General features: G+C 38.0%; 1 protein-coding gene across 4 annotated transcripts; it reads right to left on the reverse strand.

Moving 5' to 3' along the window:
• Positions 1-46,577: 46,577 nt before the first annotated feature.
• Positions 46,578-120,387, reverse strand: CYTIP (cytohesin 1 interacting protein). 4 transcript variants are annotated; one of them, XM_032355635.1, is made up of 9 exons: positions 120,083-120,387; positions 109,442-109,585; positions 69,248-69,297; positions 68,999-69,053; positions 63,799-63,901; positions 63,495-63,588; positions 60,601-60,670; positions 50,737-50,803; positions 46,578-48,157 (listed from the first exon to the last, which is right to left on the reverse strand). In XM_032355635.1, the coding sequence occupies exons 2-9, from the start codon at positions 109,442-109,444 to the stop codon at positions 47,700-47,702; spliced, it is 900 nt and encodes a 299-aa protein (XP_032211526.1). In that variant the 5' UTR covers positions 109,445-109,585; positions 120,083-120,387; the 3' UTR covers positions 46,578-47,699. The 4 variants fall into 4 exon arrangements, with proteins under 4 accessions (XP_032211526.1, XP_032211525.1, XP_032211523.1 ...); XM_032355634.1 differs by lacking the exon at positions 109,442-109,585 and having other exon boundaries at positions 120,083-120,386; XM_032355632.1 differs by lacking the exons at positions 109,442-109,585; positions 120,083-120,387 and adding an exon at positions 76,464-76,818.
• Positions 120,388-141,734: the final 21,347 nt, after the last annotated feature.

Below are 141,734 nucleotides of genomic sequence, written 5' to 3' on the forward strand. Positions count from 1 at the left end.
GTGGCTCAGTGGGTTAGGCCTCTGCCTTCGGCTCAGGTCATGGTCTCAGGGTTCTGGAATTGAGTCCCGCATCGGGCTCTCTGCTCAGCAGGGAGCCTGCTTCCTCCTCTCTCTCTCTGCCTCTCTGCCTACTTGTAATCTCTGTCTGTCAAATAAATAAATAAAATCTTAAAAAAAAAAAAATTCAAAGATGGGTCAATAGTGACTTCCTGAACTAAAATGCAAAGAGAAAAATGAAAAAAAAAAAAAAAATAGAACACCTAAGAACTAGGGAATAATTTCAAAAGTCATAACACATGTGCAATAAAAAATCAAGAGAGGGGTCCCTGGGTGGCTCAGTAGACTAAGCCTCTGCCTTCAGCTCAGGTCATGATCCTAGGGTCCTAGAATCAAATCCCCGCATCCAGCTCTCTGTTCAGCAGGGAGCCTGCTACCCCCCCCACCCCGCCCACCTGCCTCTCTGCCTACTTGTGACCTCTGTCAGTCAAATAAATAAATAAAGTCTTAAAAAAAAAATCAGGAAAAAGAGAATGTAACAGAAGAAATATTAGAAGTAAAAATGGCCAAGAATTTTCCAAATTAATGACAAACACCAAACCATTGATCCAGGGAGATCAGAATTCCATGCAGGATAATAAGATAAAAACAAACAAACAAACAAAATCACCTCATCGTATCATATTTAAACTGCAGAAAACCAAACACAAAAAGGGAAAGTCATGGGGCACCTGGGTGGCTCAGTGGGTTAAGCTGCTGGCTTCGGCTCAGGTCATGATCTCAGGGTCCTGGAATCGAGCCCCGCATCGGACTCTCTGCTCAGCAGGGGGCCTGTTTCCCTTCCTCTCTCTCTGCCTGCCTCTCTGCCTACTTGTGATCTCTCTCTGTCAAATAAATACATAAAATCTTAAAAAAAAAAAAAAAAGGAAAAGTCATGAACAAAGCTGGAAAGCTGGTGGGGGCGCCCACCTTGTCTACAGAGGGACAAGAATAAGGATGACAGCAAACTTCTGCAAGCAAAAAAAGAGTAGAATGTAATAGATTACTGAAGGAAAAAAAAAGTCACCAACCTAGAACGCCATTTATGTGAAGTTATCCTTTAAAAGTGAATGAGAAATAAGGACAATTTTGTTTGTCACTCAGGCAAACAAAAGCTGAGTGAATTCATCACCAGCAAACCTGTCCTGCAAGAAACGTTAAACATGGAAGAATCCTGAGAAGTAACACTAAGAACCTCCTCTTTGGATGACAGCATTCTGTTAAGCACCCCTTGTTCAGGCATATGTGCACTGTCTTGCAATAGGGGATTATTTATCATTGCTTTAAATGCATACTTCTCCACCCTTTCCCCAGACACTTTATGAAAAAATTGCAGTGTGCCTGTAGAATATCAGATATACTCAGAAAGCAGGCAACGGTTTTTTGTTTGTTTTTCTTTACTAAAAATCAAAATGATGAATTATGTCATGAATGCATCCTAGTGAACTTTTGCTAATCGTCTTCTAGGATTTTATGAATCATCTCTTTAAAAAATTCATTCTGGAAGCTTGCCCAAAATTAATTTAAAGTTCACTAATCTGGAATGGCAGAATACACTCTTTTTTTGTTCCTCTTTTTAAAATTTGAATCTACATTTGCATTTTCCTATCTTTCATCTCCCCTTTGTCCTTAAAATTTCTTCATATATCACTGTCCTCATTTGCACCCCAGGATATTGTACTCTGGGGTTTGCTTTTCCCACTGCAGAAAATTCAAACTCATTTTTAGCAGCAGGTTTATCTTACACTACTTTATCCCATCTTTATCTTTATTCTTCCATACCAGTTCTCACTCTATAAAGTTTGGCAGAAACTCTATAAAGTTTAGTAGAAGTCAGTCTCTTTCACAGAAAAGACGAAGCAAAATAAGAATTAAAGAGTACTACTCTGCTATGTCAGCCGCCGGCTTTATCCCCGAATTGTGACATATTGTCCTATTCCTGAGCCCATTCTTTTGATGATCTTATTCTTGTCCTAAATGTAACTAAGATCTTTTGCTCATCTTTGGTTTTATCATAAGTTACAACCCATTTTGGACCTGAGCTTTTCTAAATCTGATCTTCAGATCTTTGCTTTCCACTGTGTTGTCACCTTATATTTATTTAACACTTACTCTCCCTTGTTTCCATTGCTCTAAATCAGAGGTCATCAGAAAGTCTAGTGCACTTCCTATACTGCCACCCACATTGAATATCTTTCTTCTCCATACATCTAATTCACTCTATACAGATGCAGATAAATAAAATTTACTTCCAATCTAGAGCCCTCTTGAAATGATTCACTAGTAGACACTGACTATCTCTCTAGTTAATAAAATAGCTATCGTCAAGATATTGAAATAAGGGAAATTAGTTTCTTGATGAAAAAAATATTTGCTGATTTCTATTCACTTATTTGAGATATTTCATAATAAAAGAGTTCAGTGAAATAGAGAAAGGCAAATATTGTATTATATCCCCTACACATGGAATCTTTAAAAAGCTGAGCTCATAGAAACAGAGAGCAAAATAAAGGTTGCTAGGGGCTGTCACTTGGAAGAAATGGGGGGATATTGTTGAAAAGTTCAAACTTCCAGTTATATGATGAATAAGTTCTGGAGAGCTAATGTACGGCATCATGATTATAGTTAATTAGACTGTATTATATACTTGAAAATTGCTCCAAGAGTAAATCTTATATATTCCCACCACACACACACAAAAGGTAATTATGTGACATGATGCAGGTGTTACGTAATGCTAATGGTGGTAATCATTTCTCAACATATAAGCATATCAAGTCAACAGACTGTACACAATTTGTAAGTCAGTTATATATCAATAAAGCTGGGGAGGGGAGGATAAAAAAAGAGCTGGAAATAATAGTTGTATGAAATATAACATAATGATATAATACAATGATCTTATAATGAAAAGAGCTTTGTTTTTCAAAAACTAGGTTTGTCTGTTGTCTAACACCGACTAAACCTAGAAGGGATCTTTTAACCTCTTTGTGCCATCGCTTCCACAACTCTAAAATTGGGTTAGTAAATAAATACACATGCTGTTAGTGCTGATCTCATAAGGTTCTCGTATGGGTACATAAAATAGTGTGCAAGAACTTGACCTTGAAACCTCAAGAATTCCAAAGTGTGAGATCTGATGCTTTAGATGGCTGTTGGACATGGATTAAATAACATTACTAAGTCACATTGTAAGAAAATTATTTCAATTCTCTTTAATCTTTCTAGTTATATAAAGAAGAAAATCTCTTTTTGGTGCTACTATGGTTTCACACCTGTCTAGCACTTGTTAATCTCCCTTTTAAAACAGAGAGAAACTAGGTCAGAGGCTACCCTTCAGCTGGCAATAGCATTTATCTCTGATTTAATTACATTATTTTGTTTTAGTTGTATTTATTGTTAACACTACCTTCTATTTATGGCAAGTAATTTTATTTTCAATTTCCCATTTATTTTTCAAATAAACTAATTTAACCTTTTTTTAATTGATTTTTTAAAAGATTTATTTACTTATTTGACAGAAAGAAAGAGAACACAAGCAGGCAGAATAGCAGGGAGTGGGAGAGGCGGAAGCAATCTCCCTGCTGAACAGGGAACCCAAAATGGGGCTCCATTCCAGGACTCTGGGATCATGACCTGAGCCAAAGGCAGGTACTTAATAACTGAGCCACCCAGGCACCTCTAATTGATTTATTTAAATAACAAATAAAACCTATTACAGATGTGTTCAGCTTTGGCAAAAGTCATGAACTTAGTATATAAAAGACTGAGGAAATATTCTATAATTCAAAGTATATGCTTCTTTTGTATTATACAGTATTATCAATGAAGCAATATTCTTAATATGAATTATTTCTTATTACTAAGAATAAAATAGTTCTTTAGTGCTTGGTACAGGTTCTCAGACTGATTCTCGGAACTTCTTACATATAATTTTAGAAGGATTCATCAATAAATAATAAAAATACAACCTGTATTTGATATCTGGTTTTATTTCCTTTAGGTTAGTGGTAATATCCTGCCTCCTTTGCACGTCCTACATTAACCATCAGAGTGTTGAGTGTTTACAACTGTTGCTAAGTAAATATTCAAATGTTTGAAATGACATTTAGGCATATAGGGGAAGTTTATGTTTAAGATATCAGTGCCTCTCAGCTCTCCTCAAAGTACCTCCAGCTATTAACTACTAGGACAATTTCCACACCTAACTTGTACTTTCAAATTTGAAGTTACAGGTCAGATAACTTAGAGACGAAAGAATCCAGTTGGGAATCACAGAATCTTCAGCTATATATTGATTCTCTAACATGTGCCGGTACCCTGCAAACAGTCTGTATGATGTCTAAGACTAGATCAAGGAACTGTACTTTTCTCCGTAGTTTATATATGCTAAGCCTTTTTACCACGCTATATTGTCTCCTCTAATTCCTTCTCAATCCAGTCCCTTCTCCCCATCACCATGACAACACATATCTTGTAAAGAGCGCCTGTATCAACAGTCATAAGGTGAGACCTTTGATGTTACTCTTCAGGGATCTCATCTACATCCGTACTCTCTGTGGGCTGCTGATATTTCAATGTCTAAAATACTTGAATCCTATATAACTAATAAGAAAGGGAAAATAACCCCTCTACATTCTAATCACAAAGTAAGTTGCTCAAAGTCCTAAGCCAAAAAGAAATGTAAAATGTTTCCAGAACCTCATCTTGGAAGATATTTAAATATTCATGAGAAGCATTATTTTTCATTAGAATATCTAAAAGGAAATCCAAAAGCTGCAGAGGAAGGCCAGTCAGAGGTAGATTTAAAATCCTCTGCCCATGAAGCCAGGTTAGTAGGTTCATACCACTTCCAATTGATTAGCTGCTTCTTTAAGCCTATATAATCCTCTCAACTAGTACTATGTTTTTCCTTTATTTCTGACTCTTGGTCTTAAGGCCCTTAATAAGAAAGTGACAGGGATGACTGCCAAAATAACATAATTGGCTGGAAGTCAAAATTCTGACATTTGTCTGGCATGCTAGATTGTTCGTGGAGCCTCAGTTTCTGAATTCTCTGAACACTGGGCTGGCTGACTGCTCGCTGATAGCAAGCTTTCTAGCAGTCTCCATCTGCCCTCAAGTAGGAATCTGGTTTAACTACTTTGTGAAAGACCAAGCACCATTTTGCTTTTAAACAATTTCTCCCATCATCCTCCCAACAACCTAGTGAGGTAGTGTTGCTGGCTGCTTTATATGGAGTAAGAAACCTGAGCTTAGAAAGTTAAGTAAGTTATTCAAGGTTATGGAACTTGTGAAGGGCAGAGCAAGGTTAAAATCCAGGTCTGTCTGAATGCAAAATCCATTCTCTTTCTATTACACCAGCTAGCGCCATAATAGTGTTATTCATAATGTCAATCTTAAGAATGTCTTAGAATATTAAAAGGAGTATTTCAATTGACTTGCATCCAATATTAGCTTATCATTTGCCTTAAAAAGCAACTATTCTTCTTCATCTGCCCAATCAGGAATTTAACTCTCAAAAGATATTTAGTATCCTCTCTGGCAACTTTTGATGGTGAAACAGCTCCTCTGTTAAAATGCTATTATTGTTAGTTCATATATATGTAGCTAAAATTAAAGATGGTTACTATGCTCTTGTCCCTCTGCAGAAAACAGAAAATAAATGGACTTCCAAGTCTTACTAATGCTTACAACTGGACCATCATTCAGATTCCCAAGCTTCTTCTGTTCAAGTTCTATTATTCTACTTACCTTCTGTGTGTGCGTGTGTTTGTGTTTACCATGAATAACTTTTGACCACTTCTTTTTTGTCAAGATCAAGAAAGTCATACCTCTGGAGCTCATTGTCAGCATTTCTAACACACCAATATCAGCACTTAGAATGAGCAGACTGCAAGTAATACTCCTCCTATGAATGTATATGAAGACTTGGGAAATATTCTATACTCCCTTCAGCTTTCTCAAAGAAGACAAGATTTCAGCTAGAGAAGAACAAACTTGGGACAATTGGCTGTCTTCTGAAAGCTTCCATATATAAGTCTGTGACTCACAAATTCTGACCAGGAATGCAAGTTAGCACCTGTTTATTGCATATAGAGACAGCATGGAATATAGGGATTTTATATTTATATATATTTCTTCATGTTCCTAAATAGTGTTTTCTTCCTTTACCATATCCTTGGATCAAAACTCTATTTACTCTCTAAAACATACCCTCCTTCTACATTTAGGGTACCCTTCTCTGAATTCTTCTAAAAATACGATTGTTAGGTGAAACCCCAACATAACCTCTACACCAAAAATGTTCTTATGAAGTTCTAGAAGTCCTTGGACCACAGTTTCCGGAAAGCCCACTATTACTATTTATTGGAACAGCTTATTATCACCACTCTTCAGTTCCCCATAAGAACAAACTGCCACATCTCTCTGAAGAGAAAACAATGCATCCTAAGTCATAGGGAGCCTGCTATGTTCCCCACAGTGGTTTCTATTGTCTTGGTAAAACCCTGACTGATGCAGTGATGTAATTTAATAAGAAATGAGATTGAGAACTTAGGTTATCTGACTCTGAGTTCCATGTTGTTTCTACCAAAAAATAAATGGTACCCTTGTGGAATTAAGAAAATTTCCATCTCCTTGGGTACAAACTAAAGTTCAGCTTACAACTGGATAGCACCTAAGAGTCATTCTTATAGATGAAAAAACGAAGGCCCAGAATTATTAAGAGACTTGCCAGAATCACCCAGATAGAAAGTGGCACAGTGATAACATGAACATAAGTCTTTCAAGTGACATAAAAGGAAACATATTAACTCGTTAACTTCCGTGTCACCACACAGGAAGAAAAAGTCCTGTGACTAGATACAAGAGGGGGACATATTGGGGTCTTGCTAAGAAAGGGAAGACAAATCAGGATGAGCCTTCACTTTACAGAGGAAATTAGGAATAGAAAGGTGTTAAAGATTAGCTGTCTTCTCCAAATGTTGCTCACATACTTCACACACACACACAAACACACACACACACACACAGACACAATCCACTTATGTGTATTTATGGAAATGAAAGTATGGTTCTAACACAGCTGCCTTCTGTAGGATTAAAGAAGAAAGTCTGCCCTGAAATAGTAAAGGAAACTGTGAGGTATGAAAAGGTAGGGATACTGATTTCCCATCTGTGCTTGAGAGGACCCAGATCCTCTGCATCCACTACCTGCCAGGTGAAGGGCTGAAGGGTAACGTGCATATATAAAATTCTCCAGAGCAGTGACACCCAGCCTGGGGACTACAGATTTCCAAAGAAAAGGAAAGGGTAGACTCAGAATAATTTCAAGAGTTCTGCCCAGGGTCGCCTCGGTAGCTCAGTCAGTTAAGCATCTGCCTTCAGCTCAAGTCATGATTCCAAGGTCCTGGGATGGAATCCCACATCAGCCTCCTTGCTCAGTGAAAAACCTGCTTCTCCCCCCTCCCTGCTGCTCCCCCTGCTTGTGCTCTCTCTCTTTCTCTGTTAAATAATAAAATCTTTTTTAAAAAGAGTTCTGTCCATACACATAGTTTCCTAACATAAAATTTTCTGTGGACAAATTATTTCCAGAGGGAGGCAATGAGAATGTAAAGTAGAATGGGTTCTAATATTCCAAATGACAATGAAGACAATGAGTTGTATTTTAAAGCAAATATGCTAACTCAGCCACATCTTCTCCCTGCTCTGGCTTCCTTCCCTTCACTACCTCACTCTTTTCTGGTCTGCACACCACAGCTGAACGAGCAGCTGGGGCTTTTTCTTTGTGACTGCCCCAGACACCTGGGTGGGGAAATACAAGGGAAGCACTGTTACTTCTATATAAAGAGAGGATCCACCAAAACAGAGAAGTTGCAAATATGGTCCTAATCCTTGTCCGACTTTCATGTATTTCTTTCAATTTCTACCACAGGATAAACAGAAAGAGAAAAAAATCAAAACAAAACAAAACCTGAAAAGCCTTTGCAAATATTGGCCAAGATCACATTGAGATTGGGTTCTTAATTAAAATAACTACTTTATTGCAACCAGTTATTCATCTCAATAAGCAAGAGCTGTGTGTCTGATTTAGAAGTTGGGTTGAGATAGTCAAAGAAAGTCTGCAAGTCCCTAGACCCAATGTGAACCCACTCTAGGAAGTGAGAAATAGATGGAGAGGCACAGGAGGACTCCACAAGGCACAGCAAAGAAGGCCAGGTCAATACGCTTGGCAAGCATTCTCAGGAAACAGCTGTTGAATTGAACTGAATCAAAACTGCTAACAAAGTGGAATTTCAACTCGATATTTGAACACAAGATGAAAATAACTCTAGGTAAAAATGAATACTGTGAAGAATAGAGAAAGGATCATAGAGGAGTCTGGCAATTCCATTGAAAAACTGAAAACAAATGTCAACGTTTTTGTGGAATTACGTGACTAAATATAACAACATATGAAAAAAAATCATAGAGAGTGAGCTAAAAATCTTAGCACAAGAATAAAATAAGAGAAAATCTTGAACTCTCTGTGGGTCAAATACATCACTTTCTTTATATTCATAATAAACCTAGAAGATGAATATTATTATTTCTACTTTATGTATTAGGAGGTCATGATTCTAGAAGGCTCATAACATGCCTGAGGTCACAGAGATACTCATGTTCCTGCAAAAGTTGGTAAGTATTCTACAAAATGAGTTCCATGGTAAATAATTTTTTTTAAAGATTTTATTTATTTATTTGACAGACAGAGATCACAAGTAGGCAGAGAGGCAGGCAGAGAGAGAGGAGGAAGCAGGCTCCCTGCTGAGCAGAGAGCCTGATTCGGGGCTCAATCCCAGGACCCTGGGATCATGATCTGAGCCGAAGGCAGAGGCTTTAACACACTGAGCCACCCAGGCGCCCATAAATAACTTTTTTTGAAAAACAGCGCCCACTGTTTCTCTCTTCTAGAGATTAGGCTCTAAGATGTCATGTAGAGCTCAATCTTTTTAACCTTTTTAATATCTCTTTAATGCAGAACTTCTCAAACTTATAACATGATGGGAAATGTGTTTGTGTGTCTGTGTCTGTATGTGTCTGTGTGCCTGTGTACTTAATCCCTTTGTGAGCACGTGATTGTTTCACTGGAAACATTTTGGAAAAGGCAGCCAAAGGCTATAATAGAACTAAACCAATAAGACTAAATTGAATGCAGATAAATTTAAACTAGATATTAGATATTTTAAAAGTCCAATGACAAAAAAACAAAACAAAACAACAACAACAACAAAATTCAGGCCAACAGTGCATTTTAAAATGTCCAGGAGAAATGCTACTGTAAGTCTAAAGATGATGACAAAGCTAAAAGTCAATGGAATCCATCAGAATCCTAGAGGAGAACATAGGCAGTAACCTCTTCGATATCAGCCACAGCAAATTCTTTCAAGATATGTCTCCAAAGGCAAAGGAAACAAAAACGAAAATGAACTTTTGGGACTTCATCAAGATCAAAAGCTTCTGCATAGCAAAGGAAACAGTCAACAAAACAAAGAGGCAACCCATGGACTGGGAGAAGATATTTGCAAATGATAGTACAGACAAAAGGTTGATATCCAGGATCTATAAAGAACTTCTCAAACTCAACACACACAAAACAGATAATCATGTCAAAAAATGGGCAGAAGACATGAACAGACACTTCTCCAAAGAAGACATACAAATGGCTATCAGACACATGAAAAAATGTTCTTCATCACTAGCTGTCAGGGAGATTCAAATTAAAACCACATTGAGATACCACCTTACACCAGTTAGAATGGCCACAATTAGCAAGACAGGAAACAACATGTGTTGGAGAGAATGTGGAGAAAGGGGAACCCTCTTCCACTGTTGGTGGGAATGCAAGTTGGTGCAGCCACTTTGGAGAACAGTGTGGAGAGATTCCTTAAGAAATTAAAAATAGAGCTTCCCTATGACCCTGCAATTGCACTACTGGGTATTTACCCCAAAGATACAGATGTAGTGAAAAGAAGGGCTATCTGTACCCCAATGTTTATAGCAGCAATGACCACAGTCGCCAAACTGTGGAGAGGACCAAGATGCCCTTCAACGGACAAATGGATAAGGAAGATGTGGTCCATATACACTATGGAGTATTATGCCTCCATCAGAAAGGATGAATACCCAACTTTTGTAGCAACATGGATGGGACTGGAAGAGATTATGCTGAGTGAAATAAGTCAAGCGGAGTCAATTATCATATGGTTTCACTTATTTGTGGAGCATAACAAATAACATGGAGGACATAGGGAGATGGAGAGGAGAAGGGAGTTGAGGGAAATTGGAAGGGGAGATGAACCATGAGAGACTATGGACTCTGAAAAACAACCTGAGTGTTTTGAAGGGGCAGGGGGTGGGAGGTTGGGGGAGCCAGGTGGTGGGTATTATGGAGGGCACGTATTGCATGGAGCACTGGGTGCGGTGCATAAACAATGAATTCTGTTACACTGAAAAGAAAAAAAAACCCAAGTCAATAAAATCTTAGACTACATTAATAAGAGTATGCTGTCTATGTCAAGGGAGATTAGGTGTGTATATCTAGCTCAAAATGAAATCTTACAATAGAATGTTGACAATTTAAAGGAAAATCAGACATTGAGAGTGAAGTTGAAAGTTCTGGGAACTATATCACATGACTTTATTGGGGACTCTGGGAATACTTTAATTGATGTAAATACTTGACTAGAGATATGAGGTTGCTAAGATGTGATAGTTAACATTCTTCCCATAGTTAAGACTGTGATAAGGATAGTAGTATAATAAGTATAAACTTATTTGGTGTTTTCTTAGAGTCCTGAACTAGGAGTAACAATTTATAGTTATAAGGGATTAAGTTGAGGTGTTATATAACAAAATGATTCAATAAGCTGTCTCAGAAGAAAACGAACTGTTGCAAGATTAGGCTTGTTAGATAATCTCTTGAAAGTCACCAAGGATCAGAGGTATTTTTCCAGTTACTTCACTTAATAGCAGTACATTCTGAAAATTCAGTAGTAGTGAAAAAGGAAATCTCAGAAATGCCATAGCTATGTTTAAAAAAGAAATAAAATTTGATTTACTGGTGGCCAGAATTGAATAACCCCCTTTGATTATCAAAGAACTGTTTTTGTTGGCCCAATGGTGACTTTAGTCATTCACCATGCTTGTGACAGTGCTTCTTCTCTTTGCTGCTCTAATTGCATTGACCTATCCCACAACCCACTGTCTTTCCCTCTTGTGGATTTCCATACTTCAAGGTAGGACTTGCCTCATGGCTTCTCCTCACTAGCTTCTCTGTTATTTGGTTTCTGACATGTGTTCTTTCTGAGGATTTTCTCTCCAGCTTAATCTTAAAACCTCCTAGAAGATCATTTTATTGGATTGGCCTGTTAACACTCAGTAGAGTGCAGCACTGTTAGATTTTTCTTACCATGATCTTACAGATGGCATGCTCTAGTCAGCTGCCTTTGAGACAGCCATCCAGCCATGGTCTACTCAGCATGACCAGGGTGATGTGATCACAGGATAGCAAACACTGTAACCTATATGACTGATGTTCTCAGGAGGGGATTTAAATGGCAGACATTCTAAATGATCCATTTAATACCACCATCTCATAGGAATGCTCTAGAAAGTACTTCTGTTTTGTATGAGGGATTAAGTAATATCTCTTGTATAGTCCCTTCTAATACCAATATTCTATTATATTAAGGCATAACTCTAACCCATTAATTTGTTCATATTGGTAAACTAAATCTTAGGTCTTAAAGAAATAATGGATTACTGGTACTATATTTAATACAAAACATAACTGAACATAATATTACTTCTTCCAATAAAAGACTCTAATCCAGACCATTTATTAATGAGGGAGACGAAAGAGAAATGAGAGTAAAATGTGAATATACATGGACACAAGAATCTATTTTCCATGTTCCACCCTGGCTCTTACTTGCTGAATTTAAGCAGATCTCAATATGTCCAAGATGTGGTTTCCTCATTTGAAAATAGAGAGACTCTGACTTGACTTCCAGGGTGTGAGAATCACATTTTATAACATAATTACGATGATTCCTTCATAATTTGGACAAATTTCTGTAATGCCTTAACCAATAATCCAGAAACAATTCACATCACGGGATCTTGTTTCCCTCGGTATCCAGTTAGCAAAATAAAGTCTTTTGGACAACTGCAGTTGTGCCTGTTTGGTGCTCAGAAGAAAACTAGACATCTGCAATTTTCAAAGGAACAAAAGAACTTGAGGCATCCTTCTAGGTGATGAATTTACTATGCCAGCAGCTCTACCTTGATACTTACCTTTCTCTTCATGGTCTACCCTTTGCTTTTCCTCAATGATTCATAAGTATAGAACCGCCAATTATTTTATATTTCATATTAATCTCTGCAAACCAAACTGCATTCCAATTTAGACAATAAATCCTAGAGGAAATACACAGGAGACTGTCATAACACATTTCTCTTTCAAAGAGAAGAAAATGGGTAACAGAATAAGGAGAAGCAACAGTGATGGGGATGAGGAAGAACATCTTCAGATGGGGTGATTATGGCGGGCCCTAAGAGGTGAGGAGCTGAGAAGCCTGCGGCCTGAACACCGGAGCACAAACTAGTCAAAGCACAGGGAACTACAGTGGCATGGCACATTTGGGGAAGAAAGGCCAGCACTGCTTATCGCAGAAATAAGAATGAGGTTGGAGACGTGGTCAGCATGACAGACAACAGCCAGATTCTGCATGGGCATGTGCATGGTGATGAGGAGTTTGTACTGAATCTGAATTCAATGGGAAGCAATTAGAGTCTAAGCAATGAAGCAATGAGATCTAATTTACATTTTTAAGAGTTTACTCTGGTTATTTGGGGGAGAATGGAATTGGGGAAATCACTTCAGCTTTTGAAACATTTAGTAGCACAGACCAAAAACAAGCTAATGGCTTAGACTACTATTATAGGCAGGTAGGGAGAAATGGTTATGGTGAGACATGGTCAGATTTAGGACACATCATGGAGACAAAGCCCATGTTTTGTTTTGTTTTGTTTTGTTTTTAATTTTTTTTAGTGTTCCAAAATTCATTGTTTATGCACCACATCCAGTGTTCCATGCAATATGAGCCCTCCCTAATACCCACCACCAAGGCCAATGGATTTTTTAATTGATGTGACATGTGAAGCCAAAATGAGGGATGAAGGCAGAAATTTCTGAACCTTGTCCCTCAGTTTATTTTATACTAGTCTGTGCATTGCATAGTCTTCTTCTGTGATCACTGTAGGAAGACCAGAGAGTCTGAATTTTCTTCTTCCTTCCTATGCAATAACAGATGAGTATACTTTATCTTTGCATTTTACACAAGACCGTACCTTTTGCATAATATTGCATTAAGCCCACAGCCTTATTACCTAACTTCAATGAAATTTTGTCAGCACAGACATGGATGATGAAAAGAGAACTCAAAATAAAAGTGAAAAAAATATGTAAAGGTGAAGAGGATGAAAGAAATATAGGGGAGAAGCCTGAAACATGTCTGGGGAATACAAAGAAAGTTCATTTCTGATCAGCTCCTGTGTATTTTGAACTTAGGAAGTTTTGAACGGAGCAAGTTCAAAAAGTGGCCAAGACAGATAAAGTGTCTTTATTAATGAAAAAGTTTAAAACCGAATCTATTCAAGAGAAGAGATCGAGCAGTTCTCTACTGAATTTCTCAGTGGCAAAAAATAAAATAAAATAAATAAATTTAAAAGTAAATAAAAATTAAAATCTGAACCTAATCTTTTAAGTTCAATATGTTAGTTTTCTTAGTGAAAGAGGAGTCTAATGAACCAACTTTCATGAAAAGCTGAAAGGGAAATGCTGCAGAAAATTAGGGCTGCAAACCATTGCATTTTAAGCCTTTCCCCTCTTTTTTTCTTTTTTATCCTCTTTGTTGGCTCATCTAGGAACCATGGGTCAGGGTGCCAGGTCATGCAAAGGTCTGAACTCTTTGTAATGGGAGTTGGCAATAATCACATTATGTCTGTCAAAGCTTTGTATTTCTGGAGGTAAACTAACGATCAAGAGAAAAAGTCGGCAATCTGTATTGGTATTACAGAGATAATGACCAGGACCTGTTGTGCTTAGTGGAAGAATAATGTGGGATCGCAAGCTAAGTCCTTGAGGTACAAATATGATTGCAAAGGCTTCCAAGAGAAAGCTTCTTCTTTGAGCTTCATGGTTCTTGGTACTTGGTAAACCTAGTTTCATAGCCTTATAAGTCATGCAGGAGGAATTTCAATATGAATGTTATGAAAGTAGACCTGGGTTGTAGAAAATTTTATAAAGCTTTACTTCTGTAAGTCTTGAGGTAATTGTAAATATCTTTTATCAGTTCATTACATTTGGGAAATAAGTCAGCTGCTTTTAGCCATGGAATAAAGAGCAGGAGAAATTTAAATAGTGAGAGCTCTAAACTCTTTTAACTCATTTTTTACACAGTTACAGAAAATATTTTGTCAACATGAATAAATAAAACCAAGTGTGACTTGAGTTAAAATTGGAAGTATTGCTTCACTAAATAAGTATATAGAATTATTAGCAGTAAAATGGCCAAGGTAAATTGGATAATGGTGCTGGAGGTAGGGACTATTATTTTTGGTGACATAATAGTAGAGAACAAGTTTTCCTTTTTTTTTTTTTTTTTTTTTTTTTTAGTTCCTGTGTGCTCCTCTAGAAGCAATATATTCCATCAATGGAGGAAAAAGAACTAGTATGTAGGAATAGTAAAAGAAAAATCTGTGAAAAAAATGTCAAAAAAAAAATGCTTAAGCAAGATTTTAGATTAAGATATATATGTGGGCTACTTTATAGGAAGGCCATATGGTATTGCCAAAAAAAAAAAAAAGCGCAGAGTATCTAGTAAGAAGGACATGTTTGCATCCATACCCCAACATTTACCAGCCAGGTGATCTAGGTCCAGTTACTTCACCTTTCTGAGCCTCAATGTCCTTAATTGTAAAATTAAAGTTCTAAAATTAATAGAGCTTTTGGAAGACATAAATGAGACATAACCGTAAAAAAGCCCCATCCTTGGTATATAATACCTAAAACATATTCACATCTAATTCAGTGTCTTCACTAGTATAGGTAGCAAAATTATATCAATTTGTATTTAAAGGAAATCTGCATTATTCAAGAAATAAGAAAACTAAAAGAATTCCATATTTTCATTTCTCTTTAAAATATTGCATCCTCCTCTGTAGTTATACTGAGGGATTTTATTAGTGGCAATGAATTAACTAACTCTTCACACAAGTGTACTTCTTTCTGCTACCTTCGAGTCTCAGTATAAAAGATAATGGGAAACTTGCCCTTTTTTACAGGCTAAGGGATCAAGGAAATAAGTTAAAGTAAGAGGCTAAAAAGATAGGCAATTTCTTCTCTTTCAATGGTATTTTTAGAAAGGGGTTCAGAGCTTCTAGAGAAGAGCATCAAATGTGGAATTATTTAAGGTGAGTTTTATTAGTTGGAAAGTAATGACGTACGCTATGGGAACTCAAGTAGGATTATCATGGCAAAACTTATCAATCTCACCTTTTTAAAAGAGTTGGGAAGATAGATACCAAAGTGTGGCAGTTTTTAAGCATAATTAACATTTACTGAATCTTTTTTGTGGACCAGGCACTGTATTGAGAGCGTCTATTAACAATCACATTAAATTACCCAACAGTGTTGTGAAGTATGTAATATTTTGACATACATTTTAAAATTAACAAAAGAAGCCAAGATCATACAAGTTTTAGACAGAGGATACCAGCCTCTGATTCCAAAGTCCTAGCTCTCAACTACCCCACTGCACCATTTGGCAGCCCTGGAAAATGTCATGAGCCTCTGTTCAAACATTTCCATTTACACAGTCTCCTGGTATTTAGCCATGCTTTTGGGGATTGAATTCTTCAAACAGAGCAGTACGATATGAGATACAGTCTGACAATTTGTTGTTGTCATTTTCTTTAAGAGCCTGTGAAATTCTCCATATTGGGCTTCCTATTTTTAGTGAATTTATAAACACAGTGAGCCATTTTCTTTTCCTCTTGTAAGTGGCACTCAGTCCGAATCTCAGTAAACTCCCATTGTCAGATTGATATGCAGGAATTCCCTCCTGTGGTGTAATCTCTTGTTTTCAATGGAGGTAAGAGTTATTTATTGTTTCTGTAGCTAGCATTCATTGAGAGCTTAGTATGTGCCAGACATTGGGCTAAGCTCTCTGTATAACTTATCTCATTTGATTTTCACAGTTTTCTCCAGTTAGATGCTGCTATTGTCTCCTTGGTATGGCTAAGGAAATAGGCCCAGAAAAAATAAGTCGTTGTCCTGCCCAACATTACAAAGCTAACAAAAAGTAGTGGCAAGATTTTATTCCAGAGCTATCTGATTACAAATCTGAACTCTTAATCATTGTAAAATTAATTTAAAGTCACATTTTACTAAGTGTACGTACCTTAGGCAAGACATATTGATGAGGGAACAGAAGGCTGGCTGAGGGCAAAGCAAAGGCTGGCTGAGGAAAAAGCAAAAGCTGACACCTTGCAACCTTCCCCCACTCCCACTCCTGGGTGGGACATACTGCGACATTCTTTAGGAATCTCCCAACTATCTTAATGTTAATACCTTGATAGAGGGAAAAACCTTGACAATGACAAGGCCTCAAGGCATATGGTATCTTATAGGTCCTCTTCAGCATTTGAAAGTTCTATTGAAGCCTCCCTTTTTCCTTACCTCCCCCAACCCCATCATACAAAACCTGCCACCCCTCACATCCCAGGGCAGCAGCTCTCTCTGCCCACAGTTCCTGTGCTTTAATAAACCACTATTTTGCACCAAAGATGTCTCAAGAATTCTTTCTTGGTCATGGGCTCCAGACTTGCCCCACTGAACCTCACCTATATTCTAAAACTTCATCATTATAACCTCAATGAGCCACAATCTCCTCCTGTGAAAAATAGGAATAATAATATAACTAGCTCATAGAGTAAGATGAGTAGATATGATATAACATACAGGTAAGAGTTTAGAGAGTGCTGGAGCATATAAGTACTAAATAATAACTAAAATTTTAATTCTACCCAACAGTGTTTTTTTGAATAGAATGCTAAACTCCATACAAATACCTTTGGGTATTTCTTGAGATCCTTGAAGCATCTGGTTGCAATAATAAGAGTGAGATTTCCTAGAAAGACCTCGACACAATCACATATTGTTAAAATGCTACAGTTGCTTATTGATGGTTACTTACTTGAACTTGTCTTTTGCGTCCAAGCCCACTCTTCGTGTGAATTAGTGTCCAATTCCTATGAAAACAGGAGGCCATAAGTGAAAGCCCCCATACTATTTCTGTCATCCAAAATATTATAAGACTCTGGTGTAGAAACAGAAATGCAAGGTGCCACTTCTTTATGATCAAAGTAACATGGAGCAAAAAGATTCTCTTAAAAATGTTTTTCCAGGAAGAAGTTAATAGTGTATGCATTCTTTTGCTTTGTTGTTCAGGTTGGCCACCTTAGATGGCATCTCATAATATACCACATGAAATGGATATCCCTCAGGCTTACATTGAGAAAGAAACAGGTCTTGTATCTAGCCCTATCTTTCTAAAATTGTTTGATTTGGAGTTTCAGGGAAATAATGCAGATTAAAGACATTTTTCTGTATTTTTCATTGGAATCAACTAAAAGTTCCAAAAACGTTTTAAAATGGGAAGAATACTATAAGTTCAGAAAAGAGCTATACAGGGCACCTGGGTGGCTCAGTCAGTTAAGGGTCTGCCTTTGGCTTGGGTCATGATCCCAGTATACTGGGATCAAGGCTCACGTTGGGTTCCCTGCTCATAGGGAGCCTGCTTCTTGTTCTCCTTCTGTCGCTCCCCCTGCTTGTGCTCACTTGCTCCCTCTCCTTCTCTCTCTGTCAAATAAATAAATAAAATCTTTAAAAAAGAGAGAGAGAGAGCTATAAAACAGACAAACATAGAAAAAAAATTAGTGGGAACATACACCTACCAATTTCTGTAAAATATGAGCCAAAATGAAGGAGAAAGCTATAAACTTAATACCTATTAAAGTAAGTAAAAGGATTGTTAAAGACTTTCCCAATGGCATTTTATATAAAAGAAGAAAAAAACAAGGGCATGGTAGTCCACAAAAGAGTTAGAAAATTGCCCTAAGAAAGTCAAAGTCAACACTATGCAAAGAGCATAGGAGAACCTGACACTAAGGCTGGGATATTTGACTTCAAAAAACCATCCGGAGGTAACATGAGGAGGAGAAGAATAAAAAGAGATCAAAGATCAGAATTGTAGTAAAGATGAATGCGAATGAGCAGAAATAAATCCAGAATGATCACTTTTAAAACCATAGTAAGCCAAGAGGCTGTGCTGAAACCCAAGATGATCTTGGACAAGTTCGCCTGCTCACCCTTAAAAGAAACATGCTGCAAGATCAGTAAACAATTTTGAGTTGATGAGGATTAGTGAGGCAACCCTCCTGATCTGAAGACGTCCATGGCCCCAGCTCAGGCCACTGGTGCTTTTCCACACTGCTCTGAATCTAAGTGCCAGTAACATTAATTTTGTCATTCAAGAAGAGTAAAAAAATATAAAGATTCCAGCACAAAACCCTCTACCAGAAGCTACAAAAAACCTTTTATTTAAAATGAAAAAAAAAGGACAAGCAAATAAAATTATACACTAAGAAGACAAGCTATCATATTCTATGCTCTTATAAAATCAAAGAGATTATGAATTTTGAAAAAGGAGTCAATGAAGAGCTACAGTGATCAAGAACACACTGTGAAGACAAGTAAACCTCAGCAAGAGTCACGAGAAGCAATAGATTGTATCATTATGGTCTTCAGATATTGAAGCTATCAGATACAGAATATAAAATAGCAGTGTGCTAGATATTTTTACAAATAAAAGAGTGACTTCTCTTTTAATGTACAAGGAATGAAAGAGTAATAAAATTTGAAAAAGAATCAGGTAGAACATTTAGAGAATAGAAGCATTGAACTTGAATATTTAGTGGATGCATTAAATAAGAGATAAGCACAGATGAAAGTACCATCTGAAAAAAAGATGTCAAGAATTAGGTGTCTTTGAAGAAAGCAAGATGAAACTTGGAAATGGAATATGCAAAAAAGACGTGAAAACGCAGAATGGATTCTGTAGCATACATCTAATTTAATACAAGGAGGGGAAGAATAGAGAGAATGAAGGAGAGGTGATATTCAAGAGATATGGCTAAAAAATCCCTGATCTGATGAGAGCTAAGATGCCTTAGATACAGAAAATGATACAAATGGCATTCAGGATAAACCAAAGAATTGAACAGGTAAGCCCATTTCAAAAAATGTGAAATTTTTTATATTCAAAAATGGGAGTTTTTCATTAGACTTTCACTAAAAAAAATCAGTATTGGGAAGAAGGAAAATGATGTCAGAAGGACTGCCTAAGATATAAGAAGAAAAGGTAAGGAATTAATAAAGATAAGAGTAATAAAAGTTTACAAAATAATCTTTGTTATTATTTAATTTGTATGGGTAGAAGATAGAACTGAAATCCTCAGAAACAATAGCATACAAGTCAAGAGAAGTGTGATCACAGTTAGTAGGTAATATCCTTGCTTTCTTCAAATGAGGAGGTTAACTATGTGTGTTAACCTCAGACTTTGCTAGGTTCTTAAGTACACATGGTACAAGTTCAAATGTGTCCATTGAAAGAACAAACTAGAAATGCATAACCTTAACTCCAACCTAATAGAGTAGAAAACAAAAACAAAACCCATTCATTTAAAAAGTATTTTTATTTATTTTACTTAATTTTATGAATTTATTTATTAAAAGATTTTATTAGAGAGAGTGAGAGCACGAGCAGGGGGAGGGGAAAAGGGAGAAGCCAGGAGCTCCACATGGGACTCTATTTCAGGACCCCTGGATCATGACCTGAATTGAAGGCAGATGCTTTACTAATTGAGCCAACCAGGCATCCCTGTATTTATTTTTTTTAAAGGATAATTTTTAAAAGCATAGAAAAAGAAAATCAATAGTACAATATAAGATAGTGGGACACATACTAATAAAATAATCAAAACAAATAAAACTAAATATTACAAACAAAAGATAGACTTTTTAAGTATGGACTTTTAAAAATCCAGCTATGTTCTATTTATAAGAGACACATGGGAAAAATAAAGATCTAACTATGTTGAAATTGTGACAAAGGATCTGACACATAAATAACAGCTATAAAAAAATAGCATAATAGCTATTCTATATTAGAAATATGGATTTTATTCCAAAAAACATTAGAGACAAAGATATCTCTACACAGTGATAGACGTTTCCAGTAGTCAGAAAAATGTAATAGTTCTAGATACTTATATATCTATAAAATAACTTCAAAATATGTAAAGCAAAATTTTTTTAAACATGAGAAATTGACAAATCTAACACAAAGTGAAAAACTTCTAAGTATTTGCCTCCATTTAACAACCAAGCATAAAAAATTGAATTACAGGTAATTCTGCATCCAGAAATTAGAAATTACACATCTGCTCAAATGCATATGGAGCAACAACAAAAAGGCAACCATGTAACAAGTTAAAAACAAATCACAGCTATTCCTAAATAGTAAGTATCATGAAAACTATATTATTTGCATTGTAATTTAAGGATGAAATAACACAAAAGTTAAATAAAGTATCCCATGCATTTGGAAATATAAAACACAACTCTGTATAGCTCATTCACAAAATAAGTAATCATAATGCAAATTTAAGATGTTTAGAACTGAACAATAATAAAAATAATACATATCAAATATTTGTCAAAATCCATGGTATGCATCCAAACTAAGAATTAGAAAGACATCTGTAGCCTTAAATGATTACTTTATTCTTTTTTAAGATTTTATTTATTTATTTGACAGACAGAGATCACAAGTAGGCAGAGAAGCAGGCAGAGAGAGTGGAGGAAGCAGGCTCCCTGCTGAGCAGAGAGCCCCATGTGGGGCTTGATCCCAGGGCCCTGGGATCATGACCTGAGCTGAAGGCAGGGGCTTTAACCCACTGGGCCACCCAGGCACCCCTAAATGATTACTTTAAAAAACACAAGTCCATCCTAACAAATTGGAAATATATAAGTAGACTAAATTAAAAGTAAGTCGCAAAAAGGAGAACATTTTTAAAAAGCAAAAATCCAGGGGAGCTTGGTGAAGCAGTCAGTTAAAAGTCTGTCTTATGCTCAGGTCATGATCGCAGAGGTCTGGGATTGAGTCCCATACTGGGCTCCTTGCTCAGCAGGGAACTTGCCTCCCCTCTCCCTATGCCCCTCCTCCTGCTTGTGCTTGTGTTCTCTCTCTGTGTCAATTAAATAAAAATAAAGCCTTAAAAAAAAAGCAAAAATCAATAAAATAAAAGACAAAATACAGTAAATACAACAAAGATAAAATGTGTACTTTGAAGACTACTGAAATAGGTAAGCTTCATCCAAAATTGAAGGGGAAAATGAGAAGAGACAAATAAATATTAGTATTTTTAAAGATAACCAAATATTTAACAGAGATTAAAAAGAAAATAAAGTCATACTGTGAAAACTATTATACTTAAAAGCTTTGGAAATTTATATGACATGAGCAGAGTCCCAGACGTATGTAAATTATTAAAAACGTCTCAAGAAAAAACAGATTTTTTAAAAATTAACATATAATGTATTATTAGCCCCAGGGGTACAGGTCTGTGAATTACCAGGTTTACACACTTCACAGCACTCATCATAGCACATACCCTCCCCAATGTCCATAACCCAACCACCCTCTCCCTCTCCTGCTCCCCCACCAACCCTCAGTTTGTTTTGTGAGATTAAGAGTCTCTAATGGTTAGTCTCCCTCCTGATTCCATCTTGTTTCATTTATTCTTTTTCTACCCCCCTAGCCCCTCATGTTACTTCTCGGCTTTTTCATATCAGGGAGATCATATGATAATTGTCTTGCTCCAATTAACTTATTTCACTAAGCATAATACCCTCCAGTTCCATCCATGTCGTCACAAATGGCAAGATTTAATTTCTTTTGATGGCTCCATAGTATTCCACTGTATATATATATATACCACCTCTTCTTTATCCATTCATCTGTTGATGGACATCTAGGTTTTTTCCATAGTTTGGCTATTGTGGACATTGCTGCTATAAACATTCGTGTGCACATGCCTCTCTGGATCACTACATTTGTATCTTAGGGTAAATACCCAGTAGTGCAATTGATGGGTCATAGGGTAGCTCTATTTTCAACTTTTTAAGGAACCTCCATGCTGTTTTCCAGAGTGGTTGCACCAGCTTGCATTCCCACCAACAGTGTAGAAGGGTTCTCCTTTCTCTGCATCCTCGCCAGCATCTGTCATTTCCTGACTTGTTAATTTTAGCCATTCTGACTGGTGTGAGGTGGTATCTCATTGTGGTTTTTATTTGTATTTCCCTGATGCCGAGTGATGTGGAGTACTTTTCCATATGTCTGTTGGCCATCTGGATGTCTTCTTTGCAGAAATGTCTGTTCATGTCCTCTGCCCATTTCTTGATTGGATTATTTTCTCTTTGGGTGTTGAATTTGATAAGTTCTTTATAGATTTTAGATACTAGCCCTTTATCTGATATGTCATTTGCAAATATTTTCTCCCATTCAGTCAGTTGTCTTTTGGTTTTGTTAACTATTTCCTTTGGTGTACAAAAGCTTTTGATCTTGAAGAAGTCCCAATAGTTCATTTTTGCCCTTGCTTCCCTTGCCTTTGGCAATGTTTCTAGGAAGAAGTTGCTGCAGCTGAGGTTGAAGAGATCCCTGCCTCTGTTCTTCTCAAGGATTTTGATGGATTCCTTTGTCACATTGAGGTCCTTCATCCATTTTGAGTCTATTTTCCTGGGTGGTGTAAGGAAATGGACCAGTTTAATTTTTCTGCATGTGGCTGCCCAATTTTCCCAACACCATTTATTTATTTTTCTTTAAATATGTGGGAAGAGCAAGATCATTTATTTTTTAAGGTTTTTATTTATTTATTTGACAGACAGATCACAAGTAGGCAGAGAGGCAGGCAGAGAAAGAGGAGTAAGCAGGGCCCCCATTGAGCAGAAAGCCTGATGCGGGGCTTGATGCCAGGACCCTGGGATCATGACTTGAGCCAAAGGCAGAGGCTTTAACCCACTGAGCCACCCAGGTGCCCCTCCCAACACCATTTATTAAAGAAACTGTTATATTTATTCTGTTGGACATTCTTTCCTGCTTTGTCAAAGATTAATTGACCATAAAGTTGAGGGTCTGTTTCTGGACTCTCTATTCTGTTCCACTGGTCTATGTGTCTGTTTTTGTGCCAGTACCATACCGTCTTGATGATGACAGCTTTGTAATAGAGCTTGAAGTCTGGAATTGTGATGCCACCAACTTTGGCTTTCTTTTTCAATATTCCTCTGGCTATTCAAGGTCTTTACTTGTTCCAAACAAATTTTAGGATTCTTTGTTCCATTTCTTTGAAAAAAAAAAAAATGGATGGGACTTTGATAGAGATTGCATTAAATGTGTAGATTGCTTTAGGTAGCATAGACATTTTCACAATATTTGTTCTTCCAAACATAAGCATGGAACATTTTTCCATTTCTTTGTGTCTTCCTCAATTTTTCATGAGTACCTCATAGTTTTCTGAGTATAGATTCTTTGCCTCTTTGGTTAGGTTTATTCCTGGGTATCTTATGGTTTTGGGTGTAATTGTAAATTGGATTGACTCCTTAATTTCTCTTTCTTCTGTCTTGTTGTTGGGGTATAGAAATGCAACTGATTTCTGTGCATTGATTTTATATCCTGACACTTTACTGGATTCCTGTGTGAGTTCTAGCAGATCAGGAGTGGAGTCTTTTGGGTTTTCCACATATAGTATCATATCATCTGCAAAAAGAGATAGCTTGACTTCTTCTTTGCCGATTTGGATTCCTTTAGTTTCTTTTTGTTGTCTGATTGCTGAGGCTAGGACTTCTAGTACTATGTTGAATAGCAGTGATGATAACGGACATCCCTGCTATGATTCCTGACTTTAGTGGAAAACCTCTCAGTTTTTCTCCATTGAGAATATTTGAAGTGGGTTTTCATAGATGGCTTTGATGATATGATGATATCTATCCCTACACTTTGCAGAGTTTTGATCAGGAAAGTATGTTGTACTTTGTCAAATGCTTTTTCAGCATCTATTGAGAATATCATATGGTTCTTGTTCTTTCTTTTATTAATGTATTGTATCACATTGATTGCTTTGTGGATGTTGAGCCAACCTTGAAGCCCTGGAATAAATCCCACTTGGTCGTGGTGAATAATCCTTTTAATGTACTGTTGGATCCTATTGGCTAGTATTTTCGTGAGAATTTTCACATCTGTGTTCATCAAGGATATTGGTCTCTAATTCTCTTTCTTGATGGGATCTTGTCTGGTTTTGCAATCAAGGTAATGCTGGCCTCATAAAATGAGTTTGGAAGTTTTCCTTCCATTTCTATTTTTTGGGACAGTTTCAGAAGAATAGGAATTAATTCTTTTTTAAATGTTTGGTAGAATTCCCCTGGGAAGCTGTGTGGCCCTGGGCTCTTGTTAGTCGGGAGATTTTGATGACTGCTTCAATCTCCTTACTGGTTATGGGTCTGTTTAGGTTTTCTATTTCTTCCTGGTTCGGTTGTGGTAATTTATATGACTCTAGGAATGCATCCATTTCTTGCAGATTGTCAAATTTGCTGGTGTAGAGTTGTTCATAATATGTTCTTATAATTGTTTGTATTTCTTTGGTGTTGATTGTGATCTCTCCTCTTTCATTCATGATTTTATTTATTTGCGTCCTTTCTCTTTTCTTTTTGACAAGTCTGGCCAGGGGTTTATCAATCTTACTAATTCTTTCAAAGAACCAGCTCCTAGTTTCGTTGATTTGCTCTATTGGTTGTTTTTTTTTTTTCTATTTCATTGATTTTTATTAATTCTCTTCTCCTGCTGGGTTTAGGGTTTCTTTCTTATTCTTTCTTCAGCTACTTTAGGTGTAGGATTAGGTTGTGTATTTGAGACCTTTCTTGTTTCTTGTGAAAGGCTTGTACCACTATATATTTTCCTCTCAGGACTGTCTTCGCTGTGTCCCACAGATTTTGAGCTGTTGTGTTTCATTATCATTTATTTCCATGAATGTTTTCAATTCTTCTTTAATTTCCTGGTTGACCCATTCATTCTTTAGAAGGATGTTGTTTAGTCTACATGTATTTGGGTTCTTTCCAAACTTCCTCTTGTGGTTGAGTTCTAGCTTCAGAGCATTGTGGTCTGAAAATATGCAGGGAATGATCCCAATCTTTTGATACCGGTTGAGACCTGATTTATGACCCAGGATGTGATCTATTTTGGAGACTGTTCCATGTGCGCTAGAGAAGAATGTGTATTCTGTTGCTTTGGGATGGAATGTTCTGTATATATCTGTGATGTCCATCTGGCCCAGTGTGTCATTTAAGGCCTTTATTTTCCTGTTGATCTTTTGCCTGGATGATCTGTCCATTTCAGTGAGGGGAGTGTTAAAGTCCCCTATTATTATTGTATTATTGTCTGTGTGTTTCTTTGATTTTGTTGTTAATTGGTTTATGTAGTTGGCTGCTCCCATATTAGGGGCATAGATATTTAAAATTGTTAGATCTTCTTGTCGGACAGACCCTTTGAGTATGATATAGTGTCTTTCCTCATCTCTTATTATAGTATTTAGCTTAAAATTGAATTGATCTGATATAAGGATTGCCACCCCAGCTTTCTTTTGATGTCCATTGGCATGGTAAATTGTTTTCCACTCCCTCACTTTAAATCTGGTGGTGTCTTTGGTCTAAAATGAGTTTCTTATAGACAGCATATTGATGGGTTTTGGTTTTTTTTATCCATTCTGATACCCTGTGTATTTTGATTGGGGCATTTAGCTCATTTACATTCAGGGTAACTATTGAGAGATATTAATTTAGTGACTTTTATTGCCTGTAAGGTAACTGTTACTGTATATTGTCTCTGTTCCACTCTGATCTACTACTTTTAAGCTCTCTCTTTGCTTAGAGGACCCCTTTCAATATTTCCTGTAGAGGTTTGGTGTTTAAAATTCTTTTAGCTTTTGTTTGTCCTGGAAGCTTTTTATCTCTCCTTCTATTTTCAATGATACCCTAGCTAGCTATCTTATTCTTGGCTGCATGTTTTTCTTGCTTAGTGCTCTGAATATACCGTGCCAGTTCTTTCTGGCCTGCCAGGTCTCTGTGGATAAGTCTGTTGCCAATCAAATATTTTTATCATTGTATGTTACAGACTTCTTGTCCCTGGCTGCTTTAAGGATTTTCTCTTTGTCGCTAAGACTTGAAAATTTTACTATTAGGTGATGGGGTATGGACCTATTCTTATTGATTTTGAGGGGGGTTCTCTGTGCCTCCTGGATTTTGATGCTTATTCCCTTTGCCTTATTAGGGAAATTCTCTACAATAATTCTCTCCAATATACCTTCTACTCCCCTCTCTCTTTCTTCTTCTTCTGGAATCCCAATTATTCTGATGTTGTTTCATCTTATGGTATCACTTATTTCTCAGCTTTTCCCCTCATGGTCCAATAGTTATTTGTCTCTCTTTTTCTCAGCTTCTTTATTCTCTATCATTTGGTCTTCTATATCACTCTCTTTCTTCTGCCTCATTTATCCTTGCAGTAAGAGCCTCCATTTTTTTATTGCACCTCATTAATAGCTTTTTTTATTTCAACTTGATTAGATTTTAGTTCTTTTATTTCTCCAGAAAGGGCTTTTATTTCTCCAGACAGGGTTTCTCTAGTGTCTTCCATGTCTTTTTCGAGCCTGGCTAGAACCTTGAGAATCGTCGTTCTGAACTCTAGATCTGACATATTACCAATGCCCGTATTGATTAGGTCCCTGGCCTTCGGTAATGCCTCTTGTTCTTTCTTTCTTTCTTTCTTTCTTTCTTTCTTTCTTTCTTTCTTTCTTTCTTTTTTTTTGTGATGAGTTTTTCTGCCTTGTCATTTTATCCAGATAAGAATATATGAAGGAGTGAATAAAATACTAAAAAGGTGGCAAAGACCCCAGTAAAATGTGCTTTAACCAAATCAGAAGAGATCCTAAATTGTGGAGGGAAGAAAGAAAAAGAAAAAAGAAAAGGAAAAACAAGTTCAGAAAAAAAGAAAAAAATTAAAAAGAGAAAAAAATAAAGAAAAACTATAAAAAAGAAAAAAAAATATATATATATATTAGACTGGTGACTAGAACAGGTTCAACCACTAAATTTTGGGAGTATTTTGGTCTCCTAGAGGAAACTATCTTCCAAAATTTTAAACAATGAAAAACATATATAAAGGTAAACATGATGAAGGGATTGAATATGACTATAAAGACGAAAAAAAAATTTTTTTTAATTCCTAAAAAAGGAGTTGATTAGATAAGTTGTTTGGAAGAATAAAGAAAAAGAAAGTGGGGAGAATTTGTTCAGGCTGGAGACTAGAACAAAGCCCTGTGCTAGATTTAGGGTATATTTTGATTTATTAGAAGAAGTTGTATCCCAAATTTTTTTAGAAGAGAAAAACCCTATGTGTATACAAAAATATAAATTTAGATACAATGAAGGATAAAAGTTGACTATAATAATGAAGGTTCAAAAACTTTTTTTTTAAGGTATTGTTAAGATAAACTAGATTAAAAAACGTTAAAAGAAGAATGGATAAAAGTTAAAAAAAAAAAGCAGAAGAAAAACATAAAATAAAAAAAAATAATTCACTTTACAAGACTAAAGAATAATGGGGAGAAAGGCATGAGTTCCATGCTTTGCTTTCTCCTCCTCTGGAATTCCACTGTTCTCCTTGATAAGTCAACTTGGTCATGGCTGGATTTCTTGCTGATCTTCTTGAGGAGAGGACTGTTGTAATGATTCTCAAGTGTCTTTGCCCAAGGCGGAATTGCACTGCCCTTACCAGGGGCCAGACTAAGTAATCCACTTGGGTTTGCTTTCGGGAGCTTTTGTTCCCCGAACGCTTTCCGTTTCCCATAGAGTTCCGGAGGACAGGAATGAAAATGGTGGCCTCCCAATCTCCGGCCTGGAGGAGCCAAGAGCTCATGGCCCTACTCCTCAGTGCGCCCTCAGCGAAAAGCATTAAGTCACTCCCGTCTCCCTGGCCTCAGGCTGCGCTCCAAGCTCACCCAACCTGTGACCAAGTGTCTTTGTCTCTCTCACACAGAGTCTTCAAACCCCACAGATCCCAGAGCCTGGAGTCTTCAAACCCCACAGATCCCAGAGCTCTTGCAGGGGAGTCTCCCCAGGTCTTGTGGGGCTCCCACTCACAGAGCATTGACCTGTGCCATGGATCACGATAAGGTAACCCTGAGTTGAGAGCTCACCCCTCAGCTCTGTCTCTGTAGCCAGCTTCCCTGCTCTAATACCTGTGAGCTCTGTGACACCCAGACATCCCCGATCCTTCTGTGACCCCACAGAACCTGAGACCACACTGTTCCCGTGTGGATTTCATCCCTGTTTAGCCTCTGGAGCAATGTCCCTCAGTGGAGCAGACTTTTAAAAGTTATGATTTTGTGCTCCATTGCTCTGCCGCTTGCAAGAAGCCGGCCCCTACCCCCGTGGTCTATCTTCCCATTGCTTTGGATTCACTTCTCCACAGGTCCTACTTTTCATAAAGTGGTCAATTTTCTGTTTCTAGAATTGCTACGCTTCTTCGCTTTGATCCCCTGTTGGATTTGTAGGTGTTCGGAATAGTTTGATAAGCTATCTAGCTGATCTCCTGCTACCTGATGTCTCAGCCTGCTACTTCTCTGCCATCTTGACTCCTCCCAAATTTTTTTTTTAAGATTTTATTTTTTCAAGTAATCTCTCCCCAGTTCTGGGCTCAAACCCACAACCCCAAGACCAAGAGCTACATGCTCTACTGACTGAGCCAACCAGGCAGCTCAAGAAGAAAGAGAATTCTTGAATAGTCCTGTAATTAGAGGAGAAAATAAAATAAAAATTTAAAGATTTTTCAGAAAAGTAAATAGACCCAGATGACTTTATAGTTGAGTACTACCAAGCTTTCAAGGAATAGATCATGCCAATCTTTCAGAAAATCCTCAGGGGAAGAGAAAAAGAGGGAACACTCCTTAATTCAGTCATTACACTAGCATTATCTTGATAGTCCCCAAGGCTATCTTTCCCCAACAAAAATGAAGATGACTCAGAGAATAATTCATGGCAGATTCCAGGAAATTTAGGATAATCTTAAACCTCAGATGGGATGGGAAGGATGTGTGTGATTGAATATCTGCAACATAGACAAGGAATAAGAAAATCAGGAATCATCAGCATGTGCAGGGATGATCACAGTGAACAAGGCCTTTTATTAAGATCCAATTAATATACTAATTAGAATAGAATCTTTAGAAAAGTAATTAGTAAGTAGTAAAAAGTAAAAGTAAATTGAATTTTAAAGGGTTCTAGATATTAAGAACTTGATTCTTAGTTTTACAAAAATAAGTCAATGTACCAAAAGGAAAAGTAGACTTTGATTTATGAAGAAACACCAACATAAATAAAGAAAAATGAAGAAAAACAATGTCAGTCCAGAGGGAAAAAAAAAGAAAAGACTTGGAGAACAGAATAATCAGATTTTTAAACTATAAAAAGTGGTAATTCAAGAAAAAGAGAAAATATAAACCAGAGCCAATAGACACAGAACAAAATAGGAGTAAACTATCAGTGAAGTGAAAAAGAAGATGAATTTTTTAGGTCAAAAGATCAATCTAAACAAGTTTAATACATACACACACACCACTCACACTCCTTAGTCTGATTCATAGGTAAAATATTTCCAGGAAAGTTTTCCAAGAATAAATATCCAAGAATTCCAAGAATAAGTATTACAAAATATACTTTGTAGGAGGAAAAAAAAAAAAGCTGGCTTTGGATTGTTTACATGCAAGATGAGAAGACAAAGGAACAACAATTTTCATTATCATCCTGAGAAAGGGCTGCCATCCTAAAGCACTATCCCACTAACAGAGCATGTGAGAAAGCAAAGCAGAGACATTTTGATGTATCAAAGGTTCAGAAAACATGCATCTGGTGAAATTCAAAAATAAAGTTACAGAACATTATAATTGGTAAAATTCAGTTTATGTGACTATATTTAAATGTTTTATGGTTTTTAGATATTAAAAACAATTTAACATATAAATTATAAATATTTCTAAGTGCCATTTAATTTGTAAATGCCCAAAGGTCTGTAGGAAAACTCACTAAAACATTAACAACAATACTTCTGAGGATGTGAGTTGAAGTTACCTGGAAACATTTTTAATTTGATTTAATAAAAGCGTAAAAATTATTTGGTCACTGCCAAGCAACTATATTCGTGGACATTCTCATTGGAGGATAGTTTGATAATCCATGCTTGACTCCCGGTAAGTAACACATGCTTGTTCTTTTCTTCTGACACTGAACAGGGGATTTTGCTCTTACAAACCTGATGTTTTGAATTCTTTTTTGTTTCTAAAATAAGCCCAAAGGGCACACATGTTTCTATTGCTTTCTAAATGACTGCCAAATTTTCATGTGTCCCATGTTTAGTGATGCATACACAACATTTAAAAAATTTTTTGCTTCTAAGGCAAAAATGCCAATAAATATCATTTGGATCATTTTGTGTATTAAAATTTTCCCTTAATGGGGGGAGGGGGTTTGGGAGAAGGGGATGGGATTATGGACATTGGGGAGGGTATGTGTTTTGGTGAGTGTTGTGAAGTGTGTAAACCTGGTGATTCATATACCTATACCCCTGGGGATAAAAATATATGTTTATAAAAAATAAAAAAAAATAAAAAAAATTTTCCCTTAAAATAGCAACAATCAAAGCCTTTGAATTACACAAAGGTAAAGCATATGGATTTTTTTTATAATCCCGCAAAGGGTCAAGTCATCCTAGATACTGCAAACATGATCGATCACACACTAAATCCAAAGATTTTGCTAAAAGCAATGAACTCAGCATTGGTCTGACAACATACCGTTTCTAATTTCAGTGTATCTTTTTACAAGAGGCTGGTTCATCTGTCATCACCAATGACAGAGGAAGGGGGAGACCCTCATTTGTTATAACTGGCCTGCAAATTCTGAGACAGATTCTAAGTCTCTTGAGTATTCAAATATAATCCATTCAAAACCTTCTGATTAACAATAGGTTTGAGCACCTATCTGAGGCCCAGATGAGACTTCCAGTCAGCATTATTTGATCCCAAGTAAGATAGAGGTTTGAGGCACAAGAAACCAATATTTTCTACATGCATAGACAATGCTAGGTACTGTGGTAAACATGAAAATGAATAAGTAAACAAATCTACCTTTAAAAAAGATGGGATTTTTAGGGGCATAAGAACATGTATGGCTATATATTATACATTGTCATATATAACAAAGAAAAAAAAAATTAGTGCTTTTAGGAAAATGAAGTGTAAAGACCAAGGAAAGCTAAAGGATGGAGAACTCACATCAGGGAGGAGAAATCAAAGGGAAAATTGTAGGTGTGTGTATGGATGTGTGTATATGTGTGTATTTGCACATCTGTAAGGTGGTGGGGAAGGTGGCATCTGAGGCCATTTGTAAACAATTTGCTGAATTTGAGAAAATTAGAAATGAAGAGAGGGGGACCAATAGACTATTGGAACAGCATCAATAAGACAACAATGTCAAGAAAGCTTGGGGTGAAAGGAGAGTATAAAATACCACATTTAACCCAAGATAATTTGACATCCATTTCATCAATCTACAAAGTTTGCTAAAGTAGGTAATCATAGAAATCTCAAGATTTCACCTAAAATACACAAGTGTAGATTCAGTCACCAACATTTTGACCTAAAACCAAGTCCTCTCCTTTGAGTATGGATTCACTAATTGAATGCCAACAGTATCATTCTCGTATAACGTATTATCCAGAATATCCAGCTCCAGTTTCTTTAAAGTGAGAGGAAAATTAAAAGACCCTCATGAAACAATCTAAGTGCAGAATTTTGGATTTTTACTCCTTTCTCCTTATGTTTTATATTGTTCTGTACAATTTCAGCAAAAATTTTTAAATGACAAGTACAATTGGGAGCACAACCAAACTTTGGAAAGTGTACACCCCCTCAACAAGAGAAAGCAGAAATCATATGAACACACCAAGTGTGAATTAACATGGACGTAGAGAGCTTGTATTGGTCTGATGAGACACTTATGCAGAGATCTGTTTAAAAAGCCTCTACTTCACTCCAGATGCATGAGATGCATGTAGGGAAACAGGGGGAAATAAAATTGTGATTATGTTGAAGGGGGCATTCTGATGTTTTGAGGTTTTGTGGTTAATCTGCTGGGCAGTGGAATATTCTACTTGGGAAACAACATGTTCTGCAGTTCACTTTAGCCTTGGAAAGATTAATCTAGCAATTGAGTAGGGTGAGCAGGAGTAGGCAGAGAATGGAGTAGGAGTGTGGATTGCATAAGGAGTTTCTTCAACAATCTAGATTTAGGTCAGAAATTGCAAACTGGTTTCCAGGAGGCTAAATACAGCTAACAAATATATTTTCTTTGGCTTGCACCATGTTTTCTAAAATTCAGAACTGAGTTGTCAATGTTTAGAAACCATGTACAGCTAAGTTAAAAACAGAAAACCTGGAAAACAATTCAATGGAGCTGAGTAGCAGCTGACCTTCTCGCCAGAAGCCCCGCTGTCCCCATCTCTCTGTTGTCCTGACACTGAGGCTGATTTGTCTTTTTCTTGCCCACACCACTCACTCATGTATTGTATTCACCCTAATCTTTGTAGTTACAGAAAAGTTTGTCCATTTGATATAATTGAAAAGATATCTAGGGGAGAGAAGGAGTCATGGGGTCAGATAGTTAGATTAGAAGCAAGGAATTTGGGGCACCTGGACAGCTCAGTCAGTTAAGTGTCTGCCTTTGGCTCAGGTCATGATCCCTGGGTCGTGGGATCAATCCCTGCATTTGGCTCTCTGCTCAGTGGAAAGCCTGCTTCTCCTTCTCCCTCTGCATCTCTTCCTGCTTGTACTCTCTCTTTCTCTCTCTCTCTCTTTTGCTCACTCTCTCTCAAATTAAAAAAAAAAAAATCTTAAAAAAAAAAAATAGGAGCAAGGAATTCTGGCCTAGGAAAATGACTGAGGAATACAAGTGATATTTCACACTATGACAGAAGATGAGAACCCCAGAGAAAAGAACAGAGAGAAGGAACAGCAGAGAGCAGAGGATACAACCCAAGGACTGACTCTATTTAGATCTCTGAAAGAGGAATTAGAAAAGGAATAATCAAGAAGGGAGGTGTACAGCATTTTGTAATGGAGAGAGTCTGATCGCAGACAGCAAATATTACTAAGAGATTGAGAAAGACCTAGATTAATTAAAAAAAAAATCTTAGCATTGTTCTTTAGAAGGCAATCAGTGACAAGAATGAGTGATGACATTGAGCTGGACAGAAATGAGATCACAAAGGATGAGCCAACAAGTAACAGGGTTAGAAGGGTGTGAAGACAGTTAAGATGGGTTATGTTAAAGAAGGAAGAAGATACAGTAACAGATTCAAGGGGAAATCAGCCAAGAGAGGATTTTCATATACAGATATATACATATACATGCCTTTATGTGTATTTGTATTTACATACATCTCGAGATATACACACATATTTAAAACATATAAAATTATGACAGAATTCCCTAAGCCTAGGAGTGGAGACAAGTTATCTTCAACTATGATTTTGTTATTAAGGGAAGCTACTACAGTGGCTCTTTAATTACCAAATGTAACCTAATGTCCTAGATGTAAAAAAATAATAGGACTTTTTATCAGCTAACAACAGCTGTTCCTGATATGCAAAGTTGGATAATGTTGTTGTTGAGTCAAGAAATCGGGAAAGAAACACTGATTCCTTTCTTTAGGCTCTAAAATTAGTGATTTTAGAACTCTGATACATTAAGATTATCCTTAATGAGATCCACTCACAGGAAAATTATCCAAAGGTGATTTCACACAAGGAAAGGAGTAGTCTCAACAGATGGTCTTTGCTCAACACCAGAACCCTGGTAGGCTTTCAAAGAGGGTTGCTCCAGTATGAAAATTCAAGACCATAACTCCTTCAAATTCAGCCATTTTATCATGAAATAGGTCTTGAGGACAAAAGACTAAGCATACAAATTAAAGCTTAAAAGAACTGCCACCTTGGAAGCTCACATTCTCCCAGCTGAATTAAACACCAGATAACCTAAACTGGCCTCTTTCCAAAAAATCCCAAGATATTGAAGCCTTGGGATCAGAAACAATATTAGTGCCTTGAATTCTGGAAGGGAAGATGTCAGTAACAACATTTTGTGACACCAGAAGAAGCAATAGTAACTGAACCTGGGCTGCCTACTAACTTTTTACACTCTCCATTTCTCTTTTCAAGAAGTTTGGAAGCACGACCGACTAAGGCCCAACATTCTCAGAGAATTTGGGGAAAAAGATGGAATAGGATCCATGAATGATAGTTTCCTTTTGCTAGGCTGAGAAAATTAGAGGCTCACAAAATGAATTACAATGTTAAGACATATGACCTTCTTTTTACTCTATGCTGGAAAAGCAGATTAAATTCAAACAAAGAAAAATGGCAAACATTTATAGGCCTATTGGAAGGAAACTGTGGGTAAGTAAAAAAATGTGAAATGTGGGGGAAACATGGATTCACATCAATCAGTACATTTTTTCAGAAACAGGGGCAGAGGGAAAGGGAGACAGAAATCATAGGAAATAAAAGAATTGAGGGCATTCCTTTCAGATGCCTTCCATTTCAGTGAAGAAGGAGTCAGAATCACTCCTTGTTGAAAATTAAGGGGAACATTGAGATTGGAAAGAGTAAAGGTTTCACACAACCATGTTGGGAAATCTAATAGGAAACTACTAGAGGGTAGTTGTGTTCTAAAGACATTTAATTTTTGACATTTTTCATAAATTTTTTATACTTTTTTCCTTTTTCACTCAGAGTCCAACACTTTATCAATAACAGAGCTGGCAGAGAATAATGAGCTTCTAGAGCAATGTTTCTCAAAGAATGGTTTCTTGGCTATCTGTGTTTAAAAAGAAGATTCCTAGACCCCACCCAGACCTATCTGATGGAATTTCTGGGCTCTAATGTCTCAGAATCTGCATTTTACAAATTTCCCAGGTGGTTCTTATGCAACAAGGCAGTACTTGTCTGAAGACTGTTGTTTTAGAACCACTCTTGGTTCATGTCTAGTCCAGCATGTCTTATGCATGACTACTCACCCACATCCTGTTTTGAATCAGTGGCTGTCTATAGTTTTAAAACTAAAATAAAAAGAGTCACACACTGTGGTGAGGAAATGACAACTGTGTCTTCAAGCTAGTTAGGATCAGACTCCTACCCATTATCATCTTCTGCGTTTTACCTATTTATTTAATAAAAACAGAGTAGAGAGCCTGGATATGGACTTAAAATTCTATGGTCAAATAATCTTTGACAAAGCAGGAAAATATATCCAGTGGAAGAGACAATCTCTTCAATAAATGGTGCTGGGAAAATTGGACATGTATAGAAGAATGAAACTCAACCATTCTCTTACACCATGCATAAAGATAAACTCAAAATGGATGAAAGACCTCGACTTGAGACAGGAATCCATCAAAATCCTAGAGGAGAACATAGGCAGTAACCTCTTCAACACTGATCATAGCAACTTCTTTCAAGACATGTCTCCAAAGGCAAAGAAAACAAAAGTGAAAATGAACTTTTGAGACTTCATCAAGATCAAAAGCTTCTGCACAGCAAAGGAAACAGTCAACAAAACAAAGAGACAACCCACGGAATGGGAGATGATATTTGCAAATGACACTACAGACAAAGGGCTGATTTCCAAGATCTATAAAGAACTTCTCAAACTCAACACCCAAAAAACAGATAATCAGGTCAAAAAATGGGCAGAAGACATGAACAGATGCTTCTACAATGAAGACATACAAATGGCTAATAGACACATGAAAAAATGTTCATCATCATTAGCCATCAGGGAAATTCAAATAAAAACACTTTTAAAAAATTGACTAGACATCATCTACTGATGGTCAAGAATGACAGTTATCATAATTAAGCATAATTATGTAATTTGATAGCATTAAACTGCATTGTCTAGTCAATTAGTTTATTGTTCTCCAATCTTTTTTTTTTTTTTTTAAGATTTTACTTATTTATTTGACAGATAGAGATTACAAGTAGGCAGAGAGGCAGGCAGAGAGAACAGGGGAAGCAGGCTCCCAGCTGAGCAGAGAGCCCGATGTGGAATTTGATCCCAGGACTCTGGGACCATGACCTGAGCCGAAGGCAGAGGCTTTAACCCACTGAGCCACCCAGGCACCCCTTGTTCTCCACTCTTTAGTTGAGATAGTGATGAGGTTGAAAGATACAATATCTCAATTCTGAACATTTGAGGAAAAAGCAATTAGATAATTTCACTCTCCAAACAGCATAAATACCGTTCATCTCATTTTCTTGCTGGCACTATAGGTTCATTTAGCATTTGGAGATTCGGGTTATAAACAATTGTAGCAAGAATGGAAGACACTGTCTTCAAACATCCACGGAAAAGGGCAGTGGGTAATAGGCAGTATATTGTACGTTCATCACTTTGAGCATGGACATCAGTAAAGAATTTGTAATCCAGCCAGAATGTTCCCAAGTTATAACCACCAAACTGACACTATTGTAAAGTAAAGGGAAAGCTTATTTTAAATCCAGGTTATTTACTTGGATGAACAATTTTTTTTAATTTTTATTTTTTTATTAATATATATTGTATTATTAGCCCCAGGGGTAGGTCTGTGAATCGCCAGGTTTACACACTTCATAGCACATACCTCCCCTCCCCACCCCCACAACCCTCAGTTTGTTTTGTGAGATTAAGTTTCTTATGGTTTGTCTCCCTCCTGATCACATCTTGTTTCATTTATTCTTTTCCTACTCCCCAAATTCCCCACATTACATCTCACTTCCTCATATCAGGGAGATCATATGATAATTGTCTTTTTCTGATTGACTTATTTCACTAAGCATAATACCCTCTAGTTCTATTGGATGAACAATTTTATAATTTCCCTTATCATATATCTGACTTGATGTCATAGTTTAAGTGAAGTTCTTTGCACTCCTTTCTTAACTGATTAATGTACAAAAATGATCACATTTATAACTTCAAACTGAGTTAGGTGGCCCTTGAAAAGACTCTTAAAATACATTATGTATCTTCTTTACTTTAGAATTTATCATACTCTGTGTCTTCTGACACAACTCTAAGTATTGAAGTGAGAGACTTTCATTTTGAGTTTCTAACACAGTTCCCACTAATTAAAATTGGTCCATTGTTCATTGACTTCTTGACTGATTGAAGAAACAAAAGAAAATTGAACATAAACACTCTTGCTAGTCAAAATTCTTGTCCCTTTAATAAATATTTCTTTAGCTAAGGGCTACTGAATTATAAGAAGGAAAATTGTACATGCCACCAAAGGTGAATTAAGTTGTGCACCTACAAAAGTCTAGCAGACAGCCTCATGAAAGATGTCACAAAGTGGCATTCTTTATCATGGAGGATTTAGTTAGTAGCTGGTATCCTCACTGCTGGAGATTTAGAAACTTGATTCTGCCAGGATCGTTATTGTTCCTTGTCATCTGCCTTTTCTCTTTGGTAGTTTTAAAGATTTTCTCATTGACTTAAGTGCTCCATGGTTCCACTATAATGTGTGAGTGTGGGTTTATTTTATTTACCCTGTTCGTCAAAATGCAGTCTTTCTCACTCTCATAATTCATGGTTTGTTTGTTTTTAATGGATTCTGTTAAATTCTCATCCATCAGCTTTTCAAATACAGCATCGTTCTCATTTCTCTGTTTCATTCAATGTATATTAGATGTTTACATTCTCTCTTTCTGGGGAGCCTGGGTGGCTCAGTGGGTTAAAGCCTCTGCCTTTGGCTCAGGTCATGATCCCAGGGTCCTGGGATCGAGCCCTGCATCAGGCTCTTTGCTCAGCAGGAAGCCTGCTTCCTCCTCTCTCTCTCTCTCTGCCTGCCTCTCTGCCTACTTGTGATCTTTGTCTGTCAAATAAATAAATAAAATCTTTAAAAAAAATAATTCTCTCTTTCTTATCTGTAACCTTTTTTTTTAAAGATAAAATCTTTAAAAAAAATAATTCTCTCTTTCTTATCTGTAACCTGTTTTTTTTTTAAAGATTTTATTTATTTATTTGACAGACAGAGATCACAAGTAGGCAGAGAGGCAGGCAGAGAGAGAGAGAGAGGAGGAAGCAGGCTTCCTGCTGAGCAAAGAGCCTGATGCAGGGCTCGATCCCAGGACCCTGGGATCATGACCTGAGCCAAAGGCAGAGGCTTTAACCCACTGAGCCACCCAGGTGCCCCTGTAACCTGTTTTTAATCCTTTTGCTCTTTTTATCTTTCTCTCTTTACATTAAGGTAATTACCTAGATCTTTTAGTTAACAGATTGTCCGTATTTATGTTGGATGTGCAGCTCCTCCCATCCAGTCCCATCCAGAGGACTTAATTTCAATGACAACGTTTTTAGAATAAAAATGTGTTTACATTTATTTAAATCTTACCAGTTAATCTTGATATTTTAAAAATTCCACTATGGTTTCTACTCCCTCCTTTTATTCTCTTTAATTAAATTCCATTTACTTTTTTCTTTTAAAGATTTACTTATTTATTTTAGAGAAAGAATGAGCAGGTGTGTGTAGGTGAGCAGCACGGGGAGGGGCAGAGATCTCCAGCAGACTCCCCACTCAGTGTCGAGCCTGAGGTTGGGCTCATTACCACAACCTTAAGATCAAAACCTGAGCTGCAACCAACAGTCAGAAGCTCAACCACCTAAACCATCCTGTGCCACCCCCCCACATACTTATTTTTAATAAAATTTATTATTTGAACAATTTTGGATTTACACAAAAATTCTGGAGATACTGCAGAGTTCCCATATACCCTGTATCCAGTTTCCCCTATTACTATCATCTTATGTTATTAAGGTACATTGGCTACAGTTAATGAATCAATATGGATACATTCTTACTAAATGAAGTCCATACTCTATTCAGAATTTCCTTTTACTTATTGTCCTTTTCTTGTTCCAGGGTGCCACACATGATAGCCCATTACATTTAGTCATCATGCACAGTTTGACTTGTCTTGGCTATGACAGCTTCTTAGACTTTAGTTGTTCTCTAAGACCTTGATCATGTTGAGAAGTATCAGTTCGCGTTTTGAAAAATGTCTTTTTTTTTTTAAGATTTTATTTATTCATTTAACAGAGATCACAAGTAGGCAGAGAGGCAGGCAGGATTGGGGGGAGCAGGCTCTTTGCCAAGGAGAGAGCCTGACACCAGACCCAATCCCAGGACCCCAAGACCATGACCAAAGCCGAAGGCAGAGGCCCAACCCACTGAGCCACCAAGGCGCCCCTGAAAAATGTCTTTTAACTAGGACTTGTCTGATGTTTTTCTTATTAGACTCAGGCTATGGATTTGAGGTAGAAGACCACAAATATGTAGCCCTTCTCACTACATCATATCTCAAGCATACATAAACTGTCACTTTTGATATTGATCTTGATCACCTGACTCTGTTTGTCCCATATCTCTGCTGTAGAGTTACTTTTTTTCTTCCCTTTCTATGCAGTACTCTTTGAAAGGAAGTGACCATGGTTAAGGAGTGAGCTGTTATGCTCTAGCTCCTTGAGAGTGGGATATCTTACGTAAGTTCCTTGAAATTCTTCTGCATGGAAGATTTGTCTCTCCACTCTATTTATTATTTATTTTATCATAAATACTATGTAATAAATAAATATAGTAAATATTCATCCATTTATATCAATATGGACCCATCCATGAATATTTATTTTTATATCCTTGGCTGTAGTAGAAGAGGCTGCTTTTTTAATTAGTTTGTTGCACAGACTTCCAAATTTGGCCATTGATTGGAGTCTTATTCAATTGATCTCTCTCCCTTTGATATATCTCTCTTATTGTGAGGTTTTGTTTTATATTTTAAATACTTTAAATATTAATATTTAAAATAAAAATACTTAAATACTTCTTTAAATTCTGGCACTGTAAAATAATCCGGGTTCTTGTATATTTCCTGCCCCAGTCCTAGAATCAATCATTTACCCAAGGAATCTTGGTTTCTTTTATTGGAAACAGTGTTAGAAATCAAGATGTACTATGTGCTAGTTAACTGAACACAATTAAAAAAAAAAAAAAAAGGAACCAAGATCTTGATAGTAAGTTTGCTCATTCCTTTTATGTCTTTTCTGCTGACAGCAAATTAGTATGTTTATTAACCCTTGTATATAACATATCTATAAATATTTTTCTATGTAACTATCTGTATCTATATTAAGCTAATATTGAGTCATATTGATGTCCCTATCTCTAATAACCCAATTCTGCATGGATCATCCTAGCCTCTTCCCTTACTTACCTGTAAACTACTGTTCCAACAGAAAATACCCTGGCTTCTATCATCAGTCAGTCATTTATCAGTTGTTCAATTCCAATATATATGCACAGTGGTATCGATGGTTAACAGCCACCTCCATGGGAAACAATATTCTTAACTGGATGAAAAAGTTTATGTATGGTTTCCTTTGCCTTTAAGTTAGAGACTCAAATCATTTCCAAAGTCCTTCTATTATCTTAAGTAGGTTTTTTCATACATTAGTTGTACATTCAGAGTGTCTTGTCCCATTCTGCTTTCAATCCAGGCTTAAACAGTGGTTTTCTAACAGTTCTGAAGGCTGCTTCCAGATCTAGTACAAGATTAAGGTTCCATGGTGTTTGGTTTCTGAGGAGATCTCTCTTCTGGCTTGCAGATGGCTGCTTTGTCCTCAAATGGCCATTCCTACCTGCCCCCTGCATGGTTCTCTCACAGTTCTCCAGAACTGTGAGAAAATAAATTTCTCTTATTTAATCTGCTCAGTGTGTAGTATTTTATCTCAGTAGACTAAGTAGACTTAAGCAACTCTATAAAACTCACCAGGGCTCCATCTATTCAACTTTCTCCATCCTACCCTATCTTACCCCCAGACCCCAGGAAACCACTGATTTATTTACTATTAAGTATGACCTCTTCCAGAATGTCATGTAAATGGAATCATATAATAATAAACCTTTCCAAATAGTTTCTTTAACTTACCAACATGCATTTAAGATTTATCATGTCTTTTCCTGTCTTGATAGATCATTTTTTTTAGACCTGATCATATTCCATTATATGGACATACCACAGTTTATCCATTAACCTATTGGAGGATATGTCAGTTGCTTCCAATTTTGGGTGATTATGAATAAAGCTGCTACAAACATCTGTGTGTGGGTTTTTGTGTGAACATAAGTTTTCAATCAGTTGGGTTAATACCTAGGAGCACAATTGCTGAACCATATGGTAAAGCTATCTTCAGATCTTCAGCTTTGTAAAAAAAAAAAAAAAAAGGAAGAAAGAAAGAAAAAATGCCAAACTCTCTTCCAAAGTAGCTATACTATTTTGCATTCCTACCAGCAATGCAAAAGCATTTCTTTTGCTCCACGTCCTTGCTAATGAATTGGCATTGTTAGTTTTTTGGATTTCAGTCATTCTAACAGCCATATAATGGTATCTCATTGTTGTTTTAATTTTTAAATCCCAAATGACAAATGATACTGTATTCTTTCAATGCATTTATTTGTCATCTATGTATTATCTTTGGAGATGTGTCTGTTCAGATGTTTGAACATGTTTTAATTACATTGCTTGTGTTCTTAGTTTTGAATTTTAAAAGTTCTTTTTATATTTTGCACACAAGTCCTTTTTCAAATATGTTTTTTGCAAACATTTTCTCTCAGTCTATGTCTTTTCTTTTGGTTTTCCTTACAGTATCTTTCCCAAAGCAGAAGTTTTTTTATTTTAATAAAGTACAATATATCAACATTTTCTTTCATAAATCATCCTTTTATTGTACCGAAAATTCATCACAAAACCCAATATTCAATAACCAAACTGATTTTGATTTTCCTTATGTTATCTTGTAGAAGTTTTTTACTTTTATGTTTTATTTATAGGTCTATAATTTATGAAATGTATGAAATGTGTAAGGTCTTGCATATGGATGTCCAATTATTCAAGAGCCATTTGTTGAAAACTATTCTTTCTCCATTTAACTGCCTTTACTCCTTTGTCTAAGGTCAGTGGTTATATATGTATGGGTCAATTTCTGGGCACTCTATTCTGTTCTGCTGATCTATATGTTGTTCTTTTGCCAATACCATGCTGTTTTAATTATTGCAGATTTATAGAAAGTCTAGAAGTTGAGTATTGTAATTCCTCCAACTTTCTCCTCCTCCTCTTTTTCTTACTCCTCCTCACTTTCCTTCTTCTTCCTCACTTTGGCTATTCTAAGTCTTTTGCCTTTCCATATAAACTTTAGAATCAGTTTGTCAAGTCCTATGAAACAGTTTACTAGAATCTTGATTGGGATTCATTAAATCTATAGATTAAGTTAAGAAGAAGTCACATCTTAACACTATTAAGTCTTCTAATCCATGAACACAGAATATCTCTCTATTTATATTTTCTTGGACAGAGTTTTTGAGTTTTTCACACATAAATACTCTATGTATTTTGTCAGGTTTATATTTAAGTATTTCATTTAGGAGTACTATTAGAAAGTTACTGTTTGTTTATTTTCAAACACCAGTTCTTTATTGCCTGTGTAGTAACTTGTATTCTGTGACCTTGCTATACTCACTTATTACTTCCAGGATTTTTTGTTTGTTCATTCTTCATCATTTTCCAGATAGACAATCGTGTCATCAGCAAACAAATGTTTAGTTTCTTCCTTCTCACTTTGTATGCCTTTTGTTTCCTTTCCTTGAGTTAGTACACTGGCTAAAACTTTCAGCACCATGGGAAATAAAAGCGGTAAGAGGATATCCTGGGTTTGTACTCAGTCTCAGGGGAAAAACAGCGAGTTTCTCACCATTATGATATTTACATATGTTCCTTATTGAATTGCATATGTTCTTTGCTTATGTTCTTTATTTGTCCTCTATTCCCAGGAAATATATGTCTATATTCTTTCAAACTTTATTTTCAAAGCTTTACTTTTTCTAGTTCTGATAATTCTGGTATTTGCATTACCTCCTGATTTTTGTTCATGGTTGATTATTTCCTTTTGTGCTTTGTAGTTTTGATTATGAGAATTTTGTTTTTCCATAGAATTCCTGTCCTGTGCTCATAAAGATGTACCCATATAGAGGCGATAAATTTCATCATGCCAATCACTGATTCACTTAAATACACTCAAATTCCCTGAGAAGAATTTTAAGACAAGTAACTAGCTCACACTTTAATATTCTTTTAAAATTTCCTATCATTTCATGCACTTGAGGGACAAAGTCAGGAGATCAGAAACAGACCTACCTGGGTTTAGTTTCCTACTCAGCATTTTGGCTAGTTATACAATCTTGGCCAGGTTCTTTAATTTCAGAGATCTTACTACTTTTCTATAAAAAATTATAACATTTTTATATTTGCTTTATATTTGCTCAAAGGAGTTTAGAAAAGACTAAATATATTATCAAGTTTGTAAGCTCCTTGAATCATGTTGTGAACAGATCCTAAGTTACCTCCTTGATCCCTACCTCTTCATGTTCACGTCTTGCATAATCCCTGCTCCTTGACTGTGGTCAGATCCTATGACTTGTGTTTAACGAACATAACATGTCATGGTTGGTAGGATGGTACTTATGTAAATATATTCTGCTATACGGCAAAGATGAGAAGATGTCACTCCTGTGGTTACATTGCATTATTTAAAGAGTATCTTGTCTGCAGTTTCTCTTTACACTGCTGGCTTTTACTAAACAAGCTGCCATGAATCCTATGGCACAAGGAAATGATTCTGACAACCTGAGAGAGCTCCCTAGTGTATCATTTCCCCAGGCAAGCCTCTAGGAGACCCTGAGCAGACTGAGCTAAAATTTGCTCAGACACATGATCCACAAAGAAACTTTGAGGTAATAAATGTGTTTTAAACCTCTAAGTATGTAGCAATTTGTTAAACATCAGAAAGTTAATACAAGTGCAAACCCTCAATTAAATAGGTCATGCCTTTTAAAAACCTCAAAGAGGTAAGTATGAAGACATTGTCCTAGATTTTTAAAAAATCTGCCTTGAAAACAATTATCTCATTTAAGGTAGGTGAGTAAAGAGATAGAGACTGAGAGAGAGATGGGGCAAGGGAGAGAAAGGGAGAGAAGAATGTTCTGACACTGAAAAATAGTAGTCTTTATTTCAGGAAGGTATTGACATTTTTCACTGCCCATACTTCTGTAAGGAAATGTATGAAAAGTACCAATAATTTTGTGATCTGAAGGGTTCAATACAGTTTTTATGTATTACTTGCTATGCTTAGATTATACACATCCATAAATACTTATACTATATGATCAGCACACACAAACTGTGCCCGTTTGATTTCTTCAGTTCAAACTTGATTTTTAACACTGTTTACATGCAACTAAGATATAAAAGTACTATAAGATGGAAAGTGATAAATTAAAGATCATTTTAAAAAATAGAGTACCAACCTGTTTGACATGGGGGTGATGTTCCTTTAGCCACAGGACAGAGTAATTCTCAATATGTTTGATTCGAATTTAGTTTATCAATGCCATCTACAAAAATGCATTTTCATGACCAATTGTCAATTAATGAAATCCACCAATACCACATATTTAACAATTTCAGGTAAGCAAAACCCAAACACTTCACTTTTCAATTCTTTTCCCAGTAAGTTACATCAAAGTGAGTCATTGTGCACCAGAAGATTAGAGAAATGAAATCTTCTAAAGTCCCACCGAGGTCAGATAGTCTGAAAAGCTATGCTGTGAGAAATTTACCCACATTTCCACTAAAAAATAGCTAGTTTTCTTATAACTTGTGAACACACAAAGCATGACATACCCTTCCTTCCTGTACTTTGGTTAAAAACTGCTTTTCTTTTTTTTCCAGAACATCTCAAACTCTTGACTCTAGTTCTTCTTAGTTCTAGTTCTAGTTCTTTGCTCTGTCCCTTCCCTGAACCTTTTTGGGTTTGATATTTACTGTAAGGAGGAAGAATTACACTATATTTAACACTTAAAACCATGAGGAAAGCAAATAACCCATAATCTGCTTTCCCAGATGACTTGTGCAAGTTCTCAAAACACTGATGTGTTGTGCAAGTATTTAAAGTCATCTTTCCCTAAATAAACAAGATTCTTTCTTTCCCCTGGATTTGGCAAAACGGGATTAACAAGATATATTGCATTCATGGAAACAGATCTTTAACATGATAATTCTAGTCTACAGTGGGAAACAAGCAGTATCAGTCCAACCACGACTTGGACTTGCAAGACTTTGTTGCAATACATAAATGTATTGTTAACCATGAAGTTATTAATGAGCCTTTATTTGAAAACTTTCTTGTGGAGGCCAAGAGAAAGAGTCATTCTAAAAGTCTATTTGTTCTCTTATTTACCAAAGACCATCTTTATCCATGCAGTATCTACAATTGTATGCTCTAAGTATTCCATGAGGGGCAGGGGCTGGGAGGAAGTCCTGTGGAGATGACCACACAGAACCAGTAAAAGAGTAAACAGTATCTAGATAGACTGAGACTAAACCAGAGCCCAGAAGAACTGGCTTTCAATTTCAGTCCTGCCACTGGCCATGGAACTTCTCTGAATTCCTCCTCCTTATCTGTATGGCTAACACCTGTCTAACAGAGTTGTTTCAGGGATCACATGGAAATCATCTTTAACTTACTAGGTATTCAGTAAATTGTGGACAGCATTGTTATTTTTCCTGCAAAACAATGCACCCTGCTTTTCATATGAATGATTCCCTAGCTGAGCCCACTGGATAACTCAGAGTTCAAATAATTAATAGAAAGTAGGGTCTTTTTTTTTTTTTAAGATTTTATTTATTTATTTATTTAACAGAGAGATCCATCACAAGTAGGCAGAGAGGCAGGCAGAGAGAGAGAGGGGGAAGCAGGCTTCCCACTGAGCAGAGAGCCCAATGCGGGGCTCGTTCCCAGGACCCTGAGTCAACGGCAGAGGCTTACCTCACTGAGCCACTCAGGCGCCCCTAGAAAGTAGGTTCCAATTAGAAATCTTTTTATATTTTATTTAATATTCATTTCTTACCCTACAAGCTTCCTTACTTTCCCATTTTTTTCTTAAAATGACTCATTCTTTACTCAATTTATTTAAGTATGGTTACATTCAAAGTCACTTATCAAATGTCTCTATTTCTCCCAAACACACACACACACACACACACACACACACACACACACACACAGCTTTAAATCAATAAGGACTATTTATTACATTGTTGGCATTATCTACTATAGAATATAGAGTAGTCATGAATATGGCCAGAATGTAGAGCAGTCACGAGCTGCTGTATCACCAGAACAGAGAAATCATGGACTTGAATGGGTCCTGAATAAAAATGTGATTGAAAGGCCTGAAGTATTATGATACCAACATAACCAATGGACAAAAGTGTGCCAAGCAATAACTGTTTGGAATATATAATATAAGGTGAGGAATAATGTGAAAAAATCTACAGGAGGGAAATCCATTTCCTGGCTCTAATTTTTCAAACTACAGACATTTATTCAAAAAAAAAAAAATACAAAGCTATATGCAGGATCTTGAGAATTCTAGACTCCCCATTAACGTTTAGGCAAAACAAAAATTAAATCGAGTAAGAATGACATTCTCACCCATTTTGTCTAGGCTGTCTCTCTAAAAGCCCTTATCATAATCTGCTCAGCACCCATCTTAGACAACATGTTCCCATGGATCCCAAACCCTCATATTGAATCTTACACTTCCTGCTCTTTTTGTATCTTATACCTCCTGCTTTATTGTTGCTGTGGATGTGAAAAAAAGCTAATGATCCTCTGGTTTATAATCCTTCACAGATGTAAACAGAAACATTCAAAATGACCTATTGTTAAGCCTCCCTGGAGGCTACTGATCTTAAACAAAGTTTTATGACCTACAATGAACATATGGAAGGTAATCCAAATAATTATATTCCTTCACTCTTTTATTTACACTTGACTCTGAAAAGTTCTCAATTTTCCACATAATCTAGAAAATAAATATTTACCCTTGCCTTCCCAGGCAACATTAGAATGAGCAGGAATGTCCATTAATTTGTTATATTTTCCAATTTATTACTCAATTCCCTTACTTTCTGTTTATAACCTGAGCTTTTCTGGTTAAAAAAAAAAAAAAGATTTAAGAAACAAAACTTATGGTACAAAAATTTAAATAAAGGTCACATCGTCCTAGTATGGTGTTTCAGTTTTGCAATCCATCTGCAATTTTCCACCAGGCTGAGTGGATTTAGTCTAAACAAGTCTAAAGATATTTACGAAATAAGCTACTATGAAAGGTCAAGACAAGCCATCAAAAGCGACTCTCTTCCTCTTCCACTGCACGGTGAAGGCCAGGGATGAATTTTAAGAGTTGTTTCCGGACACTTCCCCTTCTGTTTTTCCGGGGCAGGGTCCCAAACATGTTTGAGAAGTTGCCCTCCCACAAGGGTGACATGGACCCACTGCTGGCAGAACTAAAACTTCGGTCCCTCCTGGAAACAGGCCTCTTCAGGAAATCGTCCCCATCCTTGGGGACAAAGCACTCATCATCTGTGCTTGTCTGTCGACTGAAGCCTCCTTTGCTTGAATCCTCAGACACACACGTCTGGTAGCCGTCCTCGCTGTCCATTGTCATGGAGCTCAGACAGCTGCTCTCACTGGATAGTCGATTCCGGTCCAGGAGGGTTGAGCCTGACCCCGGCAGCATTCCAAACAAAACCGACTCATCTATATCCGTGTTTTCAAAACTTGGGCAGTTACCTGTGTCACCTAGAATGCAGAAAACAAAAGACTTCTGTGGAATGGATAGGAGCATCACTCCCTACCAGCAAATACACCAATATTTCTCTTGAAAGGGTGCAAGAAAGAGTAAAGGTGAAAAATATTTTTCACTGAGCTTCACCTGTATGAGTAAGTGACTCTTTATGAGGCCACTTGATAAACCTTAGAGTGAGGTTTCCCAAACCATTGTTCATGGACTAGCTTTCATGTAAAAGGGTTCCACAGTCACAGAATCAGTCATGCTGAATTAAATAAATGTAAATAGATTCTTCACATAAGAACAGTCAACTCCTCTGATAGTGTGCCAGTGTGACTTGTCAACCTCCAAAAGTATCATTTCTTAAATGGAAGTGACCCTGCAACCTTTCACTAAAGTCCTCACAGAAATGGCATTCTAAAGAATGTACTGGGAAAAATATAAAAAATATAATATACTTAAGGGAATGCCATCTTATAGACTTCCTCCATTAAGTTCTTCTGATTTTCAGTTACTGAAATTTTTAAATAATTATATAATTATCATAAATCACTTGAAGTATATGGGAAACACAGTTATAAAACCTGCACCTGTATGCTGATTTATAGAGAACTCAAAGGTGTTTACAATAGAGAGGATATCTTCCAGTCTCAATATTCCATGTTTCTTCCTAGAATACTTTAATACTGAAATGCTCTGGAATGGTACAGTACCCAGAAAACAGCACTGTCTTCAAATAAGTAACAATTTATCTATAGAAGTTGACTTTTATCTGCTTAGCTGAATTTTTTTTTTTGTCCAATCAACCTTTCATAACCTGTATCTGGGCTCTCCAAACTCAAATTTTAATCGCACCACCAACATCCTGTCCCTACCCACACTTGCTTGGGCACTATCTGAGCTGGCTGGTTTGTTACTTAAAGGAAGTGGATTATTTGTTATACCACCCATACATAGTTAGAAGGTGACTCTACTTCAGGAAGAGTAATAGAACATTGCAAACTCAGAAATGGTTATACTTTGTGCTGATTATTTCTCTACTGTTGCTCTCCTTTGTCCTTGATTAGCAATACAAAAAGAGACTGATTTTCCACTTAATCTGCAAGGTTGAATACAGCCAGCTCTGCACTGACTGGCCAGAATGCTTTTCTTTTTTACTAATAAAACCTACCTTACTTCAATGGGTAATGAGTTGATGAATTGCTTTTGATCAGAAAGCAACTGAGAATCTCAAGCCCTGTATATTTATTCTAGAAAAAGTAAACTACAGAACTCCTTCAATTTCTCAAAAAAAAAAAAAAATGTTTACAACAATGGCTTTAATGAGGAGTCATTCCCCTTAATCTTGAACTAAAGACCTTCTCTATACAAGCTATTCCTATAGAACCCCAGGACTGCCTATACATTTTAGGCCAAACCCCATCTCCACTCCAGAATGTTCCAGAAGTGGGGGCAAAGTTTTCCCAAACACCCTCAAGTCTACAAAAATCCAGGAGTGGCTGGATTTTATACCTCTATCCTGCAAGGAAGTTTCAGATCCCCCCAAAAATCTACTAAGAATTTTTTAGCATATTAATTTAAAAACATACCAAAGAGAAGTAACTTACATAGAAGTTTCATTTAAAAAACAAAATTTCTACACAAACCTCTAAGCCATACATTAGTGCCTAATTATGAATTAAATGTATCTTTTTTTCCTGTAAATAAATTATTACTTGAAACAAACATTCTAGGTTATAAATAGAGACTTTAGCTCAGTGGTATCTTGAGAAGGTAGAACCTACATTTCACACCCACATAGCTAGTGGTTTCAGTGAATTATTTGTACAAAAAAGTTCATTCCTCAGGTAACACCAGTCACATAGCAAATGTCAGATCAACAAAATTTTATTTTATTTTTTTAAGCAGGCTCCATTCCCAGTAGGGAGCCTGATGCAGGGCTCCAGCTCACGACCCTGAGATCAAGACCAGAGCCGAGATCAGGAGTCTAACACTCAACCGACTGACTGACCCAGGTGCTCCCAAATCAACAACATCTGAATTCAACCTTTCCCTTCAGAATTCACACAGTGGCAAGAGCCATGCCTTTACTGTTAGAATGATCACTGGTATTTCTGATGGGTTTACAGGCCAAGAAGAAGCATTTCTCTGCATTCACATAACTTGTATAATATGAACAAATAATAGGAGCTCTACCCAAGAAGCATGCTACCATTCCAGCCTCAATAATTTCTGAGAACTACACAAGCCACACACATTCTCAGAAATTTAATTCATCTACAGCAGTAGTAGGAAAACCAGGCTATCATTCCTACCGCTCTTTTAAAATCTCAGGTACCTCTTGCACGTATGTGCATATATACAAGTGTGTGCAAATGTGTTATATATATGGAGGAGGGGATGTGACTTGACCTACTCACCCTCCAAAAACAGGTCACTCCAAAGGTCAGGCCAAAAAACACAGTCTAGTATTCTTGACCCATGCTAGACAATTTTTTCCTATAATCATGATAATCTTGCAATAACTTAGAGGCAGAAATACCAAAAAGATGAATGTTAGTGTGGTTTCTGAACAGGAAATTACATTTACCATGAAGCAGACGCTGTTCCTGTAACTGCAGAGATCTGAACTCCACCCATTTTTTCTTCAAGGTTTGCTGATAAAAAAGAAAAAAAAAGTGTTAATAACTGGGAATTCCCATTGAAGATAACAATTTACTTCTAGATGATGAGATTTATCATAATTTTTTTTCCTTTCTTTCTAACACTAACAACTCCTCCCATTCATTGGAAGATTATTTTCTACATAAAAGGGAGATACTGGGAATACTACTTTCTCAGGAAATAATCTAGTAGCATCAAGTTAAAATACTAACATTGTTTCAATAGAAACAACAGACAAGAGAAACCATGACATTTATTTATTTGTATATTTTTAAAAATATTAGAGAACCAGATTGTTTGGATTTGTGTCCATTTACTAACTGTCGAGGCAAGGATCTACTCTCCAGGCTTCCCTCCCTCCTCCAGGTATAAGATGAAGGCAATAACAGAACCGAAACCCTGGGACTGTCCTGAGAATTTGGAGAGTTAGTAGATGTAAATGTTCAGAACAGTGACTAGAGCTTAGTAGATTGTTCAGCAAATATCATCATACTGTAAGCCTTTTGCATTAAAGCTCTGTTTATTGCTACACACCTATGTATTTTTCACAGCAAAAAGGGGAAGCCAGCCTGTCTGAAAGGCTTCCTTAGTAGGCTAAACTTAGAACACTGATAAGCATTGTGACTTCTTAACTGCTTCCTTCCTCCGCTGCCCAGCACATGCGAGCAGTGGCCCAGGATGGCAATGAAGGGGCTGCTGTCACGGTCCAGACTGCTCACAAGGCCTGGCCCAGCCCATCAAAGGGGCTGAGGTGATGAGAGACAAAGCAACCAGGCAGAGGCCATCTGTCAAGGACACCTAGAGGCTCATTCTCCCTCCCACCTTTTGGCTTTTGCCCGGCCCCTTCCTTGCCAACTCAGATCCCCACAGCAAGCCCAGCAGGCAGGCACAGCTCAGCTTTGCCTATGGACACTTCATCACATGGAAAGATAGCCCATTGGAAACAAGTACTCCTTTGTAAAAAGCAGTCTGGGAAAGGTAGATGCAGGCTAAAAAGGAAAAGGGGGAAAAAGTACATTTGGAAAGGGAAGACTGAAGGAAAAGCAAATCATACAATTTTAAGAATGTCATCAAATGCTTAAGGGAAGAATGGCTGGTTCCTCAGTTCCAGGGGCTGAACAATCACAGGGCAGGATTCTCCAAGCTTTGATCACAGTAACGTCTAGCATCAATCTTTACGGTTACCTATATAATCTGCAAGCACTAAATCAAAGCCATAGGATGCCTGGCTTAGTTAATTGCTTGTTCTTTCTTCACTATAGCATAGTCAGTATGGCTATGAGACTGCTGGGCTCTCTGAGTCACAGCTCCTTTTATCTGTGCCAACTGTGGTCCTGTGAAGGTTAGAGTTAAGGACCACAGAGAACAAACAGAACTAGCAAGGATCTAACCCCTTCCTTCTCTCTTAAAGGGGTCTTTCTCCTACAAGAGAATAGAGTCCAGGAGAGGAGCATAAAGATTGGTTGACAGTCAAAACTAAATATGGAGAGAGGAGAAAATTGTATTTTTGCACTAGCTATTCAGAAATACAAAGTCAGGCTTTGCCAGATAGCTATTTTTTTGTGAAAATAAAGGTTTTTAAATATCTAATCTGTTGACTTGGCCCAGTCATCTAAGTACGTCATCACTTAAACCAAGAAAACACCAGTGTAAAGAGCAGATGTGCCAAAGTGACTAAGAGTTTTTAGTCTCTATCTCAACTTCCCCATTTTCCTCACAATCTGTTTCTGCTTGTTATTAACATTACATTTGTTATTTGGACAAATGAGACCTTTCACCATTAGAAGAAAAATTAAAGCATGTGGGAGATCTAACCATACCAGGCCCTATCACCTCATTATACCTAGCTCAGAGCTCAGAGCCTGGTATATAGCAACTGCTCAGTAAATATTGGTCGAATGAATATATCAAAGAATGGCTTCCTGAAATAAAACTCAACTATCACAGATGGATATTTTGAGTTGGATATATTTCCAATGTTTTCAATATACATGAGACATATAGCTACACATTTCCATCTTTATTACTTTTACACTGCTTTCGTGGATAACATGCTGTTTAATTTTCCTATCAGTCCTACAAAGTTCCAGATTAGAAAATAAAGGTGCGATGTAGGGCTATAAACTCAGTGAAAAGCAGAGCTAAATTGAAAAACAGCTCCTCTAGCTAGCACAGTGGAAGTGCTGTTTTCATGTTAAACAACTGATTCATAGGTTATAAGAAAGGGAATCCTTGAAAACATAGCTCAGAATGGACCCCCATTTCTAAAGAAGAGCTTGTGACCTCTGGAGTCTTTAAAAGATGAATTCATAATTACACAGGACACACAAACTAAATGTCATCGTGTGAAGGGGAAGCCAACTTGACCCTGCTTGCACGTCAGATCCAGACATTTCTGGTTCATGAGGTAAACTGGAAATCACATAATTTCAAGAATAGAAAAGGAAAAGAAATGCAAGAAGATAGGCAAGGATGAACCCAAAGATCTGCCAGACCTGAAGAAACAAAAGCAGGTAGCTAAGAATTTGGATCCTGCAGCAATCTATAATTTAAATGCACTTATTTATCAGGGCACAGGACAGAGACAAGTTTCCTGTTTGAACCTTGGCTAAGCTCTACTACCATGAAGGTGGGGTGAGAAAAACTGCTGCTGGTGGCCATAGCTCATGTAGAGCTCGTGTCTGGAAAGGCAGGAGTACATAAATGCAGCCTATGACTTGAGCCAAACAGCACACGAATCCTCTAGAAAGGCAGGCTAGCTGCCAGATCTGGCTCTGGATTGGGAGCCTTGAAAATGCAGGGTAGAGGCAACCCAAGTACAATATGGAGTAGAAGGCAAAGACCACGATGCATGGGAAATAAGCAATATGAATTCCAAATTGTATGAAAGACAACAAAGTTGATAGTCAGTACATAGATTACCTCAAAAAAAGAAACAAAGAAAGAAAGAAAGAAAACAGAACAGTGTCCAAAGAAGACTTTAAAACAAAAATATTAATCCTTTGAGGAAGAAATGAGATTAATGTCAATCAGAACAAGAAACCTGAAAAAAAGAAATAAAGCAAGAACAGATAGACATGAAAAAGAATGATCTGAAGTTAAAAAATGATTTAACTCTTAAAATTCATGGGAACAACTCATTCTATACAGAATAAAGACATTACTGAAGAACTCAACAAGAACATAAGAAAAAAGATGGTCATACAAAATATGAAAAAATGGTTAGGAAACAAAGAAAATAAATCAAAAGACTCTAAAAATATGCCTAACAAGAATTACAGAAGATAATTCAAGGAATGGTGAGGAATATATATTCAAAGAGATCAAGCTGATAGCTTTCCAAAACTGAAGAAATTCATAAGTCCTTGGATTGAAAAGGTACTGTAATTTCTAAGCAGTATAAATTTAGAAGTGAATCTAGAGCTAATCACATTTCAGTGTATTTTTTAGATCAGTAAGACAAAAGAACATCTTAAAAGTAGCCAGAAACAGGCAAAAGAATGCCACAAATTGAAATACCAGTTCTTGAAAAGACTCAAAAATAGAAAATCCTCTAGTTGGACTTAACCAAGGGGGGAAAAGAAGAGAGAGATAGAAGGCATAAAAAGAAAAACACAAGAATAGAATTTTTTTTTATCAACACATAAAATAAATTTGAAAATTCCAAAAATTTAAAAAAAATATTAATTCAATAAAACTGGCCCAAATAAAACAAAACAAACAAAACAGAAAGCCTGAGATAGCTTATAATTAATAAAGAAACTGAAACAGTTTAGTATTCCCACCAAAAAAGAACCCTAACCCCAGATGATTCAGATAGTTACAAGAATTCTACCAGAGAAGAAAAAGGGGAAGATTCTCTCCAGCTCATGTTAAGAGTCCAGTAACCATGATACATCCAAAACTAAAGAAAGATAGTTTGAGAAAAGAAAATTGCAGGCCATTCTACCTATAAAATAAAGTTACCTTCAAAAATCCGAAGGAAAATATTAGCAAATCAAATCTATAATTATATAAAAACAAGTATAAATTATGATCAGTTTGAATTGTTCTAGAAATGCAAAGGTGGTTTTACATTAGAAAATCTTTAAATGTCATTCACCATATTGACGATATTTTTAAAATAAATAAGCAAGAATAACACATGCACAAAAAAGTGTCTGATAAAATTCAATACACAAACACTATAAAAACTACCAGGAAATTTAGTATGGAAGAGAACATCTCAAATCTGAAAAGTATATTCATAGAGAGAGCTCATTCCTGATGGGAAAAAGTGGAAATTCCCTTTAAAATAAAAACAAAACAAGGATGCCTATAATTATAGTTTCTATTCATCACTGTTTTGTAAGCTCTACCCAGTGGAGTGAAGAGAGAGAATTTTATGTCACCCTTAACAGTTATTATCTTCACAGAAAACCCCAAATAATCTACAGATAATTTGTTAGAAATTATATAGTTTAGAAATAGTTTGAATCCTATAATTTGAATAACAGCATAAAATTGGTTTTACAAATCTATACATCAACCTCAATCAAAACATTCATTGTTTTTATGCAGAAACTATAGTATGAACAAAAATCATGAGTAGAAAAGAATACATCTAGTGAGAAATGTATAGTATCTGTTTGCATAAAAGTATAACACTTTATTGAAAGACATAAAAAATTAAAAATGGTTAAAATTATGAAAACTTTTCCTCTAAGATCAGGAAGAAGACAAGGATGTCCACTTTCACCACTTTTATTCAGCATAGTACTAGAAGTTCTAGCCACAGCAATCAGCCAAGAAAAAGAAATAGAAGGAATCCAAATTGATTAAGGAGAAAGTAAAACTGTCAATTTTTGTAGATGATGTGATACTATATATAGAAAACCATAAAGAATACGACCAAAAACCTAATAGAACTAATAAATAAACTTAGTAAATTTGCAGGATACAAAATTAAAGTACAGAAATCTATTGCATTTCTATACACTAATAATGAAGTAGCAGAAAGAGAAATTAAGAAGACAATCACATTTATAAGTGCGCCAAAAAATATAAAATAGCTAGGAAAAACTTTAACCAAGGAGGTGAAAAGATCTGTACTCTGAGAAATATAAGACACTGATGAAAGAAACTGAAGACAATACAAACAAATGGAAAGATATACCATGCCCATGGTCTGGAAGGATTAATATTATTAAAATGTCCATACTACCCAAAGAAATTTACAGAGTCAATGTAATCCCTGTCAAAATCGAAGTAGTATTTTTCACAGAACTAGAGCAACAATCCTAAAATTTGTATGAAACCACAAAAGACCCCAAAAAGACAAAACAGTCTTGAGAAAGAACAATGAAACTGAAGGTGTCACAATCTCAGATTTCAAGACATACTGCAAAGCCAAAGTAATCAAAACAGTTTGGTACTGGCACAAAAATTGATACATAGATCAATGAATAGGGATGGAGGGCCCAGAAACAAACCCACACTTAATGGATAATCAATCTATGACAAAGGAGTTAATAATATATGATGAAGGGAAAACAGTCTTTTCATTAATTGGAAATATTGTGCAGCTACATGCAAAAGTATGAAACTGGACCGCTTTCTTACACCATACACAAAAATAAATTCAAAATAGATTAAAGACCTAAATGTGAGACATGAAACCATAAAACTCCTAAAAGAAAACATAGCAGCAATCTCTTGGACATTGGTCTTAAATCTATTTTGGGGTATATCTCCTCAGGCAAGGAAAACAGAAGTACAAATAAACTATGGTACTACAACAAAACTAAAAGTTTTGCACATCCCTGAAGCAAAAAGGAACCTATGGAATGGGAGAAGATATGTGCAAATAATATATCCAATAAAGGATTAATATCCAAACTATATACCACTCAACATCAAAAACCCCACATAATCTCATTTAAAATGGGCAAAGAACCTAAATAGGCATTTTTCCAAAGAAGGCATACAAATGGCTAATAGATACATGAAAAGACATTCAACATCACTAATCATCAGGGAAATGTAAATCACAACCACAATAAGATATCACCTTATACCTGTTAAAATGGCTAGCATGAAAAACAAGAAATATCAAGTGTTGGCAAGAATATGGAAAAAAAAATACTCATGCACTATTGGTGGGAATGCAAATTGATGCAGCCACTGTGGAAAACAGAACGGAGTCTCCTCAAAAAATTAAAAATAGAAATACCATATGATCTAATAATTTCACTACTGAGTTTTTATCCAAAGAAAACAGAAACACTAATTTAAAAGGATATATGCACTCCTAAGTTTATTGTATCACTTAAAAATATAACCAAGGTATATAAGCAACCTAAGTGTCCATCAGTACAGGAAGGGATAAAGATGTGGTATACATACACAATGGAATATTCCTCAACCATAAATAGGAATAAAATCTTGCCATTTGTGACAACAGGAATGGGCCTCCAGGGTATTATGCTAAGTGAAATAAGTCAGACAAAGACAAATGCCATATGATTTCACTTTCATGTGGAATGCAAAAACAAAAAAACTACCCCCAGTCAAACAAACAAAAAAAGCAGAAACAGATTCATGAATAGAGAGAACTGGTGGTTGCTGGAAGGGGAAGGTAGTGGGGGCATGGGCAAAAAAAAAAAAAAAAGATGGTGAGATCGTCCATCACTAAGAAAACACAATACTATAGAGATGTTAAGTCTTCAAATTGAGCTAGCTATACAAAATGTAGTATCAATCAAAATTCCAAAATTTATTTATAGAACTTGATAATCTGATTCTAAAATTTATATAGACGATCAAAAGAATTAAGAATAACCTGGAGGGTTTGTTCAACCAGATACCAATATTTATTGCAAAGGTATAATAACTGAGTTTAAGAGAAACAATGGATCAGAATATGGAGCCTATAACAAAATCCATGCATATATGAAACTTGCTTAAAAACAGAAACTTCTCTGCAAGTCATTTTGCAGGAAAAGAAGGACTAAAAGAAATGGTACTAGGAGAACTGAGTATTGATATGGAAATTAAAGAAAATTATAATCCTCTCATACCACACATACAAATCAATTTTGGACAAATCCAGGACTTAAGTGTAAAAAGGAAAAACCCTAAAACTTTTGGAAGAAAATATAAAAAATGCAGATTACCTACAAAGGATAAACAATAAAAGCTCTTCCATAAGCAAAAATATCAAAGGCACAATACATTTAAAAGGCTAAGGAGGCAAAACATCAACTGAGAATAATTCAATCACCTAATAAAACTCTCCTTCAACATGAGCAGTGAAAGATTTGTTTGGACAAAGAAAGCCCTGCTTACCCTTCCTTGCAAGAAGTACTACAGCAAAAAAGAAAGTAAACCCAGAGGGAAGGAACAGAGAACAGCAAGCACTTCAATTCAATTCATTACCATATGTGTTCACTACAAGCTACTCAGAACAAAATTACGTAGTTTTCCATTCTAAAAATTGATTCCAAAGCAAAGCAATAATAGGAAAGATGGGGCCTTAAGATGAACATTTAAATATGTTAATGTCCTTATGATATTCTGGGCAAGGATGAGTATATTGAAAAATGTATACTTCATTTGAAAAAATTGGTAGCTACGAATTTTAAAATTTCAAGAGAAAACACCGAAGGAGCAGAAATTGCCTAGAAATATGAAATGTGTTTTTTGTAGAATGCTTTATTCCATGAAATGTAGACCTATTGCTCAGTTATGTTTTAAATAACACCACCAGTTTATTTTGTACATTTCTTTCCTTTTTCCATGAGAAGGTGAAAAAGCCAGGTTTACTTAAAAAAAAAAGATCCTCACTAATACTGTCTTTTTTTGTAAAAACAAATTCAGTTTTGACAGTTTTAAAACTTGCCTATAATACGAAGCCCTGTTTATTCCATACAAAAATTTAATGATAAAATGTTAGAGGCATTCCCTTTAAAGTCAAGAATAAGATTATCACTGTTTGCAGGAATCCTGATCAATGTTGTAAGAGAAGAAAAATAAATTATATAGTTGACCCTTCAATAATACAGGGGTTTGTGGTGCTGACCTCTGCACCATCAAAAATCCATGTATAACTTTGCCTCCCTAAAAACTTCATTAATATAGCCTAAGGTTGACTGGAAGCCTTACTGATAACATAAACAGTTGATTAACACAGTTTTTTTTTTAGATTTTTTTATGTTATATTATGTACTGTATTCCTACAAGAAAGTAAGCTAATGAAAAGAAAATATTTTTAAACAAATCACAAGGAAGAGAAAATACATTTGCAATGTCAGCCCTCATTTATAAAAGAGCAAAAACTTCATATAAGTGGACCCAAGCATTCAAACCTGTGCCGTTCAAGGATCAACTGTAGTTGAATAACCAGAGGTAAAGGGGCAAAACTTTCAGTATCTGCAGATATTATGCCTCTATGAAAAAATCTAAGGGAATCTACAAACACTGGAATAGAGTTCAGCAAGACTATCGGATTTAAAAATTTACACAAAAATTAATAGCGACAAATTAAGAGATCTTTGAAAATTAAAAAATCATGTTTATTGTAGCAAGAAAAACTTAGAAGGCACCTAAGAATAAACAATAAAAGCTACATAAAAGTGTATAAAGAAAAGATAAAATGTTTTTGAAGTACATAAAAGACCTAAATTAAGAGGTCAGGATCCTGTGTTTGAAGTAGGAAAGGTGAAACCATGAAGGCGTCAATTGATATTTATTCTATAAATGTCAACTCCTATCAAACTCTGAACAGAGGAAACTTTCAAGGAATTTTACAAATTAATTCAAAATATCCGAAGGACAAGTAAAATGACAAGGGTATAAAATCAGTGTTGACGCAGAAGGAAACAGGGCTCATCGATGAACTAGGTATGAGGGGAAGAAGAATACAAGATAAAAGATGACGTAGTAACTCTACCCTCATGGGCTCAATAATTAAGAAGTGCATACTTCATAAAGAAAATTCATAAATGCCAACTATTGCAAAACACAGTCCAACTGTGCAGCCTGCCTGTAAGCGCTGGGGCCTGGCCACCTCAGTGCCACGCAGGGGAGATGTCTGGGAAAAAAAAGAGGTCATGGAGTCTACAGGATCATGATTCAAAGGCACACGAATGAGGGTCTGCACTTCACAGCCTGGCAGAGCCTCACCAGTCTAACAAACCAAGATTTTCAAGACCCTCAAAAAGCCTTCCCAGGGAATTTTCTCTGAACTCTCTGCATTGTGTACTATCTCCCGGAAACTTCATTTTTTCCACTTCAAAGCTGATTGCGTGTTTGCCAATGAAAGTTGATTCAGGGACAGCCACAGGAGCAGAGGGACATGATTTTTGTAGGAAGAATAATGCAGGGCAGAAGGACCCAGAAGAGGACAATGGAAAAGCAAAGCTTCCGGGCCCTCGGGCACACTTGCAGCACGGAAAAAGCGGAAAAAGCGAGGAAAAAACAGCAATTCCTCCTTTGTTCCCCGCCCCCCCAACTGTAACTCAAGAGAGATCACAGGTGCATTAGTGGAAAGTTCTTCAAGTGATGTGCCTTCCTGTTGCCTTCCTGAGCCTCCTAGAAACACAGAAGGAGGAAGGAAGAAAGTGATTTGCCCTGGTTTGTGGAATTGAATATTCCTGTAAAGGTAATTGCGTTGCTCTTGATAATTCAGCAGTTTAGACTCATCACGACATTTCATCTTCAAGGGCTATTTCAATCCCTCAAATACATTTTTATTCTACCACTCACACATTCAAGGGTGAAAAGTGTGTCTCACTGTGTTAAATTAAATTACCTTTAAAACTTGCAGCTTTGCTTCAAGCTCTGCTCTCTTGAGAATCATTGTTCCATTAAGAGTCTCTATCCTGTTTTAAGAAAAAAAAAGGGGGTGGGGGACAGGAGCGGCATGAGTGATCCTTTCAAACAAGTACCATCCTTATGAAGTACTACACTTGGAGAGCAGACTATACTTTAAAAAGCAACATAAATGTTATAATCCCCACGGCACTTCAAGTATCTGGACCTAGGCCGAATCTTCTGACAATATGCAGGGAAAGGAAATAACAAAACAAAACACAACAAAAAAGACAAAACAAAACAAAAATCCCCTAGAGAGGGTGGTTGAAAGGAAAGATGTTGGCTAACTTGTAAACTATAGCTTGTTTTATAGACGCCACTACATGGCAATGACTATTGTTCTCTACTGGAATTTATCCTTTTGGGCTCTGACTGAAATCACCTATTTTATTCAGTGAATACTTCCCGGGCATCTACCACGTGCCAGACTTTAGATCCCGTGCTAAGCATGAGGGATCCAGCAACGAAACAACATATATAATAGGGATCTGCAAACAGTATAATCATCATGCCATTTCTTGGAAAAGGGAAAAAGTTCCTTCTTTCCTAGGATTCTAAGAAACTGTACCTCTGTAAATTGTCTTAATTTGTCAACTAGAAGAAACAGAGCCAGAACCACTATAGATAATAACCTTCGTATCATTCTCACATCTCAGAACCTTTCAAGTTTATAAACTTCAATCCCAGAATTATCAGTTTAAAGGTGTTCATTACTCCCTACACCAAATGTCTTTCTAAAAATAAAAAGACTTGTTCTATCCTGATGGATTTGATTTATTTTGTGGGCTCATGCTGATGCCTTTATTTTGACTATTAAGTCAGCAATCTGAATAAGATAACAAATTTCATGTGTGAGTCACACACCTAGGCATTTTTAAAATAATGGTTCAAATTCCTTCTGATAAGTAAGCTGTAAATATTATATTAAGATGCAGAGATTTTCAAGTCATGGTAAAACAATAGCATGAAACACCAACACTTGTTTTTCTCTATTTCTAATAACATCATTCCCAAGATAATGAGATGATAATGCAAGCCAGGATTTTGTCTGCTTTCTCATGAGGGTGGTCTTGTCTCTGGGCACTGGTGAGGATCCTGTGAATCTGTTTCAATAGGACTCCAACTGCCCATCTGACCGCCCAAGCAACAGAAGTCTATGCGCAGAGCCACGGGCACACATCGGTTGTTCTCTTCAGTATTTAGACAGATGTCTCTCACTTTCCTGATCTCTGTATCTCCTTTCGTATCCCTCCATTATTCCTTAATTATATCCCTGCATTCTGCCCACTTGACCCATTTGAAACGTAGCTTTCTGACTCTAACTGCTACCTTTTCCCTTTGGATTCTACATGGCTCCAACCTCACAGATTCGTTTCTCTGGAGGAAAGAGCACACCCATCCTCTACCCTGAACTCATAAGATCCAGAGTTGGACTAAGTCCTCTACCATCACGAGTCATCTTTCAAAACTACTCCCACGCACACCCAGAGCATCTCTGAAGTTTTAGACTAGGATCACTGAAGAGCATCCCACAGATTTTCTATGGGCAGCTTGCAAGGAGCAACTGTGGGGCAGCTGAAGAGAATGGATCCTGGCATCCAGAGCAGTTGGCCACATCCTAGCCCAGTCACTGACTAGATCACTGATCTCCACTCTACCTAACTTAAGCTTCAGTCGCTTTCTCTAGAAAGAGAAATAAAACTAACCTCAGAAGGTGGCTGAGAAGAATGAAGAAGGTAATGCAAGACCCACCTTGGGCTGAATAAATCCCAAACTACTTGGCCCGACAAGACCCATGGAATCTGCCAACCACCCATCACACTGGTTGTCTCTCTCTCTTGGACATGCCAAGCCCATTTTGAGAGTTCAGAGACCTCCCTCTTGGCCTGAAACGCTTTCAGCAGGAGTTCACATGACTATTCTTTCTCTTTCTTTAGGTCTCAGTTCAGATTTCCTCTCCTCAGATAAGATCCCTTTCAACACCTAAACTACACAGCAGTCCTCTTAGTATTCTATCCCATTCCTTATTTTACTTTCTTAACAGCGATTATCATAATTGAAATATCAAGATTACTTCTTCTGGAGGCTTTCCTTGTCCATCTCCTCCCACAATCAATAAAGCAGTACAAGAGTTTTGCCCATGTCTCTCCTAAGCCTATCGCAAAGCTGGGAACATAGTTTTTGTTCAATAAATATCATTTAATGATTGAGCAAATTCCATCTTTCTACTAATTACTGAAGTCTTACTAGGTTCTAAGGATGGTATGGTGGAAAAGTCAGTAAAATCTCTAGTTGAGGAGGCCACTCTCCTATTAGTAAGTCTGGAATATTAGTAGGTGTGAATGTGTGTATTACAGGGCAGAAAGGATTGAGCAGACTTTTTCCTTCCTTCCAAATGGGACACTAGAAAAGAAAAACAATGGGCTTGTGGTATCAGAATAAAAACTTCAGCCCTTCTGACCTTTCATTTGTTCTAACCACAAGATTGTATCAAACATGGAAATTGGACCAGTTCCTCTCTGACCAAAGAGAATGTGTGCCAGTTTCATTGAATCTGACATAAAAAAATAAATTTTCTAAATGCTATCCCTCCCACACAGACGTTTGAGCTATTGATGTCCTCTGACTTCAGATGTTGACAGTATGTTCAAATTTGAGGAAACCTTGAGAAACAAAAGGAACTGATAAAGAATGTCTGTACCCAGTCCCAAAGCTATGGTACATGGCCTCTTTTCTTGTGATCCTGAACAAAAGCCTATTCATTCACTCAACAGGCATTATGAGAGACCATAACATTTTTGAAGCCCCTAGAGGAAGCAGATGTATAGTTACGTTAGCAGGTTTCCCGAAGATCTGATCAGGTCAACAACTTGTTTGTGGGTAAAGCCTTCTGTGTTCACGCCATTGATATTTGCAAGGACATCACCTGGGAGATGCCAAGAAAAGTGAGTTGTTAGAACAGTTGCTTAAATAACCCCTCCAGACATCCAAATAAAACAAAAGAAGCAAGCCCCAAACCCTAGCAACATGAAGGGGTGAAGAAAATTCGCAGCAGCAATCACATCACAACCTTTGACATCATAAAATTTTTCTTGCCATTTAAATAATTCCTAACACAAGCAAAATTACAAGTTACCAGTCTGCAGGCCCGCATAGTGTGCCGGGCTGTCCTCCTGGATTTTGCAAATCAGAGTGCACATCTCTGAGGAGCACCAGTTCTGGTTCTGGAGCCTGTAAGTCTGTAAAAATTAAAGTGATACATAATTACTATTCAAAACTCAAAATCTACGTGTCAAAAAATAAAATGGTATTGATTTCCTTAAGCAGTATAATAGGTAAGTACCAAGAACAATTTGGAAAGGCTTTCTTGAATATGAACTGAAACAAAAATACCAAACTTGAAATTCTATAGTGCAATCTGTAGCCAGCCCTATCCATTAAAAAGGGGCGGGGGGGATGGGCACCTGGGTGCCTCAGTCGGTTAAGCATCTGCCTTCAGCTTTGGTCCTGATCCTAGAATCCCAGGATCCAGCCCCATGGGGCTCCCTACTCCTCGGGGAGTGTGCTTCTGCCTCTTCTTCTGCCTGACACTCCTCCACGCCATTCATGGTCACTCTGATTCAAGATTATGTATGTTCAAGCCTAAAAGTCCACCTGATGCTCTCATTATTATATATCTATTAACAAAAATGAGGTTTTGGGGAGCCTGGGTGGCTCAGTCATTAAGCGTCTACCTTTGGCTCAAGGGCTCAGGTCATGATCCCAGAGTTCTAGGATCGACCCCTGCAAGGAGCCTGTTTCTCCCTCTGCCTGCATCTCCCCCCTGCTTGTGCTCACGCTCTCTGTCTGTCAAATAAATAAATAAAAATCTTAAAAAAAGAAAAATCAGATTTTTTATTTCCCAATGGGATAAAACAATAGTAGCCAAAAGCAAAGAGAAAAATCTCTGTGTATTTCTCCCAAGCTAAAGCACTCATTACAGCAGCATATGGAACACTACACATCCAGGAAGGGAGATATGCCAACAATAATTATTTTAAATCAGAGCTCTGCAAATAATGACAATCTGCCCTGCATTTTTTCAAAAGTACTATAATTGACGTGATTACCTTCTTGTCTAAGTGCTTTCTGCTATGCCTGCCCTGAATACTCACCCGTTCATTAGCCCCCCAAACAGATTATAAAAACTTATGCTTCATCTCTTGCCTCAGTTTGGCAAAAGCAGCTTGTTTTTGTTTTTGTTTTTGTTTTTGTGTCAAAGTGTACCAAGAATACTGCATAAATATTGTTAGATAGAGTGGCCCAATGACCTATAACAAACATATTTGCCTTTTTCACACATTTAAGTTATAAAACCTCGTTCCACTGAGAATCAAAATCAGCACCTGAGTGAAGTAATGTGATTCCTAAAATTAAACCACATTACAGCACCGCTTCCTTGTGGAGAAGTTAATGACTGATGTTCGTTCCTTCTTATTATACATACAGGCTCCAGAACCAGAAGTCAATCATATGCAAGCAACTCCTAGAAACTTGATTTTGTTAACATCGAAAGAATTTCTATTCTCTCTGCAAGGCATGTTGAATCCCCCATATCGTAAAGGTAGACAGATCCTTTTAAAGATCAGTTAATATACTTCCCATCTATGGCAGAGACCTCTTAAACAGCTTTTCTACCAGGAAGTGTTCTTGCTAGAGCCTGGACACTTCCAGGAATGGAAAGGCAATCCGGTTCATGGGGTACATGGGCCAAAGCTCTAACAGTCACTCCTTTGGGAAACCACTGTTATAGCAAATCTTGTTAGCAGTGAGCATCTACCCTCTAGGTCCAGAGTAGAGGGAGGGCAAATGTGTTGATTTACACAGTTGGCTCATATGTTTGCTATAAGGTTTTACAGGTGAGATAAACACGACACCAGGCGAGGTAGGCACAAGGCAAGAATTATTAAAGGTGCCCTCAGTCAAGGTTCCGCCAAAGAGGAGAGTCGGGGAAGTCGCACCGGGTGTCGAGTGGGTCTTTTATCTGGGTTAAGACAGGGAATAGGTTCTCACAGCCATATAAGGTACGGTATTCGGGGATTGGAGGATTGGGGGAGTCCTGATGTTCCAGTTTCTTGCGTAGGTATCTGGTTGTGGAGGCTTGTGGAGTGTAGAGACTCCACACTTGTGGAGACGTGACCTGGGCATACATCCTTATGGCAGGAGAGTCAAGGATTAGGAAAGTGGGGGAGGGGACCTGGAAGATGGCGGCCCTGCAGTCATTTCTATTGTTTCTCCTGCATTCCCGGAGCCGCCGACCCAACATTTGCAAGCAGTGTAAAATGTGTGGGTTGGGGATGGAGAAGAAAAGGCAGAGCACCCAATGTTATGGGTAGAAATAATTTCCCTCTCTCTCACCCGGTCTTCTGGGTCCCATTTTTAGAAGCCAGTGACATAACAATCGCCTCTAATTTCTTAGAGGTACAAAAGTCACACTGCACTCCCTCAGGCCCAGTGACCTTCATGCAACACCTGCCATTGGCTGATCTACTGGTACCAGGCATATTACTCAGTAATTTCTAAGATGTGTTATTTCATTGAAACTCCTAAAAACCCCACAAGGTAGCACTGAGAGAGTATGAACTTGATATGTGGGAATCTGATGTTTGTCTGCTACCATACCATGTGATTCTCATCAGCAGTATAAACCTAGCACCCATGGAAATTCAAAGAGGGGGTGGACTTGTTTCTTTTCCAACATGCCCTTCACTTGGGAGACCAGAACCCAAATACATGTTAACAGTGGGCACTCAATAGGAGTACTTATGGCTCTATCTGGTCTTCCAAAGGTTCCCAGGGCATTTCCCCCACTTGGCGGCAACTGCAAATCTGAGGACTGCTAAAGACTAGATTAGGGGGCAGAGCTGGCAATGGAAAGCACACTCTAAATGGGAATTGGCACAGGAGAGAGTTCCTGCTTCCCTGGCACATGCTGCAAATCTGAAGTGAAATCATCAGCTCAGCGTTGACCTACAAAGGTTCAAGGTGCTGCAGCCTGGTGTCCACTACGGATAGTTTTGACTCTTGCTTCATGTAGAGTCGGCATTCGTGGTTTGGGGGAGAAACACAGGGAAACAGTGACATATATCACAAAAGAATGAGAAAAAAGATCCTCATTTGTCACACTAAATAGAATACATGAGTGGTCATTGATCCTGTCTCCAGTAGCAACTGCTACACATCCTGTGGATAATTCTCATTTAAAAAGAAGCAGTCACAAAGAGTGCTACATCTCTCCAATGGAAAAAGAGTGTTCTGTGCAAATGGGGAATAAGTGAGAGTACTATGCTTCCAAACCCTGAGAGAAAAATTACAGATTACACCAAATTTAAAAGTAGAATAGTTCAGAAAGTAGAAAGTAGGGCGCCTGGGTGGCTCAGTGTGTTAAGCCTCTGCCTTCAGCTCAGGTCATGATCTCAGGGTCCTGGGATCGGGCCCTGCATCGGGCTCTCTGCTCAGCAGGGAGCCTGCTTTCCCCTCTCTCTCTGCCTGCCTCTCTGCCTACTTGCGATCTCTCTCTGTCTGTCAAATAAATAAATAAAATCTTAAAAAAAAAGAAAAGAAAAGAAAGTAGAAAGTATCTTTCTTCCTCTTGCAGCCTTCTCCCTACTCATTCTGTTTCTTTATTCAGAACACATATTTTATTTCGCTGTTTCCTGTTCCTCATCTTCAAATACACACCGACTTTCCAATTTGGAGGTTGATATTCAGTCACAAAAATTTTCTGAAAGCAGCATCAAAGCTAAGACCTAAAAGCTGATATGCACTGTAAAAGTATGATTATGCAAAAGACACCTAAAAGAAATGCAAAAGATGGAAGAAAAAAAATAATAATACTTAAGCTATTACTGTTGCACTTAATTGTATTAGGCTTCATTTGAACTGATTCACCATCTTTACACATATGGCCATGAAAGAGCAGAGAGCAAATGAGAAAATGAAAATGAAATTCTTAGGCTATTAGAAATAGAAACCTATAAAGACTCTTAGAAACATCCTAGAGCATGAGACAACATGCAAGTAAACCCAACTTTTCTAAATTGTTTCCAATAATAATTGTAAGGTCCCGTCATTAAGAAAAAAACTCCAGGGGCACATGGGTTGCTCAGTCGGTTAAGCCTCTGACTCTTGGTTTCAGCTTGGTCATGATCTCAGGGTTGTGAGACTGAGCCCCACATGGGGCTCCACACTCAGCATGGAGTCGGCTTGGGAGTCACACTCCCTCACCCTCTACCCTTCTTCCTGTTCACGCACACATACTCTCTGTCTTTCTCTTTCTCAAAATAAATAAATCTTTAAAAAAAAAAAAAAGTCCAAATTTTTTCTGTATATCTGAGATGAAAGTTTCAGTATTTCAAATGTAACAGGAGATAGATATGAATACATGCAGCCTCATACACACAAATTTACATGCTTTCAAGTATTTCTTGGATACGAAAGTATAGATTTAAAATCTCATATACAGTATAAAAATGATGATGCAAAACATATATGAAATGCAAATATATAAAAATGCACATCCGGGGGCACCTGGGTGGCTCAGTGGGTTAAGCCTCTGCCTTAAGCCTCGGTTCATGATCTCAGGGTCCTGGGGTCGAGCACCGTGTTGGGCTCTCTGCTCAACAGGAAGCCTGCTTCCCCCTCTCTCTCTGCCTGCCTCTCTGCCTGCCTCTCTGCCTGCCTGTGGTCTCTCTCTTTCTCTCTTTCTCTCTCTCTGTCAAATAAATAAATAAAATCCTTTTTAAAAAAATGCACATTTGTAAAGAGTCCTTCACTTTCTCATTTGAGACCTGGTAGATACCAAGCATTTCCGATCGGTAGACTTACAGGAAAACTAAAGCAACTGAGAACAAGAAGGTGAGCATATCTCAGGGGTTTTATTTCAACTGCTTCAAAGTTTTCCTTCCTTGATGATACCTAGCATCCTGAAAAACTACCCCAAACAAACCACAGCACATTGAATAAAAGTCACAGTGTTCATCACTCTCTAATCCTGACTTCACTATTTCTTTGCTAAGATAAAACTATCAGAGCTACTTTCTTCATGAAAATTCTGGAAAATTGAGTGGTGGCTGGGTGGCTCAGTTATTAAGAATCTGCCTTCAGCTCAGGTCATGATCCCAGGGTCCTGGGATCAAGTCCCACATCCAGCTCCCTGCTCAGCAGGGGGACTGCTTCTCCCTCTCCCACTCTCCCTGCTTGTGTTCCTTCTCTTGTTCTGTCTCTCTCTGGCAAATAAATAAATAAAATCTTAAAAATAAAATAAAATAAAATCTGGAAAACAGAAAACTGCCCACCTGAATTTCAAATCCAAATGTTCCATTATCTTGTTTTTCCACAGTAATGAGCTTTCTGTAATAATAAAGTAGAAATACACATGAAGATCAAAGTTTCACACTTGGCACGTTCTTATCATGAAGTAACTGTCACAGTTACAGATGGCTGACATTCAGGTAAACTGTAGTATTTAAGACTATGTGTGTGTGTGTGTGTGTGTGTGTGAGTGCATGCTGGTAAGAGAACAAAAAATACATGAATCTCTTTACCTTTGAGACCAGGAAAAGTCACCTAAAGAACTTGATCTCGTCAAAGCAAGCTGAAAAATATAACAAGCACACCATTATCAAAAGGTCCTAAGACACATCTATAAAATGTTCGAAATCACAAAGGAATTTGTTCTTTATCACCTTCCTTGGCCCAGATGTGGGAAATGGTTATGTAAGGGTAGTAATTTCCATTCTCTACTGGGAGAAAAGGAGAGCCGAGAAAGGGAACGTTCACGCATTAAAAGGCTAAAAGAGGCTCAGATAATAATATACCACGGCAAAAGAGTTCATGTAATGTGGCAAAACTCTAAAGCTTCCAAAAAAATGTCATATCTAATCTGTATTTAAAATAGCCCCTGAAAAATTAACCAGTGCATTTTATAATCACACAGAAATCCAAAGAAAACAACACCCATAGAATGGCATATAAAACCCAAATACTTGATACTTTTTTGATACTGATGAAATGACTGTATTTATTGTAAAAATTCAATATGTTCCTGTTTTTAGAAGGCTATAATAATCTGTAAAGAATCAATACATATACAGAAATACAATTCAGGTGAAAACAGGGACTCAAAATCTCAGTTCTGCTTTATGACTTATTTTTGCAATAGTTTTGGAAAAGTCAATGAGATTTCCAGCCAAGAAAGGAAGGGAGCCTCAGAATGCTATAAACAGTATGAATACTGGCCCCTTACCCCCAGTGCATGCTATGGAAAAAAATTATATACACATAAACTTCCAGGATATATTCTACCCTTGTAAATAGGAAAAATAAGCAAAAGGAAGCATCTTGTTTCTCAGGTGATTGCTGTGAGTCTGTGTGTGTTTTTATTTTATTCCTTTAGGAATTAACACAAGTTAATTAGCCATTTCTCAAGTCTTGGTCCAGGGGCCCAAAAATGCCACCTTATGTTACTAGCTAAGCCATAGTGTTTCACTGCCACTGTGATATGCTTGTTGTCTATCAGTGAATAACAAAATGCCAGAAGAGCAACACATTGTCCAAACAACTACAAATAAGACAAAAAGGAGATGAAAAAATCAGGAAAAAAAAAAAACACATAAAAGAAATTAATGCACAAACAAAATCCTTATTAAGGCATTTGTTCAGAGAGAAGCCTCTATCACTGATAAGGAGTTTGAATTACCTAGTACCAAATGTCAGCATTCTCACAAACTTTCTGAAATGGCTCGGTGTTCAGAATTTGCTTATTGATCAATAAAGCTACTGTAAAGAAGAGCTGATCTTCCCTTGTTGATTCGGTGTAAATTAATTACATTTTGTAATTCCTTGTCTTTTCAGTTCTAGGCCTCAAACCGTGTATATCATTCTGAAGACGGCACTAGGTTGGCCCAGATCCAAAAAATTTTCTAAATTTGGTAAAAAGTATTTGTTTTCCATTTGTAAGGACTCAGTGTACAAGGCCTCCAACAATGTATATGGTTTATTTCAGCCTGTTTGCCCTACCTAACACACACATGGGCAGGAACCGCTCAGCTATGCAATATGGTGCCTTCCTATGGAGGAGATGAACTTGACATTGGCCAGCATTCTCATCTCTCCCGAATACTGCACTCACATTGTCTTAATCTATTTTCATTATTTCTATCTGCTTGGCTTTTACCCTCATTTCTGATTTTAAGGTACTTAGGTAGGTCATACCTACTTACACTGTTATCATAACTAGGGTTTCTATTCTAAAAATACTACTTTTGCTATCAGTAGTCATCATATTATTCAGATATTCATATATAGAGAGACAAGTATGTATGTTTATGTAAGGGGTACGCTGGATCAAATACCTTTCTTCTATACATAGTTACCGATATCCTTTGGGCCTCTTGGGGAATGTACTTATTTTACTTTCTACCCCAGTGCCTAGAGCAGGGCCTGGAATAGAGTAGAAACTTAAAAATAGTTAAATAGACAAACAGAAGTAAAACTACTAGACACCAATATAAGTTAATAAGTAGTGGTGAAAGATCAAATTCTCAAATTCAGGAGGAATTTTTTAAATTTTTTTTATTATTTTTATTTTATTTTACTTTATTTTATTTTTTTTGGTGTGAATGAGAAGCAGAACATTTCATTTTAAGTAGTGGATGGAGCTACACAATCTAGTGCTTTTTTCCCAGGGCGACTGAGAGGGTTTATGAAACAGTTTTGCAAATGAGAATGAGCCTTTCTCATGTCAGGAGAGTATTGCCATTTGGAAGGTGGAAGGTAGTTCTGGGCGCCCCTTTAAAGGGAAATTTTTTTTAAAGATATCCACTGAGTTGAAATACTTTTCAGTTTTGTCCTTCAGCAGATTTTAAATATTCACAAGAAAATCTCAAGAGCAATCATTAAAAATATAAAATTAAATTTAAAAAATCCCAAACACGAGGCAACATTAAAAATGAAAATCAAACAAACAAAAAAAAGAACAAAAAAAGAAAAATCTCAATCCAAAAACAATAAGAACCATAGAGAAAGGACTAATAGAAAGCAAAGAAAGATAGCAATGCCTTAATACATAACTGCCAAACGAATAAATGATAACAAGAATTAATGAGTTATTAAAATTTCCACTCTTTTCTCAGCAATTTTAAATGCCCTTTTGCCAGGCAAATAATCATAGCATTGATGGGAACCTCAAGATTCCATCTGGTCCCCCTGCAAACTTGCCTTCTAAATAAAAAAAAAAAAAAAACCACTCTATTTAAATTCAAATCTAAAGTCTGTAAGTCCAGAAGACAAATCCAAGACCTCCACACAGAAGGAAACTGCCCCACCTTTCTCTTCCTAACCTTTCTATCTAATTGTCTGACTGAAAATATTTGCCTAGCACAATGTGAGATGCATGGCAGAGACTCGGTTCCTGTGGACTGACTGATTTGGGTTATCAGTGACACACAAAAAAATCAGACTAAGTCGAATTATAAATTAGTTTCTACTCTGGATAAGCGATGAACCTCTTTTAGGCACCTAATATTTAAATAAAAAAGAATTTAAATAAATTAGGAACCATCAAATTCTCTGACATGTGCCTCATCTTGACACAAAGCCTCCTTGTCTTTGATCTGGGCTGTCAGACTCAGGCGATGTGGAAAGGAATGTTCTCAGGGTTCAACCTTGTTCACACACCAGACTACCTGCTAAAGTGGGAAGAAGTGTGCCTGCGGCCTTATGGAAGGTCTCAGCTTTGGAAGATGTTTTCCTGCAGCCTTTCTCCTAGAGTGTGCGGTCCGGCTCTGGGATCTAACCAGTGGAGGCGGTGCTCCTGAATGCCCTCAAAGTCAGAGTCTTTTCTCAGGGTTGCCGTGATGACACCGAGACACACGAATGAGGAACCAGTGTGTGATGAACAGCATATGCTGGCAACAGCTGTCTTTTATTACACATTATCTAATATGAGAAATCTAGGTTGGGCAATCTGGCAGGCCTGCAAATTACACATTCAATTACCGCCTTTGATTAGACAAAGCTCCTTAACCCCTCACTGCCACTGATAGAAAGATGCCTGGGGGTGAGCTTATGATTCCTCTTTTGTTTTTAGTGAGATGACTTAAAAGTTCTGGCATTGATATTCAAAATGTAATTTTTGCTGCTGTGCAGTGATTCACAGTGCTCCTCTTCAGTAGGATGCCAAGACCAGATATTTCAGCTGTCAGTTTGCAAAAGATAGGGGTTAGGGCTAGCCAAAGAGCCGCAGGCAGGGAGGAGCTCCAAGTTCAATCCTGTAGCCACTTCTGCTGCTAAGTAACAGATTGTTACTTCCTGGTCCCCACTCAGTGTGCTCATTTCCTGAAAGTCCTGGGGTGGGGAGAGGTTCCTTATCAACAGAGACCGTGTTTCTTTTGTTTCCACTGTTTCAAAAACCTACAAGTTAGGTGCCCTGCTCACTTTCTAGTCCCTGCCTCCTTCTCACTGATGTCTTCCATGAATATAGCTTTTTCCCCTGTTCCCCTTTTAAGCCTTGAGAGAGCAGGGTGCTGCAGACTATGCTAAGATACTTGCTTAATGGAGTGGACTTCAGTTTCCTAACTCGTAAGTGCCCTTAAGGAACCCAAAGGTATGTCGCAGCTTCCCGCAGAAGTCTCATTGTGGACTCATGAGCGTCTTTTCTAAGAAAAACTGCGGGCTCTTGATTCCAGGTGTGTCACAATATTAGATTAGAGGACACTTTTCCAAATTCTATTGGAGTGAAATTCCTACAGTTTTCTACCTGAAGTGTTCATTGGATGCTTAAAATACTTTGCTGCAGTTAGGAACACTTAGGAGTTTTGGCTCCAGATGGGGCTGGAGCCAGAAATAAGGAGAAAGCTCCTGGAGGGCAGAGTCCACCCTAGAAATACACACTTAACAAAATTCTGTATCTGAGCTTTTACGTGAAATCACCCTTCAGAAGCTGCGTTGGAGCAATAATTAGATAACCCCAAGACTGGCAGGCAAAGGCAGCCTGTGGTACTACTGAGGCACATTCCAGCTTCTGGCCTGGTCCTCAGGTCCCTGGCTCTTGTGACAGCCTTTGGTGAACACTGCCTTCCTGATGCAACCTACTATCCTCAGACGAGTGTCCCATCAGGCACAATCACTACGCCTTTGGCATCACCACATTTACAAAGCCTCTCCTCATTTCCTCTGGTCTCCTTCCCACTGTGTCTTCCATTGCACGGATTTTTTTCCCCCCCTGAAATCATGTTCAGAAGTAGAAGCTGCACTGCGATGTCTATCACCTCCTACAAATACAGGTATGGAGATAATATGCACACACAGAAGTCTATTTTTAAGCAATTCTGAGTGTAAACACCCAAATGCTTCTGAAGAGTCATCTGAAACTAGAGGCTCACCAGATAAAGCTTTGCAGAAACCAAAGCCAACAATAACGAGAAGTATGAATTGTTGACGTCAGCCTGAAAGTGTCGAAAATAACAGTGGGCAGAGAAACACCTGCTCCTGGGATTGCCTCACAGGGATCTTGTTGCCTGCAATTCAATCGGTGCCAAATGGGTGATTATTGTCTCAAAACCACTTAAAAGAAATGAACATCCATTTGGAAAGTTCTGAAATGTTGGGATAAATTTGCATCGAGTCTCATTGATGATAATTGGACAGAATCAGAAGTATCATGTAGAAGAGGCTTGTTTTGCTTTCTTTTTTTCTTACAGTAATTCTCACAACAGGATGAAAAACCTGTTTGAGTAGGGTTTACTATGGGAAAGAATACAAGAAAAGGGAGAAGAGTAGACCTAAAAAGAGGAGAACATCAGATAAATTCATCGGTGTGGGAATGTGTGCATGTATATGTTCACTTGTATGTATTATAGACGTATGCACAGTGTGTTTCATCTGTCTCAATCCCCCTCATTATCTCCTTCGATAACCTCCTCCCGCTTGCCCTCTCTTAGTCCGCGCGTCTTCACCCATGCTTAAAACCAGATGTGACTCCTCCAACTTCACTGCCTTTCACACCCAAGTTTCTGGGTCTCCTCTCCATTTCATCCACTTCTTCTTTCACCAGTTACTGCAAAAGCTGCTCCCTCGCCACTCACCCCTACCCATTTACCGACACACCATGTTTCTCAAGTGAGGTTCCTAAAACCCTCTTCTGCTCAAACACACCCAGTGGCTCCCTGTGCTGGTCAAATGACGACTTCATCAGGGGAAGTGTTCAAGTGTTTCGTAAAGCAGCCCAGCTCTGAGGTCTCCCCTCCCCTCCCACAGACACTTACTGGGTCCTCTGGACACAGTAATGTGCTGTTACCTCAAGGTGCCCTGAAGGCCCCCAGATCTGTGCCTAGGCATTAATTATTGCCTTGTTCTGGAATACCTTTCAATCACTGGAATATGTATCCTTCAAGGTTATCTTAAAAGGCATGTCCTTGGCTTTGAGCATTTATGTTGTATAATGCCTATTGGTTCTGCCTACTGAATTTTTAACCCTACAAGACCAGGAAACGTGTTCTTCTCATCTCTGTACCTCCTACACTGCTCTATATCTGAAACCTGAATAAAGATCTTGGTACTTCCCACAGCTGCTTTATTTTCAAGCAAGTAGTAAATTAATAGAAATGTTCATCATTTGATTAGGCTTAATGTCATAAAAGCATTTGGGATTTAAAAAGATCAAAAATCCATGCCATGGCAAATTATGCCTTTATCTTCATTGTGAAAAATAATGAGGAATCAGCTATATACATCACTGAGAAAAGATCATGACTCTCCCTCTATGCCCTAACTCTCTAATCCTGAAATTAGGAGGCTTATGAGGAGCCCGTGATGCACAGTAGGATTTGAGGACAAAACTCCATGCTTTAAAGTAATTCTAATTCTAAAATCAGATATGTCCTTGCAGCATGATAACAAGTTACATAACCAAAAACTGAAGAGGTTAAAATATTGTTTGAAAAATTGGAAATTATAGAATGAAAGAAACAAACTCAACTGGACATGGTTTTTTCTAAATAAGTTTTCATCTCTAGGGAAATACCTTGCAATAAAAATGAAAAACAATAGCATAATTACTGAGCACATACTACACATCAGTCATGTGTTAAGCACTGCACACTTCCTCACTTAAGCCACAGAAGAACTCCTTGGGGTGGTTCTATTGTTATCAGCATTATAGAAAAAAGAAGACTAAATCTTAGAGGGGCAAATGACTTGCCCAAGGTCCCGCAGCTAGGAAGTGACTGAGCTGGTATTCAATCAGCCATTCACACATCCAATAAAAGCCTTAATTCCCAATAACATTAGGAAAGTGTCTGTGCCCCAGCACTGAAAATAATGTAGTCAACAAAATTTGTCCTGAAGAAAAAGTACTCTCCTTGGATTGGAAATAACTATCAAGGAGTGCACCTGGGAAGGAAGGAATCAATGAGACACATCCAAGGGGAAAAGATCAATAATTCTCAAACTGGCCATGTCTAAATGCACTAAGTAAGTTCGATGTACTTAACGATTTTCATTTTACCTCGATACCTCTTCACACGAGAAAAACAATCTCCTTTCAAATTTTTGCCTGGAAAAATTTTTTTTTATTATGGTCTTAAATCTTTTGGACTAGTCCTCGAGCTCTGGGGGCTCCCTGTCTCCTTCCTCACCCATACTCTTAGTGAGTAATTCCAAAGCCTCTAAAATACAATTTCGGTGTGAAGCCAGACAAATATATCAACTCTGCGCTCAAGAGAACGTGAACACTTAGAAAATACAAAACAGTAATCATACCTGCTTTCTTCCCCGAGGCAAAGTAGCCACAGTGTCAGCCAGCATTTGAATCCGTCTATTATCATCCATTCGCAAGCTGCCCTTGAGCTGGGGGTAAGAACTAAACACTGGACCAGCACAGTAGTCCGCCAAATTGCCATTGCTACCCTGTTGTGTGAGCCTTTGTAAAGACATTGTGAATAAAGATTACTCCAGCTCGCACATGGTTGAGTGGCCTTGCGGGACAGGGGAAGCTAAAAGTCTAATTCTCTGACAAGCAGTCAAAAGTAGCAAAGCAGAAAGAGCCCATGTGACTTCTGTGGTTTTAGGTACTTGTTACACAAACCCTATCTTGCAGTTCACTCCCATTTCTCAAAGTATTTTTTTTTCTTTAAGCTCCTGGAAGAAACTAGTTTTACCATTAAAAAACAGCAACTTATTTTTTTCTCTTTCAAACAGCCAGAACTCTCATGCTTTTATGTTCTACGGCAAGTTGTGTTCAAAACACCATCTGCCTTTTTTTTTTTTTAAAGGAAGAAAGAAAAATTTCCCCAAGTTCTGCCATGTGTTACCCACACTTTCTCCTACTCACTGTGGCAGTGCAGTGTCAAAGTCAGGGTATGCAGACACTGAGTTTTGTGGATAGAAGCAAGAAGCACAGGGTCCAGTCATAATGTCTCTCATGGAGTCCTTGTTATGTACTGTCCCTGAGGTACACCCTAGCTCATTAATGTTCATCAAAAACACATTATGTCTGCCACTTGGGCTGTAACCATTCAGAATTCTTCTGGTTGCCCTTCTACTACTTCGTCCTAACTAAAATGATCCATCATCTTTATAAGAAACAATAAGGGGGAACACCAGCACACTCAGAGCTCAAATTTGGCCCTATCTTAGACAGCGCTTTAATGCAGCATCAGCATGTGGTCCTGGGGGAAGAATGGAAAAAGGACGGGAAGATATCAGGCAAACCATGATGGCACAAGAATGTTGCCTCTTGGTCCCTGAGGGCTCAGATGGGCCAAGGGCACCATCATGAAGTACAGAAGATCACAGATACTTTTTCCAGTGGGGGATTGGAACACGGAGTTTCAAGAGGACTGGCTACAGAGGAAGAGCAAGGGATGTGAGTAGAGGAAAGAATCAAAACAAAAATCAAAAAGAGAAGTTTTACATACGACAAAAAGTCAACTGCGATCGTCAAAATAATTTTGAAGGTCAAAAGTAGAATGTAAAAGAGTTGAAAGCTGTGAACTAAAATGGAGGTCAGGGTGAATTCAGCTCAAGCAGAACCTGCCAACTATAAATGGTAAAGTCTTCTCAGTTAACAGTGCTTCACAAGAGATAGAGCTACTTCAGGAATTTTTAAAACCTGATCACAGCATAATTCACTATAATTGGAATTGGATTATGACATGAACAAAATGATGTCTCTGAAAACACAAAAATATCTAAATCAAGGATTATAAATGTGTGTGCCTTCAGGGACAAGGTGAGTAAAATGTTATAACATAAATGTATAAAACAAAAGAGAGTGATAGATACTTGGGCAACGAAATAATATGTCAATTATGAAAATATTTAGTGTGTGTGTGTATGAGAGAGAGATTTTCAAACATCTCTAGGCTCTGAGGTACAGGACTTAAATCAACACTGTTAATTGAGGACAGCAGTCCACCTGTCCCCTAGGGATTTATGAAGTTAGGTAAATATTTTAGCATTTCAAAATGTCAAATGGAGATTAAACACTTGCCTGATATAAGACCATATAGACCAACTGACAACCAAGTGTCATACATTAATGTTAAAATTGTATCAATTTAGTATGTTATAATGATCTTAAGCTAATATAAATTACAGAAGTATATTATTAAATTAAGAAATTGGAAAATGAATTTTTTTTACTTAATTTCTGAAATGTGGTTTGTTTGTTTTTTAAAGATTTTTTATTTATTTATTTGACAGACAGAGAGATCACAAGTAGGCAGAGAGGCAGGCAGAGAGCAAGGTCCCTGCTGAGCAGAGAGCCTGATGTGGGGCTCAATCCCAGGATGCTGAGATCATGACCTAGCCAAAGGCAGAGGCTTAACCCACTGAGCTACCGACGTGCCCCTGAAATGTGTTTAAGGAGTAAAATTTTTCAAATCATGAGATCCATGACTATACAACCAGAGACAAAAGCAGATCTGACATTCAACCAGTACATACCAGTATGGTCACATTTGTTAATTATAAATTTAGACCGAATCTATTTTGATTGGCCGGTTCCCTGTTCTGATTGTTAAAGTCCTGTGTCATACCAATTACTAAATATTTGAAACATCCTGTATCCTTTATGATAAAATGTGGGGAAACACTAAACTTTTTATACAAATATGACTTTAAGCCTCAAACACTGGACTCACAAATGTGTTCTACTATTTACAACTACTTTTTTCTATAGAATTTACCTCAGGACAATTACAGTGTTCTGAACTCTCTTCCTCTTCATCCTCCCCTTTATATTATAAAGGTGATTCTAAAAGTGATTCTGATAAAGCCATCTACCTACTCAAAAGATTTCAGAAATGCCTCAGTGTTCATAAAATAAAATAAAGCTTTTAAAAATTGCAGTTCTATCTAAATTCATTCTCTGAAATGTCATATTACTTTTTCTTAGATCTTTCTCTGAGACTTAGCATCTTACACTTAAATTATACTTTGAAAGCAAGGGCCATTTTGTATCTTTAAATTTATATTCATGTCCTATGTATAGAAAGTGTTCAAGAAATGTTTGGGGTTTTGGTTGTTGTTGTTGTTTTTAAAGATTTTATTTATTTATTTGAGAGAGAAAATGAGAGAGAGAGAGAGCAAGCCTGTGAATGGGGGCAGAGGAAGAAGGAGAAGCAGACTCCCCTGCTGAGCAAGGTGCTTGATATAGGTGCTAGAAATATTTGTTACTAAAAAGAAAAGGACAGGGAAGTAGATATTTAACAGAATGAATTAAATAATATTCTTCTAAGGCAACAAAGAAGAAAAACTAAACTAGCCGAAAATGTTTGTATTACGCACTCATATTCCAAAGTGCCACAATCTTCTGTAAGGAGTAATCTGAGAGATTTGAAAAGAATCTCTTCTAAAATATGTTTCTCATCTATTCAGAAAGCTAACATCCCATTATTGGCAGGACGGGTATTCTTATTTGAGGCATTTTGTTCATAAATATGCAAATATTCTTGGAATGAATCAATCTTTAGTACAAATTAGATGAATCCTGAGGAGCTGGAACATGGGGATGTTGTACTAGAGCAGGTGAGAAGGGTATGACAAAAGTACAGAACACAGAAAGGCAGAGTTCTAGAAGACAAACTTGGCCAACTCTGTAACCTCTATGAGACTCACAGACAGTTATAGGAAGGTTGACAACAGGGGTTTCAGTGCCTAACTGCTCAAATACAGGCTCTTCTATTCAACAATACTGTGACCTTGTGAAAGTCACTTAATCTTTCTGCTTTGGCCTGAATTGTGTCCCTCTACAGTCATGTATGGAAGCTCCAAACCCCAAGGTGACTGTATTTGGAGATAGGACCTATAATTAAGGAAGTAATTAAAATTAAATAAAATCATAGCATGGAGTCATGACCCCATAGGATTAATGTCTTTCTAAGAAGAGACATCAGAGAGCTAGTGCTTGCTAGCTTGCTCTCTGTCTCTTTGCCATGTGAGGAATAGAGAGGGGGTAGTTTTCTGCAAGCCAGAAAGAGGGCTCTCACAAGGAACTCAGATACTTTGACTTCCCAGCTATAATAAACCATAGTAACTATAATAAAATTTAGTTGTTTAAGCTGCCCAGTCTGTGGTATTGGTCCAAGCTGACTAATATGCTCTCTAAACCTCAGTTTTTACATATCTAAAATAAAAATATGTAGGGAGAAACAGATCAAATAGTCCAAGCATAGCACTTGATACAAAATAAAGTATTACTACTGAGTTTTAAGTAATAAGAATTCAAAGGAAAAACTTCAGAGGAAATTGCTTGAACTCTCGACAGAATTATCTACTACCAAATGCTCATATATGCAGCAAGAATGCCCTCATCTATCTGAGAGCAGTCTAGAGGCTAGAATATATGTGAAATCCTTCCTGTCATATACCAGGCAGATTATGCTTGCAAAGCATTGCAGAGCCAATGTCTGAAATTTCTAGATTACCTTTAGCCCAATTCACCTCTTCATTAGTGTAGATATGGGAGAGAAGTAAGTTGTTCAAAAAATAAGAATTTCTCTGTGTCCTTCAGATTCTAAGATAGTTGTTGAGTTTGGGCTTTATTTTGGCCCTTTGCCTTTATTTGCACAGAAGACCTTTATTGGGTTCCTGGAATACCATAGGGTTTTGTTTCGTTTAGGTTTTTCATTTTGCTTATTTGTTTTATTTTATAATTTTGTCTTTCTTTGTACAGGAAGCCCATATTTGGTTACATGGACTGACAAAAGAGACAGGATAAAGTCCTCCAGACAATATTTGGTTCTTTTATATTTGAATTTGCGTAAAGTAGATTTAGTTTGGTAAGGTTACTCTCCTATCTGAGAGCCAACCACCAGTGAACACTGTTTTGTCCTATTTCTCACCTTATTTGAATTACTGAACTGGGTAGATGGGGCTCTCTATCTTCCCCAAACACTCAGGGTGGGTCACTGGGATTCTGAGAGCATTCCTGAAAGAGGAGGGGAGCCTTTTTCAGAAAAGGGTAAATTACAATCCGGCCTAGTTCTGAAAAATAGCAAACTCGGGAAAGGGAAATAACAGAAAAAGAGGTCATGAAGTCCCTGTATGGGAAATCTTAATGTGGGTACAAACCAAATATTACCTTAGAGTTGTGACATAAAACCACACATACACATGCATACAACTTTAAATCTAATATAAATAATAGCTAACACTAGATCATATCCATTACGGCTTTTTTAAAGATTTTATTTATTTGACAGACAGAGATCACAAGTGGGCAGAAAGGCAGGCAGAGACAGAGAGAAGCAGGTTCCCTGCTGAGCAGAGAGCCTGATGCGGGTCTTGATCGCAGGACTTTGGGATCATGACCTCAGCTAAAGGCAGAGGCTTTAACCCACTGAGCTATCCAGGTGCCCCATATCTATTATGTTTTACTACAAGTGCAAGGAAACAATTTTCTGATCTTTTAAAGCTTAATCCAATCAAATCATGGAGCTATGGGTAGATTATAGTATCAGCCAAGAGATTTAGCTACTGAATTCATCTGGGACCTTAAACAGATTATCTAGATCAGTGTTTCATGAATCCACTCAGTAGGATAATTTTAAGCCTTCTTTTAAGTGTAAAAGTACATGATCTTGATACATTCATTTTTTGTATTTATCACATAGAAAAATCATTAACTGCATCTTTAATTTTTTTTTAATTTTATTAATTAATTTATTTATTTTGCCTTAACCTCTTCAGGTTTAGGGCGAGTCATCTGAGTGTAGTGAAACATGCCAAACAAAGATCGATCTCTGGGAGGTTCCATGTTAAAGCTATAAAGTTATACGTGGGCCACTTGGAGATGATAGGTATGTGTGTAGGGTTTTTATGGCATCTTTGCAGATGCGTCAATGTTATCTATACAAAATGCTCTGTAGGTAAAGAAGACAAGTATTTAGGAGACAGTCTCTACCATAATTTTACGAGTGTACTCCTCCAAATATAAGCAGATCCTTTTTGTAACCTGGAGAAAAGAAGAAAGTAGACGTGACAGCTTCTGCGATTTCCAGCCCTGACCTTAACCACAGTAGTTCTGCATTTATTTGCTTTAGACTGTGCTCCTGCTTGTACCACATGGTTTTCTTGGGTTAAAAGATTAAAATTGAATAAAAACAACAGGCTTAGAGAAGAGAGAAAAGAATCAACTCATACTGTGTGAACATCAGTAGCCTTTGAAGTCACTTTATAAGAATGTCTCAGTCCACAAATGAGTTTCCCAAAATCTAAACATGTCTCCCTTTTAGAGGGAAAAGCCCTAATAGTGAGACAGGGTCCATGGGAATGAGCCCCAAATGAAAAACATTGGGAACCTAGGTACTTTCTGTCTACCGCTGTTGTTAAACTGCTCCTGCTACAGAGCAGAACCAGGATGTGGCGGGGACACAGCCTCATATACAAACCAGACTCAAAAACAGAGGACCCGGCTCCAAAAAGCACCAATGAGCTTCCTGAGTCTCCTGACAATATTGACCAATCAGGACAAGGTTCTTCCAACCAATCAGGAAGAGGCCCTTACAACCAATCAGGACAAGGCTCTTCTAACTGGTTAGAAAGAAGGCACTTTATCCATATAAGCGGGTCCTGCCTTGGGTTTAGGGATTTCTGCTTATCTACTGCCTGTAGGTGTTCTTACTACTATAACAATAGTAAAAAAACTCTTTAAGCATAAATGCAAAGTAACCAGCATAATCGGTAGTTAAAAGATTCCTAATTCAGGATTTGTTGAAAACAGTTTTTAAACAATCCTTTCTTCGTGAATTTATTAAGACAGAGGTAGAGAAGGTTTAACCAAATTGAGGTACATTTGCATCCCAAAAAAGTCATCCTATGAAATGAAGATGCCTTTCTGAGAAGTATTAAATCTCTAAAAGAAATAGAGTGGCCACCTATTACGAGTACTTTCCTTATTTGAGAGGTATTATCTTACCCAAAACAACATACATATATATGTATATCTCTCTATATAGATATTATTGCTCTAATAACCATGAAATAAGCAGATAATATCAGCTAAACCTAATAAAAAATGGGTGGTTTCCATTTGTATATAGGAGTAATTCATTGAAATGAGTTTATTCAAATCCATTTCAAAGAGTAGGACCTTAAACATTTGGGCAAGAAGATAAAATATTTATAAATAGATTATATATACATATGTGTGTATCCATATATATGCATGCGTGTGTGTGTGTGTGTGTGTGTGTGAGAAGGAGAGGGAGAGAGAGAGATGAGATAGAAATCATAAATAGACCAAAAATCATAGAAGAAATTGAGAAAGTAGCCAGAGGTCTAACCTTTAAAAAATATTGAGGTCTGGGGGCACCTGGGTGGCTCAATGAGTTAAGCCTCTGCCTTTGACTCAGGTGATGATCCCAGGGTCCTGGGATCCAGCCCTGCCTTGGGCTCTCTGCTCAGCAGGGAGCCTGCTTCCCCCTCTTCCTCTGCCTGCCTCTTTGCCTACTTGTGATCTCTCTCTCTGTCAAATAAATAAAATCTTTTAAAAAAATATCGAGGTCCAGGTGATTGTCAGTGCTATGCCAGTTTTTCAAGATAGGGATAGTTTTATATTAATTGTCACAGAGCATAAAACAAGATGCATTCTATAAAGCTAACTAATCTGATCTTAAACTAGATACAGAGGGAGAAAAGTAAGGAAGGATGGAAGGAGGAAAGGACAGACAGGAGGGAGAAAGGAGAGGGAAGGGGGAAAAAAACAGAAGGGGAGAAAGAGAAGGAGAAAATTTAGTCAATCTCACTTATTAATTCTGACACAAATATCCTAATTAAAATATCTAATTGTGGGGAGCCTGATTGGCTCAGTGGGTTAAAGCCTCTGCCTTCGGCTCAAGTCATGATCTCAGGATCCTGGGATCAAGCCCCGCATCAGGCTCTGCTCAACAGGGAGCCTGCTTCCTCCTCTCTCTCTCTGCCTGCCTCTTCACCTACTTGTGATCTCTGTCTGTCAAGTAAATAAATAACATTTTTTAAAAAATCAAATTGAGTCCACTAGTGAATTAAAAATAATGCCTCTCAACCAAGTAGGAAGTATTCCAGGAAAACAAGGATTGTTCAACATTAGGACATAAAATATTAATAGAAATCACTAAGTTTCTGGATGATAGAAGGTTTCAATGCAATAGATGGTAAATCTATCAAGATTCATCTTTGCTTTGGAAAATCCCAAGTAGGGATTTGAAAACTCCAGGTAGGAATAGGAGGAAAACTTTTTTAACATAATGAAGAATATCTGCCAGAAACACCCATCAAATATCACCCTCAGTGTTGACATGTGTTTCCAGTGGAATGAGAAAGAAGACGGTGATGACAAAAGCCTTCATGCCTGTCACTGTCGTACCTTGCTTCACAGATAGGAGGTAGAAAATGTGTAAAAAGACAAAACTATAAGCTTTAGTGATGATATGGTTGCATAACTAGAATATTTACTACAAACCACAATCCACCGAAGAATAGACTTCGATGATTTTAAGTGTAGGATTCAAAGAACAACATATAAAAAGAAATGAATTTATCATACTGCAGCAATGGATGAAAAGAACTGTATTAATGGGGGGAAAGAAATATAATCAAAATAGCCAAAAGCTATAAAATAGAAATGAACCTTGGGTGTTTAAGATTTGATGAAGTTTATAAAGTCTAAACTAAGCAAAAGGAATACCATGTTCTTATACGAGAAGAGTCCTTCTTATAAAGCTATTATCCCCGCTTTCTAAGGTAGCCAATGTACTGCAAATCAAACTCCCCACAGGTTTGGCTGGTTTCTTTTTCACATTTGACATACATTCGTAGCCTCATCTGAACAAGAAAGTGCACAAGACTAGCCAGGAAGAATTTGAAAATAATAGTGGTGGGTGAGAATGGGCATTGAGAAAACTGCCTTACTTGTATCAAAAGATATTATAAGAGTTAAAACTGTCACGTAGAATAGCTCAATAAAAAGAATGTTAACAAATATAATGTTGACAAATGAATAGAGATTCCCAAAACATATCCATGTATATTCAGAAATGTATCGTATCATCAAGGTAATTTATTTCATTAGGAGAAGAGTAGACCTTTCAATAAATGGAGTTGGTACCCACCTGGAAAAAATTAAGTCATAGTCTTTTATTACAATACAATAATAAATTCAAGATGGCTTAAACAGTTAAATATAAAATTAATTTTACATAGGTGAAATAATAACAGAAAATACAGAATATTTTAGTAAGGTTAGGTTGGGAATGGTTTTTCTAACAGTACAAAAGTCCAGAGAGTGTTAGCAACATAAAGATTAAAAATCTGTGTTTACTGAAAGCTATAACTTACATAAGTTAAAGAGGGGCAGATAACAAGAAATTTTTTGTGATATACCATTAGATTAAGGCCATAATTTATAAAGAGTGCTTAAAGTTACACTTTACAAAAAAGTACTTGAATGAGCAAAAGCTGTGAGCAGATAATCTGCAAGAGAAATACAAAGCATCGGCACATTTATTAAAGGATATTCAAACATGTTAGCAATGAAGAAACTAAACTTGAAATAATAGATGCAAATTTTTGCTCACCAGATGAACAAAAAATAAAAATGGGTCATGTCTAGTATTGGTAAAGTTACAATTAAGTGGGCTTTTCACACTTTGTAGGAACGTAAATCAATAAAGCTTTATTAGTAATGTGACAGTTTTGAAATTAAAACATGCATACCAGGAATCCTACTTCTAAGAATTTACCCCACAGAAGTACTCTTACACATGCAGAAAACAGTGCAAAAAGGTTTCTTGTGGCATTGCTTGTAATTTTGAAAAACTGGAGTTTTAAATGTATATCAACTAAGAAGTGTCTAAATAAGTAATGGTAATTCCATGTAATATTCTACACCCATTAGAAAATATAAAAGAGTCATCCTTATGCATAAATAGCGTTAAGGCAAATAAAGCAAGAGAAAAGAACAATATGAGTAGTAGAATCCCATGCTTTTTCCTTAAAGAAAGATCACATACATATGTGTACTCTAACATATATAAACCTAAAAAAAAATAAAACACCTCTGCACAGATACGTGCCAACCTGTGAGTAGTGGTTCCCTCTGGAGAAGGGGAGTGAGGGCAGGGAGGGAACAGTGTGAAGCAAGACTGACAAAATTTATTCTACGTATGGTTTCAACCTTTTATAGTAAGTATGTGTTCATATATTAGTTGGTCAGGTTTAAAAATACCAATAATTCAGGGCTGCCTAGGTGGCTCAGTGGGTTAAGCCTCTGCCTTCAGCTCAGGTCATGATCTCAGGGTCCTGGGATTGAGTCCCGCATCAGGCTCTCTGCTAGGCAGGGAGCCTGCTTTCTCCTCTCTCTCTCTACTTGTGATCTCTCTCTGTCAAATAAATAAAATCTTCTAAAAAAAATACCAATAATTAGGGACGCCTGGGTGGCTCAGTTGGTTAAGCGGCTGCCTTCGGCTCAGGTCATGATCCCAGCGTCCTGGGATCGAGTCCCACAACAGGCTCCTTGCTCAGCAGGGAGCCTGCTTCTCCCTCTGCCTCTAGCCTGTCACTCTGCCTGTGCTTGTGCTCTGTCTCCCTCTCTCTCTAACAAATAAAATAAAATCTTAAAAAATAAAAAATACCAATAATTCACAGAGAATTTTTAAAAGTCAATCATATTTTGTTGATAATAATATCTTTGCATTTTCTCGGTCCTCGCAGTTGTTTGTCAATGAGAATTATTGGATGTTTGCTGTTTGTTGATGAGCTAACATTTTCGTTTGCTTAATGGGATTTTTTTCACCCATTTAGGAAATTCTTTCATATTTCCTTATCATTTTCTTTCCACCAAGTAGACTTCTTCTTCAGAAAGGACTACTGAAGTCCCCACAACAGTATAGCAAAGGAGACAAACACAATCATGGGCCACCAATTTTTATGCAGGTAAAGGGTATTTCTCAGCTGCCTAGTTCAGTTCTCGGTAGTCATTTAACACCCTTTCCCTTCCCCACAACACACGCAGAGTTCCATTTCAAAATCCAAATCTTTCATCAAAATTCAAGGTAAACAAGTAATAGTGTTCCTTCCTCTTTCCTTAGCTACACACCCTGTGTCACTCTTGGTGCTCGGTTTTTTCTTCACTTGCCCAGGGACTGTGGGCAGTGCCAGCCCTACAGAACAGGGAAAGTTTAGGGGTGGTTAGAAAGTAGTTTCTTAGAAAACCAGAAGCCTATTTGAGACTGGAATTTTGTGTACTACTTGGAAAAATAAAATACCTACCTAACAGGTAGGTAATTTCCTCCTGACCTTTGAATAAAATCCAAACTCCTTAGCCTGTCCTTTAAGATTGTGTATGTTTTAGTAGATCCTATGACCTCATATCACACCACATCCTGGTTACAGGGGCCTTTCCTCTGACCCTCCAACAGAAGGCAGTTTCTCCTCATGGCTTTTTGCATTCACTCTCCCCTCTGCCTGAAACAGTGCTCTCCTCATCAAATTTCAGGTGTCTTGTCCTTCTCTCTCTCTTTCCAAATGTCAGCACACGTATTATGTACTGGAGAGGCCCCAACTATTCCCAACTGCATGGATAAAGAAGTTAAATAAGTCACATCCAAATGGAACAACTCTGTAGAGAGTGTTTGCCTGGGAGTTCTCCAAGTGGACAACTCTCCACTGTACTGAACATCCAGAGCTGTTTGGATCAACCCTGCCACCTGTAAGGGACTTGCCTTTGACAATACTAAGAGAGTCAGCAGAGAGACTAGAAGGGAACAACTTAATGGAATGTTCCTCACCTTCTCCATTTTTGTCTTTAGAGTCTTGAGAGGTGGGGTGTACATGTGCGTATGTGAGCAGCAGAGGGAACTACAGAAGAGTAATAAGGTAGCTTCTTGAAATATCAGAATCCTCTATCTTACTTCTATTCCTGTATACTTACAATAAGAAAAAGAGACATGAACTCTTAATTTCTCAGAGATTCAAATGTAATACAGAGAGGAATCGTATATTTGTCCTTTCTTTCTATGTGCCCATAAATTAGCACAGAGCCTGACTAACAATGGGCACCAATATATTTTTCCCAACTTTATTTAATTAAAATAATAAAGTCAAGTAGATACAGCATAGGTGGTGAGCATAGGAGACAAACCAATAACAATGCATCCCTCTTTGGTAAATCCATAGTATTTGTTAGAATCTTCACTATAGAATCAACTAAATATAGAACTGAAAAAAAAAAATCCTTGAAGTCACAGGAAGACTGAGAGCCATCTCATCTAACTCCCTTAATTTTCAGGTTAAACAAACAGACAGACAAACAAAAAACTAAGGCCTAGGAAATATAAGTCTCACTGAAGAGATAGAGTAATTTCATGGCAGAACTATAACTAGACTACTTGCTGTCCTTCAATTCTGTAAGCATTTACTGAATATATAATCATAGTAATAGCTAAGTGATGTCCTGAAGTGTTTACTCTCAGAAACCCATGAGAATGGTATTATATTTATCATCCTCTTTCAGATGATACTGAAGCTAACAAAGTTGAATAATGTTATACCGAGGACAGCCAAAATTAAAATCCACATCATATACTTTGAATGACAACAGTGTAAACCACTGGTCAATATTGCTTCCACAAAATTGCTCTACCACTGTGGGGACATAAAGATGAACCAGGTATCACCTCTGCCCTCATGGAGATCAGAATCCAGGTAGATAATAGAAAAAAGTTTCAGTATGATAGCAAACAAAACAATAATTCTAAAAAATACCAGGGTTTATCAAAGAGGACTCAAGTATTTCCTCTACTGTAGCTCAGCTCATTCGCCCAAGAAATTTGCAATCAGATAGTGGTATGATTTGTATATATTAACCATAATAAAAGGAAGAGTGCCAATTGTTAGTTATTTGAATTGTGTCTCCCAAAAAGATATGTTGAAGTCTTAACGATTGGTACCTGCAGCTTTACTTAAAAATAGGGTCTTGCAGATATAATCATGATAAGATGAGAAGTTGGGTGGGCCCTAACCCAGTGCGATGACTGGTGTCCTTATAAGAAGACAACATCACGTTGAAGGGAGACACACAGGAATCAAACAAGGTGACAGAAGCAGATTTGAGATGGTAAGCTTTGTAGTTGCAATAAATACCAGGAATGAATGGCCACCAACAGAAGCCGGGAAGAGGCAAGAAAGGGCTTAACCCAGAGTCTCAAAGGGTGCCTGGCCCTGATGTCACCTTGATTTCAGCCTTCTAGTTTCTGGAAATATGAAAGAAAAAAATTCTAAGCTAAGCCACTAAGTTTGTGGTCATTTGTCATGGCAGCCCTAGGAAACTCCTACGCATCCATTCTTCCTGTATTTAGAAATCATATAACAAGGTCAAAGGTGAAACGTGCTGTCAGTCTCAAGAGCAGGTGATCACTCATCACCTCTTTGGTCTGCATATTGACTCAGAACACAATGAAAGGGCTTGGAAGTCATAAGTATTGACATTTTATACACAAATTCATGACAAAGAATCATGCTGAACTTGGAAACAATGACACTTTCTTTTTAGCCAAGATCTGAACATTCTTTTTTTTTTTGCTAATGACCTGGGTGGGGCTGGCAGGAAGGTTGTGTAAATGAATGATTTAATCTAAGATAGGTGGACAGCTGGACTGGTTCCCAAAACAAAAGCCTTGGGAAATTGCCATGAAGGCTGGACACTAAGTCACCAGAGGCAGCCAGCTAGGGCTTTTCCCTCCTCACCAGTGGAAAAATACAGAACCTACTGCTTCTCTGGACAAGCACCTGATTACATGGTCTTGCCAGTGGCAGCCAGAAAGAAAGCAGACCACTTGTCTTGCTGGGCAAGGATGCGATCTATGTCAAAGAGTGCTGACTTCCAGTGTTGAGCAAGCTCATCTATTACTATTTGTACGCCCATTTACAACTCTGATTGTAAAGAGGAATTGTCAAGATAAAAGGAAGTTAATTAATTAAGATAATTATATCAATTTAAATTATTTATTTATGTAAATAATAATTTGAATTAATTTGAGTAATTTAGATAAATTAAATTAAAAGATAAAAGTATCTTAATTGTTAAGATAAAAGTAAGCAAGGATTGAGTAAGTACAGTAGCAGCGATCTAGGCTCCAGAAGATCTTGTTTCCTTTCCCAATTCTACCACCTACCAGTTTTAGGGCTTTGGCAAAGTCAGTGCCAGTTGGGGGTATGTTTCTCCATTGACCCAAGGCAGGGAGGAATGCCACATCATTATGAGGATCAAAATAAATGACATAGGAAATGGAAAAGTTCTATGAGATTATAGTCTTACAGGAATTTGAGGGTCTTAAAGTTCCCTGGAAGGTACTGGCATTTGACACACAACCTATACTCTTCTGGTACAATATTTCTAAAAACCATTTTGGTCCAATACCATTACACACACCACACCAGTGGGGAAGTTGTATGAATGCCATCACATCAGCTACAGACTAAACTTCAGAGGACTTCAAATAGTTTTCAGCACCTTCCCTGGCCTGTGCCCAGCACCCTTTCACAGCTGTGTGTCCCTGTGTGTGACCTTACACGTACACTGCTATGAAAGGAGTAAGGCCACCCTGTTCAGCTTGAGCTCTTAGGCCCCTGGACAGATATGTGCTTTATTTTCCTCACCTATAAAACAGGACCAAGTATACCACATATCACCTAGTAAAACACAAGAGTACTCAGGCAATAGTATTGTTCAATAAATGCCTCCCACAATCATCATTATTGGTACTCCTATTTGCCTTACAGCTACCCTGTGTTGCTGTTTTTATTTCATACAAATGTTTTTTGTCCACCGTCTTACCTTTTTTTTCTTTTTAAAGATTTCATTTATTTATTTGGCAGAGATAGACATAGTGAGAAAAGGCACACAAGCAAGGGGAGTGGGAAAGGGAGAAGCAGGCTTCCCGCCAAGCAGGGGGCCTGACACGGGGTTGGATCCCAGGACCCTGGGGTCATGACCTTAGCTGAAGGCAGATGCTTAATGACTGAGTCACCCAGGCACTGTGTCCACCATCTCACCTTTGTTCACTACTCATTGTTCACCTGAATTTACCTACTCTAACTCTATCTGGAGGATAGAATCCTACCCATTTTCCCAGGTCTGATTTAAATGCCATATCCTTCATGAAGCCTTGACTGATATCCCCAAGCAAATATGAACATCACCTCCTTAGGGCATCCAAAACCCAACTTGGAGATCTCTCTTATGATGAATTACATTTTCTCTTCTCCCTTAATAAGTTGAGTTCACCTCCCCACCCCCACCCCAAGACAGAGTTCTTTCCTCATTCATCTTTGTAACCTTCTAGCACTTGGAAGAGTGACTTTCTCATAAGAGCTGCTCAGTAAGCATTTGATGAATACATTCATAACCTGCCCAAAGCTCTGGCAGTTGATTTATTCTCCTGGTGATTCTTTACTGTGGGCAATGTAGGTATTTGATGAATAATATTTACTGTGTTTTTAATACTCAAATGTAATTTAGGTTTTCTGGATTGTTTGGCTTAATTGTAATGAGTATGAAATAATTTGGCAGTTTGAAAGGGAAATGTAATACAGCACTAATATACATATTCTACTTTTTTTCTATGATGCACCATCAACTGCAAGATGTACCATGGACTTACTATATTTTTCAAGGAACACTTCTACCTTAAATGTTACCCATAGCTTGTAGGAAGCATCCTAATATCAGAATTGTAAACTGTAGAAAAGATATGCCTTAGAACAGAAGGAGTGCAGCCAGGGCGCTTTTTACACAACATAGGCCCTCAGTGCTCCACGCTACACACATTAAACTAGATTGCCCCAGCCTAGATGCTATGGACCACAGCTTCTCATTTCATTTCATTTGTCTCAGACTTCTCTGTTTCTATTTGATTGAACCTCAAATTTTTGTCACTTCTGCCTCTTGAATGTCTAACATCTGACCCCCCACCTGCTTCTTCCAAGCTCGGGCCCTGGGTTCAGCCTTCAACACAACAAAATGGCAGGCAACAGGTCTCCCTATGTACAGTCTTGTCAACGTAACTATTCCTATCCAATGTGTCAAAGCGCAGGCCTACTAAATTTAAGTTTAGACTTCTTAGAGTTACATTAAAAATTCACTCACTATCTAGTTCTCACCTAATCTTCCTGTCTTAACTTTTAATTTAAATAAATTTAGAGGCCCCAAGACATATAAGCCTTCCTCCTGAGAATACATCTAGCACTGCCATACCTCTGCATCTTTGTTTAAACTGTCCTTTCTTCCTAAAACCCAATCTCCATTTCTATTCATTGAAATTTCCCTCATTGTTAAGAGCTAAGCCCAAACACCACCTCCTCTGTGAAATATTCCTGATGATGGCCACAAGCATATCTCACTGGTACTACTGAACTGCTATAAAATTTAGTATCTGCCCCATTCTCACAGCCCTTGACACAACACCATATATTCTAGATGTTTATTAGCCATCTTCCTATTAGGATGAGAACCCCATTTTATATATATTTGTCACCTTCATAGGCTTAAACAACATGTTAGTTTAGTAAAAATTGAATGGATATATGTCAAATGAAAAAATAAGGTTTTTAGAACAGATAGTTCAGTTGATTAGATGTCACATGGAGGTTTCAGAGGTGACATGGAGGGAGATGGAGCAGATAAAAATTACTCAAAATAAGAATTTTATTTCAAGCTATCTCATAAGTTCATTTGGTGAGGCACTCAGAAGTGTGGTAGAGGAACAGTCGAATACTTAAGGATGCACTAGATGGTAAAATAGCCATTGTTCCTGACCGATTTCTTTTGTTCAGACCAAGAAGAAAATACACAAAGTAGAAGGGGTAAAATATTAAAAATTCTTGGGATCATGGAGGCGGAACACTAAAGTGTAGGTAATCACTAAAATATCTGCTTTAGGTTAGCAGTGTCCGAAAAAAAGTTTCCACCATTTTACAGAAAAGAGAAAAGGAAGGGAAAATATACCATTTTATGGAAAAAACAAAGGAAGCATTTTATGTTTTCCCTGCTGGTAGTTCAACTTCAGCCGACAAACCCTATAACAAGGAGAATTTCAGCACCACCCTCTTCTGTAATACTGGAGAAGAATAAAAATGAAGTCTGTATATGAGATGCATCTGCAGAGAGACAGTAATTACTGGCCAGGACTGATTAAAATTCTCACTAGGACCTCAGAGAAGCACTGATCATGGCTCGGCAAAGAAAGGAAAGCATCGCTACTGCCTTCCAGAGCACGTGTGGAGTGAGGAACAAAGACAGCAGAATATATCACTGGCTCCTAGCCACAAGCTAAGAAAGTGAATGAAGGAAAAGCCAGATTGTATCGATCTGTCACTCCTATCTATGATATGATATTCAACTCATAATCAGTGTGTAGGACAACACTTTCCCTCTCTGTAAGCAGATTGTTAATATTCCCTAGGTCTTTCTCATGCTACTGCATTTCATTTCCCTATATAACAGCAATCATAGGGGCAAAGTTGGTTTGTGTTACATATCTGTCTCACTCATACACCTGGCAAAAAAGTGTTGTACATATTACACAATTGATACATAGCCAAAAATGGAATGTTTCCTTCCCTCTTCACTCCAGAAAACAGACTCAGGGTTTTACTCCCTGAACCAGGGATCGCAAGGTGGTTTTTTTGCCAGGCTGTTCACTCCCACCTTCCCCTGGCCTAGAAAGCTGGTTTACTAGTTGGCTTCTCTAGTAAATTTTTTTTTAGAATAAATGCTCTTGAAATATTCTTTCCAAAATGCAGGAATCACATGAGCAATGGTATTTGCTCCAATTAACTTTGATTTGTTTTCCAGTAATTGCTAAATGATGACTTTATTAAACTTATGTCTCTGAATTTTTCTAAGGGTAAAAATTCCCTTCAAGAGTAAATGGTTCACGAGTGCACACCATTATAGATTTGTTATTCTCTACTGTATCACTTACTGTTTGCTCTCCTTTGCTTAATGGTTTAGCTTTTGGAACATGGTTCACTCTCCCAAGGAACAAATGGAAAATCAAACCACCTAAATCAGTGAACTCCCCAGGAAAAACAATGTACTTGAAAATGCTTGGAATGTTTAGGGACACACTGAGAGGTAATACGGCTCTAGTCATTTTCAAATGAACCACCTGGCTTAGTTTAAATTTCCCTTTTCCACATCACATTTGAAATGTGATTTCCTTGTGAGCGAGAATCAAGTCATGGAAACCATGAACTAAATGGGATTTTGAAGATCATCTAATCCTTGCTTACCAAACTCTAATTCCATGGGTGCCTGACAGATTTAGGTTTAGATAGGAATGTGTTACTTTCTTCTTAAATACAGGTAGTCTGTTAGTTTTATTTAATTTTCTAATTGTCTTTTCCTTTTGCCTCCACTTTTTTGCAAAAACTATAATAAGGTTTGCAAAGAAACATAAAATTGGCATGCAAACAAGATTTGAGAAGAAGTGGGGCAGGCTGAAAGGAAACCAGTGGACTCCCCAGAAGAAATTATACTTGGCATTAATATTTCTATTTACATACTTTTTTATCTTTTTTTTTTTTTTTTTACAGCTGGTATTTGAAAAAAGCAAAGAATAAGCAAGACACAATGGGCATTGCAAAGGAAAGGAAAAGAAGATAAGCATTGTCATTTCCTGCCACTCTGGAAAACAGCATGGAGGTTCCTCAAAATGTTGAAAATAGAACTGCCCTATGACCCAGCAATTGCACTATTGGGTATTTACCCTAAGGATACAAACGTAGTGATCCGAAGGGGCACATGCACCCGAATGTTTATAGCAGCAATGTCCACAATAGCCAAACTATGGAAAGAACCTAGATGTCCATCAACAGATGAATGGATCAAGAAGATGTGGTATATATACACAATGGAATACTATGCAGCCATCAAAAGAAATGAAATCTTGCCATTTGCGACAACATGGATGGAACTAGAGCGTATCATGCTTAGCGAAATAAGTCAAGCAGAGAAAGACAACTATCATATGATCTCCCTGATATGAGGAAGTGGTGATGCAACATGGGGGCTTAAGTGGGTAGGAGAAGAATAAATGAAACAAGATGGGATTGGGAGGGAGACAAACCATAAGTGACTTTTAATCTCACAAAACAAACTGAGGGTTGCTGGGGGGAGGGGGTTTGGGAGAAGGGGGTGGGATTATGGACATTGGGGAGGGTATGTGCTTTGGTGAGTGCTGTGAAGTGTGTAAACCTGGTGATTCACAGACCTGTACCCCTGGGGATAGAGTATTATGCCTCCATCAGAAAGGATGAATACCCAACTTTTGTAGCAACATGGACGGGACTGGAAGAGATTATGCTGAGTGAAATAAGTCAAGCAGAGAGAGTCAATTATCATATGGTTTCACTTATTTGTGGAGCATAACAAATAGCATGGAGGACATGGGGACTTAGAGTGGAGAAGGGAGTTGGGGGAAATTGGAAGGGGAGGTGAACCATGAGAGACTATGGACTCTGAAAAACAATCTGAGGGTTTTGAAGGGACGGGGGGTGGGAGGTTGGGGTACCAGGTGGTGGGTATTATAGAGGGCACGGATTGCATGGAGCACGGGGTGTTGTGCAAAAATAATGAATACTGTTATGCTGGAAATTAAAAAAAAAAAAAAAAAGAAGATAAGCATTGCACCCAAGTGCCAACATCATAGACTGAATAAAATTTTCACAAATTTTATGACTATTTCTTCCCTAGCTTTAAAAATGTTGTACATTTCTCTGCTACTAAAGCTTACTTCATATACTGTGCATTCTATCTGTATTCCTGGTAGATGAAAAGCCATTAGAAAGTTTGACCTGGGGGTATCTTAAAAGTAACTCAATACAATGCCTTCGTTTTACTGCTATGGACAATTTGAACAAAGAGGTGAAGCCACTTGCCTAGAGACACGTGGACCCCTGGGAGTTACTGCAGAGTAAGCCACAGGACTTCCACTTCCCAGATCAGTGTTCTTTCTGTCAAATTGCACCATAATCATTAAAACCTACTTTGCCTCTTTCTCTTCTTTCCGCATAAATCCAGCCTTCTAAACCCTCCACCATTTTTATGGTCTTTCAACTAACCTCTAAGACTCTGACATGGCATAAGATAGCAGGTAACTTTTCAATAAACTATAGAACAATCAGTTCATTTGCTTATAATGGTATCTAATGTTCCAGCTGTCTAACCTTACTATTTTTCTGTTCCTCTTAATAAAAATAGTTCTTCACTGCTATTTTCTGACTTAAAACTAAATTCTCATACGTATTTCTGTTTTTGCTCTTTTCCTACTTCTCATGTGCTACAGATCAGACTGCTACAATTTCTGAAGCCTGACACAAAAGTCGTTCAGTACTCAATCCTGCTGCCTACTGCCTGTCAGCCGTCCATCAATTCAAAAATGAATATGTAGGAATGTATTTCACAGTCTTGGCAGGACAAATTTTTTAAAGACTCTGACTGATTTACAACTTTTAACCAAATTGCTAGAAATATACTCTGACAAAAAATAACCCTCAATACTAAAACATAATTATAGGAAAGCAAAAAAAAAAAAAAAAAATTTACTCTTTGGTACCTGCAAGAAGTCTGAGATAAAACAACACTACCTGAGAAATAAACTCAGGGTTTTGGAGGGGCAGGGATTGGAAGTTTGGGTGAGCTTGGTGGTGGGTATTATGGAGGGCGCATATTATTACATGGAGCACTGGGTGTGGTACATAAACAATGAATGCTGGAAGACTGAAAAGAAATAAATAAAATGAAGAAAAAACAATAACAAAAAACAACATTACCCGAAATGCTGATTTTCTTTTGCCTGTTCTTTCAAATTAAATAAACTAAAATACTACCTTGGACTTGATTATTTGATGTGGGGTAGGAAAGGAGATAGATTCAACCATGGTAACTGGAATTTCATTAGAAAATAAGATTAATATAATTGAAGCAATAAAAATGCATTGAACTAAAAGTGCACACCAAATTAACAGGCCCTTTTTTCATGAGAAGGAAAAAAGTTATGAGTACGGAAGGGGTCTTGCACTTTAATAAATATTCCCTCTCCTAAGACTTTGTTGTCTCAAGTGGAAAACTAGGGAAATGGAAACTCAATTTAATACACTAGTAATAAAGTGTAAAAAATACACCTGGACACTGCCACAGTCTTTTTGTTCAATATGAGTCTACACAAGACTAAGAACTCGGGATGGGCATTCCCAAAACGTTCCAGGTGTGCTGCTTAGAAAATTATGTGTTTTTGCCTCTTGAAGAATAAAATGAAAAGAAAGAAAAAGAAAGCAGAACACAATGGGAAAGAGAAGGAAAATAAGAAATAAAGAAGAATAAGAAGGAAAGTAGTGGGAAGAGAAAAAGTCATAGACTTCTTGAGTTAGGGAAAGACTCTTTCAGAAGGAGGAAGATGGTTCTACTTAACACCCAAATCATTTTTAGCTTTTTGATTATTGTCTGTCTACCCTGCTGTCCTTTTCAATCACCTTTCTATCCACACTACAGTTCACCTAGAGTCATGAAATCAAAAAAATATATATTAGTAAAGCAAAAAAGTCCTTAGGACATCCCCTTCCTCTGCTACGTTTGACAGACAAGGAAATTTGTCTGTGAAAGAGCTGAGGAGAATTAAGGCCTAAGATATGTACATAGACCAAAATATTTAAGGACTTCCCATGTCAGCATATCTGGTATTAGATTTGCCCAAGAACACAGAAATTTCTTCTAAACAAATTAGAAGAAATAAATTAAGCCGAAACAAAATTACTCAGGGTAAGGGAGTGATGGCCCTGGTTTAAAAAACCAGTTTTACAATAATTTACTGCTGAATATGTAGAAATTATGTATTGCCAGATGTCAAGTGCTTAATCCCATGTACCTGAAAACACTCAAGTAGTAGGACTAAGAATGTCCTTTATTATTCTTAACCAGAAAAGCCAGAGTTGAACTGATTGGTGAAAAGCAAACTTCCCCCACTTGGTTTATTTCATATAGAAGACACTTACATACAGAGACTAACTTTAGAGTAAAGAAAGCCCCAAGTTTAGCCTGTCATAAGTTGTGGATATTTAAAAGAAGTTGAGAAGAAATCAGGAAGAAGCAAAGACCTGAATTACATGGTTTGGATAAAGGATGAGAGCTGACCTGATACTAGCTTTTTGGTGGACTAAAAGAGGACAAGACTTAACATCCTCAGATGTCCAGACAAGAGCAATCAGTTATTACTACTATTTATTTATTTTTATTTATTTATTTGACAGAGAGAAATCACAAGTAGACGGAGAGGCAGGCAGAGAGAGAGGAGGAAGCAGGCCCCCTGCTGAGCAGAGAGCCCGATGCGGAACTCGATCCCAGGACCCTGAGATCATGACCTGAGCCGAAGGCAGCGGCTTAACCCACTGAGCCACCCAGGCGCCCCAGTTATTACTACTCTTAAATGATAACTTGAGGTGACATTTTCTGGAAAGGGAAGACCACACAACATTAGCATATACTGTCAAAAATTTTGTAAAGTCTCTTTTCCTGAAATTTTATAAAATTAGGCAAGACATCTAGGGAAGGGGGGGTTGGATGAAACCCAGTGATTACATAGAAGAATGGAGTATATCATCAAGTACCCTTCTCACACTAACTAGTCAAGCAAAAGATCAAGAATGCAAAATTTAAGAAAATTTAAATTTTATTCTCTTAAAAAAAATTTTTTTAAGTGGTAAAAAAAGAAATTACCTTAGTCTGTCTCCTAGCATTTACAGAAGAGAGCACATTGTTTGCCTCTGTAAGGACTGAAGGATACTGTCAAAAATTATCAGTTTGTGGCATGACTAGAGTAACCTAATTGTCTTTGACTCATTTTTAATCTGGGTGGATGTGGTGAGAATGGGCTGATGTTGCTTAACAGCATTTAGTGTTGGTGTTAAATATAGAAAATTCACAAAAAGATTCTTATCTACAGAGGAGTGGAAAACATTGTTACACATGATGAAAGAGTCAGAGAGAGAGAGAGAGGAAGGTGGGAAATGTCCCCCTTCCTGCCACATATTTCATCTGTGAACAAAGCTCCCACTGGCTTCAAAAAAAAAAAAAGAGATCTGTGCCCAAGAGAAATAGTTAAATGTGTGGTGGGGACTGAAAAAGCAAGTCCATTATGAATAACATTACCCCCAAGAAAGTATACATTACCTGAAGGTAGGGATGGAAAAACGATGCACTATTCAAAACTGAAAACAGGATAACTAAATATTATTACAAAGTACAAAAAGAATCAGTTCTGAAAGTGATCATTTTTAATGCAAGGGAAGAAAGATTCAGAACAACACATCAGCAAAGCAGTTTTTCTTTAAAAACAGCAATTTTGTGCAATTTCATTATGCAATTTTCTGTGACCCTAATTCTCAGGCTAGCTCACATATTGGTTGGATCTTGACAGTATAGTTGAAGATCGACATTGTGGTCTCACATCTCAGAAGCACACCATACAATAGAATCACCTCTAAAAAGAGATGAGGAAAATAAAAGCATTAGATATGTATATATACTGAAAATATTCAAGGGCTTCCAATGTCAGCATATCCAGTGAGCAACTAATGGTGTTACTACATATTAGGTATTTTTAACCTACAAGAGTTGATAAATTCTAACACATAAGTGCAGTCACTGTACATCCAGTGTTTGAGCAAACAGTCTTATCATCCTTCAACAATTATATCCCTTAAGTATTCTTTATTCAATCATATTTAAAATGTTTGACTTGGAACATAAAACCATAGTAGTAAGAAAACAAACCAATCATACATTTTCCACACTTGCTTTACACACTTCATATAAAGAAAAACTTGAGTTTGATAATCTGGATTAAATTTAACCTTTACCCCTAGAAAGAATCTGTAAAAAATCAATCTAAAACAACAATGTTTAGCAAAGGCCTACTGTATATCCGGCTCTAAGCTAAGGAAAAGAAATGCTGAAGATTTTAAAACATCATCTTTACCCAGAATGAGCCTATAATCTAGTAGGAGATCAATATACCTACTTCCACAGAATAAAAGACAGAATGGTACAAAGAATTTCAAGAAGACAAAACCAAGAGATTAATTTCTCCTTGGGATGGGATAGGAGTTGTCTTTGAAGAAGAAGACAAGTGTAGAGATATTAGTATAATTTCAAAAGTTAGATATGGTGGTCATCGAAGAATCAACATTCTGCTTGTGGATGAGAGTACAGAGAGAGTCGTCAGGAGGAGAAAATCCAAAGAATTGATCACAGATGGTAACAAGGCTGGTGTTTCAGAAGCATGGGCCACTGGATAAGAGAGAGCTACCAAACACCTTACCAGGACTGGATGGATGGAGGCTCTATCAACTATGCTAACTACTTCGGAATTGATTCAATAGTCAAAAGGGGAATCACTGATTTTTTGAGCAGAGGCATAAGTCAACTAGATGGAGATTTTAGGAGGATTGACTTGATTATAAGATAATTGGAAGGGAGAAAGCTAAAGTCCAGTTTGACTAATGCCATAATCTTAGAAATAGACAATAAGGGCTTGAACTAGAGCAGTGTCATGAAGAAAAAAAAGGGAAAGAATAGAAGCATAGGAGAAGGATAGGAATAGGACTTACAGAGTGATTCTTAGATGCAATAGGAGTGGGAGTTGGATTCTGATACATTCTGGGTGATAGGAAGGATGATGATACCATGGACAGTGATGGCAAGGAGCCTAATGATTTTACACCACTCTCTGACTCCAACTTCACTGCCACCTCTGGAGCTAAACTCTAGTAAACAACAAATTCTAGGTCAAACTCTGAGGTCCAACAATTAAATCACATTGGGAAATCTAATTCTCTCTTTAACCAGTACTACAGAAGCCATTTCTGGAGGCCAAAAGTATTAAGATTCTGTAGTTTTCTAAAAAGCAATAGTTCTGAAAGGTACACTAAATATATGTCTGGACCTTAACTAGATAATTCCAGTCTGACCATCCCTTCAGACTAATGTCCAACCGGAGAATCTGAGTTGAGCATCCAAAGACTGTCATCGAATTTGTTTCAGTTGTTTCCTTTTTCTATATGAGACAATTCCTAATGGTTACCAAGAAGTAACACTCTACTAGTGAATCTTATCAGTAGAAGAAGAATGTGGAGTGATTGGTAAGCAACTGAAGGTTGGCCTTTAATAACCTATTCAAAAGTAATGTCTTATTAAAGTAGTTTAAATGTTAAAAATAATAATAAACTAAAGGGGAAATGGAATCAAACAATACAATGGGTACCCATATGGGGGGAGAAGTCAATGTAGGCAATATGACAGAAAGCTCCTACAGGTAGCCAGAAACATTTGGCCAAAGATATTGCCCTTGTCTCTGATAGAATTTTTTCCAAATGCACTTAAATATGAGTACAAACTCTTTTAAAGTTATATTTTGGGGTCTAAGCTCTTATAAGCACATTGTCTCAGAACCTTAGTGATTCCATGTTCTCACACTACCAAGGCCAAACTAGGAGGAAGAACAGAACACTTGGAGCTCGAATGCCCCAGTTAAAACCCCAATGAGGGAAACTACAACTCTGTGTATTGCAGGTGTACATGAGAATGTGGGGGGAGATGGGTGAAAGATTATTGCCAGGGGTCAGCCTGGTCTGATTTGGGATTTTCGCTTTGAGTGATGTGACACCAAAGGACAACAAATGTGCCAATGTCTAGTGAGCAGAGGAGGTAAAGAGCTGAGTGAGAAAGCCACGTGTGAGAGGATGAAGGGCAGGAGGAGAGGAGTAGAGAAACAAGAAAGACAAAATAAGACATACTGGGAATGGGTTTTGAAACAAATTCTGTGAGTAAAGGCTTTGCTCTGTGTTCACATCTTCCTATATGTAGCTTGCTCTGCTTTGCTTCATCAAGAGATATGTTCTCAATGCCAGACCTTGTGGGCGTTAGAGACCTTGTGTTGGTACCAGAAGGCCAACAGAGATACCATCATGTCCAGGCTTTTCTCTCATAGACACCTATAAAAACTATTTTTACAAAGTCTAGGAGCCAATAGGACGCAGCCTGGACCTTGGGCCACATCTTTTTTACCTGGGCTTTCACTTCCATCCTCATTAGCCACTGCCAAACCACTGTTCAGGCTTTTGAGGAATTCATGTGAGCTTCATGAGAAAAGGGCAGACCTTTATGCTCTGCCTGTGGTCCCTAGAGGATGCAGGTTTGGTGCACCTGCTCACATGAAACTCAGGACAGCACTAGTCCCAGTTTCTCCTGCACAGTCAAATGACACTTTTCACACACATTTTGGACAAAGAAGACAGCTCAGAGACATCTGCCAGCTACCACAGGGGAGTCATTTTATAATCACCTTCTCAGCAACCCCTAGCAATTATCTCTGGTGAGATTTTATACTTCAATCATCCTTTTGAGGTAATGGGGAATATCTTAACGAGCACCAGCCACCACCTCTCCATCCCTGGTAGCCCAACACAGTACAGAAAACTTCTTCCTTTTCCTCCTCCTAACTGGGATTCAACAATTCAATTTTGTGGACATTAACTGAGCATCTGCTATATACAAAGCTATGAGATAAATCAGGACTGTAGAGGGATGGGCCTAATATGAAAAGCTTCTTGAGGCAAGTTGTATTTTTTAAAGGTGGATTCATAGACATAGTCTACCCACACACTTTCCTTATCATGTGATTTTTGGAAAGGCAGAATATACATTCCATCCTCTTGAGTCTGTATAAGGCTGTAGCCACTACAGAAATAATGCTCTGTGACATCCAAAGATACGTTATAAAAAAAATATATATATATAGTTTCTGCCCTGTTTTCTTGGGATGCATGCAACCCAGCCACCATATTCTGAGGAAGCCAAGCAGCTCCACAGAAAGACCATGTGTGGGAATCCCAGCCACCATCTCACTTGAGGTCCCAGCTGGAAGGGAACACAAACACCCACATATAAGCAAGTGAGCCTTCACATGACTCCAGCCCCAGCGTCTGAGCCATCCCTAGTGATGATGAGTGGAGGAAAGATGATTTTACTCCCAAGCCTTGCTGCAATTGGAGATCCATGAGAAATTTAAAAAAAAAAAAAAAAAAAAAAAAAAAAAAAAGCTGTCATTAGTTTTACCTCTGAATCTTGGGATCACTTGTTACTTAATAATGGATAACCAGAACAGACTGCATAGCATGAACTCAAGTGCTCACAGTCAATTTAGAGAAATAAGCACGTTCACCAACAACTATCATATGTCAAGGTATAACACAAGGACCTTAAGAGATCCACACATGAAAATGAATGTGCACACATATGTGTGTACATCCTGGTTTATGCAGAGGCAATTTCTGAATACACTAAAATTAATGGTAGTTACCTCTGTGGAGCAGCCCTTGGTTGAAGGGCTATCTCCTCGTATGTTTTAAGCCTTGCCTTATTTATACACATACTTACTTCTATAACTTCAAAAACAGTTTAAATGTCTAAAATAATAATTTAAAAAGTTGAGGAGAGGGGGGGAATGAACTAGTGCTTCAAGCACCATATGGGGCCAGAATGCCGTGAAGCGATGAGAGCTACTGGGAAGGGCTGCATCTCCTCTCCATGCCTCATCATTCACCTCTGTAGGAAACAGTGCCAGCCTTGTCAAGTTCTGTGAACATTCAAGTGCTGCACAAGTGCCTGACCTGAGGAAGGACTCAACCAACATGAATACAAAACTTTAAGCACCTCTGAGCTGCTGAGTGTTGTTGTGGCATGTGGACAGAGGGTCCCAGGTTACAGAATCAGACTGTTGCTTTAGGAAGAGAGACAGTCTCTCTCCTCTGAAGATGAAAGAGTAAAAAGAACCAGTGTTCTTAGGTATATTTCAAAAGAGAGTGTATGACTGCAGTGACTACAAAGTTGTTAAACTTCTGCCAATGCCACATTGACTAACTCCTTTTCCAAAATGTGAAGAGACCACTAACTTAAAACTTTCCATCCCAATTCCCCATTCTGCTTCCCTTTCATGGTTTTCATTGGTTGTAATAAGTTGCCTGCCTTTTACAGACGACTGCCATCCACAGGAGGAGGCCAAGATTAGTGTTTACAGTATGTTTGCATCTAATGTTCAGTTTTTCCCTGTATTTTGAGAAGCTGGGCATTGTTTCAGTCATACCAGAGGAACACTGATCTTTCCATTTGTTCTCATGTGTAGTTTCCCCACTGGAGTTATATAGGATGGTGTAGGTCACCCAAAAGATAGAGAGGGTGGGGCGCCTGGGTGGCTCAGTGGGTTAAGCCATTGCCTTCGGCTCAGGTCATGATCTCAGGGTCCTGGGATCAAGTCCCGCATCGGGCTCTCTGCTCAGCAGGGAGCCTGCTTCTCTCTCTCTCTCTCTCTCTCTCTGCCTGCCTCTCTGCCTACTTGTGATCTCTCTCTGTCAAATAAATAAATAAAATCTTAAAAAAAAAAAAAGATAGAGAGGGTTAGGTTAACGTCTCCTTCCTTAGAATGCCCCATGTTCTAAAATGTTTGTGAAAATGGTCTAGTTCTAAGGGTATGAAGGGTTAGAGTACTCTAAAAGAAATGGAGAAGGTGAAGTTGCCCATGAGATGACATGATGCGAGAGTATTATCATAGTATTTTGATAACTGACAATGAGTTATCTAAAGTGCTGTATGTTTCAGAGCAATGGCATCATCACTATGCTTGCAAAGTCAAATGAGTAATGAGCAGTTCCTCTCTGACTCAGAAACTTCTGTTGTTTCCTGTTTGATTTAACTTCCCCAAGTATCTTAGAAACAGATGAACTATTATTTCAGCTCCTTAAAGGCGACTGGGCTTGATGTCTTTTCTAATGAATCAGGTATTTGATCTCTTCCAAATTTCTGGCATTTCAGGCACAGTTTCAAAGCTCCATTTTCCTTTCCTTACTTAGAGATGATACCAGCTTCTCAAATGCAAGAGAACTGTCTACGCTCACAATGAAATAAGCAACAACAAAAATAGTAAAAGAAAGAAATCATGCTAAATGTGGTCAAGAGCCAACTTATTCAATTTTACTAAAATGTAGCCACTTTAAATCCCTTTTGGTATCAACAGGGATAAAATTAAATAAGCCAAGAGAATGACTATGTAACAAACAAATCTTGCTGATTCCATCACTGGGTAGTGAGTATGAACAAATGTCCGTGTGAATTGTAATGAATATACAAACTGTACAAGCTGCATACTCCGAGTTCTCCCTGACACATAGGGTGGGTTTGGGTAGGGACACAAAGCATCCCTAATTAGCTCTTTATGAAGTTCTTGAAGGGGAAAAGCATTATCTACAACGATTCAGTGATAACACTTAGCAGGGACTTCTGAAAATTGGTTCAGAAACCACCAGCAAAATAATAATAATAATAATAATCATTGTACACAGGATTGATGTGATACTCTACTCATAGCCAGCCCTCCTCCAGACCATTTTCCCCTGCTTTCCGTTGTCTCTTTCTATGGAAACATGCTGGAAAAGGAAGTAAAAGGAAGGTTTGTGTTCAGATAGCAAAGAGTCAATGAATCTCTTTCATATATCTTAAGTACCCTTTTATCACAAGTCTTTAGCACAAAGTCTGCATGAACAAGAAGGCTCTCAGTCTAAGATAAATAAGGTCTGAGGATCTCATGTAGAAAATGGAACTGTAGTTGCTAACATTATATTATATAATTGAAATTTGATGTGAGAGTAGAACTTCAATGTTCTCCTACAACAAAGAAAGGGATAAATAGGGGCGGCAATAGGATGATTTAGCTCAAGGAGCGAAACACTTTCACAGTGTGTATATATGTCAAATCATCCTGTTATACACTTTAAATATCTTACAATTTTGTGAATTATACCTCATTAAAGTCGGGGAGGAAGATGTCTATTGAGGTTGACATTACTTCAAAACAACAAGAGATAGAGCCCCACTAACTCATGGCCTGAGGTTGAATACATGTTCTATTCTTAGCCACACAGTCCATACCTCTTTCTCCACCACTAAAATTGCCTCTTCAGTGATCTGACTAGGACCATTTTAACACCTGCTCTATCTTCATCCCCTCTAGGTAAGGAATTTCTACACTTTCTAATCCATTTGTCAAAGTGCACACATGCACACAGCCCCTCACCTAGCATAGGCAGAAATTTTTTTTTTAGTTAGTGTTCTTTATTTTATGTATTCTTAAAGTAAGTAAAATTTTTTTCCATAAAAAGTGGTTTCAAAAAATAATAAAACTTTTAGAGTATGTCAAAGAGTCCCAATACTTACAGGGCTACATGGAAATTGCCTGTGTTAACAATGTTGGTCTGATAATCCAGGTGCCTCTTTCCCTGTCCCCAAGAGCTGTGGTTTCAATGACAGTACCTCAGATTACCTTTTTGGCCAAGAAATAACATCTCTAAGCCCATGACAACCAACACTCAGCAGACAGTACAAACAAAAACAAAAAGAAAACAAAACAGAAAATGAACGCCTAGTGACACTCCCTCCCCAGGAAGGACTATTCAGGGCTCCCCACTGACCGCTGACTCTGAAGTCTTCCAGACTGTGTTTCTTCTCTAATGAGGCCCACTTGCCCCCAAGAAGATCCTTTGTTAGGCTTGTATTATGAACTGCATGTTGACATCCCCAGCCCCGCCAAATTTATATGTTGAAACCCTAATACCCAATGTGCTGGTATTTGACAACGAAGCATTTGGGAGGTAATTGGGTCATAAGGGTGGAGCTCTAATGATGGAATTAGTGCCTTTATAAGAAAAGACAAGTGAGCTTGCCTCTCTCTCTCGTATTTTCAGCATATGACACAGAACAAGAAGAAAACAGGCTCTCAGCAGAACCCAACCATGCTGCCCCTGTGATCTTGGGCTTCCTAGTCCCGTGAACTGCGTGAACTGGGAGAAATAAATGTTTGCCAATGAAGTCAACAAGTCTGTAGTATTTCTTATAGCAGCCCAAGACTAAAATACTTGAAACTTATGAGAACTGTCCAGTACACCAGGCCATTCTAGTCATGTTGCTGCTGCTGGTAGGTCACAGACCAGAAAGCATTGCGAGGACCCGTGGGGCTTCTAAATCACAGGGATTATATACCGAGCCCAATAGCACTTTGCTGCTACATATTGTATATTAACTTCTAATATGTTCCATAAACTGAGAATAATAATCCATGAACCAAAAAATTTTAAGCTCTCTGTGTCTTGGTAACCTCACCTGCAAAATGAAGATAATATATTTGTGTTTGCAGGATTGTTCTACAGATATGAAAAAATGCTTCGGACTGTGCCTGGAATATAGTCACTTAACAATAACAACAACAACAAAATGCTTTAGTAGTAGTGGTAAGAAGAGGAAGGGCAGAAGTGGTTCTAGTAGTAGTATCAGCAGTACCAATAGTAGTAGAAGTACAGAAGATGCCTGGTTGGGCGTCTACCTTTGCCAGCTCAGGTCATGACCTGGGGTCCTAGGATCAAGTCCCATAGCAGGTTCCATGCTCGGTAGGGAGTCTACTTCTCCCTCTCCTCTTGGTCCTCCCCTGTTCATGTTTGTTCTCTCTCTCTCTGTTTCAAATGAATAAATTTTAAAAATCTTTAAGAAGTACAAATAGTAGTAATAGTACAAATAGCAGTGGCACTAGCTGTAGTAGGAGACATAGAAGTAGAAGTAGTAGGATTCTGAGCAGTAGTGGAAGTAGTGGCTGTTGATATAACAGCTGTGGTAGTAGAAGTAGTAGTAGAAGTAGTAGTTGTAGTACAAGTAGTATTTTACTAGCAGTAGCAGCAGTGGGAGGAATAGAAGTACAGGAGTAGTAGAAACCATAGTAGTGATTGTAGTAGTTGTGCAAGTAATAGCAGGGGGTGGGTAATCGTAACACGAACGAGGATATTTGGACACTACAAGAAGAATGCTGAGAAGGGAGGAGTTAAGTGGAGACCCTGGACATTACAGGCAGATCAAGTTGAAGAGCAATCATGGCAAGCATTAGGAGAGGAAGATTCAAAGAATCTGAGGAGAACAAAAAGAAGGCATCCTGGGGAACTGCCCACACAGATCCTCTCAGATGGGGGTATTCATGAGGTGGGTCCATTCTCAGAGGTCAGTCTGGGCCTCACACTAAGTTCCAAAAAAGTGAGATCTGTAGTCCGACACCAGAAGAAAGCCAGGATCCAGCAAGACACATTCAGAACTTTTGTTCACAAAAGGAAAAAAAAAAAATCACCATTTATATATAGTTTTTGTTCAACATGTATTTAGTAACACTTAGAAAATGCTCCCAAATTTTAACAAAGCCAAACACCCCCAAAACCAGCTGATTAAGGTTGTTGTTTTCCCAGAACCTGGCCAATTTCAGTTTGCATGATTTACTGCCCTCGCACCCTGGTGCTTCTGGAATCCTTGTGTATGCTCTGGTCACCTACATTGTGCAAGTATGTGCCTCCCATGGAGGAAGGACCTGAAAGTGTCAGACCCACACAGTTTTGCCTCTCTCCTTCAGGTTCTAGACTGCCTCTCCAGGAGACGTTCTCTGACCAATCCTTTCTAAAGCCATTCTGAGCATTCCTCTTTTCAACATGTTTCCACAGCATGAGGGATTTTTCTTACCACACCATATTATTAACTGGCTCTTTCTTTTCCATATGTTCTAGTAGGTTGTAAACTCCCTCAGGGCAGGGTCTCAACTCTTTTTTACTTGTGTCTCTCGCACCTACCAGAATGCCTGGCGATTGGCACTCTCTTCAGATTTGCTAAACAAATTACTGAATGCTAGAGGTAGACGCAGTGACAGGGTTACCTGACAGGTCCATAGCACCAGGATTTCTAACAGGGCACAAAGGGGTTTATGTGACATGGAGTACAACCCCAGGCTAAACTAGCCCCACACCTCTGAAGAGACTGAGTGACTGCACAGGCATTTGAACCCACCTATAGACATTCTGATTTTAAATTAGCATTTTACAATTCTGTTCGTGACTTCTATATTCACAAAAACAGTAGCTAAAATCACAGCTCTACTACCCGTAGGCATGTGTTCACTGAAAGTCGAACTGGCCCAAGTGACAAGACGGTCCTATAAATAGGCACAACACCATTTGAAAATTTGGCGCTTGGGAGACAGTGTTTGGTGACAGCCAAAACTGCCCTTAGAGAGAAAATAGAGATGAAGAAGAAAGAAAGAGAGCATGGCGGAGTGTGAATTCACACGCACCATCTCCTAGGAGCCACAGAGCAAAGCCGTGAAACAATGCTCACGCCACGATGACTCGTGCTTTGGCACCGACGACATCACCTTTTCAGATCCAACAGCCAGAATCGCCTATCCTGGGCTGATGTAGAAGCCCATGGGATGTTACTAAGGGAGGAGAAAGAAAATGTTCTTCTCTATATAAAACAGCTCAGCGATGACTCAACGGAAATTTCAGCTTTAGATACACCTTTTTTCTGTTCAAGTTTATTAGAAATGATTACAGTCATGTTTGAACCAAATACATCAATACCTCCCAAAAAGGAATAGAAAGACAACACTCTTTTCTACCATGCCTACATACATGTCCACTCACTATAGATACTTGGGATTAGGTGCCGGTAGGCAGGCTAACGCAAGGGAACATAGGAAGAGATCCCAGAGTAACTTAAGGAGACATAAACTGAGAACATAAACTTGAGTGCGGACCAGGGATCCAGTATGTTGAAAACAAGCATGTTAGCGTCCAACTCTGGAAGGGTTTGAGATGAGAACTAAAAATTCAGGGAAATAAATCCTCCTGAATACAGAGCAGAGACTACAGGACAAATATAATATCCAACTTCCTGGGGTTGGGGGTGGGGGTCGGGGGGACAAGAATTTGTAAAATGTAATTAGACCTTCAGATTTCTCTAAGACATTTTAGAAAATCCAGTTGAAATGACAGGGGGGGAAAGCTGTCCAATTCTGTGTGTATTTATAGAAAAATGAAGGCAACAGCTAATAGACCAATTACGTCTACCTTTGTTGCAGCCCCCCTCCCCAATTTTCAATATAATGTGAATTAGAAAGTTCACAGACTTAATCAAAGAGAAATGTTACAGACCGAATTCCAAGATTCATTTCTCTGAAAACATCTTAGCCAGACATTTTAGAGGTAACACTGAAAATCTATGTGACACCTATAAAAACAAGAGTTTGAACAGAGAACTGGTCTGTTTTAGAGAAACACTAGCTTCTATCAACGTATCCCAAGGGATGGATTGGCAGCTCTGACCAAAGTTAAGAGAAAGAAGCAACTAACTGTCCTTGCAGTTTTTCTATCGACTATTGTTTTTAAATGAAACAAGATGGGATCAGGAGGGAGACAAACCTTAAGAGACTCTTAATCTCACAAAACAATCTGAGGGTTGCCAGGGGGAGGAGGGTAGGGAGAGGGTGGTTGGATTGTGGACCTCGGGGAAGGTATGTGCTATGGTGAAGGCTGTGAAGTGTATAAACCTGGCAATTCACAGACCTGTGCCCCTGGGGTTAATAGTACATTATATGTTTATTAAAAATTAAAAAAATTATTAAAAAAAGACTATTGTTTTGAAGGGGCTGACCAAGAGCGTTAATGGTTTCATTATTTTTATTCACTCTAGACTTCTTCCTGCTCTGTCATCATCTCTAATTTGAGATCATACTTGGATGCCTCTCACCATTTTCAATGATCTGCCCTTTTTCCTTTGTCCCTGTATTGCCCCTCTTCATCTTATTTTTTTATTGGAAAAAAAATTTCCCCCATTATTATCTCTGTTTTAGGCAGCTTCTAAGACATAGAAATCCCTACCACTACTTATAACCATGGTGAACACTTTTCACCATCCTTCAAGTCCTTTCTTATTGTTACTATTTTTGACTGGATGCCTAAATAATTCTGTATCCTCTTTTGTTACACTTAAAGCACTATCTAACGGCCATGTTGTCTTCTCATGAAGAACTACTCAAGACATGATTTTAATTGTGGTGGGATAGCGCATTCTATAGCTATGCTATATTTTCCAGTTATTACCAACTAATCCAATTTTATTAAATATTAAGTAGTTTCTAACATTTCACTATTAGAAATGATGATGTGATGAAAACTTGAACATAAATATATGCCCACATGACCATTTTCTTAGGATAAATCTTTATATAAAAATACTGATTTGAAAAATATGGCTGTTTTAGGGGTGTCTGGGTGGCTCAGTGGATTAAGCTGCTGCCTTCGGCTCAGGTCATGATCTCAGGGTCCTGGGGTGGAGCCCCGCATCTGCCTCAGCATCCCTGCTGAGCAGAGAGCCTGCTTCTCCCTCTCTCTCTGCCTGACTCTCTGCCTACTTGTGATCTCCTTTCTGTCAAATAAATAAATAAAATCTTATGGGCGCCTGGGTGGCTCAGTGGGTTAAAGCTGCTGCCTTCGGCTCAGGTCATGGTCTCAGGGTCCTGGGATCGAGTCCCACATCGGGCTCTCTGCTCAGCAGGGAGCCTGCTTCCTCCTCTCTCTCTCTCTGCCTGCCTCTCCATCTACTTGTGATCTCTCTCTGTCAAATAAATAAATAAAATCTTTAAATAAATAAATAAATAAATAAATAAATAAATAAAATCTTAAAAAAATATATGGCTGTTTTCAAACTTCTGATGGCTATTGGTAAATTATTTTTAGGCAGGTTGTACATTGTACATTGAGATGAACCATGAGAGACTATGGACTCCAGGAAACAAACCGAGGGTTGTAGAGGGGAAGGGGATGGAAGGATGGGTGAGCCCGCTGATGGGTATCAAGGAGGGTACATACTGCATGGAGCACTGGGTGTTATACACAAACAAAGAATTGTGGAACACCACACAAAAAACTAATGATGTACTGTATGGTGATTAACATGACATAGTAAAAAAATTAAAATAATAACAACAATTACGGGAAAAATACTGGGAAAACTGAGGAAATCTATATGAAGTCTGTAATTTTGTTATTAAAAAAAAAAGAAAGGTTGTACTTGAAACCATCCATCCACCCTGCAGAGCTCCTGACAACCTTATTACCAGTTAAAACTTGCTCTGAAAAATGCTACATAATTTTTGTTGTAATTTGAATTTTTGAAAATTTGCTTTTCTTGTATTATTAGAGGGTGAGTATGTTTCATATTTTGTTAGCCACTTCCATTCCTCCTTTGTGGTTTCCTTACAGGTGTGTATGGCAAATTACGATTTCTTAAATATGTTTGCTGTTTATCTTTTCTTCCAGTCTTATGAAATGCAGAAAATTTTTATCTTTTCCATCAGTATTTTCCTCTGTGATTTTCATAATTCCTTTTAAGTTTAGAAAATCCTTTTTCGTCCAGAGATCAGATGATACTCATCTATATTTCTTCCAAGTTATTTTGGTTTAACTATTTAGACTTAACTCCTGAATTTATTTGGGATAAAATGGATAATTATTTTTATGGAGGGGGGTACACTAAACTGAATTTTTAAAGTCTAAATAACTACTTTCCCCAAGTAATGTTGTAAAATTACCCACCTTCTCTTTCACTGATTTATGGTGCTTCATTTTTCCTATTAAGATTTTCTACATTCTATTTACAGTCTATTTATTTTTATTATATTAAGAGCTCTAATCTTTAGCTAATGCAATGTTGTTCTTACTATTTTGTTTTTTGTAACCTAGTAGAGTGATAAAGAACTCTGCTCTGGAGCTAAGTGCTTGTTCTCTGATTTTAATTCTACCCCTTACTAGCTAACTGACGATGGGCTGGTTATGGCCTTGCTGTGATTCAGTTTCCTTCTCTGTAAAGTGGGCATACCAATATTTGTCTCCTCACAAGGTTCTGAAGATTACATTAGTTTGTAAAATAATGAGCTCAGACCAGTGCTGGAAACGTAGAGAGTGCCACAAAAGTGCAGGCTAGTTGTTGTCCTGTTAACAGGGCAAGCCCATGTAACCTTCCTCTTTCAAAGTTTTCATAACTACTTTAGCTATTTTTCCTTGCATTAAGTTTTCAAATGGAAATAGATTTATTTATTTTCTGATGATAAACAATACATAGTCAGTATAGGAACAACTTTCACAAAAGACATGGATGTAATTTAAAATCACTTATATTAGTTGTGTGCCACATCTCATGTTGATAGTGGGTGTCTGAGAGACCGAGGCACAGAATGGATGTCCACACTAAATGTGAAATAAAATTGCAGTAGCGAAATGCCAGTTTGGCACAAGTGACTAAATACCTCAGAACTATATACCATGTCTGACTTGACAGTTCAGTTCTGTCTTTCTCGGCTTCTTATAGGGACTAAAGACCAACTGAAGTCGTGAACAGAGAAAAGAGTGTTCTAAGAAAACAGAATCCCAGCTGTCGTTTTTTTAGGTAACAATGACTCACTGTAGAGTTACATCATTCAGAACTGTAACTGATGCAGAGTTCTCTGCAGCCTTGAGGTTGGCTGGCTGCACTATCGAGGAGAAGGCTTCCAGGAAGAGGTGTCTGCACCCCTCCACCTGTGCTGCTGCCTAGTCATCTCAGGATCAGCAGCATCCCCGAGCATACAATACAGAGAGGAGGTAGAAGACTAAACTGCATCTGTCATTTGCTAGGCGTTCTCTGTCCAAGGGATAGCCAAACATAGAACAGATTACTTGGTCCCATACAGATGTGAAGAAATCTGTTATGCATTTGGAAAGCAGATTTCTCTTTTTTGGCTACCTGTGACTCTTTATTAGAATAGTTTTAATATAAGTTAATTTTCAATAGACTTTATTTTTTAGAGCCAAAAAAAAAAACTGTACAGGAGGTATAGAGTTCTCCTTTACCCCTTACCCCTGCACATGGGCAGTCTCTCCTACTATCAATGTCCCACAACAGGGCCTCTGTTACAATTACTGAACCTACACTGGTGCATCATTATCACCGAAAGTCCATAGTTTACATTGGGGTTCACGCTTTCTGTTATACATTCTATGAGTTGGAAAAAATACCTAATGACGTGTATCCACCTTTGTAATATGTACAGATTAGTTTCATTGCCCTAAATATCCTCTGCACTCTACCTAGTCATCCCTCCCTCCTCCTAAATCACTTATCTCTTTATGGTCCCCATAGCCTTTTTGAGATTATATAGCTGGAATCACACAGTATGTAGCCTCTCAGATTGGCTTTTTTTTTTTCTTTAATATTTTATTTATTTATGTGACAGACAGAGTTCACAAGTAGGCAGAGGCAGGCAGGGGGTTGGGAAGCAGGCTCCCCACTGAGCAGAGAGCCATATGCAGGGTTCGATCCCAGGACCCTGGGACCAGGACCTGAGCTGAAGGCAGAGGCCTTAACCCAGTGAGCCACCCAGGTACGCCTCTCAGATTGGCTTCTTTCACTTAGTAATATGCATTTATTATTCCTCCATTTCTTTTCATGTTTTGATAGCTAATGAGCTATTTTAGCTATTTTTAGAGCTATTTTTAGCTAATGAGTATTTTTAGTACTGAATAATATTATTTTATTATTATTATTATTAGAGATATCACATAGGCGGAGGGAGAGGGAGAAGCAGACTTGCCACTGAGTGGAGAAGCTTCTGTGGGGCTCGATCTCAGGACTCTGAAATCAAGAACAGAGTCAAAGGCAGAAGCTTAACCCACTGAGCCACCCAGGTTCCCCTCAGTACTGAATAATACTCTATTGTGTGGACATACCACAGTTTATCTATTCACCCACTGAAGGACACCTTAGTTGTATCCAAGCTTTGGAAATTATGAATAAAACTGTTATAAACATCTTTATGCAGATTTTTATGGACATTAAGTTTTTTTGTTTTTTTAACCCACTTAAGTAAATATCAAGGAGAGCAATCATTGCATTTGAGGGTAAGAGTACTTTTAATTTTGTAAAAAACTGCCAAACTGTCTTCCATAGTGGCTGTACTGTTTTGCATTCCTACGAACAATGATTGAGAGTTCCTGTTGCTCCGTATGCTGGCCAGCATTTGGTGTTGTCAATGTTTTAGATTTCATTGTACTAATGGGTATGTAGTGGTATTTCATTGTTGTTTAAATTTGCTATTCCCTAATGACATTTGATACTGGGCATCATACAAAGGCTTATTCACCATCTGTATATCCTCTTTGAAGAGGAGTCTGTTCAAATCTTTTGCACATTTATTTCATCAGTTTGTTCATTTTCTTATCATTGAGTTTTAAGTGTTCTCGGTATTTTGGGGATGACAGTCTTACAATAGATATGTCTTTCGGAAGTATTTTCTACCAGTCTTTGGCTTGCCTTTTCATTGTCTTGACAGTGTCTTCTATAAAGAAGACATTTTTCATTTTATATCAATTAATTTTTGCCCCAAGAAATATACACATGTAACAAAGCTGTTAAGTGTAAGTCTTTCTGCCACCCTGCAATGAGTCATTAGGACTTCAATATTGGGATGAAGAAGCTGGAGAACAGCTGCGGCTTCCGTCTCCTTCCAGGCTCCCTGCAGGAAAGGGCTCTGCTGTTCTCGATTGCCGCCTCGGACTGTGCCCTCCCCTTCCCCAGGGAAGTCTAAAAGCATGGCTGGAGCCAGAAAAGAGAAGTAGCAAGTCTTCAAGGCTGTGTGGGCCCCTTGACGAGGGTGGAAGAGAGTGCTGGTATTTGATCCACTCCCTGAAGACACACTCTCACTGCTGAGCCCAGTTCAGGAGGCACCAAGAGAACTATTCTTCAATCCAGGGAGGGAGGTTGTGGGAAGGGGATGCCAGTGTGCCCTGGCTAACTTTGACATCTGCATAAGCCGTGGCCTTGTCAATTTACTTACTGTATCTATTTAAACTGAGGGTAAAAAGAGCTGTGGAGAGAGGACAGAGCCCTGGGGAAACTTGCAACCTTTTTCTGTGGACCAAGCAGACTCAGGGGAAGATGCTAGTTGGTCCTGTCTTCCCATATTCCATGAGCAAGCATGGGCTGACGACAAAGAAGACCTAGCAGGAGGAGGCTGGGTGGTAGTGTTGAGGAAGTGAGGTGTTATGTGGGTAAGATCTTACTGGAGGTGGATCTCCCAGCTCAGTAATTTGGAGAGACCCGAAAGAGCACTCTGAAAACTGTCATAGGGATGCCTACCGTACACAGGACCACAGCCTGCTACTCAACATTAACCAGAGATAGAGTCAAAATTTTGAACAGAAGAAGGATGAAAACTTCACCATGAAATGTAAGAAAATCGTCCTTTACTTCTCCTTCCTCCCTGTCCCAAATCTCCTCAAATTATAGTAGCCTGGGAGAGGGAGAGAGAGCCTTGTATCCCAGAGGCATACCATAGCCCATCCTTCCATGTTAAGACCTATACTAACAGATGATTTCAAAGGAGATACTTTTAAATTGGATTGAGATTGAATTTTTTTTAAAGATTTTACTTATTTATTTGATAGAGAGATCACAAGTAGGCAGGCAGAGAGAGAGAGGGAAGCAGGTTCTCCACTGAGCAGAGAGCCCAATGCAGGGCTCGATCCCAGGACCCTGAGATCATGACCTGAGCAGAAGGCAGAGGCTTAAGTCACTGAGCAACCCAGGCGCCCCGAAACTGAATTTTTATAACACAGAATCAGTGTGTTTTGTTTTCATTTTTTTTTTATAGAAAAAACAAAGATGATGGTATCTGCCCAAGGAAAAGGGAAATTTGACCAGGCTTACGTAACTGGAGAAGAAAAAATTGTCACTTTCATGTATATGCCAGCAAGCAAGTTCAGACTAGTCAGTAACTCATGTCTCAAATTAATAAATAAGTAAGTAAATAAATAAATTTTATATATATTTGCTGTTAGGAAAAGAGCTCCCTTAACGTGCTCACCAGTGAAAAGTGAAGGAGGGGACAATGCACACACTTCGCATTGTATTTTTGAACAATAGAACACCCTGAATCCACGAGCAAACTCTACAGGCTTACTACAAATGCACTTCGTAGACAGATATACGGTATTTTACAGGGCTAGAAACATGGATTTTAGAGTTAGAAAGACCTGGATTCGAACCTCAGTTTTACTATTTGCTATTTCTGTGACTTCTTAAAATGTTCATAGAAAAATCTCCACAATGATGCCTCCTAACAGGGTCAGTATAAGGATCAAGGAGGAAATCAAACCAGCCTGATGCCTAGGAGAGCATGAGAGCCCTAAAAATGGTGACTCCTCCTAACATTTCTTTCTTCATCACTTATTTGTCATTGCCATGCATTATCATGGTTATTTACTGAGAAGCTATCAATAGCATCCAGAGAAGTAACAGCACTGGTTAAAATACATTTAAGTTGAAACTTAGGTTTATGGAAAATCACTGAAAAATTTGTATTTCAGAATAAGCAAAATTCTTCAAAATAGCTAGTCTTTGGCAATACCTTAGGTACCCCAGTTTAGGGACTATCTCCCAGGTGAAAATATGAAGCTACTAGGATTTGTCTCACCATCTATGCCTTATCACAGTGCATCAGGATCAGAAGGGCATTCAGGGTAGGAAGGAAGTTCTAGGGACAGTCTGGTTGCATCACACTCCCAGCGGTTCCTCTTTTCCCCCATCCATTAATTTGTTGGCTGTTTCAGTCATAGAGTGCACTTAAGTGCCTCTAAATTTTATCTTTGTCTTTGAAGAAAGGCACCTAACTAAGGTATCAGCCTGTTTCCTCTACCCTTCGTGCTTCATCTTGGGAGAGTACCTTGGCAACAGTCACAAGCAAGCGAGCCAGCCAGTTCAGTACGACCCGACATCACACTGAATTACCAGAAAAGGATTTCATTTCATTACAGCCTTATGATTTGTAGTCTCTGTTCCTTTCCATTTTTCTCCTCATTCATTACTCCTTCCATGTAGGGTGAATGGCAGATAAGAACAAATCACTGCATTTGATGCATTTCACTTTGTTCCCTTCTAGAAGTCCTTATAAAGGTTTTCCTGAGAAAAATCAATGAACTATTGACTTAAATACTATTTGGGGATCAATTCCAATTCCAATTAACTGTGCATCTGGGTTCCTTATTACCACTCCTGGGAAGCAATTTGAGAAAGTGTTTCTCCCACCCTCATGTTTATGCATCTTCTGGTCTATGGTCTATCTTCAGAACTTGCCCCTGGACCTCCAAGATCTAAGAGCTAGCCTTCTGGTCGGTCACACCTTAGCTCTGTCTGCCCCAGACCATTTTCCTGGCCACAGAGGGCTTATCACTGATATTCCCCCTTCTCTCCCCACCACAGGTGGTAGTATTTACTAATTGCATTATTTTGTGCCACTCTTCTAAGTGCTTCACGCCCATTATTTCTGTAAATCCCAGAGGTAGACAATATGGTTGCCCTTTTTTAAAAAGGAGAAACCTGAATTTCAGCCAAGAAAAGCACATTGTGCAAAGCCACAGGGGATTCAAAGCCAGGTCTGTGTGACAAAGACACTACCTCTTCAACTCACCTGCCGTAAGTGTCTCTCAGAGCCAGGCTCCTTCCTGATGGTCTCTGAACCAAGGGTCCTCTGATAAGATTAACAAGCTAGAGAAAGCCCACACATCTATCTGGAACGTGAGGTCCTTCAATACCTGCCTCTTTTACAAGCTGAAGATTCCCGGGGATATTCCCCCACTTGCCACCCTCACTTCCCACCCCAGCTTCCTGAATCAGAATCACTACAGGCAAGACCCCGGAACTTAAACACTAGTCATTCTTAAAAGTGTGAGATCCCCTGTCCTGTGCCTTTGACACCCTATGTCCTTTAAAAAAGCTTTCCTGACGACAATGCCCTGACCCCTGGTGGTGTAACCCAGAAGTGTGACTGCCCTCATGAGGGTCTGAGGGAGCACTGGGTGATCTGCTCCCTGCTCGCTCACTTTTGGGCTGCAACTTCTATTGGGTTTCAGCTGCCTCTGTCTGAGTTCTGCTTACCTTCTTAAGGCCCATCACACAGAAAGGACCCGAGAGAAACTAGCTTGCTAAACTTTTTATTTCTTGCTGCAGCTACAAAAAGAGATAGCTTTTTGTTCAATAAATTTTTTTTAAAGATTTTTATTTCTTTATTTGATAGAGATCACAAGTAGTCAGAGAGGCAGGCAGGGAGAGAGGAGGAAGCAGGCTCCCTGCTGAGCAGAGAGCCCGATGCGGGACTCGATCCCAGGACCCTGAGACCATGACCTGAGCTGAAGGCAGAGGCTTTAACCCACTGAGCCACCCAGAGGCCCTGTTCAATAAGTATTTGTTTGTTTATTCTTTGTAGATGATACAAAGTTAAGGACACACACACACACACACACAGTGGATTTCCATGAGTGACCTTACACAGTCTTCATCACTAGGGTATCGTATTTGAGTGCAGTGCTTAGCCAACTTAAACTTGGCTCCTCACCATCTTTCTTTTCTCTAAATAAGAACTTCCACCTTTCTAGTCTATTCTCTTCTCTTTTCCCTTTTCCTTGCTATAATTTCGCACTTCCATATCTATTGGACCTTCTGGCTATGACCAAAAATGGTCAGGTTGTCACAAACTTAACATCTGCTTTTACAGAAGACATTCCCACCACCAAGGGAATTCACTGACCCTATTAGCAAATCCACCTACTCTATTAGTAAAGAAAAAGTGGAAGAATTCTAGTAACAAGAATAACAAGAACAAAAAAGAGAGACTGAGTAACAAAGAGTAGAAGTCCAAAATATTTAGGAAAGAAACCTTAAAATCGCCAGTCAGTTTACTCATGAAATATGGGAATGAGGAATTCCCAGCAATACTTCCTCCAATATTTTATTTATCTTAGTATATTACACTTCATTAAAACGTGTTCACTTCCTCCTCTCCCGACCACAAGAAAATAACACAAAATGAGAATCAACCCACACGTTCCAAACTCAAACTTACCATAGAACTTTGGGTGGCAAATCTCAGACAGTGATTCCTCCTGGTCTCTGAGCCGGGGCTCCCAAGATTTCCTGCTGTCTTCTCTCCGAGAACTTACAGTCCCCCTGCAATACCACAGGACACTAACATTCTGAAAAAGAAATTTGATCTCTCCCTAATTCATACTGCCCTCCTCCTCTTTCCTTGAAGGGGGATTCCATCTGTTTATTTTAAGATGTGGGCAAACTGCCTAGAATCAAATACCGCATAAATAAAGAGGAAAAAAAACAACAAAAAGTCAATAATGCCTATGCGATTCTCAAGCCCCAAACAAATGGAAAACCAGGGTCCTTCATTTGATAATGAATCAGGTGGAGAAGGAAACCACTTCTTATCTGGAGTCGCTCCCAAGTATATGTTTCACATGTGGCTTTAATGAGGACATTAAGCTCTCAGAGTTTCAAATGCTGCTTATATAACTATACAATAAACTCTGCTTGTGTTTGTTTTCAGATTATTGAGCCCAATTTAATTGGAGAAAAGTTCCCTTCTGTAATTTTTTTAAACAAAATATAAGACTTTTGGTTAACTTCATGCTGTCAACTAAAGCCAGACTTACCTGAGATTTTTTTGGAAACAAAACAGGCATTGTTTATGTGGCTTTTTTAACAGGAAACCAGGTTCGTTTTTGTCCACATGACATCCATTTCCAGTCCCTAGGAACAATATAGAGAGAGAACACATTTGGTACATGTACAGCAACAAGCATACAAATGTGTATCGTGGAAAAAAAATAAATATATGTAATAAAAAATTTCCCACACACAGAGGAAACCTCATGAGTTGGTTTGGAAAACAAGTCACTTCAAAGTTGTGGAAAATGGAACTGTTCCTGCCTTTAAGGCAAACCCTGTCACTGATAGTCAATTTGGTTATTCTGCCTGTAACCAGCACTCCCTGCATTCCTTTGAGATATTTGTTGTGTGTGATCAGCTGAAAGTCAATATATGATAACCTGAAAAAAAAAAAAAAAAAAAAACACAAACCTCTTTTTCTCAAATTTGTTCATAAGGGACAGCTGTTCTTACTAAAACAAAACAAAGCAAAAACAAAAACTCTTGTTTCCCAAGTCACACTTGAACTGCTTAATTATTGAGTTCCTAAAAATAAATGCAATTTTTGTAGTCATAAGTACATTGGAAAACACTGAAGCCAGTATCTGTTGTGAAGTAGAACCCCTTTATTTGTCACTATCAAATATTTAAGAATTACAGAGAAAGTAGTCCTAACAGTTGAAAGTTCTACCCATATAAAAGCAATCGGGCTTGTCTTAGGAGTTCCTTGTAATGAAACTGTGTTTTCTGCCAGTTACTAGTCAAAGCTTCGTATTATGTATTGAAAACTATATACACAAAAGAAACCACTTGTGCTGGCTCTTACTCCCAGTTGCCCGTATGATGGCCTCTAGTTCACCTTCAGAATCTAGTCCTCACAGATCGGCCTGTCTAACCTAACAGCTTCTTCCATGGCAGGACAAGAACCTACATCCCTCTCTACTCCTGCTGCTCTAAGAGTCCTTAGGATTGACCCGAATTCCATTACCCCGGAGTCTCTTAGGAGGCCTGAGAGAAATCTTTGCTCTGTCCCTACCTCTCCTGGAGTACTGGAGGTGGCTGGAGGAAGGCAGGAAAAGGAGAGCAGCTGTCCTCTGTGAGATCCTGGCCTGGCATAGGGCTGGGGGAGGGCACAGTGCGAGCAGCTGGAGGAAGAGAAGGAGGAGTAATTCACGAGCCACTGCAAACATGACAAGGCGCCAACAAAAACACCATTCTTTTTCCCAAGAAGTTCAAAGCTCTTTGCAAACATTAACTCATGAGCCCAAGTAGTCATGGAGCAAGTATTACTTTCTTTTGCCCTTAGGATAACCATGGCAAGCCAAGTCACAAGGAAAGGGAGTGTATGCATTGTCTCGTTATTCCTCAGGGGTTTACTGAGCACCTGCTATGTGCCGGGGACTAGAGACAGAGGCACAAACAAGACAGACACGGTCTGTGCTCCTACAGCTGCAGCGGGGGCGCTAAGCACGAAGCTATGCCACTTATACTTATTTACACGTTACTTTTGTTCAAATTGTTTAATGGAATGTGCTCCATTCTTCAGAATGTCTATAATGAGCTAAGTGCTGAGCAAACATACAAAGGAAAAATTTTTTAAGCTACTGGTAAATTTCATTATGAGGATAGGGATTGGGAATATCAATTCAAAGTGCTTTCCCTTAAGATGCCATAAACGAAGCTTTATTGGAAGCAGTCTTGTCTCTCATGATGCTTATGGAATGACTATAGTCAGACAAGTAGAGTTAGGATCAGTAATGCCTTGCCAAGCAGTTTGTATAAATAATCTGGCTTTTTAAAAATGATTGGTCAGGTGAGCAAGCATGTCTGGCAAAGCAGAAAGCTTTTATCCACAGGTCCTTTCTTGATCTCCTTTTTATTTTACGTGAAAAAAATGGCAGGTCGGATATAGGAAATGACTTATGCTATTTGCAAACCCTTCTCTTCAGGCATTGGATTCCAGATATTTTAGAGTATATGGTTATCTAAGAGTAAAAAGACATAACTACTTTTAAAAAATGCATGACTATCTGATGCATCAGAAGGGATTTAAGCTGTTGTGTTTTAAAGATGCTAAGGATTCTAGTCTGTTCTGGGAGTCACTAATTCAACCCAGTTTGCATGGAACATAGAGGCTAGTACAGTTCCCACTCAGCAAGTCACACATATTTTTAAAGACTAGGGAATTATAATACCACCCTAAACCCAACTTTCCTCCCTAGTAAACACTTCCCTAATAGATTATAGAGGCATCGTATCGATCCATCACTCAAGTTTATTGGTTAACACAGATATATAGAGGCATAGTATCGATCCATCACTCAAGTGTATTGGTTAACACACATACCCAGTGAGATTGAAGGTCCATATCTTAGCGTTTAAATAGGGTTTTCATTTGGTTCCAAACTACCTTTCTAGCTTCAAGCTCACCAGCCCTGTTATTCTAGCGACAGCACAGATTTCCATAATACTATATCATCCTTATCTGGTACACTCTGCCTTGAAGGCTGCTCCCCTGCCTACTATTCCAACCACACACAGACACACACACACACACACACACACACACACACACACACACACACTTTGCCACCTGGAAAATTTTTCATTCTTCAAGATTAAATGACTTCTTCTGGTTATTTCTTCCTCAATTTCCAATTCACCACCTTATCACATATTTATTTATATAGGTATCTAAAGCCTGAATATCTCACGTATCAAGATTATATCTTATTCCTTTGTGTCTTCAACAACTGCTGTTCAATTTCTCTTGAAGTTAAATTCTCTATAAAACATCAGTGTAACACTTACTGAGGCTGGCAAGTAGATAAATTACTTAGGTTTGCTTCTTCCACTGCAAGCACAAATAGGAGGTTTAAAACCCTTTATGAAGCAGATATGTTAATGAAGAGGATAAAATCAGTTAAACAAATTTTCAGTTAAAATCTGGATTTTTAATTAAAGAGCTACTACATTAATATCAACACCTTTGTCATTCAACTTTTCACCCGTTGGATGACCAAAGATTTAGGAGCCGGGACCATATTCTACTCCAATAGTAACAATGGCACCGAAGAGAAAAGGGTAAGTTTGCTTATAGAATTGCTATAGGGGACAAGAAATGGCTCAGCCTCGCCAGCGATGACAATGCTAGTGGAAATAACTTATTTATGCTTTCAAATCAAACAGGAAAAGAACAGGACAGTAAGGAAGAGAGAAGGACTCAGAACAAAAGAGGAAAGGGAGGAAGGAACGGATTGGATACCTGTACGAAATTCTCCTTAGACTTCATTTTGGCCATTTTTCTGTTTATGAAAGCAAGAAATACATATGTTCTTATGGATTATACAGAACATGATGACAGGCACTCAAAGGTAAATACTACTTAGCAAAAAGTTGCTCTGTCTCCAGGCCGTCTTACAAAAATTATGTTAAGGGCATCCTGCTTTCTTTCATCATGTTTAAGAAGGCTCCTTTCATTCTCTAGATTTGAAATATTGGTGTCCGTTTTCTAGTTTTACTCAGAATCAATTTCAGGAAGTCAATAAAAGTCAATAATCAAACAACATTGCTTGACGCTTTTGTGTGAACCGTGTGTGTGTGTGTGTGTGTGTGTGTGTGTGTGTGTGCATGAGTGTGTATGAGCTCGTGCATGCCTACTCTCATGTAAATCTGTACACAGTGCATATGTATAAAATGCCGCAGTGTTAGTGGGCACACTCAAGTCCTTTCACATATGTGATTAGCTCACTAGATCCTCACGACAACCTTTCAAAGTGGGTTTGATCCCTGACACATGAAGAGACTCAGTTTCAGGGAGATTCAGTATCTTGCAGAATTAAACCCAAGCAGTCCGTCCGACCATACCCCAAAGTTCTATCACATCAGACTATACAAATGCATTAAAAATTACTAGCAATGTGGCTTTGAGACTTTACATTTCTTTAAAAATGTCTGCACTGTATATTTTACACCTCTGCTTTCTAAGCAGGAAGTAGACATATGAAAAGGATTTTTTTTTCCTGGATACCTGGAAATCTCCTAGGAAACTATGTCGTTCAAAGGCTGTGCTCCCCGATTAATTAAACCTCACCAACATGCAAGCAAATATTTGTTTTCAGAGAAAATAAAAAAACTTTCCATCTAATTAATTCCTTAGCAGGCAATGCAAATGCATTCTTCTTGCCAAATCCAGCAGAGGGCAGGATGCTCCCACCAACAGCCAGCGAGCCTTGCCACCCATCAAGCCAGCACAAATCCCTAGTGGAGAGTGCTCCAGCGTTCCAGCCGGTCCAGCCGTGGTCATTTTCTCATCTGGATCTGGGTGTGTCCTCTAGATCTGAAAAGGAACTCAGGCTTGAGCCGAGAATAGGGGCTGGGAGATGAGGACTGGGGAATGTCGGGGAAAGTTTTGCTTTGGAGCCTGCCCATGTTCTGTTGGGATTTGATCTTTAAGGTACCTGGAATCTAGCCAGTTCCAACTACCTTGGAATCCAAATAACTTGCTGAGGAGGTCACCGTGGGGTGACCACTTCCGTTTCTAGATTTAGGCCATCTTGGGTAGCAGTAGGCTATTACACTCATGGGCCTCATCAGCCCCCCATCCTCAGTCCATCCTGCACCTGTGAGATCTCCTGGTGTCCTCCAAAACTCCTAACTGTTTCTTGTTCCATGACCTCCTCTGACATCACTACTGCACAGTCCTCATTGATAAGAGATAATGACCTCTGCCCACTAATTCAAATCCTCTCTCTGTCCCCAGGCCCGATTTGGGGAGCCATCTCAGGAAAATTTCTGGAAATCCTGGTCCTGTGCTCATCATCAAGAAACTTTCATCAAGTGAACCAAGAGGTGAAGGCTTTGCACTAGGTCTTGGATCTAAAAAGATGCACTCCATTTTTTCTAGTCAAGATTGTAGCATGGAAAATACAAAATAGAAGGGAGCAGGATGAGTGCCATAGTTCTCAGGAGATACCAACCAGTGCTTCTAAAGATGGCAGCCAAATTGGAGCAATCCCAGAATTTCAAACTATGGACAAAAGGTTTGTCTCCGGTACCTCAAAGGCTCCCAGAGAGGAGTGGTGGTTGGGAATGGGGTGGTCAGTTGAGAAGGCTCTGCATTATTCCCCAGCTCACTCCCCTTCACTCCCCTCCTCCAACCAGACAGGAGTAGTTCCATTTTGCCTGTATTATTTATGTACACATCTGGGTATCATACAATGAATTTTTTTTAAGAAACAGAGCCTTTAAACATAAGTAAACAATCTACTCACCAATAATTACAAAACAACAAATTTTTTTAAAGATTTTATTTATTTGACAGAGAGAGATCACAAGGAGGCAGAGAGGCAGGCAGAGAGAGAGGAGGAAGCAGGCTTCCTGTGGGGAGCTCCCCATGTGGGGCTCGATCCAAGGACCCAGAGATCATGACCTGAGCCGGAGGCAGCGGCCCAACCCACTGAGCCACCCAGGTGCCCCACAAAACAACAAATTTTTAAAACAGTTTGATAAGCACTGCTCAAAAATACAAAGACCTTTCTTTACTGTTGAAGTAGCAACGCCTGGAAAGAAGGAGAGTCCTGAGGTGGATTGTAGGCTATAGTATGAAAAAACAGGCACCTGAATATATATATTTACTATCCAAAGCCCAAGATGCTGCCTAATAAAAATGGGGCTTGCTTTGAATCCAAAGGAAGGAGAGGCATTAAATAAAGAGATAGAGCCCCCAGTTACCTGTGAACAGAGCATTCCAACTAGTGGAGGTACTTGGAGTAAAGGTGAGAGACAAACGTGCTTGCATGGATCTGACCAGCAAACGAAGACTGAGGCTATGCTGCACATATTTTGAATAATGGATTCAGCACCGGGACAGAGTGGTGAATGAAATAGATGGGTACCTATCTGTGTTAATGGAGCTTATATTTATAATTTGACAAATGCTACACTGGAAAATACAGGGTGCCACAAGACCGTTCTTCAACTCTATGACTCACACCGCATTCCGGATTACGCATTCGGCCCTACCTCTTCAATTACTCAAGCAATCACCTATTCTAAAAGCACCGAGTCCTGCCTGGCCCTCCAGAGAGCCTTGCCCAAGCCCCAAACAAGATGTAATTGAAGCTCCCACATTGCATTTGGCTGTTATGTTTTCTCAGTCTCCTCCAGTCTGGGACTGGCCCTCCGTCTCTTTTCCTTCATCTCTTACGACCTTAACACTGTTGAAGGATACTGTTCTTCAGTTTGAGTTTGTCTGATGTCTCTTCATGATTAAATGAAAGGTATGTACTTTTGACAAGAAACCGCAGAAATGGTGTTGTGCCCTTCCCAGGCCATCCTATTAGGAAGTCTGGGATGTCCGTGTGTCATGCTATTGGTGATGTTAATTTGGATTACTTGGTGAAGTTAGTGTCTGCCAAGTTTCTCCACTGCAAGGATACTACTTTTTTTCTTTGTAATTCATATCTTGTGGTGAGATATTCTGAGATTATGCAAATATCTTGTTTCTAATTATATGTTTGCCCACTAATTTTAGCATCCATTGAGGTTTCCCTAAAACAATTATTACAGTGGCATTTGCCAAATGTCGGTTTTATATTTCCACTGTTCTTATTACATTTGCTCATTGGAATTTCACTGTAAGGAAAAACAGCCCTTTCTTCTATATGTATTTAGTTATTTGTTCAATTATGTGTTTTATCAGTGCAGACTTGGATATTTGTTTTATCCTATGAATTATAATCCAATATTCCCAGCTTTGACAGTTGGGAACTACTTCAGGTTGGTATCTGACCTTTTCAATATGCTTCCATCATGTTTTGAACATTTGCTTTGTGATACCACAAGCCAGGCTAGCCTTGGACTCGGCTATTTTATTTAAAAATAGTGCTTAGAAACCAAGTTTTGGGCATTAAATATACTCACTGCTGCATGGGTGTTATTGTTTTTAGGTCCTCTAAGTGAAGAGATCTAAGAAATATATACAGGAATACACAAATACATGCACATCTGTATCTATCCCTGTATCTCCCTCTCCACTAGTTAAAACTCATCCCTATGACCTTAATCCACAGGGTTCATTCTAGCCTTCCCTCTTTCTTCATTTGTTACTCCTTTCTCTGACAGTAATAAGTTGGCTCTCACTATCCACAATTTATTTACTTGTTTACTCAATTTTAGAATATATGTAGTTTCAGAATTACTAATACAAACCTCTGTGAAAAACAAATTTACTAAAAAAAAGTGCCACATTTGTGTGTCTTTGGCCTTGTAGGCCAAATACTTCCATATTATGCTTGTTATTTTCTTTTTTTTCCCATTTGTTATGGCAGTGGTATTCGTGTGGATGCACCCCAGTTTTATTTGACTTTCCTCTTATGTATGGGTATTTAGATGGTTTTCCATATTTTATATTTTCAAACAGTGCTCCAGTGAATAACATTGTGCATGTTATTTGTATTGCTGTCTTCAGAACAACTTTCTAGAAACAAGATTAAATCAAAAGGTGCAAAAATAATGAATACTGTTATGCTAAAAATAAATTTAAAAAATTTAAAAAAGGTAATGCATGTAAACCTTTGTTAGATATTGCTTAATTTTTTAGCAGCTGGATTCATAGGGAAACATGTGTATTCTGTTGTGATTCTCCATATATCCTAGTTAACACTAACTACCTATTTTTTAATGTGTGCCACACTGCTTGGTCCTAACAGAACCATACAAGAAGGTGGGCTTAGAGATATGCCCCCACTCATGCCTTCCAACTATTCCCACTCCCACATTCTTCCCACTCTATTACCACTGACCTCTTAGATAATCACTTGAGTGTCTAATCTGTTCTTTCCATATTTCTTTATGCTCAAATGAGAGCAGATATGTGTGTGTGTGTGTGTGTGTATTCTTCTATCTCTTTCATGTGTACTTAAAAGGGTACCCTACCCTACTATTGATACCGTGTATACCACTGTATATTGGTTTGGAAAGCTCTTTTTCATTCTTTTTTATAGCTGCATAATATTCTCTATTGTGTGGATGCACCACGGTTTATTTGATTATCCTCTTGTGTATGGGTATTTAGATGGTTTTCCATATTTTAAATTTTCAAACAGTGCTCCAGTGAATAACATTGTGCTTGTTATTTGTATTGCTGTCTTCAGAACAACTTTCTAGAAACAAGATTAAATCAAAAGGTAAATGCATGTAATGCATTAATGCATTAATGTAATATTTGTTAAATATTGCTTAATTTTCCTGGGGAGATTTTAACCTAACGATATCCAAGCCTTAGCCCCAGATATTGTGATATAATTGACTGAAGAATAGGATCAAGGATTGGTATCATTATTTAATACATTTTTATCACTTTATTGAGGTATAATTTATACCATAAATTCACACACTGTATGTACACAATTCAATAATTTTTAAAGTATATTTATAGAGTTGTGCAAACATCACCAGTATTGGTATGTTTTCAAAGCTAATGAAAATGGAGTTTCAGACCACTAATTGCTACATTATTGTTGGTACCACATGGTACCACATGGTACCACATGGTGTCATTATTAAAGGCCCATGCTGCTACTTGGAGGCACTGGGCATTTCCTTTATTGCAGCGCCCCTTCTAGTTTAGATTAGCGGAAACTGTTACACTTCGAGCAAAAGCATGTGGCTCAATGTCAGTCTTTATTCTTCAGTGTGGAATTAGAATCACTGGGCTATAAAAATGGCATTGGAGTGAGCTTCCAGCAAAAGTTACATACTTGGGGCACGTGGGTGGCTCAGTTGTTTAAGCCTCTGCCTTTGGCTCAGGTCATGATCCCAGAGTCCTGAGATCAAGCCCCACATCGGGTTCTCTGCTCAGCGGGTAGCCTGTTTCCTCCCCTCTCTCTCTCTCTCTGCCTGCTTGTGAACTCTCTCTCTCTCTCTCTGTGTCAAATAAATAAGAAATAAATAATTTTTTTAATATATTTATTTTTTTAAGATTTTTTTAATTAATTTTTTATTTTTTATAAACATATATACTATGCAGCCATCAAAAGAAATAAATAATTTTTTTTAAAGTTACACACCAGTTCTCCTCCACTAGACTCTTGTACTGTGAAACCATTACACCAGACTTCATTTGTGACATCTTTAAAGGTGTTCTCCTATTCATGTCTGGTCTTTACTGTCCCAGCAACCAGCTGAGCATAACCCTAAACAAAGGAGAAGCCAACATAAATTTTAAATATTTCCCATATGAGATAGCCCTTTGGATGTCGTCCTTAAGAAACACTCATACAGTTCCATATATATATAGGGTCTCGCCAGCACTGACCCAGTCTGGGAAATACTGAGAATGATTTTCTTAGGTAAGTAATATTTGAACAGAGCTTCAGCTGATGACTTCTAATTAATCTGGTGAAACAGAGGGAGGTAAAGGAGTGCACATTCCACTCAAAGCAAGCGGCATCTGCAAAGAGCCAGTTGGACGACAGAACAGCAAAGTTGCTGTGACTGGTGCACAGAGAGGTGATAAGGCAATATGTCATTGGTTAAGTCTAGATGGATAAATCTGAGGCCAGCTCATTCAGACCCTTTTAGACCTGAAGGATTTTGCCCCTAATCTTAAAATTAGCAGAGACCCACCAAAAAAATTTAAATGTTGGATCAGAGGAAGATAAAGGGGAACTGCACAATCGTATTTACTGAATAAAGTTCACTGTGATAGCAGCAAAGAAAACAAACCTGCAAGAGTAGGCACTGGAAGACCAATTAGAAAACAAGTGTTCTGAAACAGAGAGAAATGATTTTTTTAAAAAATCTGGCTGGTGACTAGAGTAGTGCAATATTGAGAAAAGCAATAGATTGACAGGACTTAATGATTGGTTAACTCTGGGGCTGAGAAAGAGTAGGTATCAAGGATGACTCAAGTTAACAGACTATACCACCCACTTCTCCTCCTGATTGCAGTCATCTCTGGTTCTGCTCTCATTACTTCTCATCATTCTTTTAAACTCTTAGCTCCTCGCTCTCTGTTGCTCTCACCATCCTGCAATAACTCTTGATGATTTCAAGATATATGCAAACAATTCTTCCATTACCCTGATTGGTTCCTTGATTTCCTCTTCTACAATCATTTTGTATTCTATGCTACCTTACCCACTGATTCCCATGGACATATACTTGATTTTTGCTACTATTAATTGAAATCCCTCCATAGTTTTATTCGCAACATCCCCTTCTAGAACTCCAACTCCAATAATCCTGTGACCCTACCAGACTTTATATTCCACTGATACTACCAGGATCACACTCTCCCTCATCCCATCATGTGTTCATATCCATTACTAAACAGCTTAAATTCTACAACCAATCATTCCAATCACTCTTTCTTATAGCCTCAACTCACTTACCACCCCTCGCCACCCAATGTATAGAATCTTTTGGCCAAGCCACCATTATGACAATTAAATGAGGCCCTTTAAATTTGAGTAAAAATAAGGTGAATGCAGATATCTTCTGTTTTCTTCTTAAGATCAAATCTCCTTCTTTTCTCTACACTATAGGGACTACATACTATGCAGCAACCATGCCCTCTTGGCTTTCAAATGGTTCAAGCAATGGAAAGGCCTGGCAGGAAATGGAAAGGATAGAGGATAATCGAGTTCTATCTGGTTCCATCCCTGCAAATTCACCAAAGGTTGTCTGTGTCTCTAAGTGAACTCAGTTCACTGGTTTTCTGTAGGGATTTCACTCTCCTGAATTTTGGAAATCTCCAGACCCACCCAGGTCTTCCCATCCAGACATGTTAGTAGGTCTACTTCCAGTCAACCTGACTTTCTGCCTGTCTCTGTAGTTCAAGTGCACCCTGCCTACATCTTTTGTATTACATTTATTATTAAGGTGTAACTGACACAGTGAAATGCACATGAGCCAATCAACTTTGACAAACATAGACACCTAGAAAACCCACATTCCAATCAAGATATAGAACATTTCCATCTCACCAGAAAGTTTTCTTATGAACCTGCTCAGTCAGTGTACTGTCTGCCAAGCCAAGATATATTCTGATTTCTATCCCTATAGGTCATGTTTACTTATTTTGAACTTGTATAAATGGAATCATAAAGGTTTTATTCTTTTGTGTCTTGCATTTTCTATCAACATCACGCCTATGAGATTGATCATATAGTTGAATCACATCTCTTTTGACTGTCTTACTTCATTGTATGAGTAGACTACAATTTATCTCTTCTCCTAAACATGGACATTTGAGTTGTTTCTAGTAATTGGCTTTTATACCTAAAAATGTTACCAGTTATACTTGTGCAATCTTTTTGTGAACATATGTTTTCATTTTTAAAGAGGAGTGAAATTGATGATTCATATGGAAAATCTATTGTTTATCTTTTTTAAGAAATTGCCAAGAAGTTTTTCAAAGTGACTGAATGATGTTATATTCCATAACCAATGCATGATAGCTCCAATCACTCATAGTCTTACCACATTTGGGGTTGTTATATTATCTTCATATTTTTAGACATTTTACTGAGTGTATAGCAGTCTCACTGTAGCTTTAACTCGCATTTCTAATACTGAGTACCTCTTCATGCACTTATTAACGGGAGCATTTATCTTCTTATAGTTGAATTATAACAGTTCTTTTAATAGTCGCAATACAAGGTCTTTGCACATGTATATTTTGACAATATTTTCTTTTACTTAATGTCTTGCCTTTTCATTTTCTGTTGATTAGAGGATAGTATTGTACAATGCTAATTTCCTATTTTGTTCACTGTACCATAGTTATCTAGGAGAATGCCCTTGTGTTCAAGAGATACATAATTGAGTAGGTAAGAGTAAAAAAGCATCATGTCTGCCATATATATGAAAGAGAGAGAGAATGACATAACAAATGTGGTAAAATGTTAACATGAGGAATCTGAATAAAGGATAATCAGGAATTCTTTATACTAGCACTTTCCTGTAAGCCTGAAGTTTTTCCATCACAAAATTTGAAAAATGTTGTCAAAAAGCTCGTGGGAAGAAAGCCTTTTAAAAGGAAAGATAGTACTATGGACTGAATGTTTGTGTCTTTCCCCCATGCATATATAGAAGCTCTAACCTCAACGCGGTGATGTGAGAAGACAAGGCCTTTGGGAGGTAATTCAGTTTAGATTAAGTCATGAGGGTACAGGCCACATGCTGGAATTCGTGTCCTTGTAAGAAGAGAAAAGGAAACCAGTGCTTCCAAATAGAAAACCAGCTGTCTGCAAACCAGGAAACAGGTCCTCATCAGACACTGTATCTACTAGCACCTTATTGTGGGACTTCCCAGCATTCAGAACTGTGAAAAAAAAGTTTTGATTTTAAGGTACTCACTTTATTTAGTCATAGCAACCCAAACTAAGACAAAAAGATTCATCAAACTTATATGCTAGAGAGAACCCAAGTCAGTGAAAAACTGACATATTTTGGAAAGGTACATAGAAGACAAGTGGTAGAAGCCTTAAATGTCAGACTAAAGGTAATTGTATTCCTGAGAGCAACTGGAATAAATTAACAGTTGTTGAACATAGGAACAAAATGTGTGATATATTCTTTTAAGAATATTAGTCTGGCAAAAGCATTCTTGGGAAGATAGGAGATGAGCTGGAGACACGGCTTTATGGATAATTGCCAACCCAGCAAGTGAAAATGTGGATTAGGTAGTAAGGACAATAGAAAGGAAGGGACAGATGTGAAAAGAATTATGGTACACTATCTTTGGAGGGAACTTAGAAAGCCAGAATTTCTCCAGAAAATTCTGAAACACAGCCATCCATGGGAACTTTGAGACTAGAACACATATTGGCACTATAAAGTGACATTATTGAGAGACATGAGCCCTGGATGGGGAAATCTGTGGTCAAAGGGAACCAAATTGAGACTAAAGAAAAGGGAAAGTTACCATAAGAAAATTATGGGTTTAATTATTTTAATACAGAGCACTTAAACAAAATAAAAATTCAAAGTAATAAATCCAAAGCAAATGCAATGAAATTAACAACTTTATATTGACTGGAAATAGAACCAGAGATTTGGATGGGATTGTTCAATATTGTTTAGGCCATACTAATGCCATATCTTGATTCAATCATAATGTCTTTTAAGTTTTGGGCTTTATTTTTGTTTTTGTTTTAGTTTTTTTTTGTATTTAGAGAACACTATCAGTGAATAAAAATATGTGTGGTATGATACAAGCTCTATCTAGTCCTATTCCCTTTCTTCATCTCCCTCATTATCCTGAGCTGTTTAAACCTTTCTTGCATATTTCCTAAGTAATGAATCAAATGGCTGTTCAAAAGAACTTCCAGTTATACACTTCTCTGTAATTTCTACCTCATGAGCCTCTACAGCTGAGCATAGAGAAATGCCTTTGTCAAACAAAATGGAGTAAAGTCACCCTGCCATAGTCAAAAGGAAAAACATAATTACCTTTTTCTTTCTCTCTCTCTTTCTCTCACTTTCTTTCTTTCTTTCTTTCTTTCTTTCTTTCTTCCTTCCTTTCTTTCTTTCTTTCTTTTCCTTGAGTGTCTCATAGGGCTCAAATAATTACTAATAGTGAATATACTTCTAAGAGAAGAAAGTTTAGCTAATCCAGAAAGTAAATACACAAGCAGATGATGACTTTAAATGAGAGCTACATAATAAAGCACTTGCTATGTCAAGGCGATCAATAAATAGTAGCCTCTTCCCCTGCCCAACTCCATCCATTATTTGTGGAGAATAAGAAATAGAAAAAAAATTGTCACAATTAAAAATCAAGTTCATTTGTGTTTTGCTGCCAATCTCGGTTATCTCCCCAGGCAACAATTGATTTCTTCTGGGCCCTGTTGGGTTATGAAGTGTTTTCCAAAAGGGGTGCAGAGAGGTTACAAAGTAGCTTTCAGGAGTATTTTTTCTTATTGTGGGTGGAAAGAGAGAGTAGGCAAAGAACTCTGGGAACAAAATTGTCTCTCCCACTACTTCTAACAATTAAAGATTCATAGTACTTAATGAGCTGTTCTTTTAAAGAGCAAAGGTCTCATGGGGTTAAGCCTCATTTGCACCTGAATGTCATTAAACAAATAATTGATTTTAGCTAAAATTCCAGGCGGAAATTTTGTGGTAAGGGAAGGAGATAGGAAGAACCTCTTTGTGGAGTAGGGGAAGTGGCAGACTCCTATAACTAGAGGCTCTGAGGGCAGCGAGTATCTGAAACTAGGGGTAGAGATGGCAAGTGGCAGCAGGATTCCAGAAGAAAAAGAGGTAATAGCCAAGTTCAATGCTGACACTTTAATTGGAAGTCAGAGAGCAATGGATGTGTGCCACCCATATTCCAGCAGGATTTTCAAATGACTACATTCAGACATCTAGACTCATAATAATAGTTTCTCTTATTTCCATACAACAATCATAAACTTTACAACAATTTTGCAAGATAGGTATTATATCATCGTTTCTCACCTCAGGAAATTTGAACTCAGAGAAATTATATAGCTTTCTCGAGGTCACACCGAAGCTCGTAAACGTAAGGGCAGAATTTGACCATAAATTTTCTTGAGTGCAAAGTGTGCCTTGTTTTCAAGGAAGGCCTGAACCCTTGGCAGGTTACCTTTCTACTGGATTCAATCTTTTCAGGCTAGAGCTTAACAAACATTTTAGTTCAGCTCAATGTCCTTCTGATCAACCTCTACCTTCTCAAAGGCATGGGTCAAAGAGTGGAAAGAAGTCAAACTGTGGCTTCAGGCACCCTGGAATCCACAATTCAGCTTGCCACTTACATGCTATGTGGCTGTTAGCATATTTCTTCATCTGTAAAATAGCTGATCATACTCAGCTTACAGTACTCTTGGTGTTCATTTGAGTTCCCTATTGCTGCATAACAATCACCTCATAATCTAGTAGCTTAAATTTTTTAATATATATTTGGCCTGTAATTCTTTAAGCTGATCAAAGTCTGGTAGGGATAACTCATCTCTGCTTCACACAATGTCGGCTGGGGCAGCTTGAAGGCTGGGAGCAGAATCATGTAAAGGCTCAGTTACTCACAAGTCTTGCAATTGATTCTGGGTGCTGTCGGATATATTAGCTGATGCCATGAGCAAGAACATCTACACACAGCCTCTGCCTATGACTTGGCCTTCCTCATAGCGTGGGATTACGAAAGTCACCATTCCAAGAAAAAGAAGTTAGGTGGAAGCTCCCTTTTTTTCCATGCTCTAGCCTCAGAAGCCACACAGCATCACTTTTGCAGCATTTTACTCTCCGACGTAGTCACTAAAGTCTACTCAAGTTTCAGGGGATGGGATATGCATTCCATTAATGGGCAAATGGCAGATCCTGGAAGAGCATTAGGGACCAGAAATATGGTGGAGACTGTTTTTAGGAACTAAAATCTGCCACAATCCACTTTTGGTCACACTGATTCACATCTCTATATGCAAAATAAACTCATTTCTCTGCCATGATCCCTCTATCAAGTTCATCAGGATTGAGTTTAAGATCCAGGATCTTGACATCTAAATCAGATGAAGATTTTTGGATGTGGTTTCTTGGGTTTAGCCTTGAATGACATTCCTCTTGATCTACAGATGTGTGAACTAAAGAGATTATTCTTCTATTCCACACACACTTGACATCCAATAATGATGTGATACATGGAAGAAACCCATTAAATATATGCACATTCAAATGGGAAAAATAGATAGAACAGAGCTGTCACTGGTTTACTCTAAAATAAAACCAGAAACGGTTTCCAGTTCCTTGACCAGGGCTCAGTCTTACCACCTAAGAGGTCTCCAGGGCTCTTTGCTCTGCCTTTGGACTCTTTGCTCTACCTTATCTTTTCTATTCCACAAAATGTAGATCATCTTTGCAGTTGGGTTATTTTCTTAATCTGCTTCCTGGTCACAGATTTTTGGGGATACAAATGCCTCTTAATTTTGTACTGTCTCTATCCTTTTTAGTAGAAGAAAACAAAATTCCTTTAAACAATTTGTGGGTTTCTTATGAATCACTTTATAACCCACCCCATTATACAAAAGTAATATGTCCAAATCTTATTGAGATAAGCCTTTTTTCCTAACTTGGGTTCCCTTTAAAGACATCTACCTTAATATTCTTAGAAACCCTGTTGTTTTATGGAAGGAGTCTATAAGGCACCCCTTAAGATCCTTAGAGGTACTTTTGTTTATATGAAGTAGTCTATAAGGCACTATCTGAAAATTTTATGAGGCTTTCTCAAAAGATTTTATATTTAGACCATGTTTTCCTGACAGCACCCTGGATTTGATCTCTGCTCAGAAGCCACATCTTAATTTTAGTATCATTTGCCATCTGGAGAGGCTGGGAATGAGAAACAGTTTTCTTTTCCAACCCAGCAAGTCCTGGAGACTTTATATATAACAGTTCTTTCTTTAGCTCATCTCTTTTCCTTACATTCTACTACAGGCGGTTAGAAACAGACAGGTGGCAAAGCATTCTCAACCCTCTTTCTGCAAATCTTCTTAGCTAGAAAATAGGTATGTTTCTTATTTTCCACCTTACTGCAGGAGACATTGTTGCTAAACTTTCTATCACTGTGTAACAAGAGTCCCCTTTCCTCCAGCTTCTCCAGCTTCCAATGCCATTTTCCTCTCTTTCTTTTGAGTCCTTACCAACAGCCTTTCCAGGTCAATGAGGCTTCCTTTATTGGTCTCTTTGACCTCTTTAGGATTTTACTAACACTTTTAAAGATGTTTCTTATTTCTGCCTGCCTCCTGGTCTTAAAGCTGCTACCACATATATTAAGTTTAATTTTGGCCGCACTTTACTGCCTGAAATTAAAATGTGTTCCAGCTATCTACTGCTATCTATAAAAACACCATAAAACTTAATGGCCTAAAACACTGATATTTATTTTGATCAAAAAACTGCAGTTTGAGGAAGGCTCTGTGGCTTGTTCATCTCTGCTCAACTCAGCCTTAGTAGGGACATCTCAAAGACTAAGGATTGAAGTAAACATTTTGCTCTGCTCCATGATGGCTTTGGTACCTCAGCTGGTAGACCTAAAACCTGTGGATGACTCTCAGACTGGATCCTAGAATCATCTGATCATTTGTTTTGTTTTTTGTTTGTTTGTTTGTTTGTTTTCCCCCCAGAGAGAGAGAGAGCATGCAGAAGCAGGGAAGAACAGCTGGCAGAGTGAGAAGCAGGCTCCCCACTGAGCAAGAAGCCCAATACAGGATTCAATCCCAGGAAGCCGAGATCACCACCTGAGCCTTAGTCAGATGCTTAACTGACTGAGCCACCCAGGCATCCCTGAGGGCTTCTTAATTCACATGTCTGGTGGTTGATACTGGCTATTAGCTGTTTTACTGGGGCTGTTGGCCAGAACACCTGTGCGTGATCTTTCCATGTGTCCATGCTTCCACCATGTGGCTGAATTCCAAGAGTGAAAATTTTGAGAAAAATAGTAATTCAGAAAGAATATGTATTGCCTTTCATGACTTAGCCTCAAATGTCATGAATGTCACTTCTGCTGCTGTTTTTTCATTGGGATAGTGACGTAAGCTTTAAGTTCAAGTGACAGAAAAATAGATTCCATAGATGGGACAATGACAAGTTTCTGGAAGGGCATGTGAGACCAAAAAATATCCCACTAGTTTTGGAAAATACAGTCTGCCTCCAAAGAGTTAAAATAATTTACACACACACCAAAAAAATAAATATGCAACACATGTCAGTTCCTGTCTCAAGGAAAATGCACATTTCTCTTCTATCTTCACTCAAAATATGGCCTTAACATGGCATATATTCATGATTTTTAAAGATAACTTGGATTGAATGTAAAATCTGTTTAGTATGCATCTGTGTACATACATCTTTTAATATGGAGAGAACCCATTAAAGTCTTAAAATATCAATGACCGGGAAAAACATGAATTAAAACTATTACTACAGTCTGCATCATAGAGTACACTATTTAAAAAATATATATTTTTTGGAAAAGGAACCTATCTCCTACAGTACTGAAAGCCAATTTTACAGATGTTTCCTATGGAGAAATTAGCAGAAGGAGAAAGGAGTTCTGGTAAAACAAAAGTTAAATTATATATCATTTTATGGTCAATTTGCACTGTATCTTCTTAAGCAAACACATATTGTCTCTTTGTTCCATCTTGCCCCTAAATAAGCTCTTGCAACTGAAAACAAAATCAATTTGCAGTAATTCAGCATTTCTATTTCATTAGAGTGACATGAAAGAAGGTATATTATGATAGTTTCAAAAGCCACTGGAGACTGGGTCAACCTGCTCCTAGAGTTGTTTTTTTCTCAAATTTCAATAAACAAGATTCAGGAATCTATTTATATGGATCCATTTATATGGATCATGATTCAGAGGTGACCAAGGGACACGAAGGAAGAACTAATGAATCAAAACCCTTTTCCTCTTCTATACCAATTCTCACCACTGTAATTCCCAATATCCACTTCTACTTGAGTAACAAAGGGTAGGAAATGAAAGAATACACACAATCAGGAAGGAGAAGAAGAAAAAGTGGAAGCGATAAAGAGGAGCATAAGTGTCACATTCAGAACCATGTCAGGCACCTGCCAATCCAACCCCCACCATTACAGAGGAGAAAAAAAAAATAAAAAGAAAAGAAAAGAAAACTGTCAGAAATAAGGTAGAGGTGTCAAAATTATATATAATTACCTACATTCATTTAGAATAATAATCAATGGCTTTGTTCTAGAATTCTGTTAAAAATTGCAAATTTATAGAGAATGAATACTAAAGACCCAAGTAATATAGATACCGTACAAAATATTATGCTCATCATAATTTCATTATGATGAAATTGAACATCAGAGGTACAATTCTGGACATGTTTTCACTGTAGACAAGTATCCCATTCCTCAAAAGCTGGTATCATTCACTGCCTTCTATCATCTGTTTATACCAACCCCTCAGCATGAACCAATGATCATGAAGCTCTTGTGATCTTTCTCTCATCTCTTGTCCTCCAGTCACTCTTTATATTACAAACACATTTTAATCAACTGAACGTGTCCAAAATTTTACGTTAGATATTTATTCCATTGCAGTTGACCTAATTTAATCTTAAGAATCTGAATCCGTAGAATGATAAGCTTTTAGATAAATAATTGGAAAAAATATATAATACATTAAAAACTTTAAAATTAAAGACGTCTGCTTCCATCCATAACAGATTGTCAGTACTATAACTGTCCTCCTGCCATAAACAGTTAAAAATCCCAAATAGAGGGAGGAGTTAAGATGGCAGAGTAGTAGGGGGACCCTGGGCTTGCCTCATCCCTTAAACACAACTAGATCAACACCAAATTATTTTGAACAACTAGGAAGTTGATCAGAGGATTAAGAAAACAATCTGCACAATTAGAGGGAGAGAACAGATGTGAGGCTCAGAGCTGTCTACTGGGGGAGAGAAAAATCCACAAGGCCATAAAGGAGAGGGAGCCCTTTTCACAGACAGAAGCCAGAGAGAAAGGGAAAAAGTAGGATAGGTTTTACACAATATACTGTGGTGAGGGGATCCCCTCAGTCATACTGGAAGAGCTCTCTCCCCCTCCTGGAGTACATTTGGAAGGGTATTTTGCCTCTCCAAAGACAAAGAGCTCACCAGGAGTGATTGATAGCTGTTCAGCAGCAGGAGACAGAGGTGCTCACAGAGCACAGGTAATGTGGTTGCAGTTTTTTTGCTGTGAGTCACAGTAGAATCCTTTTCTGGGACAGAATGGTGCCATACCAGGAGGCTCTCCTCTGGGGGAGGAGAGTGGGTCTGTGCCTTATGGGGTCCCTTGAAGATCTGGAGTTCTGAATCCTTGTCATGGGCCAGAGATAGAACACAGGAGAGCTCCAGTGCCAGTATGCTGACGGCCTATACACAGACAGGTTGAGGTCAGGAATCTGACTAAAGCCTGGAACACAGGAGGGGACTTTTCACTTTTCAGTGAAGTCCTCCTGAGCAGCAGCAGTTGTGAGTTCTCCTCCTCAGGGATGAGAAAGCTGGGTGAAGCCTTCTTCCACCCTCCGCTCCAGCAGCATGGTTAGAATTCAGAAAGCCTCCAGTGGAGGCTGGTGTCACTTACATCAAACCTCACACCCCTCTGCTCTTCAGGAGAATCCTTACTAGGCCAGTCCAGCCAGCCTCTCCTTCAGAAGACCAACAGAGGGCCCCTCTGCCTCATCCCTCAACATCTACCAGGTCCGCTGGTGATGCTCCAAAGATCATCTTCAGTTCTGGTGGAAATAGGAACAGGTTTGCTTGCTTGCTTTTTAATTTTTATTTTCACTTCATTTCTTTTTTTTTTTTCCTTTTTTTTTTCTTCCTTGCTATCAGATTTATAGTTTTATAGGTTTTTGTTTGTTTGTTTGTTTGTTTACTTTTCTCCTTTCTTTGGATCAGACTTCTTTTTTTTTCTTTCTTCTTTTCTTTTTTCCTTCTTTTTTATTCTTTGGAATCAGGCTTAGATTTTTGTTTGTCTGCTTGTTTGCCTTTTTTTGTCCTTTTTCTTTTCTCTTTTCTTGGATCAGGATATTTTTTGTTTTTTAATCAGGCCTAACAAACAAATTAAAGCGTGCCTAGTTAAGGTCCAAACATTGCCCCCTGCAAACAAGGAGGAACTCTGTGGAGGACTGACCTGTGGAAAGAGCAGCCAAAACACAGCAGCAGAGGGTACACAGAGTATAGCAGAAACACTTCCTGAAGCACCAGGCCCTGAACAATGTAGGACACCTTGTTAATATAGTATTACTCTCAAGAGCAGGAAACATAACATGTTTTCATGATATGCAAAAGATAAAAACCTAGGGGAAATGACAGGATTGATGAATTCTCCCAAAAGAAAAGCCAAGAAGAAATCACAGCCAGGTATAAGCAATATATCTGAACAAGAAGTTGAAATAACAGACATAAGAATACTAGCTGGGTTTGAAAGAACCATAGAAGACACCAGAGAAACCTGGCTGGAGAGATTTAAAAAGAACAAAAACAAAACAAATCAAAACCAATACAAACAAACAA

Source organism: Mustela erminea, chromosome 8, assembly GCF_009829155.1.
Source record: "Mustela erminea isolate mMusErm1 chromosome 8, mMusErm1.Pri, whole genome shotgun sequence".
Taxonomy (NCBI): domain Eukaryota; kingdom Metazoa; phylum Chordata; class Mammalia; order Carnivora; family Mustelidae; genus Mustela; species Mustela erminea.

Excerpts from the sequence above, each read along its gene's own strand:
- CYTIP (XM_032355632.1), bottom strand. The coding sequence starts at position 76,637 with ATGTCTTTACAAAGGCTCACACAACAGGGTAGCAATGGCAATTTGGCG. Across the intron at positions 63,902-68,998 it reads CATTTGGATTTGAAATTCAG|ACTTACAGGCTCCAGAACCA; the intron begins GTGGGCAGTTTT and ends TAATTTTTACAG. Across the intron at positions 50,804-60,600 it reads CAAAGCTGCAAGTTTTAAAG|CAAACCTTGAAGAAAAAATG; the intron begins GTAATTTAATTT and ends CTTTTTTATCAG.